Genomic DNA, 131,913 nt, shown 5'->3' with positions numbered 1-131,913 from the left:
ACCCTACATTTTTCTGAGTGCTCGCTCAGTGTAGACAGGTTGTGAGCCCCATACTCAGATCCTCCGTCCCGTTTCATGCATACTTTACCATGTCAAGTATCATTCCTGAGTCAGCCCCCCGGCGAAGTGAATGGGGCAGCTCACCCCTTGGAGTTATCGTCCCAGGCTCTCTGCAGACTCAGGCAGAGGTTCACAGAGGAGTGGGCGGGTGAGGTTCTGTGGCCTGGGATGGGCAGGAGGTCAGACTAGATGATCACCATGGTCCCTTCTGACCTTAAAGTTTATGAGCGTCTCACATTTGGGGAAAGGCTCCTGCAGGTTAGGGAACGAAGAGAAAAGGATTCTGCGTGCGGCTGAAACTCCAGGGGGAAGCGTAGGGCGCCCGAATCTAGTGAACCCAGGCGGAATTTGCTCAGGACCCTGCTGTTATGAACAATGCCGTGACATCTGGGGCTGCCCGCAAGCGGCCAGGCCCTGAGTCATATGCTGAAATGCTAACCCTAGTGTTTCTGGAGAATGGAAAAAATCTCTCTATCATTCGCAAGCAACTCTGCACCCCTCCCTCCAGCCGCAGGATAAATAGAAAGCAGGTGGACCCGGTGCAGGCTCCGAAGAGGATGCAAACGGAAAGGCCGTTTTCCCCACACAGTAACACCACCAGTCCGTTGCACCCACTCAGAGAGCTCAGCAACGGGGGGATAAAACCTCGCAGCACACCCGTGAGGAGGCTCCTTGTCCTCACTCCCATTAGACAAGTAGGGAAGCGACTTGTCTAGAGTCAGAAACTGAACCCAGGAGTCCTGACCCCCAGCCCGCCCCGCTCTAAGCACTGGGCAGCCCTCCCCTCCCACAGCTCGGAACAGAACGCGGAGCCCTAACCAGGGCCGGCCGGAGTGCCGTGGGGAGGGCGGCAAGCCCAGTCATGGCCCCGCTCTCAGGCCGGAGCGCCCCGCCACGCCGCCCCCCTCCAGGCGCCGCCCCAAGCACATGCTTGGTGGGCTGGTGCCTGGAGCCGGCCCTGGCCCTGACCCCCAGCCTCCCCTGCTCTAACCACTAGATCTCCCAACTCCCTGCCAGAACTGGTACCCCGAGTGCCAAGCCCCCAGCTCTAGCCGGCAGTCTGCGTCCTGCCCTTTTTCCTGTTACAAGCAACTCGCTGATTAGATCCACGGCCCTCAGCCAATGGGGCAGGGAAGGGAAAGCCACCTGGCACTGGGGCTGGTTATTCAGCCAGGCCAGAACAAAGCGAGCGAGCGCGAGCTGGCAGACTCGCGCATCTGGAAAGAATTCTGCTTTTAAGGTCAGATCAACCCCTTTTCCTATTCTTTCCCCCACCTCCCTTCTCTTCCTTTCGCTCTCCCCCTGGGAGCCCCCAGGGCAGGCGGGATTTTCAGAGACCAGCATTCCACACTCGGATCCTCGCATAAAACAAAATCGCGCCGTAAATAGATGGGAAGGCCGGGCGCTGGGAGCAGTCAGGAGACACTCGACGCGCTACAGGCAAGGAGCATTGTCTTCTCCCAAGCAGCACTGCTCCCTCCCACCGCCTGGCACGAGTTGGCAGGTGGCAGAGGCCAACAGCTGGATCTGCCCTGGAGGGCGCGGTCTCATCTCCTGGCCCCTGGGCTTTGGAGGGCTCTATCCTTCCCCCCCTGCCCCCCGCAGGCAGGCACAGCTCTGGCAGGTGCTAGGGACCCTAATATGTTACCCCCTGTATGCCTCCACCACCCTGTTCCAGGTCTGTAATTTGGGGCCCTCTGAGCCAACCCCAGGGACCCAACCCCACTACCAGCTGCTAAGACTCTGCAACCCATCCTGAACAGAGAGACTCAGTCTAGCGCCCCCTACCAGTGCCATGAGATACAGCACCCTGATCCAAACCTCTACCCGGTGCCTAGACCTTCCTCATCCTCCCCACCCTCTGCCCCTCCCCCGGCTCTTCCCAGCACCGCAGCCGCTTAAACCCTCCCCCAATCCAACTCTTCTCCCAGCCCCAGTCCCAGCCCCGCCGTCCATCACCAACCCTCAGCCCCATTCCTTCTCCCAGCTTTTCCGATCCTCTGCCACAAATAGATCACAGAATCATAGACTGTCAGGGTTGGAAGGGACCTCAGGAGGTCATCTAGTCCAACCCCCTGCTCCAAGCAGGACCAACCCCAACTACATCATCCCAGCCAGGGCTTTGTCAAGCGGGGCCTTAAAAACCTCTAAGGATGGAGATTCCACCACCTCCCTAGGGAACCCATTCCTGTGCTTCACCACCCTCCTAGTGAAATAGTGTTTCCTGATATCCAACCTAAACCTCCCCCACTGCAACTTGAGACCGTCACTCCTTGTTCTGTCATCTGGTACCACTGAGAACAGTCTAGATCCATCCTCTTTGGAACCCCCCTTTCAGGAAGTTGAAAGCAGCTATGAAATCCCCCCTCACTCTTCTCTTCTGCAGACTAAATAATCCCAGTTCCCTCAGCCTCTCCTCATAAGTCATGTGCTCCAGCCCCCTAATCATTTCTGTTGTCCTCCGCTGGACTCTTTCCAACTTTTCCACATCCTTCTTGTACTGTGGGGCCCAAAACTGGACACAGTACTCCAGATGAGGCCTCACCACTGTCGAATAGAGGGGAACGATCACGTCCCTCGATCTGCTGGCAATGCCCCTCCTTATCCAGCCCAAAATGCCGTTAGCCTTTTTGCACATCCTTTTTGACCCAGGCCTTCGGAGCCTGCAGGAGCGATGCTTTCAAAATGCACCACTGGAATCTGGAAATAAGCAACCTATTTCGATGTGAAAATAAGGAGCAAGTGACTCCAGCCTCTGGCCTTAATCTGAGCTGGAAGTTTAGACGCACATTGCTTTGTATTAGGGCATAAAGTAGCAGAGACGCTGGAAAAATTCAGATTGGGAACAAAGAAGAAAAAAAAGGCCCATCTCTTTCACAAGGAGGATAACCAGTGTTTTCAGCTCTTGCAATTTTATCATATCTCTCACAATAAATTGGTGTGTTTCTTGAAGCCCTAGGTCCTGGAGTCATGGGAGAATCTCAGCTTGCATTAAATAAATCTTACATCTACATAGGAAGTTTCTAGCCCGTGTGGCTGCAGACAAGACCAAAAATGTGACCTGAGTGTGATCCAGCAGGCAAAGAAGAAGAACCCCATCGTTATAATTATTTTTTTTAAAATGTCATGATTTTAGGGGCCAGATCTGACTCCTGATTTTTGAGCATGGGAGGTTAGCCATGCTGGATAATCAGCCATTGGAAGAGATTCCTTCCATCACTCAGAATCTGTTCATCAAACACTAGGCTGGTCTTTCTAACGTAGACACAGCTGATACTGCTTAAGTGCTTTTACCAGCATAATTTATACTCGTTCCCTGAGTAAAATAAACACCGATGGGCAGGAAATGGGTTTCCCGTCCCAGAAAAATGTTCAAGATTTCAAAAAGTCTGACGCCGAATTGTGACAAAAAATTCAAAATCTTGAACATTTTCACACCCAAAAAATCAAAAGGAAAAAAAAATCAGTTTGGGGCCATGTTTCATTTTGATCATTTCAAGACATTTCTTTTCAATGTCAACCTTCTTTATTTTTTTAAATAAGGGTTTAACTATAAATTATCAAACATTTATATACAAAAAGTCATTTCGAGCGGAAAAGAAAAGATTGGCTGTTTAGACAATAATAAAGTAGTTATCAAATATACAGATATTAATATAAAATATGAATACAATAACATTGAATACTTATTAAATATTAATACCACTTCTTCCGTAGAGCTTTTCAGCAGTCGATCTCCAAGCACTTTCCATAGGAGGTCAGTATCATTAGCTCCATTTTAGATGGGGAAACTGAGGCACAGAGCAGGAAAGTGACTTGCGCCAGGTCACCCAGCAAGCCAGTGAGAGAACTGGGAACAGAGGCCAGTCTTGTGACTTCGATTTCAGTGTTCTACCCACTAGACTGCACCGCACTTTGTTGAACCCCATAACAAGACTATCCAGAGGTACCATAATTAATGATAATTATGGGAGGGGAATATTAAGCTTCATGCTTCTGGGTATAAACACAGCTCTAGTTTTTAGAGATCAGAATAAGCCCTAATGTTCCGGGTGCAGATTATCTCACATCTGCTACCGCAAAGTTCTTACGCCTTCCCCTGAAGCAGCTTCTGCTGGCCACCATCAGAGACAGGATGAGACAGACCTGAGGTCTCCCGCAGCCTGGCAGTGCCTATGGGCCAGGATACACCAAGCCCTTGGATCCCAGCTCTGCAAAAAGCCCTGGATAGGCAGAGCCCTGCTGACTTCAGGGGGACTCAGGGATCGACACCATAGCAGGACGGCACTCTGAGATATTATACAATTCACTTTGGCCTGGGGGATGGACATTAATGTATAAGGAAGTAGTGTTGTTCAGGGATAAGGCTCCAAAATGGGAGACCTTGGTTCTATTCCCAGCCCTGCCACTGACTTGCTGTATGACCTTGGGCCAGTTACTCCCAGTGCCTCAGTTTCCCCTCCCCTCCTTTGTTTGCCTTGTCTATTTAGGTAATAAACTCTTTGGGGCAGGGACTGTCTCTCACTATGAGCAAAGGGGCCCAGATCCTGGCTGGACCCCTCTAGGTGGAATGTAATAAGTCAGTTCAGTTGTGGATTTACACTGGCAGAGAGTCTGACCCCCGACCTCTATAACAGGCTGGATCTGACACCCATCCAACCTGGAGACAAACACCCCAGTTCTGGCTTCCCGCTAATCTCCCCTTCATCACATCGGCGGTCTGGCAAGAGACGGGAGGAGTGTATTTTTGTAATGACTGACCCCGGGAGGGACCTTCAGCCCTTCACATCTTAATGGGATTATTGGCTTTAAGATCTTCCTTGGGGGAGGCAACGTGCGGATTCAGAGCACGGTGAGTCACAAAAGCCAAGGAAGTTGCATCAGATTATTTCAATTAGCGCCACTCAACTTTGCAAAAGAGGTGGTATTCAGGGGGAAGAAAAAAAATATCTTGACCTGATTCTCCACTGCACTGCGCTTCCGGCATGTTTCACATTTACCTGGCAGTCCCTTACTCACGGCTGGGGGCTGGGGTTTTGTTCTGTCTGTACAGCCCCTGGCACGAAGGGGTTTATGGCACTACAGTAATGCAACTAATCATCATAAAAGCTTGAAAACCTGACCCCTAAAAGCTAAAAACAAAGTGGAAGGCAAAGAAGAAGAACCCAACAGTGATTTATTCATATCTAATGGTGGGGTTTTTTTAAGAAAAGCTCATGATATTTGGAGGTTTGGGGCCAGCGATCCTGAAATCCTCTATAAGCCACCTGGAGGTTCGTGAAAACCTGATCCAGCCAGTATTTTCCACTGGGATTTGGGTGGAGCTGGTTAATTTCTCTTTCCCAGGTTCCACATCCTTCCTATGCCATCCCTTGTGGTCACACCTGGAGGTTTGTGAAAACCTGCATCCAGCCAGTATTTTCCACTGGAATTTGGGTGGAGCTGGTTAATTTCTCTTTCCCAGGTTCCACACCCTTCCCATGCCATCCCCTGTGGTCACCACGACTGGCCACGCCTGAGAGATTGAGTCCCTTGCTAGAGATGGAAAGTTATCCCCTCTCCCTGTATCCCAGCGCAAACTCATCCCAGCTCGACTCAATGCGCTGGCCCAGCCAGTGGCTTCCCAGTCCCAGCCTCTCGTCCCTTCCTACTGGCCCCAAGCCGAGTCCCGTGTGCCATAGAAGGACCCAAGTGGCTCCTGGGTTTGGACAAGCAGGACTGACTCCGCTCCACGCTCCCTGATCTGCAGGGGGAAATGAAATGCAGCTGGACACACTTGCTGTGACGCATCCCGCAAAGACGGGAAGGAGGGTGGAATTGGGACCCTGCCAGCCTGGGCTGGTGGTAGAGCCCCGGGTGCCACGTAGCTGCGTGAAAAGCGAGCACATCTCACCACCTTTCAGGGCCTGACCCAGCTCCCATTAGAGTCAGTGGAGAAATTTCCCTCTTAACTAACACAGAGAACCTGATTCTCAGTTACAGTTGGGCCCCTGCGTGCAGCTCTGGCAGCCTAAAGGAGCCTTAAAAGGGATGGAAATAACCCCCCAAGTCCCCACTCTATGCAGGGGGCTTACCCAGCCAGCGTGGACCTGATGTAAGTGACCTGCCCCAACCCTGCTTCCAGACTCCAGCATGGGGGCATGGCCAGAGCACAGTGCATTATGGGTATTCTGTGGCTTCCCAGGGGCCATGAAAGGCAGAGTAAATTAGAGCAGCCCTGAGGCTGCTCTAAGTGACACGGGATGCTGAGCAGGGTCCTGTGCGCTCCCAGAATTTGGGACGCACACTAGTAGCTTAAAGCCACTTTAACTCCCCATTCCCTGCCCAAGCACTGGAACGGAATAACTGAGAATCAGGCCTGCTGTGGCTAGACAAAGGATTCAGTGGGCTGTTTCATACCCCAACTCCTCCACTAGCAACCAGCCCTTCCCGCAAATCCCTTGCCCCCCGGGAATCAGTGTAACGGTTCAGAGCATCCAGAGAATGGCGGAACCGGCCTGTTCCGGCACAAGCGTAGGGACAGGGTTCGTGACACCTGCTCACGTCCCCTTTGGGAAGGGCGGGAAAAAGCAGAGCTTCCATGCCAGGCCGAAGGCTGTCAGAGTCGATCAGCAGGATGCCAGGAAAGGTTGTGAGCTCCAAAGTCCCCAAGTTCAGGGGCGGTTTGATACGGGCGTCTGGGCCCAGTCCAGCTGTGGTTTGCTGGTGGCTGCCGTAATTGCTCTCCTGCAAGAAGGTACCTTTTACAGTCAGGATAAAGGGCCCGACTCCTCATTGCCCAGCGCCTGACACTATCGTGAGTGCAAACCGCTCCCATTCTGACACACCAGCATTGCACGCCCACTTTGCCCTGGCATACACGACAACCCAGCACACAGGGCAAGTAAAAATGCCACGGTCTTGGTCCTTTGCATCAAGGCGCTCCGTGGTCTGGGCCCCGCAAATCTAAAAGACCTCGATCCACAAGGCCACTCCTCTGGCCACATGGAACCTGTCCCCTCAGGGCAGGAGAGAGGCGTGTCTCTGGGGCCAGTCCACGCCAGGGGAATGAATTCCAGGAACTAGGGCTCCATCACAAACTTACCCCCCGCTTCCGATCCATTTCTTTGGCCTGGCCTCTGTGCCATAAACACAGAGCAACATGCGTATTAAACACAAACACACACAAAAAACCTCACCCCCACCACAGAAGACCCTACCAAAACAAGACACTCCGCTGCACATGCGGAAGAAGAACTCGCATAGAACAGAGATCAAGGCCCTTTAAAGCGCGCAATCTCACAGGTCCCGGGGGTTCCTTTTTGCAAGGGCTCTGTCTCCAACGGAGAGCCATAAAACCTCCCAGATTCAGAGCCACATTAGCTCAGGTTCCCCTCCCTGACCTGTCACGGGCTGCCAGTCTCCCAATCCCAACTTGGTCCACACGCTGCTTAGTTTCCATGCCAGCAAGATCTCTTGGGGCTGAACCTCGCCCAGCTGCGAACCCTCCCACGTGCCAGCCGCTCTCTGACCCCACTGTCTACGTTTCGTGCCAACAGCCCAACCAAGGGAGCCTTCCCCTCGTTCGAAGGGGCTCGTCCAACATCTGCCGACAAGATGGGGCCGGGCCCGCCTGGTTCTAATTTCTAAAAGACGTAAAAAATTTTAACGACTGGCCATTTATAACCGGGATCGTAAACTCTCTGCTTCAATTGCCTCCCAATCTAGCCCAGACACAAAGGCTCCCAAGCGCTCTCCTCTCCTGATTCTCACCTTCCTTTGTGCCTTCAACTTTAACGGCTTTTCTTTTCCTCTCCTCCTTGGCAAATAAATAACCGGTTCGCTCCCCCGGGGCTTCCACTGCACACCCGCTCTCCCCTGGGGTGAGCTCTGTCAGGACATGCTTCCTTTGTAGTTTAATGAAGGTATATTTGTAAAGGGGGGAGAAGTTCGTTTCATAAAGGGCCCCCCCCCCACAAAAAACCACAGCTAACGGGGGATGGATTCTGGCCTCAGCAGCCTTTTCCATTTAACTCTGGCCGAGGTAGCGCTGGGGGAGCGACGAGGGAAGGGGGAGAGGGATCTGGGAACCAGAGGATGAACTAGAGCAATGGATGGAGGCTGCCCCAGCCAGGGGAGAACTGAAGACCCTCCCCACACACATCCCACCGTTTGGCTGAGCTAAGCGGCACAATCTCGGCTTCCATGCTGGGCAGGGGCGGACGGCGTGGCTAGACGCAGGTGCCATCCAGGGCAGATGTGGCTTCCCCCAATTTCCCAGGGAGTGTGTGTGGAGGGGGTGGCGGGAATAAAGTCCTATGGGATCTAGGCTGCCGTAGCAGGAGGTGACCCCAGTACAGCACCTAGTTGGGGAATAAACAGCCAGTAGAACAGGGCCTGCAGAGGGGACGGTGAACCTGCCGTGGGGTGGGGGTGGGTGGGGGGGCAATTTGGTGGATCCAAGCCCACCACTCTGCCCCCTTTCTCAACATTTGCTAGGCCTGGAAAAATCAGATCTCCCCTGCCCGCCACCCTCCCCCCGCCCCACCTCCGGCCTCCTGCTCCCCTACCCCTGGCTGGCTAGCCCTCTGCAGCAGCCGTGGTCTTTTGCCCCAGGGGGGGCGTTAATTGATGGGAAGGAATGAAGAAAGCCAGACGGCCTGACAGGCACTTCCTTCTCCCCGCAGCCCGGATTAGCAGCCGGGCCTTTCATCTCTCGCGGGCTCAGGGAGAGCAGTGGGCTGTGCCCGGTGGTGGGGTTACTGCCTGCCTCCAGCTGCGGGGGTGATGAGATGGCGCAGCTGGACGAGAGGAAGGTGGCCACGGGGCACCAGAGATCTGGGTTCCATCCCTGCCTCCGCCACGAACAGCATGGTCTTTCCTTGGTCTATTCAGCCCGCGAGAGCTTTGGGGTCGGCCCAGGTCTCTCTGTGGCGGGCGGCACCAGCTTTGTCTCTCTTTGTGGCCCATCAGCTGGCAGGGAATGCATGGGGCGGGGGGAGACCAGGCTATGGGACTGGGGGGCCAGTTTCAAGAGCTTTCTGAGAGGCTGGAATTCATCCAACCATGGGGCAGAGCTCCCGAGGCCAGCACCAGCAGGGGAGGGGGTGAACCCCGCGGCTGCATGTCCGTTCAGGAACGTTTAACACCGTGAACTTCAGACACACACACACACCCCACACTGTCCTTCACATGGGTGCACACAAAGCCCCAACCCTTCTGCTCAGCTCTGCGCCCCAGGCTTCGGGCCTGTTCGTCTGGAGGCGCCGACTCCACGTACAAGAGGCTGCGGCTCTGCCCGACACTTTTACAGACTCAACTGGGGACAAGTCGGCAACCCCATTTTACGCATGGGGAAACTGAGGCGCGGGGACAAAGCGATCCGCCCAAAGGCACACAGGGAGACTGCGGCAGAGCTGGGAGTTGGTCTCTGGAAGCCTAGTCTTGGGCCTTAATCACCAGGCCAGCCCTCCTCCTTTCTGCTGTCTTACCCCGTCCAGGCCTCCTTCAGGCCAAGAGTGAAGCACGGGATAGGGGGTTAACAGGCGCTTTGCTGGCCACTGCCAGTCCACTGGCAGTACCCATGGTTCTTGGGCTGCCACAATGAGCGTTTGGCACTATATTCCCTTGAGGAAATAAAGACCCGGCTGCTACCTAGTACTTGTCAGAGGTGGGTCTTAAAGCACATTAACAAAGGAGGTCAGTATCACTTTCTGTACAGGTGGGGAAACTGAGGCACCGGGCAGCACAGTGACTTGGTCAAGGGCAGCCAGCAAAGCTAGGAACAGAAGCCAGGCCTCAGGTGTCCCAGTGGAAACGCAGTTGGACCACACCCTCCAGAGCTCCCCACTCCCCACCAACCCACGGGGCGAGGCAGGAAGGTGGATAAAGTGACCCCCGATTCGGTGTGATTCAGGGACAGGCATCTGCCTCGGCGTTAACAGGCCTGGTCCTTTAGCTCCCAAGGGCCCAGGTTGGAGGCCCAGCTCCCGTGAGCCCCTCTGCAGGCCCGTACCTTGCCCGGGGTGCTAGGTTTCTCATGCATCGCTACCCTGAGGGGCAGGGGGTGAGCATGCCTGGGGAGGCAGGGGCCTAGTGGCCGGGCATGGAAGGCCCCTTCCTCTCCAGTTGAACGAAAGCAGAGCAGGTCCCCAGCCCCACGGCCACGGGTGGGGAAGGGAAGACGGTTGTTCCTCCAAAGGGGGTGGTCCGGTCTCTCTCCTTCCCCCAGGAGGCGAATGGGTTCCAGCACGTAACCGCAGCTCAGAGGGCAAGATTCGGAACCCACCGCCCCCGGCTGCGCCCCGCTGGCCTCGCTCCACGCTTCCTGTCCGGCGGTGCCACCGGCGGCCAGGAGTCTGAGTGCTAGCGAGGCACAAGGGGGGAACCCGCGGTGACCGGCTCCCCAGGGACACCCGTCTGGGTGATAAGCAGCCGGCTCTGAACCCTGGCTGACCTCGGCTGGGAAAGCAACACAGGCCCGAACAAAAGCTCCCTGCTTCCCTCTCCTGCTTTTCCCCTCCCACGTTCACCCCGTCTGATCACCCCGTCTTTCTTTAATAACTGTCAGCACCTCAGGCCGGCTCTGCTGGGGGTGGGCTGGGGGCAGAATTAGCTCATCCCAGCCAACAGAGACCCAGGGCTGCTGGAACCATTTTTATAGTGGGGGTGTGGTGAGCCATTGAACCAAATTGTAAATCCTGTAGATAATGGAAACCACTTCAAGTTAGGGGGTGCTGCAGCACCCCCTGTACCCCTAGCTCCAGCACCTATGCAGAGACCCCACTTTGGGTCCCGGGCAGCCTGGGAGATGCCACCAGCCCCTTTAGCCGTGAGCATCGGCCGTTAGTGGACGATCTCGTCTCCCGGCCTTTGCGAGCCGGAGAACCAGGCCTCTGACTCAGCACTACTCAAAGCAATTTTGCCTTGGACAGTGTCCAGCTACCACCCCCAGACCTCCCTTGGTGTGCAAAGGGCCACCCCAAGGAGCAGCGGCGCCCTCCACTGGCCAGAAAGGGGCCTCCGTGTGAACGGGACACGTGGCCCTGCTGTCTGAAAGCCGGGGCTAGCAATGCCACTGACTTCTCACCCCTAGGCAGACTGACTCCCCACGGCCCCACGCCTCCACCGGCACCAAGTGGGGGTAAAATCCAGCATTGTGCTGAGACGTAGAGGAAAGCGCCAGGGGAAATGCCGGGGCAGGTGCCTGCGTGCTGGATAAACTCACTGCGTCCTCTTGATTTCTGCGACTTGGGAAAGAGCACGTCACCAGCTTATTTACGGAGCCCTCCACCCCCAGGACAAGGACAGGCCCACCCCTGGAGCGGTCTAACATAACCGGAGGCGGATGGCCTCTGTTGAGCATCAGGTCGCAGATGCAGTGTTGGGAAAAGCCACACCAGCGCCATCCTGGGTAGCGTGTCCAACACTGCGTCTCTGCCCCCGACCTGGAGGCGTCACTCTCCAGGACTCATTCCACACTTGGCTATTGTGCCCAGACGGCCAACCATGCGGCTGGCTAGTGCCAGTGGCTTTAGTAAGTAACCATAATACCTAGCACTTTCCATCCACAGACCGCAAAGCGCTTTGCCCAGGAGGTCAGATTATTACCCCCATTTTGCGGATGGGGAAACTGAGGCACAAAGCGAGGAAGCGACACTCAGCAGGCCAGGAACTGCACCGAACAGACCCTTTTGTTTTGCCTTGAGGAGTTTTACCCCTTAGAAACCCCCGCTTTCCTTTCACACACAGCCACCGAACGTCCGCCAGCTGACAACAGTTTTGCCAACTTGGCTTGGGCTGATTCTGGTGCGCCATCTTCAATCCCTTGAGCCAGGGGTTCTCAAGTCAGGGTCCAGGGGAAATCAAGGGCCCCATGAAGAACCAGCCTTGGTGGTTTTTTTAAAAAAAAAAAAAAGAAAAGAAGGGCCAGACTGGTTTCAATAAACCTAGACCCTGCAGCCCCAGTTGCTATGATTAGTGTTACTCCAGGTGGAACTGGGAACAGAATCCGACCCTGACAACACGCCGCGGGGGAGCTGTCCTCAGCACAGGGCGATCCCCAGAATTACTCGGAGCCATCCAGCCTCCTGAGTGTGTTTGCAGACACTCGGGGACTGCAAGACGGGGTTGCTTTTGGAGCATGTAGATGACCTTCCTGCCATTCTGTGGCCATCTATCATTTTTATGCCCTGGAGCTCTCAGACGTTTCTATGACTTCCCGTTTCAGTGACAAGGAAGGAAGTCGTTGCCCCTGTTCTAACGAAAGTTCCTCTGAAAGCTTCCTTGCGCTGTTCATCTGGCTGAGCCTTGGGGCTCCTGGGAATGACCTCGGGGAAATGGGGGCCAGGCGTCGAGGATCAGGTACCTGCAAAGTGACCCGGGAACATCTCGGCATGAGAGTAGCAGACAGAACCTCATAGGGAAAGAAAAGGAAGGAACCTGATTCTGGGTTGTTTTAAGTGGGACCCTCACAAACAGAAAGGCCAGATTGGATAACCTGCCTGGAGCAACCACGGGGGTGGAGTGGGGTGGGGAGAAGGCGCTGTAAAGGGGACGGAGAACTGTCTTCAGGGGATACTCTGAGCGGGTCCCTCCAGAGGAGAGGCTGGGCTTCTGTGCAGTGAACTAGGACACTTTGTCCCTTTCCTGGTTCTGCCACAGTCTGCTGGGTGACCTTGGGCAAGTTCCCCGCTCTATGACTCAGTTTCCCTACCCACCCTTCCTCTATTTAGATAAGCTCTTGGGGGCAGGGACTATTTCTCATTAGGTATATGTACAGCCCCTAGCACAATTGGGCCCTAATCTGGGTAGGAGTTTCTAGGCACTGCTACAATACAATCCACCAGGATGGCTTATTCCACCCAAACCCCTTTGTCCATCCCTGGCATCAGGGTCAGCTGTTCCAGGCTACTCCACTGCCACCCTCCAGTCCTTCCCTCCATCTAGCCTAAGGAAATAAAAACCCAGCCCCCTAGCACAGGGTGACATCTGACCCAGCAGAGCACAGCCCTGCGAGCAAACAGCCTGGTGATCATATTAAGTCATTTGTGAACATGGAGTTTAGGGACTTGGCTTTCCCAAAAACAGCTTTTGGAAGGGATATCAAGTCCAACCTTCATGCTTCAGGGCACGAGGCAACAATTAATTACTGGGGGTCAGGAAGGAACATTTCTTGGGGAAAAATTTCATCTCTGCTGTTTGCTGGGTTCTCTAAAGCAGCTGGTACTGGTGAGTATCAGAATAAAGACAGCAGAACAGATGGTCTCTGTGGTCTGATCCAGCCGGGTGATCCCTATGTTCCATATTCTTTTTCTTCTGCCTTGATTCAAATGTTCCTCTTATGGGGGACTTTGAGTCAACAGCTGGTCCCTGGGCCACATCCATTTCACCACAGACTGGCGATGGGTGCAGGGGAGGAGCTGGATGAAGCTTTTCTAGGAATCAGGCAGACGGAGAGAGAAGAGGCCAGAAGAGGGTTGGATTCCAGAAGCACATGGACATTGTGCAGGCAGCGACAGGAGTTTTCCCCTTCACCTTGCCAGGGTCATAAAAAACCAAGTGATTTAACTTACTTATGAGGCAGAGACACCGGGTGATGTCAGGCTTTGTTCCTTTAGCCTGAATGAGCTCTGAGCTCCATCATCCCAGACACACACAGGGCCAGACTGGCCCCTGCACCAGACCGTAGTAGATGTATCAGGGATTGAACCAGGGATCTCCAGAACCAGCCGGCTAGTTGGGGCAGTAACAGACTCATCTCCTCTGTGGATCAGCACCGAGAGGGGCCTGTTACACACTCACCAGCAGGCTGTGTTTGCATGGCCCCTACATTGCTCCTGGGAAGGCCATGTTATAAGCTTGGGCAGCCCGAGGTTAGGAATAGGGGTGTGGCCTATCATGCACCCTCCCCCTGCAACTTGTAGCAACAGAGAATGGCTAAGGCAGAGGTCACACCTCCTCCAGACCCCTGGCCCCAAAGAGCTTACAAACAAAAGGAGGAGAGGGGAAACTGAGGCACAGAGGGTAAGTGACTTGACCTAGCAGAGCCAGGAAAGAACCCAGGAGTCAGTCCCTGAGTCTCAGGCTGGTGCAGATAGCTACAGAACGAATCCCCAAGTTGCTACGTTTCTGGAGCCACTAAGACGGAGTGGTGTCTAAGAGCTCTGTTACAGGCGGCCATAAATCCTTCCAGATGAGACCGTAACCCTTGATCCATCCCGTGTGTAACTTTATCAAATGGCTTTCAGCAGCTTGTATAACAAAAATAAAGTTTACGCTCAAAGGCTGCGAGAACGAATGTGGTTTTAACAGTTGAATTAATATGTTTGGTTAGTTCGTGTTCGAGGAACATTTGATCGTAAAGTTGTAACCCAGGAGATTAGGGTCTGGTGTCCTCTATGGGCACGCAGCTGCCTTTGGGGCCAGATCCGCAGCCAGCGTGGATTTATCCCAGGTGAGAATCCAGCCCTAGATGTCTGTGAAAGCACCTGTCACCCTCGATCCTTTGGGTCAAAGCTCCAACCACTTCAGAAGAAATTTCTTCCATGGGCAAGATTATTCTGTAGTTGTTTGCTAAGGAGTTTCTTGCGCCTCCCTCTGAATCGGGGGATTTTTGAATTTGATCCTCCTAAGTCCCAGAATTCCAATGTACCCCACAGTGAGAAACATTCCAGAATGCATAGAGCCCAGCAGCAAGGCAAAGCACCCTCCAGAACGCTTTACTCCAGACTAAGTCCCCACTGTGTAGACACAACCAAGTAGGAAACAGCTGGCCATGCGGACGCAAGTATTGCAGGTTCTCTCAGCTGCAACAGTTAGTGTGCAAAAAACTCAGTGCGAGATACATTCGCCCTGTCCTTCCCCCGCCATTTAGACAAGGCCTTAGAGACCAGACGCTGGGCTGAATGGACATGGGTCTGTTAATTCCTACATTCCACTCCAGGGCGTGGCTACTAAACCTTCCATTAGAGGTTGTCACTTCCCGCCAATTCCTGGCAGGGCCGCTGGGAAAACCCGCCCCACCCATCCTTTTGGAAAACCCAGGGAGATCTAGGGTTGCCAGTTTTGGCTGGATGTATTCCTGGAGGTTTCATCACATGACATAATCTTCAATTAAAGATGACTCTTTAATTCCTGGAGACTCCAGGACAATCCTGGAGGGCTGGCATCCCTACAGCTCCTCAGACAGGAGGTGCTGTAGCAGGACCAGTAGTGATCGCTATGGAACAAGACATGTGTGGCCAGATATTCTAGACCTCAGGCCCCACCATGTGGGTCAGATTGCGAAAGAGGCTCAGTGTCCGAGGCCTTGAGCTCTTTGAAAAATCGGACCACTTATTTCTGTGGCTAAACAGAAGCCGAGTTCTGTATTAAGACCATCCCAACTCAGCTTCTTAAAGCTATACTTAAAACACCACAGGGGTGTGGCTTCCACCTCCCCAGGAAGCAGCAGCTAGGTCAACAGGAGAATTCTCCCGTCAACCTAGTATTGTCTACACTGCTGGTTAGGTTGGGTTGAGTTACCGGTGTCTTGCAGGGGTGTGGATTTTTTTCACCCCATAGCGATGTAGTTATACCGACCTAATTTCCTAGCAGAGACGAGGCCTTAGAGAGACGATGGGCATGCCCGAGGAACTGGCAAGGCCTTGGAGACAGAGCAAAGAGGAACCATGTAATACAGTTCATCTTTGAGAGCAGGCATTATGCAAAACAGCTCCTGGTGCTAGTCAATTTCACTTCTGGGTCGCTCTGGCGCGAGGGCTGCTCAACCTGCTTCCTTGCACGACGACGGGCCGCTGTGCGGGGATCCAGCTGAGATCTGATCACGTGAGCGCAACCAGCGAAAGGGGAAGGACAGCCCCGCGGTTAAGTCTCTGGACTGGGGTTTGGGAGACGTGGGATCTGTTCCTGGCTCCGCCCCAACTTGCTGTGCACATCGCCTCACTCAGGATGTGGCAGAAGGTCCTGCTCCCTGCTGCTTACCCAGGGAGGGGTTGTTACCTAGACATAACACCCCCCCAGTTACACATTTCCTGGAGCAGCCGGGCAAGTAACCACCTCTGCTACCACCTTCCCACCACCCCTCCTGAGCTAGACTGGCTCAGAGACTCGTTGGGAGGTAACTAACGCAGCCAGTAGGTTCAGCCAACCCATGCCCTGACAGGGAGGGGAAGAGCAATGTCTCATACCCCTTCATGGAAGAGGTGGGAAGGGAAATCTAAGGGATGAGGCTGGGATTCAGGAGAACTGGGTTGAATTCTCAGCTTAGCCAGAGTCCCTAGGAAAGTCACCTAATCTCTTTGGTCCTCAGTCCCCCATCTGTAAAATGGGGATAAGAGCATACCCCGCCCTCCAGGGGTGCTGGGAGGGTCAAATCCATTAGTGATTGTGCGGCTCAGCGACGCTGGAGCTACAACTAGAGCCAGTGGTACTTTCTCTGCAAGATTTCAAGCCACAACCTGAGCCAAGCCTACCCCAGGCTCGTCCTACCTTCATGGGCTTTCTCACTTTTTCTCTCCCGCGCTGCGTGTTCCAAAGCACATAGTAACGCCAACGCAAGCCAGCGTGCTCCACCCCAGAGACAGCTGCACTGCTGGGGTGGCAATAGCTTGTAACGAAGGCATAACACACCGGAGGGTTAGTAAGAGAATAAACTTTATTTCCTGGCCCTGGTGGTGATTTCTACATACAAACTCACAGCATGCTGTGGGAAGCTTTGGCTGCTAATTAGCACAGTCGTTATCTTTCTAGGTGACAGCCAGAGGCAGCATGATAGAAGACCCCTGGGTCTGATTTTGCAGGGTATATCCTAGGCTTCTAGCACGGATCCGTGACAGGGCCCCAGCTTTGGAACGGTCTCTGAGAGGAGCCTCTCAGTGCCAGATCCCTGAGGAGTCTCACATTCCCTCCAGGGTAGGGCAGGTGGCTTCACCGCCTCCTTAGAACTGGCCCTCTGGGCCAGCAGCACCCCTGCTTCACGCCGCGAACTCCGGTCAGCGAGGGCCACTGAGACAGATGCCGACGGAGACGTGTACGCTCTTCGGGGATTCAAGCCCCTCGTTCAGCATCTGCGGCGACGCTCGCACAGCTGCTGTCAGAACTGTAGGGTTGATTAGTCATCTGGAACACAGCCTGGGCAGTCCTGAGAGTACCACAGAGAAGAGACGGTTAAAGCATGATCCACTGTGGTTAGCCCTTGGTTCAAGCTCTGTCTGACCGTCCGCTTGGCCTCCAGCTGAGAGTCCTGACTCCTTCCAGCAGCCAGCTCGGATCCCCCACCTCACCTCCCAGTCCTTTGCCCTCCAGCTGGGGAAATGCTGCTCGGCCTCCCTGAGGAGAGGAAAAGTCCATATCCCCCTGGGTTGTGGGTTGCTAGTCGTCCGGGCGATTGGATTTGCCATGGTCTTCTCAGCTGCTCCACTGATGTGGGGCATAAGCGCCGGACAGCTAAGCGCCATTCTCACCAGTGTCCTAGCCTGCCGCGAGAGCAGACAGCCCTTGTCCACCCACTCGGTAAGCATGCACATATAGGGGAAACCGAGGCACACACAGGCGCCGTAAAAATATTACAAATGATCCCCACTTCGTCACACCTAAGAAACTCCCCGCAGTTCTAGCTCAGCTACCCAATTGGATGCTGTCAAGAGGGGCTATTTGTCATGCCTCCAGCAGCACCCCAAGCTCAGAGGGTCAAAGGGGACACACCAGACCCCATGGCTTTAGAGGAGAAGGTGTCCCGTGCAGCTGTAACCCACTGGTGAGCGGGTGCCTCCTGGGTCCCCATCTGTTTCGGGGCAGAGATGCTGTATTGGTCACGCTGCACAGGTCGGCAGCCCTGGCTCTTTAGATCAACTCAGGTCCCGGGCGTCCCGGCCCAACCAGTGCCCGCCCAGCACCTGGGGAATGGTCATCTGGTAACGGTGGCAGCCGGCCATGGGTCACCTCTGCCAGTGGCCAAGTTTGCCACCTTGTCCAGGACAGCACTGGGGGAGGTCTCTGCAGCGTTGAGAGGGTTCCCCCACTCACAGCACCTTTCTCTGTCAGGCTGCCATTTCTCTCCCTGGGAAGTCAGGAAGTTTCATGATTGGGGTGGGAAACTGAGGCACGGGGAGAGATGAAGTAATTTACCCAGGCAGGGAGCCTGAGGCAGAGCCAGGAACCAAGCCCAGGTTGAGTCTAACACCGCCCTTCCTCCCTGTGCTTAAGCAACTGCCACGGCTTTCCCCCAGAGGGATAGCCCTTCCATCAGTGCAATGCATCCACCTCTGAGGTGGAACCTGGCAGCTGAACAATTGTTCTGAAACAACTTTCAATCACCACTGCCCTGGGGCTAGCTTTGAATCCCTGAACAGGCTGGGAAAGACTCGGGAACCCATTCCTCTGGTACATGCCCCCACATGAAGCACCTCCATCCATCACCAGAACATTTCCTTCTCCACATCTGGTCTCCCATACACTCCCCCTGACCCCTGGATATACACACTAACTATTCCAACTATGTTGTGGCTAGTGGGTCCTTTCCAACGGCTGAAATATTTCTGGGGATCAATTGTTTTAATGTCTATTTCACTTCTCCATTATTCCTCTAATAAGGTCGAACATCTGGAAGGTTGGATGCTTTAAGCGCCACTGCTTAGTTCAGTTTAACTATCACACCGTGGTAACAGGAAAAAAATCTATGCTACAAACATCCCAGATCATAAAATGCCACAGAAATTAAATATAAATGCAAAGGCCATGTTTCCTTTGTGGGTGTGATATGTTTGCAGCAGCTAACAATCAAAGTAAAAATCTCCCAGGACCTGATATGCAGGAGAATGACTCTGAAGGGGAATGTTTTAAATTCCTCTTGGGTTGTACAGCTACTGGGCCCCGAATTTATCTAGAGGCAAAGATTTTACAAACCTGTCCCTGGAATGCAGCCACCTCTGGGGTGGGGCAGGCATGGTAACCATACAACAGCCACACAGAACATGGCACCGGGATCATTCACTCATCACTGAAATGCAGCAATCTCTGGGGTGGGGGACAACAGCTGTTTAACAGTGCCCGGCAACAGCTCAGGACAGGAAGTTGGGCATTTGGATACAACTGAAAGCAGAGAGGAGTTATGGAGGGGAAACGTAATGACACCTTTCAGAATTAGGCCAGATCTCTGGCGTTAAAGCCCCCAACTCTTGCACACACCAGAGGGCACCAAGGATCTTCAATGGCCTGGAGAACCATTTTGCGCGTTTTACCAGCATGGAGGGTACTTCTAGCATTACAGCACTTTCTACAGCTCACCTCCGCTGCTGCTCCACCACAGACAACACCTGTGAACCTTCAGGTCCCATTGCAAAGCCCAGCTGTTCGCCCCGGAAGGAGGGGTGAGCGGACAGAGGAGAAGCATGTTTTGCTTTGGACAGCGGCTCCTGTTGGTTTGCATTTTTTTCCTCCACCCATCGCTTGCCAGCTTCCACCATATTTGGCGATGCCCTTTAATCCCCAGCTCCTGGAGTCACGTGGTTAGGGCAGAGTCTCAGCTTCCATTTAAAGAAAAGAAGAGCCAAGCTGGAAAGCATGCCCCCCCCCCCACCTCCCTCAAGGCTCGGACACCGGACGGCAAATAAAAAGAACCCAACGTTTGTTAATCTCAACTTTAGGGGCCCAACTCATGAATCCGAAACACTTGGGGCTGCCGATACGGAGCAAGTTCTCTGCGCTGGCAGGGAGGAAGGGAGACTCCCAGATACCCTTGCTGGCCAGAGAATACAGTAAACCGTACACGAACATCCCATGGCAGGCTGCCTGTTTTTCCAGAGCTTCAGTTCCAGGGCTAGAAAACCCGCTGAGCTAAATGCAGCCAACACATCAAACGTTATCAAAGCCTACAGCTGCCTGTAGCAGCCCTGGTGATAGGAGAGAGGCAGGGCTGGGCTGTGATGAATATGAAGAAGGCTGCTAGGGACAGACAGACCTTGCCATTCTCTCTGGCTTCTAGGCTGGGCTATATAGGTCACCGGACAGGGTTTCCCCAAAGACTAGCTGACAGAAGGATCACATGCAGGCTCTGGTGTTCTGCTCCCATCACCAGGGCCTCTGGCCAACCCCCTCCATTAAGTTGGACGTGTTTGCTGGCTAAGCGATGATAACCCCATGCTATAACGCATCCCAGCAGCCCCTCCACACCCCTTACCTTTGCATTGTCGCTATGAGTCCAGGCAGGGGCTGTTGTTTTTGGCACCAGGGCAGAGTGCAATTGCTGACAGATTTTCCCCTCTCTAGCTTCACTGCTCGGGCTGTAAGGAAAACTTGGCCAGAGGGAAGGGGAAAGAACAGTGTTTGTAAAGGCCCCTGGGCCACACCTGATTGATTGATTGTTTGGAAGCACACAATGCAGACACGCCTAAAGGCAGCAGGAGCATGCAGTCTGGTAGTGATTTGGGATTCCATGCCTAGCCGGTAAGCCAGGGGTGACGCTTGCTCAGAGTCAGTGGTTTATTCTGATGCTCAAAATCGGAGACCATGTTAGCAGAGACCCTGGAAAAAAGACAGCATCTCCTTCCTTTGAAACATGGAGCAGGGACTGCCCCCTAAGAGCAAGCCCAACCCAGTCAGCATCCTGCAATTGCCAGAGGCTCTGGGTCAATGAGTGTGTTATTGTTTGTGGTACAGTCTTGTCCAGAGAAGCCACACCTGTGATCAGAGCCCCTTTGCGCCAGACTCTGCACAGACATGTAGCGAGACAGTTTCTGCCCCAGTGAGCTCACCATCTGAACAGACCAAAGAGGGAGAAGGGAAACTGAGGCACGGAGCAGGGCCGTGACAAAGGTCATACGACGGGGGAGGGGTGGAGCTGGGACTGGAATTCAGGACTCCTCACTCGCAGGCTAGACTTACCCATTGGGCCATGCTGCCGTTCGCTCGCCACAGCTGAAGAACAGCCTGGAAAAGGGACCCTGAAAAAGATCTGGGGGTCGCGGTGGCTAATCAGGAGCTCCCAGCATGCCCCTGGGCCAAGAGAGCTAATGTGAGCCTGAGATGCAGAAACCGGGAAATCTCGAGTCGGAGCAGAGAGGTTATTTTGCCTCTGTATTCGGCACTGGTGCGACCGCTGCTAGGAGCCCGTGTCCAGGCCTGGTGCCCACAATTCAAGAGGGGTAAATTGGGGAGGGTTCAGAGAAAAGCCACGGGAGAGATCCGAAAACCTGCCTTCCAGTGGTAAACTCTAGGAGCTCCATCTCTTTAGGGTAACAAAGAGAAGGTGAAGGGGTGAATTGATTACGGTCCCTACACGGGGTATGAACGGGCTCTTCTATCCAGCAGAGAAAGGGCTCCCATGAGCCAGCAGCTAGGAGTTGCAGCTAGACAAATCCAGACTGGACATGTTTAATGGTGAATTCTTAACAATGGGCCAAGGGGTGGCTCCATTCTCAAAGATCTGCCCTGGGCATTATTGTGGGGACGGTCTCTGGCTTGTGCTCCGCAGGAGGGTCAGACCAGAGGATCATGTTGGTCCCTTCTGGCCTCCGATTCTATTTCCAGCCCGGCAGGGGCACTAGATGCAGGGGCTGGACTTGGGCACTGCAAGATCTCTGTTCTCCTGGTGCCCTTGGCATCTGCTCCACCGAAGCCCAGCCTCCCAGACAGCAGCCCTGTTTTTCTATGCAGCCCATTCTCTCCCCATGACGCTCCCGTGCCCAGGCACTCCACAAGGGTCCCTCTATCACAGCCACAGTGGGTACAACAGGCTGGGGAGCCAATTGCATCTATCTAAGGCTCCCGCTATTACCAAAGCGCCCCCTACGGTGCTAGGGGCTGTACAAGTATCTGAGCACCTCACCTTCTTTGATGTATTTATTCTCACAGCACCCCGTGGGGCAGGGCAGTGCTGTTATCCTCATTGTGCAGATGGGGAAACTGAGGCACGGAGCGGGTCTAAAGTCTGAGGTAGAGCAAGGACTGGAACCTTTGTCACTTGCTTTGCAGGCTAGCGTCCTAACCACTGGACCAGCCTTCCTCCCACCCCCATGACATCTGGACCCACAAGCATCATGGGGTCCCCTGTCCAGTGAAGGGGCCGTCTGAGACAACCCCTCCCACCCCCCGACTCATTTCACACAAGTCACCGAACAAATCTGCGACCGTTTTTGCTCACACCCAGCCCGGCTCAGATTCAAACTGGTGACCTTAAGGTGACAGACTCTGTATCCTATTTCCAATGCCCCCCACCGCCCCGTAGCCGTGCAGCCCCCCCCCCCCGAAACACAGCTCCCCGAGTGGCGTGAGAAACCCTGCAGATGTGAAAGGAGCTAGCCAAAAGCCCTAATTGGTTTGGCATGTCCCGAGGTTTTGCAATCATAACGCCAGGCGGGTGTTTTCACTTTTCATTGTTCGCGGGGCCCCCAGGGTGAGGATGGAGGGTAAACAGGGCCTGTTTCTAACCTTCACGCCATCCCAGCCATTCCCACCGCACAGGGGAGATTGAAAACACTTAAGCAAACGAAAGCTGAGCCCGGGGTCTTTCCTGGCAGCATCCCGAGCAGATCTCAGATAGGATTCTTTGTTATGACTCCGGAGAGATGAAGGACACCCACAAACCTATACAGATCAAAGGCTCCGGGAGGAGGGGGGGGTCAGCACAGAGGTGGTCTGGTTGAGTTCGGAGTAAGGGGCAGCAGGGACCTGACCCCAAGTTATTTGCCTTATGGCTTGTTTCATTTATTCCTGGGGTCAGAACACGCAGGATGAGCAGGCAAAGGGGTGGGGGGAACTGGTGCTGTTTGCAAAGCACTTGCTGGATTTCCTCCAGCGCTGTGCAAGGGTAAAGACAGGCTGGAGACACTCTGAATAGCTTTGTGTTTTAGGCAGCGGATGGGCACTGGCTTCAAATCCCAGCTCTGCCACAGCTTCCCCTCATCCCTCTGGTCCTCCGCTTTCCCTCCGTCGAAGAGAGATCGTAAGCCTCCCTTTGTCTGCTTAGACTGCAAGCGGCTTGGGGCAGAGGCTGTCTGTGCAGAGCCCAGCACAATGGGGACCCGATCTTGGGACAGATCTCTTTGTGCTACTGAAATATAAACAGGCTTGGAAGGGTTCGAGTGTTATTGACAAACATCAGTTTCACCCTACACGCCCAAGCCCAGGAAAGAAGAGAATTGAAATTTACAGTCTGGCAAAGTAAGAAAAATGCTTCCTGAGAACTTCTTAGGGTCCTGCCTTCATGTGTCATCAGGCTGGTCTCAATGGGGCTGGAGCAGCGGCCCCAGTTAGGTCGCTTTAACTTTTTCAGTCTCAACATCTCTGGTCAATACATAATGATGGCATCCTGCCCCACACCGCCCATCATTTTGCACCCTGGTGAAAATATAAATGGAATAAAAATCTCAAAACATGCTTAAAAATAAACGTCGGGATTCTAGCAACAGAATTCTGTTGAGCCTAAATATCGATAAAAATAACCTCCTGGAAATTCAGGTACCCCAGCCGTGTCGGCTCTGGGTGTTGGTCTTTCCAGAGCAAAAGGGATCAGAGCTGGTTTTCCATCTCCTCTGAAAGGGGTCAGTACTGATCCAGAGGAGAGCGCCCCCTACTGAGCTCACTGCGGCACAGCACCCCCTCTCCATCCGCTGGAGTTTCCGTAGATTTTCACACATGGCCTGGCCTGACAGCAGGAAAGGTTATAGTTGCACGGTGGGTTTCCCTTTCCCCCGCCCCCGCCCAGTGCCCCGCCAAGCCATCTTTCATCAACACTTAGCCAGGCTGTCAGCCCCTCTGGCACAACCTGTTTGTGGGTCGGGCGGGGGGAAGTTCATTTGTAACAGGCGCGAAACACAGAAGGAAAGAGGTCCTGGGGAAGCAGATGCTGGCGGGTGACTGGTGATGCCTGCAGAGTTGCCTGACAGAATCCATCCTGCCCCCCGCTAGGCCCTGGAAATCATCACCAAATCGGCTGAGAAAAGTTGGACACAAACATTAGACAGCTGTATTTTATGGGAGACATTTTTAAAGAGGGGTCACCGGGCAGTTCCCTTCAGCACACTGATTTCCTGGCCAAATTCTATTTAGATTAATTCCATGGCCTGCCTCCCCAAATTTCCCTTTGTTGTGCAGTGTTAAAGCACTGCCACACCCCACCCCAGAGGCAGTTGCATTTCAGTGTTGGATGAGTGAACCCTGCGCAGCGTTGCTGAGGGCTGTTACGCCAGTACTGTGTCCCACCCCAGAGGTGGCTGCATTTTAGTGCTGGGTGACTGAACCCTGGGGAGCAGTGCTAATAAACAGCTGTCCCACCTCACCACAGGAGGACAGAGCTGTAGTGAAAGGAATGACAGATCCCAGGCCTGGCCCAGTATTCCACTACTGTACACGGTCTTCACAGCCAACTCTCCCCTTCCTAAACTAGCCTGAACTTACCCCAGTCAGGGAGGGAAATACGATCTCTAATTTATAGATAGGGAAACTGAGGCACAGAGCGGCAACTTGATCAGCTGCCACAGAAAGTCAATAGGAAACGAGGGAGTGGAACCCAGATTCCTGAGTGCTAGTCCCCTGCTCTAACCACTAGACCCCACTTCCCGCCCAGAGTTGCAGAGACACCCGGGAGTCCTGACTCCCAGTCTTATGCTCTAACCGCTAGATCACACTCACCCCTGCAAGAGCTGGGACTAGAAGCCAGTGGTCCTGACTCCCAGCCCACCCCCACAACCACTGCTTGAGGCAAAACACACTAATCTCCAAAATCATCCTGATTCACAGCAAAACTTTAAGAAGTTCCAAGGTGAAGTTGGCTCCGGGATGTGACAGGCAACAGGGAGATCAAAAGGCAAGTCAGAGGGAGGTTAGGTGTTATCAGCGGGAGCCATCTCTCTCTGCTGGGAGGGAGCACCTCCCTAATTAATCACACCACCACTCTCTTCAGCTTCCCCCACCCAGCACTTCAGACAGGCAAGAGCTTGTAGCTGATTTATCCAGGGGAGGGTGTTAGCTCAGCTCTTCCGCCTAGGGATACTGGCCGGTGTCCTAGGGTTCAGGGCCAGCCGGGGCAGGGCTGGGACTCTGGAAATCTGGGTTCACCTCCACCCCTGCAGAGGATGTAGGCCCCAATCCGGGAAAGTATCTAGGCTACTAACGCCTAGGAACCCAAATCCCTTTGAGGAGCTGGCTCTGAGTCCCAGCCTTGCACCTTCCACATGGCTACCTATCTATCCAGGGCGCCCATCACCCGTAGCATTTGGGCTCCTCCCAACCTTTTCTGTATTTATCCCCACAGCCCCGTCCCCAGGCAAAGGGCACCTGACCATCAGGATCAGGGTCCAACTGTGCCAGGTGCTGTACAGACAGTCCCCGCCCGGCAGAGCTTGCAATCAAAGCAGACAAAGGAGAACCGGCCGAGGTCCAGAGAGACTTGGGATGGGCTTCACGCAGGCAGCTACATCCCGTTCTGAGATCCCGCTGCGATCCACGATCCTGCCAAACCCGCAGGCTCCTAAATCCGCTCCGCGCCTACGACTTTGCAGCAAAAGGACCCCAGGTGTCTCCAAGTCCGGGCACCCAGACCCTCAGCTCCCACCTGAGCGATCCAGGAACCTGGCCGGGCGTTCAGCTGCCCACCTCACCGGTGGAGCCTGATCTAGTCGGTCTCAGCAGCCGCCTACCAGCTCAGGGCCCTCAGAGCAGTCACCCCAAGTGCACAGCTGGGGGTGGAGAGGAACGCCCACCTCCCTTATAGCCTATAGTCCAGTAGTGCGGGTACTCACCTAGGACGCCCCTGGGCCCAGCCCCCCCATGCCTGGTAAGGATCTGCCACCTCTCCGGCGCGTGCCCTCACCACTGGCTAGGGAGCCGTCCTAGCTCTTCTTCCTAGTTAATTCTTCAGCTATCTAATTACGGTGGGACCGTCGGATTGGGAGAGACTGGGGATGGATAGCCCCTCGCCCAGGGGTTAGGGCTCGCCCCTGACAGGTCCCGTCTCATCAGGCAGAGTGGGGGACTCGTACCGGGGCCCCCCCATGCCACCTGGCTAAAGGGAGGTCCCGTCCCCACTCCCCCCACCAGCTGGTTTGTGTGACGTCACCCGTGGGGCCCAATCCGGCAGGCCCCCTCCGAGCACATCTGCTGGATCGGGACCCACCCGCAATGTAGGTGCCCCGACGCCTGCCTTCCCCGGTTACTGGAGAAGCAGAGCTAGGCGCCACACACCGCTCCGTGCATGGAGGGTGGGGGGAATTTTGTTGCTTTGTTCCAACAACCCCACCCGGCCTACAAAGCTGCTGTTGCAACCACACTCCCCCCTCCCTCCCCCTCCAGCCCCTGCTGGCCCGTCTTTGACCCCCCTCCCAGACTGGTTTAGATTTGGAAAAGCAACATCAAGGGGATGCAGGCGCTCGGCCCCATGCAACAAAGATGTGGGAATTGCTCCCCCACCACCACCCCACCCCTCGCAACTCCAGGGCCTGCTCGGCCTCTGCTGTCAGGGGGAGTCAGAGCACAGCCCAGCTCCGGGGGACAGAGACGGGAGAGATCCGGGGGAGGAATGGTGGGGGGGAAGGGGCAGGCCCTTGTGTTTCATCTGGCTTCTACTAGTGTGACTACCCCCCCTTCTACACCCACCTCCCCACACATACACCCCATCCCCCTCTTTCTACACCCTGCCCCCAACACCCCCAGCATTCCTCTATCCCACCCCCTCCCTTCCCCCCATGCATTCCCCTCCCCCTTCCGTCCATGCCCAAATACCCCCTCCCCAATCCACACGCTCTCCCCTGCACCACAGACCCTCCCTCCCCCTTTCTCAGACACCCCCCAACTTCCTCCCCTTTCCCATCATACCCCCACCCCCCGCGCACTCTGGAGAGTAGCAAGAAGAAATTCAGCCAAAATCCCGGCAGCCGTGGGCCTGACTGGAATCAAACCCCCCCCCCCCCCCCCCCGCCGCCCCCCCAGGTTGCAGCTGCTCAGCTGCATTACCCTGGCCCCACCTGGAGTCTGAACAAGAGCCCCAGATTTTAAAGAACCCCACGTGTCATTTCCTCTGGGAACCTGGGGGGGGGGGGGAGGAGTGGTGCGGGCACCAATTTCCTCTCTGTCCCCCAGGTTTGAGTGGGGAGCTGGTACCAGGGGAGCCCGTCATACAGTTCAATCTGGCTTAGCAAAGGGGCTGGGGAGAGTGACAGTAGCACCCAGAGGCCTGACCAAGATCCCACCCCCTGGAGGCTGTACAGATCCCAACCAAACCCAGGCGCTGCCCAGACCCTGACCGAGATCCGGGCCCTGTTGTGCCGGGCGCTGCCCAGACCCCAGAACAGGCAACTCTATCAAAAGTAGTTTCATAAGGGTGCCCATCACCATGGTAGCTGGGCATCAGGAACATGAACCTGTGACTCAACTCCAGGTCAACTGAACCCAGCTCTCTGGAGTCCCAGACTGGTGCTTTAACCAGAAGCCTACGCTCTCTCTGCCCCTGCTGTGCTGTGGCTTTCACTGCCCCCCGGGGCAGGTTCTGTCCATGGAGTGGACTACAATCGCCGTTGGGTTGATGGTTCTCTTCCGGGGACCCTTTGAAATCAATCGGTGGATCCCTCCAGAGCTGGGAAAGGCATCCTGGGATAAGATGCAGCCTGCGTCCCCATGTCTTCGGACTGCTTGCCTCTTCCAGAGCTCACCGCTGAGCCCCGGTCCCCTGGTTCTCCCCCCACAAAGCGGGAGTGAGGTGTGGCTGGAGGCACAGGGAACCCCCAGAGCAGGGAACGGTGCCCCCCTGAAGGATCCATTGGGATCCAGGGTTTGCCACTGCTGCACGGCTCTTCCCAGCTCCTTGGGTTAGTGACCTCAGGCGGCAGGGAGAATTACCGCCCATAACAGCGCTCGGGGACGCTTTTGGATGAGTCAGGTGATGCTGGGGAGGAAGCGAAGATGTTTTTAAAACTGACCACTGAATTGTGGGGCCCTCTCCCACTGATCTCCCATCCATCTCCCCACTTGTGGGGCCCAAGTGGAGACCCCCTGCAAAGGACCTGCGTGAAACCCAGCCGCTTTCTAAGGTGTCTCAAGTCGCACCCCACAAAACAGCGGCCCCCTAAAATCACAGACTGCTTTTGAAAATCTCAGGCCAGCACTCCTGGACTACAGCTCCACCGAGCCGCCTACAAGTCTCCACTCAGGCAGCGAGCGTTGCTGTCTTTGGGTGCCTAGAAATCGGTGCCACCTACACGCTGCCCCTGGATCTTGTCCTGAAAACCCAGCACTGTCAAGCCCTGCCCCGGTGTCTGATGGGAATTGTAGTAGTGTGCCCCTGGCGAGAACCAGACCTACAGCTCCCCAGCGGATATTCTGAGCCCCCCGCGAGCACACCCCCATTGCAGAAGCAGAAATGAATTGATCTTTTAGGTTTTATTTTTTTAAGAGTGATTTCCAAAGTGACCCATTTCATTTTCAAACAACCCAACTCACTCCCATGAAGGACCGAACAGTTCATTGCTGCAGGGATTAAAGGACCCGGAAACATTCCAATTTTGAAAGATGCTCGCGCACGGAGCTGTACATGTATGTGAAAAGCACCGTGCTCCGCTCCCCGGACAAACAGTTTGGTCCGAGCACTACGGCAAAGACGAATTCGAGTAACCGTTACTTGGGCAAGCCCGCTCACCGAACGGTTCAACCACGGAGCCCCAGAGCTGCCCCACTGCTAGAGCTGGGATCCATTCTCTAGCACGCTGCTGCTCCTGTCTTCACTAACACCAGTACAAAGCAAGGGGGAACCGGAACAGAACAGGCAGCATTTCACCCCCACTTTGCCCTGGTGGAAATGACCATGCCAGAGGATCCGGCCCTTTAAAGAAGTCAGTGCCAATCTACTTGAAAGAGATCTGAAATTGCAATGCAAACTGCCAAATGAGAGTCGTCCCAGGGAAGGATCGCAAAGGACTTTCCTTCACAACTCCAGCGGGGCGAATAATTCACTTTTGGGATTCGGTGGCAAAAAGGTCATTTCAGGTCTGTTTCAGAAGTGGGAATCTGAGCCTGTCTCCCCCACCTCTCGGGTGAGCGCCCTTCATACGGGGCAACACCACTCCCACCGCCACCTCGGGCCATCTGGTGACTGGCCGAAATTGTGTGTCAAATTCATGAAGAGCGGTGGGTTTGGAAATCGTTTGCCAGCTCTACTCACACCACCGCACCGAGGTCAGGATCGTCCTCCCCGTTTCACAGGTGGGGAAACTGAGGCACGGAGCAGCAGCGCGACTTGCACGAGGTCACCCGTTGGGCCCGAGTTGCTTCTTAGTCACGTCAATGTAAATCAGGAGTAGCTCCACTGAAGTCAAAGGGACTTACGCCCATGTAAAGGAGAGCCGAATCGGACCCAGAATGACCCCAGCGATTAGAACCCCGCCCTCCCAACCCCCTGGGCGGCTGCTGTAACCGCTAGACCATGCTTCCTCTCCTGCAGACTTGTCTCTGAAGAAGTTCCTCCCTTCATCCCTTATAGCGGAAGTTCCCTGTTTGGCACAGCCCGCCAATGGAGACTGGGGGGTTGTTTGGGGGAGCGGGTACCTCCGCTGATTTCCTTAAGCTCCTCCAGACTGTGCGTCTGCTACCCACGTCCTGCCTGCTGGCACAGACCCAGAAGTCCGTCTCTGTCTGGTAGCCTGCCCCTGGGCACTGCGGATTGGACGCTGCTCCACCTCAAAGATCCCACCCGTTGCTGTCTCGAACTCGGGGCCACCCCCTGGGTCTTGTCCCAAAACCACAGCACCACAGTGACATTCCTGCCCATGTTCCATGCTCAGCCAAGCCCTGCCCCAGAGGCTGATGGGAATCATAGTAGAGCGCCTCCTGGCTAGAGTCAGATCAGGGCCTTTGCTGGACTCAAGGCAGCGAGGGCAGCGGCTCCGGATTGCCACCCACACGCCTGGTGCTGGGAGATGAATCGTCAACCCAGAGGGGCCCCCCCAGGCTGAGGCATAGCTCTCGCAGAAGGGGGGGGGGCAGAGATGAGTCAGCTGCGGCCGTGACCTCTAATGGAGCTTTTCAGTGGCCCAAGCGACCCCATGCTGCCCTAGAGAGGCCACCATCGTGGGATGGTGCCGGCTGGCTCAGGGGACCGAAGACAGGGTACAGAGCCTCACTGCTGGATGCTGCCCTGACTTTAGCCCAGGCTGGACGTCTCGGCAGAGTCCTTCTCCTGCGTGAGATGAGTTTGGTGGGTCTCAGCCCGCTGCCCGCATTAACAAGCCACCGCCGTCTCCAGCGTAACTGCCAGCCTCGGCAGGGGGGCCAAGGAGGGAATGGGCCGGGGAGGATTGAATCTCATAATCCCCCAGCAATGGCAGGTGGCACGGGCCCTGATGCCCAGGGTCTAGGAATTTGGGACCTGATTCTCTGGGATAAATCAGTGCAGTGCCAGTGGTGTGCCACTGACCGACCAGCTGGGGCTCTGCAGGGCCGTTCATCAGGCCTCTTAGAGGCACTGAGGCTTGCAAACAGCTGTGCCAACCCATCTCCCCTGCACCCCAGGGTGGGGGAACTCTGAGAGTCCCTTACTTCTGATCCAAAATAAAGCTGAGGGGGTGGGGAAGCCACCAAACACCACTGGGGTGCCACAGAAACCTTCCCAGGGAAAAGCCCTTTGGAGACGTTTATTTACCAGCGTCGCTTTCAGCCCCCAAGATCTTCTCCTCTAAAGGTCTGATTCGAACTCACCGACTGGCCCATGCCCCCTACGGAAATCAGATCAGAACGAGAACGTGACGCAGGGCCTGTCCGCATGGGAAGAGAGCACGAATCCCGCCCGGAGGTCTGGACCAAGCGGGTTCTAGGACATGAGGGGCGGCCAGCACAACCCACGGCGTGATCCGGGCATGGAACGCCGGGGAGGGGGCGGGCAAAGTGTGGGCCCCCCCAGCTGGGAGGTAGCATGGTTCCCCTGCGGGGTTAAGACAGGACGAAAGAGACAGCACTTGGTGAGGCACGTGCGCTAACAGAGACCTGGAAGTGACACGTGACGGCTGCTACTTCCTCGCGCCTCTGACTGGCGCCTGCGTCAGAAACGCTGCACGAGGCTCCCAGCTGCCCGCCCGCCCGCCTCCTCCTCGCCTGCTTTCACTCGCCCCAGGCAGCTGGTCCGTATTCCTACTCCCCGGCCTGGCCTAGGATCCTCCCACCCTGCGTTTTGCTGATCCCGTTTGCTCTGGGGTTCGGGGCCTGCTCCTTCTTCGGCAGCACAGGGGCGGGCCCCAAGGCCACTCACTCCTGCTCAGGGTTCAGCGCCAGCTGCCTCTCCCACTCGGCTTCGATCACCCGGTACAGCTCCATGGTGGCTTTGGCATCTTCCACTGAGGAGTGGCCGTTTTTGCCGACCTGCGGGGAACGAGGGAAGAGAGAGACGATCCATCAGGGACGTTAGCCAGTGTGACCGGCCGACAGCTCTGATCCTCACTCGCTGCTGCCCCAGGTGATCAGCATGCTCGGAACAGCAGGCGGCTTGTGGCGCTGGGCATTACTAATGCCGACCTCATTAGCCCAATTGCGCAGATGGGGAAACTGAGTCCCAGTCAGGGGACATGACTTGCCCAAGGTCACCCAGTGACAGAGCTGGGGATAGCACAGGGCCCCAGTCCTGTGCTCTATCCACTAGACCACACGGTAGGGTTACCATACGTCCGGATTTTCCCGGTCATGTCCGGCTTTTTGGGCTCCAAATCCCCGTCCGGGGGGAAATCCCAAAAAGCCGGACATGTCCGGGAAAATCGGGACATGCGGGCCGGCGGTGCTGGGCCGGGAGCCGGCGGTGCCGGGCCGGGGGCGCCGAGCGCCGGTGGTGCCAGGGGCGCCGAGCGCCGGGGGCCGGCGGTGCCAAGCGCCGGGGGGCGGCGGGGCTGGGGGGTGCTGAGCGGGCCGGGGGTGCTCGGCCGGGCCCGGGGCCGGCACCCCAGGGCCCGAGCCGACCCAGGCTGGAGACGCCGGGGGGGCCAGACTGGGCCGCGCCTCCTCCCCCCACACCCCTCTTACCTGCTTCAGGCTTCCCGCGAATCAAATGTTCGTGGGAGGCAGGGGAGGGGGCGGAGTTGGGGCGGGGACTTTGGGGAAGGGGCGGAGTTGGGGCAGGGGGGCCGTGGGCGGGGCTGGGCCCGTGGAGTGTCCTCCTTTTGGAGGCTCAAAATATGGTAACCCTACCACACAGCAAGCAATTCCTGGGAGAGGAAATGCCTCACCTCACTCTCTAGTGACACCCCCTGGCCAGCCAGGGGACAGCACTTTATTTTTCCATTCAGGGACCCTTGGCTTCTGGAGGGCGCTGCTCCTTGAAACAGCAGCTCAGCTCTAGAGCGACCCCCTGTGGCTGATGCTGAGAACCAGGGGGACTTTCAGGATGGGGAAGTAGCCAGACACAGCACAGGCAGCAAGGAACTGAGAAGACGTGGGCCGGGGCCCAGATTTCTAGGGCTGCCTGCATGGCCCGGGGCATTGCTAAGCACGGGCGTGGCTAGCGCCTGGGGGCCTGTCCCAGAGGCAGAGGGTACCTGGATGTCTTTGTGCAGTAGCTGCTTGGTGAGGCGTTTCAGCGAGGCCGACTCGTGCTCCGGGAAGCCGGCCTTGCGGTTCAGCAGCGGGATTTTTGATGTGTCCCTGGTCACCGATTTCGGGTGGAAATACTTCAGCGCCTTGAAGTCGTTGTGGATGGCGTGGCCGACCACGATCTTCCCCGCTAGGAGCTTCAGGATCTGAGAGAGAACCAGGGCAGCTCAGGGGCTGGGGACGCCGGGGACCGGCGCTCAGGCAAGAAGGCACATGCCGCAGCCGTCTGATCGGGGTCAACGCTGGCTCTGGGGGGAAGGCGCCCCCTACTCGGTCACCCATACTGCTCCCTGCTGGTGCTTTGGGATCAGCCCTGTCTGCCAGGGGACAGTGCCTCCTACTGAGAAACCCACACCACTCCCGAGCACTGGGGTCAGCACTGGCTCAGAGGGGAGAGCGCCCCCTGCTGAGTCCCCCACACTGCTCCCGAACCACCCCACGATCTCCTCTGGTCTCTGGTTCCAGCAGTGACCCAGCCTGAACCAGCTTTGTCTGGAAGCTCTGCCTGGCTGCTTATTTCACCCCAGCGTGGCCAGAATCCCGTCTCCTTCGTTTTAGAGCTTCGCTAGGAACGGGCCTTCTAAGTGGCTGCTCCCTGGACGGTTACACAAGGTGCCGAAAAACCACCGAGAGCCAGCTGCACCGAGCTGACGCTGGGAGAACCCATCACCCACCACCACATTAGACATGTATCAGAGGCAACAACAACAAAAAGGCATCAGCATATTGGATTAAAGAGAGGGTTGGAGCGCCCCCTAGTGAGCTTTTGAGAAAACAGGTTATAGGCAGAGGCAATGCTGCCCAATGGTCTGGGAGGGTGTTTAAGCAGAGGACGCTGGCTCCCTCAGGCATGGCTCGTTTGGAGGTGCTGACTGCCTGGGGATAGCCAGTGCGAGCTCAGCGTGGGTTCGAACCTCATGTGTGGCCGCAAAGGGCCTGTTCCTCAGAGACGCTGAGCACCCCGACCTCCTCGGCCCTTTCGCTCTCTTCTTACGGTAATGTCTAGAGGCCCCAGCAGAGATCTGGGCTGACGGACCTGAGGAAAGGATGGGGTAGGCCTCATGCCAGCCATGGAGAAGCAAAGGGCCCCCAAGGACTAGCAGGGCAGGGACTTAAGGCTTCTGAAGGGGAGCTCCCAGAGGCACCGGAAACCTTTACCCCAAACTGACTCCAAAGAGAGAGCGCCCCCTCCTGAGTCAAGCACATCGCGGTGCTCCTGGCCACGGCATTGGGCTGAGAGAGGAGAGCGCCCCCTACTGAACCCCCACAAGCCCAACCGACGCCCTGGGCGCTTACCTCTTTCTGGGCCGTTTTGAACGGGGTGGCGTTCTTCATGTGATGTTTTTTGATGCCGCTCCACCTGGTGCGGTAATCGGTGATGGGGTCGACAGGCCGGATGTACTTGTCATACACCACGTCGCCATGGTAACTCACGATGCTGCACCTGGCCAGGTCGCTGATCCGGCCGCCAGGGCCCGTGCCCACCATCTCGCAGTCGATGGCCACCACTTTGCTGGGCTTGCCCGGTCGGGGCACTGGGGGCAGGCCGCTGTCATACTCGCTCAGCAGGCTGGCTTTCTGCACGCCAGCGAGGGGCTGGGCGCTGTGGTTCCCAGGGGTCCCACTGGCCTTTGCTGATCTACACTTCACCTTCCTCGCTCCTGATGGAAAGCAAGGCAGAGGGGAGCCAGAGTCCGTGGTGGCGCTGGGCTGGTCAAAGCACCAATGGTTATTTGCCTTGGGGAAGGTTTTTGGCTGATGGGAAAGCCCATCTGTCTGGAAAGAGTTCTGATCCTCGGCGAGCCACTTCTTCTTGGTCCTCTCCCCGGAGCGGGAGTCCTGATGGGAGACCTGGCCTTTGGGGGGATGATGCTGGGGCGGCGGCAGCTGCTTCTGCTTCAGAAAACCCCTCCTCTCCAGGAAACGGCGCCGTTTCACAAAGCGCTGGTGTTTCTGGTTGCTGTCCGTTCCCCTCTTGGGAGCCTGCTGGAGGCCCAAGTCCAGGTTGATGATCAAATCCGACATAGTGGGTTCTGGCAGAAGGCAGCAAACATGAGGAGGAGGGAAGATGGAGAAGGGCCCCCAGTCTCTTTCACCTCTCAAGCAGCCAGCCCCATACACATGGCTCGACAGAGGCTCACGCCCTCACCTGAAACAGAAAATCAAGACCGTTGCCGCCACTCATCAGAAGAATTCACATTTACAGAGGGATCTCAAAGTGCTTGAGAAACTCTCTGCGCACTAGAATCACTCCACGCCCCAGTGAATTGCCCCCACCTTGGTGTGTGCAACACCACAGATTAGGCCAGGAAGTAAAGAAAAATCCAGCAACCAGCTGTAAGTACAGGGAGGACTGAAATTCGGGGCTTTGGCCAGGCCATCAAGACTAACACACTTACGTTTGTAGGAATGATCAAGGTCTCCATTTTATGTCTCAACTGAAAATCGACACCGGCAGTAGAAAAGCACATGGGCCCCGGAACTTTTCCCCAGAGGGTAGGTGCGACATTTATCTGACCACATTGCAGGGAACCCCCTGGGTTTGTCTTGTAGGTTTTACATTATTGTGAAACTGACCCAACCCTGCTCAGCCTGTGATCTGATGAGATCAGTTTGTGGCACTACAGCTGCAGATACAACCACCATGAGAAATCTGGATGAGTGGCATCCGACAGCTCGTTAAGACGGTTTATCAACCAACCAATCATGAAAGACTCAGCTTTGGGGTTTGGTTTGGTTCGGTTCCTTATCCCTGCGTGTGGAAAATACCCAACCAAAATGTAAGTTTAGGGAACATACACGGGGCGTGTAAAAGACCAAAGCTCCAACGTGTGTAGAACGACATACAGCATTGCTTTCACTCCTTCAACATAACCCATTTTAATCTGGATTGAAACCTTCCAGTGAAGTGCTGGAGATGCAACCAAACCAGCTTTGTGCTGGTACCTGAGAAACGGAAAGTGAATCTAGGGGCACTGCAAATACACCCATCTCCACAGAAGCTGAGAGGAGTTTACTGACAAACTCCCCCAGTCCCACCGCACTCTGATTCCAGGATTCCCCCTCCCAACCCTCCCACCCACTGACCCCACAAGTGCTTCATTAGTGCGTCCTGCTCCACTCAAACTCCCTGCTACTGCCTAGTCTAGTCTCTGTCCAGGTCGTATACTCAGCACTATGTCTGGGTGCATTAAGCGACGGCACCCACATCTGCCACGTGCTTGTTCTCTCATCCTCTCCCCAGGGGAGATGCAGGTGCACTGAAGTGTCTTGTTCTTTGTGGGTTTTTAAAAAACAATACACCGTGCTGACCCCCACCTCTTGCTCATCCCCTCCCCCATGAACCCATAACCTCTTCAGTGACACTTCTCCCCCAAGAGATTAACCATCCCCCTCATTCACCCGCACCCAATGACCTCCTTTTTCACCAACATCCCTTCCCTCTCGACATCCCCTCCCCCACTGATCCCATCCCTCCCTGCACCAATCCCCATCTCCCACTGATCTCCCATCCATCCCCCCCACTGATCCCCATCCCAAAATCCCCCTCCCCCACTGATCCCCATCCTCCTCCCTCACTGATCCGCCCTTCATTACCCCACTGATCTCCCAACCCCCTCCTCCACTGATCCTCCAACCCCCTCACCCTCTGATCCCCTCATTACCCCACTGATCCCCATCCCCCTCCTCCACTGATCCACCCTCCATTACCCCACTGATCCCAACCCCCTTCCCCCACTGATCCCAACCCCCTTCCCCCACTGATCCCCATCCCTCTACCCCACTGATCCCCATCCCCCTCCTCCACTGATCCACCCTCCATTACCCCACTGATCCCCCAGTCCCCACCTCCACTGATCTCCCAGCCCCCTTCCCCCACTGATCCCAACCCCCTTCCCCCACTGATCCCAACCCCCTTCCCCCACTGATCCCCATCCCTCTACCCCACTGATCCCAACCCCCTTCCCCCACTGATCCCAACCCCCTTCCCCCACTGATCCCCATCCCTCTACCCCACTGATCCCCATCCCCCTCCTCCACTGATCCACCCTCCATTACCCCACTGATCCCCCAGCCCCCTTCCCCCACTGATCCCAACCCCCTTCCCCCACTGATCCCCATCCCTCTACCCCACTGATCCCCATCCCCCTCCTCCACTGATCCACCCTCCATTACCCCACTGATCTCCCAGCCCCCTTCCCCCACTGATCCCAACCCCCTTCCCCCACTGATCCCCATCCCTCTGCCCCACTGATCCCCCATTACCCCACTGACCCCCCATCCCCCACTGATCCCCACACCCCTCACCCTCTCTCCTTGGGCCACTCAGACCAAGCCAGGCAGCTGCAGCCGGAAGCGGAAGTACAAACTGCCCCGCTGTCGGGGACACGGGGAGGGACGCACAACAAAAGTCAGGAAGGAGCATGGGCCGCCAAGAGTCGTGCGCATGCGCCAGGGGTGAGGCGCGGCGGCGGAGGTGGGAGGGCGGGGGTCAGCCGTCAGACAGTTTACGCATGCGCCTCGGCTGTTGAGGCACAGAGGCCAGATTGTGCGCATGCGTGTGCCCCTCTGGAGGCGCGCGGGGCTGGGAGGGCGCTTGCGCGTGCGCGGCCCTGCGGCGAGGGAGACCATAGAGAGCTGGCGGTGAGTGGCTGCGATGTGCCGTTGGGCACTCTAGCCCTGCGGAGGGTGAGCTCTATGGGGCCAAAGGAGTTGCGGGAGGGGGCGGGGCCAGGAGTCTCGGGCGGGGACAGGGGCTGGTGACGTCTGCCGGCGACACAGACAGAACGGCACTATGGGTGACGTCATAGCGACGTGCCGCGCGGTGACATCACAGTGGCATGACGTCACATCGCGACGTCACGGTTATGCTGTGTAATACCATGACAACGCCTCCTGATGATGTCACAGCTCAGAGTCATGGCAACGCCTCACTGAGCGATATCACACTGATGCCCCAGGCCCTGACACGTCACAACAGTGCGATGTCGCGCTGTAATGTCACGGCAACGTGTCAGGGTGATGTCACAGTGACGTGGTGTCACAGCACAATGTCACGGCAACACCTCCCTGAGTGATGCCACGCTAATGCCCCGTGCCATGACATCACCACAATGTCTTGTGAGTGTAACGTCCTGGCAACCCCTGGGGACGCACGGTCACACGACACAAGCTGCTGCCACACGGCACAGCGCAACAGTGGCACGAGGCAATGGGACATGGGGCCTTCCCCTCGCAGGCGCCAGCTTGGATCCAGACCTTTGGAGGGCTGTTCAGCATCATACGGGAAATGAGTTTGCTGGACCTCAGCCCATTGGCTAGTGTAAAGGAACCCACATCACCAACCCACTCCCAAGCCTGGCAGAGATGCCAGGGGGCGAATGCCTCATTGAATTGGCCTTCCCTCTCCCCCAGGAAGTGCCCCTCATCCCCAAATCTTTTACATAAGCAGCCCCTGGCTGCAAAGAGTAATTAAAGGAGCCAAGCCCGTTCATTCAGACCTTCCTGCGCGGTGAGTCTCTCCCTTTTTCCTTTTAGGAGGTTTTAACTCTTTCTTTGTGCACCATTTCCCATCTCTCAGGTTCACCCCACAGCCACTGCCATGACGGGGCTCTCCGGCCAGCCCCTCTCTTTGGAGGAGCAGAAGCAGTTAGCAGTGAACATCACCCATGTCCTCTCTCTCTATGGCTCCATTGTGGACTCATACATCATTGTGAGTCCTATTCAAACCGCGATTGGGCTTTGCTGAGAGGCGGCAGGGTCCAGCATGAAGGGTGCTGGCCTGGGATTTAGGAGACTGGGGATTCATTCCTGCCTCTGCCATCAACCTGCTGTGTGACCTTGGTCAAGTCACTGCCCTACTCTGTGCCTCAGTTTCCACTCCCACTCTTTGTCGGTTTTGTCTATTTAGATTGGGGCAGGGACTGTCACTCACTAGGTATATGAACAGCGCCTAGCACAATGGGGCCATTATCTCGGTTGGGGTTTGAGTGCTGGGGGTGGGCTGGGATGATGAGTGCTGGTGGTTAAACTTTCCCCTTCCCCATCACCCTTTCTTCCCTGCAGGAGTTTTTCACCGATAATCTTTGGGGGAAGCTTCCTTATTCCTGGCAGGCAGTGCTCACCGATCTCCCCTCCCCGCAACTCGCTGCCGTCTTGCTCGAGAAAGGAAAACCGGAGGAAGTTTGGTAAGAACATGCTCCTGTCAAAGGGGCTTTACTAGTGTCCTCTGTAGGCTTGTTTTAGCTGCAGGGGTTTGCAAGGGGCATAGGGCTGCAGGCAGGGCTTGTGTCTGCAGGCTGCATTGTCAGTTATAGCAGAGGATGTTTTTCCCTCTGAGTCAGTCCTGGACCAAAGCCCTCGCATGGTGCTAGGGAGTGCTGTGGTGATAGGGGAAATGCCTATCAGAGAGGATATGAAACCCCGACCACTCAGCGGCTAGATATGTTGACAGGTGCTTTGGAAAGGCTTAGAGATACAGATAGGCACAGACTTGTGGCCTTTAAAGACACCACAGCATTTTTTTTATTCGCAAGAGTCAGGGTTGCATTCCCAGTGGCCTAAATCCAGCATTCTGCCTCCTTAAATTCCCCATGCAGTTCAACTTGGATATGATTTGCTTCGTTGCCACCCGTCCTGAACTTTCACATACTGTTCCTCTGTGCTGTTAAACAGCTGCCGCATTCTACTCCAGAGGTGGCCGCATTTCCCCAGTGGGTGAAGTGATTTGTACAGCCGTAGTCTGTTCAGTCCCTTTGGTGCGACAGCAATGGGAATTCCTTGTCCATACACTAACTGCGGTCCTTGTTCTGCCAGTTACAGCGTGGTGTGGCCACTCTCCTTGCTGGCCTTTAAAGCTACAGCGCACACATTGGCTTTCTCCAGAACGCCTCGTGGCAGAGGCGGCATGTCGGCGAACGGGAGGCCAGAGGAGTTCAGGGAGAACCGGTGTCAGAGCTCGAAGCTTAACCCCCTTTTCCGGAAGCACGTCAAGCCGAAAAAGCAGCATGAAATCCGGCAGCTCGGGAAGGTCTGTGGCTAGCATTTCTTGTCCCCAGTAGGAATGATGACATCACTATAGCTGTGACTCCAATCCAGCATCTCTGGGGTCTCACTTTCTCCTATCCTAGCCTCCTTTCCCACTTCACATCCCCAGGAGTATGAAGATGCTATAATTCCTAGTAGCAGGGTGATGAAGCGATCAGATTAGTTAGAAGGTGACTCTCCTCAGCTCTGAGGAATGGCATTTCTTGGAGGAGGAAGACCAGCGCTTGAGTCCAGGCCTTCCTCTGGCAAAGGCCAAGATCATGGGTTTCCAGCTGGGGAGTTGCAGTTCCAGAGGGAAAGGGGGTCACACGTGGGTCCAAGGGCGGTCACCGCTGTCCTCCCTTGATCAGGGGGTCCCCACCATTTTTTCAGTTGCAACATAGGGTCGCGATAAGGAAAAGTGCGAAGGCCATTGGCCAACGTTCTCCTAGCTGCATCCTTGACTGAGCAGCCCAATAAAAGAGGCCTGATCTGTCAAGATGTTGTACCCTGAAGTCGGCGGAAGCTGCGTTGAGAAGCAGGCCAGCTCCCTAGGTATTGCAACACGGATTTCGGTGGCTAACTCTCCGCACCCAAGCTGGCCAGCCTAGGCCTTTCTGCTGCCAAGTTCCTTGATGAGTCTGCACCTTTATCTTTTCCTCAGGTGGTGAAGAAACTGAGCGAGATCACCAGGTGTGACCAGGTGGTAGATATTGGCTCTGGCCAGGTAGGTCGCTGGGAGCCGGTAGTTCCGTGGTTTGCATTATACTTTGTGTCCCAGATCCTTCCCTGGAGGGGTGAGGTGCATTGTCTCCTGCTGCACAGGAGGGGTGACGGGCTGGCTCAGAGGGTTCCTTTCACCTTTATGTCACCCATTTGGAGTCCCGCCCTGGACTGCGGGTGACCCTGGACTGATGGCGCCTGTGACATAGTGGGGAGTAACTCACTTCCCAGGAGACCGTATCCCAAAACTCACCAGCACGATCAGTGCCAGCTGTTTCCCTCGCTGGCAGCCTTAGTGGAGAGGCCAAGGACTGAATGGATTATGGAGACCGAACTCACCTAGGAGCTGTCTCTCTACGGTCCCCTATGCAGCTTCTAATCAGTTGCACGTCCTGCTTTCCCCGCACAGTGCTTTTGTGATAGGGCCCTGCAGCTCTGGTTTGTAACCACCACTGTGTCTTTTATTTGTGTGATCTCAGCCACCACCCTGTACAGTCCCATGCAGCCAGCAGCGGCTCCAGGCACCAGCACTCCAAACACGTGCCTGCGGTGGCAAGCCACGGGGGGGCGCCCTGCCGGTCCCTGCGAGGGCGGCAGTCAGGCAGCCTTCGGCAGCATGCCTGCAGGAGGTCCACCGGTCCCGCGGCTTCGGCGGCAATTCGGCGGTGGGTACGCCGAATCCACGGGACCGGGGACCTCCCACAGGCAAGCCGCCGAAGGCAGCCTGCCTGCCGTGCTTGGGGCGGCACAAAAACTAGAGCCGCCCCTGCATGCAGCAATTCTGTTTACAGTGACATACCATCATCATCCCTTGGCCAGAGAGAAGAGCGTGCTCCAGAGATCCCCCTTGACCCTGGCTTTGCTGGCCTGCCTTGCTTTCTCTCTCTCCTTTGCACTTCCGTCTTGGGCTCCTTTTTTACTCTTGCAGTTAATGGGCTAATTATCTCCTTAGCTCTCCCCAGCTCAGGCTGATCTGGACATTAGCCATTCCCTCCCTCCTTCAATCAGGCCCTTTGGTGGGGCGGGAGGGTCAGCTGCTGTTTCTCAGCACTCCGCCGCAGGCCCCCAACCCAAGCACTCAAAAATCATGACTCGCCCCAGTGTGGGGAAATGCATCCCCCTCCCTCCCTAATCTTCCAGTGCTGGGGGAGGGGAGGGAGCTTTCAGAAACCCCCAAAGCGGCAGCCGTGGTTGACGGTCGGCGTGTGTTCCCCTTCAAGGGCCATCTCGCTCGCTTTCTGGCCTTCGGTCTGGGTTTGTCCGTCACGGCAATTGAGGGAGACGGACGCCTGGTTGACATGGCGACTAAGTTTGACCGAGAACTGGTGTGGGTGCTGGAGAAGGAGCAAGCGCAACGAACCAAGGTAGACGGTGCAGTGGGGGGCAGAGGAGGGGCCCAAGGCTAATGCCCAGTGCGGATCAGTGGGCTCTTCACAGCAGGCAATGACTAAATTCCTGTGGGGTTGGAAGGACGGCCTAGTGGGTAGAGCACTGGCTTAGGACTCGAGAGACTTGGGTTGTGTTTCTGGCTCTTTGAGCGACCCTTAATTGACCCTGTGCCTCAGTTCCCCATCTGTGAAATGGGACTGAGCCGCCTACCTCTCAGGGGTCCATCTCTGATAGTGAGGTGCTCAGAGAACCCGGCGCTGGAGAGAGATATCCTCCTGATGCTTCTCACCCCGAGGAAATCCAGGCTGCGACCCATTCAAGCAGAGGATGTTAATATTTTTACCCCGAAGACTTTTCTAGGGAAGAAGCGAGGCTCCAGCGGAGGGAGCATGGTCTAGTACAGAGGTGGGCAAACTACGGGGCCCGCGGGACCATCCTGCCTGGCCCCTGAGCTCCCAGCGGGGGAGGCTACCCCCTGGCCCCTCCCCTGCTGTCCCCCTTCCCCCATAGCCACGCCGCCGCGTGGGCAGCGCTCTGGGCGGCGGGGTTACACGCTCCACAGAGCAGCACAGCAGCGGGTCTGGTTCTGGCTGGGCAGCGCGGCTGCCAGACATGCTGCTCTGAGTGGCATGGTAAGGGGGCCGGTGCTGGGGAGTTGGATAAGGGGCGGAGGTCAGTGGGCAGGGGTGTGGATAGGGGTTACGGGATGGGGAACAGGGGGGTTGGATAGGCATGGGATCCCGGGGGGCCTGTCAGAGGGCGGGGGTGTGGATGGAGTCAGGGAGGCAGTCAGGGGACTGGGAGCAGGGGGGCTGGAGGTCCTGGGAGGGGGCGGTTAGGGGACAAGGAGCAGGGGGGGTTGGATGGGTCGGGGGTTTTGAGGGGAGCAGTCAGGGGGCAGGAAGTGGGAGGGGGTGGATGGGGGCCGGGACCAGGCTGTTTGGGGAGGCACAGCCTTCCCTACCTGGCCCTCCATACAGTTTTGCAACCCCAATGTGGCCCTTGGGCCAAAAAGTTTGCCCACCCCTGGTCTAGTAGCTGTGGCGTGGGACTGGGTGTCGGAGATCGGGGTTTTCATCCTGGCTCTGCTGGGTGGCTTTTCATTAACAGCTTATAGGGTCTGAGCTGCTCCCCGATCAGGACGGCCAGGGTAACCTGAGCTCAGACTATAACCATCTGTTAGGAGTTGACCCTTTACTGCCAGAGGCGACGGAACTTCCCTTTATTCCGTGGTGGCCCACTGGGACGGTCCAGTTTGCACCTGCCTCTCAGGCAGCCGGGATTGGCCTCTCTTGAAGGCAGAACCCCAGCCTAGCCGGAGCCTTAGTCTGATCAGCTGTGGCAGAGTTGAGCTCAGATAACCACCGCTGAGTGGCTGTCTGTGATTCGTTGTTTCTCCCTTCCTGCAGGATCCAGTGGAGATCTCCCTCCGTGGGCCAAGCCACGTGGCGGGGTGGGTCGACCCCCAAGCACCATGGCGGGAATTCCTCCTCCCGCCGCAGCCAGGAATAGACACAGCTCATTCTCCCATGGCAGAAAGCGGCCCGTCCCCAGAGATCGGTGTCACCTACGACCCGCCAGGGCCACGGAAGATCATTCCCCCCACAGCCCCTTGTGGGGGTGGCAGAGATGGGGCAGAGACGGGCAAGGCTGGAGAGAAGGGGCCAGGAGGATGGAGCTGCATGGCTGCTGCAAGAGAGGAGCGGGGGGGAACCCCAGCTCCCTTCAGAAGCAGAGGCCGTGGCTACGTTCCCAACGGGCCTCACCCTCTGTATCGACCGAGCCGCCCAACGGCAGTAAATCCCCTGGGGCCGCTGGCAGAGGGCAGGCTGCTACTAACCGGCCTCCATGCGTGCGGAGACCTCAGCGTAGCCCTGCTCAGACACTTTACCCGCTGCCCCCACGTGGTGGCCATGACCTCGGTGGCCTGCTGCTACATGAAACTCACCACTCAGGAGGAGCCGACCCCTCCTGGCCTCGCTGCACCATCTCCTCCTTCCACCGACTGGCCTGAGTACGGCTACCCCCTGAGCGCCTGGGTGGCCGGCCTGCCGGGCCACGCCCTCTCCTACAAGGCGCGGGAAGTGGCCTGCCACGCCGTGGAGGACTACGTGCTGCGGCTGAAGAGCGAGAGCCCCGTCCTGCGGACTCACTGCTACCGCGCAACGCTGGAGACGCTGATCCGGGCGGCTGATCCCGTGAAGAGACGCCTCGGGGTGCAGACGGTCAACAAGGCCCACCAGCTAGCCTTCGAGGAGTGAGTCAGCCGGCATGGCGTGTCTTAGCAAAGTCTGGCCTAGCTAACCAGCCAATGGCCACGCAGCAGAGACGGGCCTCATCCCATCTCGACAGCAATAGAAGCCGGGGAGACCAGAGACGGGGCTCCGGTTCTGGCCCCTTACTGGAGATGGGAGGGCTGATCCTGCTCAGAAATTCCCCAGAACTCGGGGGCTGTTTGGATACAGAACCTCATTGAAAGGGATGGAGGCAACGGTCTCCTTGTTCCTAGCACACGTCTCTCCGCTCCCATCGATTGCTATTTAAACAACTTAGGGGCACGACTCTCCACTTCTCACAGGTGGGGAAACTGAGGCACAGGGACGCGACATCACTGATCCACCCCATCTGACTGGCTCACCTGAGGGTAACTCAGGGGTTAATGGGCACATGCCCAGTCTGCTCCCCATGCTCTGTCTGACAACTGATGCCCAAAGCTGTATATACATGAGCGGTATACAAATCCTGGGTTCCCTTCCCTGCTTGGGGATGGGAATGTGGCTTGGGGGCTAGAGCTAGTGGCCGGGGGACTGGGGCCCTGCCAGGGTCCTGTCAGCTCCGGCTGAGCTGCCCTGGAGTGGGCGGCAGAGCTGACGGGGCCATGCTGTTTCACCTTGGCAGGTACGCCCGGCTGGGCTTGCAGCGGGTGGGGCTGGACCCCGCCGCCCCTCTGGATCGGGCCTGCGTGGACGCCATGCTGGCCCAGCAACAGAACGTGGTGGCCTTCTTCAGCCTGGCCCTGCTGTTGGCGCCGCTGGTGGAGACCCTCATCCTGCTGGATAGGATGATCTACTTGCAGGAGCACGGTGAGTGCCTCGGACCGACCCACCCCCGGCCCAGGCCTGGGATCCAGGGCAGAGACACCCGGCTCCTTCACATTGCGGAGGGTGGGGGGGGAAAACCATTTGCCCTTCCCCTGAGCTGCTCCTTGTAGCCATCTTCAGCGTGGGGGGATTTAAACCCTCTGCCTGGCACAGACGAGCATGTTCATCCTTGGGATGCTGGCTGCAGCGGCCAAGTGTTTCCCCCTCCACCGACCCTCGCCTCGCCAGTAGCTGAGAGCGCCCTGGCCTCCGTAACAGTAACTCCCCAGGCTAGCGAGCCCGTGTCCCCCTTTGTACGGCTCCCACTTGCCGGGCTAGCGAGCAGGTCCGGCCTCCCGTTCACCCAGCGAGCGAGCACGCGTGTTCCTGTCTCTATCGCCACCTACTCGCCAGGCTAGCGTGTGCATCTGGGGACTGTGGGGGGGTAGGGGGGAATGATCCTTTCGAACAAGCCGCCTGACCTGTAAGAACTCACTACAAACCCCACCTGTGAACTACTCGGTATCCCTCCCACTCTTCCCCTGCAGGCTTCCAGTGCCAGTTGATTCCCCTGTTTAACCCCAGCTTCTCGCCCCGGAACCTAGTGCTGGTGGCGGCCAAGGCTGGGCTGGGCTCTGCGTTATCCACGCTGGCAGGGGAAGACTGACTCATACCGGCTTCCATTGATGCATGGGAATCGCCTGCTGCAGCCGCCTCTGGGGAGGAACGTGGCAGCTGTTGAACAGCGTACGGGAAAGAAGGAGGCGCTCGTTGTAAGAGGAGGCACTGGGGGAGTTCGGGGCTGCCTGTGGCAGGCTAGAGCAGCCTCAAAGTTCTGCCGCAGTTGCGCATGGGGAGCGAGATGATGTGGCCCATCCAGGACCAATCCTTCCCCCTTCAGCCCCACTCAGGGGCAGGGAGGTTTCTTCCCCCCACCCCCCGTTTCCTTGGGCTGGAAGAGTCCAAAGAGGAGCCAGCCCCAGGCACCAGAGAAAGCCCAGCAGGGCCCAGTTAGGGACAACAGGCAGCAGCTCCAGGTGATGACTGGCTGGTTGCCCAGTCCCTGCACCTCCACCTGCCCGACCTTCCTGGCCTTGCATCTCTCCCCACCCCCCCTTCAGCTGATCCTCTCACCCAAAATAAACACCCCCCAAAAGAGCAGTGGGACGTACCACCAGGTTTGCATTGTCTGTCAATGCTCCCTGCCTTGTCTACATGGGGACAGGCACCGACTCTCCCACGGGTCTGTGCAGAACACGATGGGCACGGGTGGGCACTGCCGTAACAAGCAGTGTTAATCCTAATGGGGGTGGGTTATGGATCCCCTCACATCCCAGCGTGGGAGGTGCTCAACCCTCAGGTACTTATCCCACTCCCTACAGAATGGAACAGGGGTTAAGTGACTGTCCTAAGGTCACCCGTGCAGCCTGTAGCAGAGCTGGGATTTAATCCCAAACTGCCCCCCCACACACACCAGGCTTCCTTCCTCTGTACCCAGAGGCCAAGCCAAACAGTTACAGCCTAAGGTGGGGGCCAACGGGGGCTACCCTGCCCTCCCCACTGTTTAACCTGGGGGGGGGGGGGGGGGGAGAGTTGATATTCAACTGTCTCGGCCTGTGTGGCTTGGCTGTTTGCTCCAGCCCTCCCCCACCGTCTCTCCAACTCAGCTCCATGCCACACCTGGACCCTTCCCCTCCCACCCTGCTTCTCTCAGATGCTCCCCCCTTTGCGTTCAGCCCATCCCCTGCCAACTAAACCCACCCAAAATCCTCCAGAAAACTACCATGCCACTGGCTGCCACCTCAGGGGTGCCGTACCCCTTTCCCCAAGCCCGCAGCTGGTCAGACTGTCCACTCTGCGGCGGAGGGACTGGGTTTGTACAGCACCGAGCACAGCGGGCCCCCACTCGGGCTCTGCCGTAACCAACAGGATTCATAAGCCAGACCCAGTTCTGTTCGGGTCTCTGCCTAGGCGGTGGCAGTGAGGCCACGTTCGCTGCCACAGGAGGGACGCGTGCCCTGCGGCTCAGAAAGAAAGATGGCCGAGGCTGGCATACAAAAGGGGTCAGGATGTCTTTATTGCTGGCCGGCGGGAGAGGCAGGCCCTGATTGCAAGGGGCCTGCAGCCTTGGGCTGGGCAGCCAGGTCTTTGCCGTCCAGACATACGAAGACAACTTGGGACTCCAGGAGAGCGGGCCGCCCACGAGCCACATGGCGTAAGCGCTGGGGTCACAGGCAGAGACAGCTGCAGAGGTGCTAATACCAATAGGACTTCCTGGCTCGGCGCGTCTCCACGATGCCCTGCAGCTCCAGGATTTCTTCTTCGAATATTTTCAGGGATGGCTGGTAGGTCCTGTCCAGCGCATCATCCACTGAGGTGTCCTTTGGCCCATCTGCCCGGGGAGGGGGAGAGGGGAGTATGTTACAACCTCGATCTCGGCACCATCTCCAGGACGCTGCGGAGAACAGCACCCCTTCCGCCACAGATCTGCACAGCGGAGACAGCCGTGGGGAAGAAGGGGGTTCGTGCCCACGAGGCCAGCCCAGCCCAGCTGTGTGGGAGGGAGCTCGAATGTAGCCCTGCAGGGCCAGCCCAACTCCAGGGGTAGCCGAATTCTAGTCCGGCTCACGTCACAGGGGAATTGGACCCGGCCACATCATGCCCAGGGCGAACTCTGCTTGACGCGCAGATCCGGGGGGGTTGCTGCCATTCCGATCGGGTCCATGCTGGTGTCAGCGATGACACGACATGCTGGGCAGGGGAGAATCAGGCCCATCTCTTGGGACCTGGGATCGCCAAGGCACAAACTCAAAAGCCACGTGGGTTTATACCGTCGCTTCCCAGATGGGAGACAAACGTCAGTGGAAACAGGGCTAACCAGAGAAGTGTGACAAAACCCACTCCTGGCTTCCCCGAGTCTGGGTGAGTCCAAGGCAGCAGCTGTAAATGCAGTCAGTGCTCCAGGCTGTGGGGCGACTGACAGTACAAATAACTCAAGGAAACACTATCCCCTCCCTGGCCCAGCTGCGAAGCAGGCTCCACAGAATGCTTTAAACCCCTTGGCCCGATTCTCAGCCCCGCGCCCGCAGGAAAACGTCACCGGCGCCCCCTTGAAAGCCGCTTGGCCCCGGGAAGTGGATTGCAAATTAGAACAGCTCCGTGGCTGCTCTCACTTACACCAAGGTCTGCGCGGCTCTAGAACACAGAGCACAAAGGTGACTTAGAGTCAGGCCCCAAGTGTGCCACATGCCGCAGACACCATCCCATTTCAGCCCTGTTGCTCGGGCACCTTTCAGCAGTTCCCAACAGAAAGCAACGTCGGCTCGCCCGGGGCCAAGTGGGAGAAGCCCCCAGAAAACCCGCTCACCTTTCCACTGCTCTGGGATGATGCCGTCCCGGCGCTGGTGGACGGGTGCAGGGATGATCCTGCCGGTTCGCAGAGACACCCTCACTCGCTCACCCTCTTCGGTGTAGCGCCACTCCACCTCGGTGGGCTTCCTAGGGGGAAAGGCAGGGGGTGGGGGGGGATCAGACGAGACCCCCGAGAGCGTTGCTCAGACCGGCCAAAAGCCTTTGGGGAGGTTTTTAATTGGTGTCTTTGGAAGTCTCTCTCTTGCTGCAGCACAGGGGCCCCTAGCACCTTGCAAGGGCATTGCAGTTAGCGCTCCCCCAGAGGAAGGAGCACCCCCTACTGTTCCCTCCAGCGCAGTGTCCCCTAGTACCATGCTGGGGCATTGGGGTCAGCACGGACTCCCTGGGGCACAGCGCCCCCTACTGAGCCCCCACTCCCTGGGGCACAGTGCCCTCTACTGAGCCCCCGCCACCCACTCCCTGAGGCATAGCACCCCCTACTGAGCCCCCACTCCCTGGGGCACAGTGCCCTCTACTGAGCCCCCGCCACCCACTCCCTGAGGCATAGCACCCCCTACTGAGCCCCCACTCCCTGGGGCACAGCGCCCCCCCCTTGCACCACATTTGGGTCAATTCTGCGTTACCTATTGATTCCTTGCCACGTCCGGCCCAACTCTTGGTTTCCCTTATTACCCTTTGCCTCGCAGGAGCACCTAGCAGCCCAAGTCATTGACCCCCGCTCCCCGGTGCCAGGTGCTGTACAGACACAGAACAAAGACAGGCCCTACCCCAAAGAGTTTGGACTCTAACTTTGAGCATCTCCCATCCAAGTACTGGCCAGGCCTTGCGCTGCTTAGCTAGACAGATCCGGTAGGTTCACGGCTGCGGGCAGTGCCTTAGGTGAGGGTTTAACACAGCACCAGCCTCCCACAGGCAGCTGGAAGGACGCCAGTGCCCCCAGCCGAGCCACGGGCCGGAGCCTGGGGCGGGATTACCTGTCCGTAGGGTCGACCAGGGCAATCTGTCGGAGCAGCAAGGGTGCCTCGCTGGTGATGTACATCCCCGGGTAATCGGCGGTTTTCCCCATGTAGTGGTAATGCTGGAAACAGAGAGCTGGGTTTCAAACCGCCGCCCCTTCCTCACCCACTGGCCTCGCCCCAGGGTCCCTCAGGCCAGGAGACCATCCCGGCCAGGGCAGTGTCTGGACTGGGTTGTGGCCTTTTACACTCTCACACGTCACTAGCACCAGTGACTGTTGGGTGGGAGGGGAGGGGTTATTGCCACCGTTCTGCAGCACATTACAAGCTGATTAAACCTCATAGCCCACCCACGTAGTGTAGGTTAGCCCTATCTTAGAGATGGGGAAACTGAGGCACAGAGAGGGGAGTGACTTGCCCCAGGGCTTGGAACAGGCTCACTGCACAGTCATTCTCGGGGTTCCTTGGGCACCGCGCCCCTGAGACTCAGAACTACCCAAGCAGCCACGGGGATAGAACTCAGATCCTCCTGCGCTGAGAGCCCCGCTGCCTGAGCCAAAGGAGAATCCCCATTGGCGGTATGGGATGTATGACACACAGCAGAGCAGTTCTGATTCCAGCTGGCCAACACACAGGAGATTGAGGCTTCCCCCCGGTTCTTCCCTTACCGTATTCAAACCTTGCACAAAGACCCAGTTGCGAGCTCGGATGACCTGGATCACCATTCCTTGCTTCCCGGCATCCTTCCCGATTAATATCTCCACCTGAAACACAACAAGTCCCCGTTAGCACTCCATACGGGACCCCCCGGCTCGGGGCACAGAAACTCAGCAACGCCCCACGCTAGACAATCCCAGAGGGGGACTACTTATGGCTGGAGCTCACCGTGTCCCCACGGAACACTTTCCAGTCCTCCTTGCTGATGGGCTCCACAAACACCTTCTTGCGTCTCCGCCCGGGGGGGTTGAGGGCCTTGGCCACGGCCGTCCAGGGCCGGTAGATGCCGTGGCGATAGTCCGGGGGCAGCTTCATCTTAGCCGCCATGGCAAGCAAGGCGGTCAGACGCATGGTCCCGCTCGGCGAGGGCGGTCACGGTTCAGCAGATCCAGCCAAGGCCAGGCCTAAGGTCACAAAGCAAATCAGCGGCCGAGCTAGGAAACAGAACCCAGGTGTCCTACCTCCCGGTCTCGTCCCCTTCCCCACAATCCCCAAACCCACAAAGCCCCTCCCCTCCCAGAGCCAGGGAAAGAACCCAGGAATCCTGGCTGGTCTATGCACAGCAATAGCGCATGGGGAGAAGATTTTAAGCGGGACACCAGCAGGGAGCTAGCTAGCTTTACCCAGCGGGTTTCAAGCCTGCTCAGGTCCCCATTAGGGTGACCAGATGTCCCGATTTTAGGGTCTTTTTCTTATATAGGCTCCTATTACCCCCTACCCCCGTCACGATTTTTCACACTTGCTGTCTGGTCACCCTAGTCCCCATTCACAGTAGCCCTGCTTAGTGCAGCACTACCCCCCTCTACCCCTCAGCATCTCACTGCATCATCCCCTACTCCCCTGCCCCACGGACCCTGCATGCAAGCCAAGCAACCCAGCCCTTGGGGGGCACCAGGAGGCAGCCCCCCCCCCCTTCTCACCTTGGTATTTTGCTGCTCCCAGGCCCCTCCAGCAGCAGTTTGCAGTTGCAATACACCATGCACATGCGTCTTCAGAGGACCAAGAGCACTGCACGCTGGGACTGGTAGTCCTGCGTGGGCGAGCCCAATCGCAATGCATCCTGGGATTTGCTGCCATAGTAGTTCTGCAGCATTGCACTCTGGGATTTGTAGTCCCATCCCGGGGGCTTGCTGCATTTCTGGGTGTTGCACTCCCAACTTCCGGCCTCTGTCCGGTTGCATTGCATTCTGGGCTTTGGGGCGCCTTCTCCTCCCCCCTATCAGTCCTGTTGCATTGCATTCTGGGCTTTGCAGCTCCTCCCCCCCACCCTTGTCCTATTGCATGGCATTCTGGGTATTGCAGCATCCTCTCCCTCCCCCCGCAAATCTGTCCTGCTGTATTGCATTCTGGGTATTACAGCTCCTCCTCCCACCTTGTCCTGTTGCATTGCATTCTGGGTATTGCAACCCCCCCCTCCCCGTCTTTGTCCTGTCGCCTTGCATTCTGGGTGTGGTAGTACCATCCTCTCTGCTGCATTGCAGTGTTTTGTGGGATTGGTAGTCCTAGTTTCCTGCCCTGCTTTCTGGCCCTCTGGGAGCTGGGGCTGTTCTCGCTCATCCAGTGAGGAAAGGACATGTTGCATGTCAGAAGCATGTTACACATGTGTGCGCTGGTGTAGATGGATGCGGGGGGGGGGGGGGTCCCTTTCCATAGGGCTCAGACAGTCACTAGATAGGGAGCTAGGGAAACGGACACACGGACGGAGAGCTGGGGGGACAGACAGGCAGCCTCTAGCAACCCGTACCCCACTAAGGAATGGGCAACAACAGATGGCCTCAGGGGATGCCCACACACATGTATCACAGTGTAGATGTGTAAAAAATGGGGCGACAAAAACAATTGTCAATTTTCCAACAGAATTTTAGACTTTTCAGAAAAAAAAAAAAAAATTTGAATACTGAAAAATGTTGGCTGGAAAGCAAAATATTTAAGTTTTCCAGTGTTCATCTTTTTGACATAAAATCAAAAATTTCCATGGGAAGCAGATACTTTTTGCAAAAAAAAACAAACCTTCCCACTCCCCCCCACCCCCACCCCCAATTTTCCATCAGTTTTGTGATGGAGACGTTTTGACCAGCCCCACCAGCGAGCCTTTCACTAGACACAACCTGATCTGTTTTGTCCCCTTTGCGCAGATCATCACTTCGTAGAAATGTCAGGCTAGAAGGGACCTCAAGAAGTCATCAAGTCCATCCCCTGCACTGAGGCCGGCCCGGACCAAATAAACCTAGACCATCCCTGATGGGTTTGTCCAGCCTGTTCTGAAAACCCTCCAGTGAAGGGATCCCCCAACCTCCCTTGGATGTCTGTTCCAGAGCTCAACTCCCCTTACAGTGAGAAAGTTCTTCCTAACATCTAACCAAAATCTCCCTTGCGGGGCAGGTTTGGTTCATTTTATACATCAGCAGCTTTTCCCAGACCCATACACCTTTCAAAACGTAGTTTCTATATAAGCCATGCCTGGCCAATCTATCAAACCCATTCCACATCTTCCAAAGCTATCGAGCGCTCTAGAGCAGGGACTGACTGTCTTTTAGTATGTGCCTGTCCAGCACAACTGGGCCCTGCTTCTGCCTGGGGTCTCTGGCGGGCGGGCTCAAATCATACGACATTCCCATGTGTTTTTGTTCCATGCGGACCTGCAGACGTCCCCCGGAGCACGTGGTTGCCTGGCACTGTAGTAGCCACACTCCTGCCGCTTTCCATTCTGGTCATTACATTCCTACGGGGATGTGACTACGCTGCATGCTGCGAGCCTTAGGAATCAAGTCCACACGGCTCAGCACATCAGAAGCTGGTGCATTGCCGCGCTGACCTGCAGGTGCTTAGCTGCCATGCCAGCCAGACCTCGGCACTTTTCAACAGACTTCATCAGGGAGGGGTGCAGGGTCAGAACATAAGAACGGCCAAACTGGCTCAGACCAAGGGTCCATCTAGCCCAGTATCCTGTCTTCCAACAGTGGCCAATGCCAGGTGTCCCAGAGGGAATGAACAGAACAGGTAATCATCAAATTATCCATCCCCTATTGCCCATTCCCAGCTTCTGGCAAACAGAGGCTAGGGACACCATCCCTGCCCAGCCTGGCTAGTAGCCATTGATGGACCTTCCTCCAGGAACTTATCTAGTTCTTTTTTTAACCCTGTTATCGTCTCGGCCTTCACAACATCCTCTGGCAGAGTTCCACAGGTTGACTGTGCAAATACTTCCTTTTGTTTGTTTTAAACCTGCTGCCGATTAATTTCATTAGGTGACCCCTAGTTCTTGTGTTAGGAAGAAGGAGTAAATAACACTTCCTGATTTACTTTCTCCACACCAGTCACGATTTTATAGACCTCTATCATATCCCCCCTTAGCCGTCTCTTTTCCAAGCTGAAAAGTCCCAGTCTTATTAATCTCTCCTCATACTGAAGCTGTTCCACACCCCTCATCATTTTTGTTGCCCTTTTCTGAATCTTTTCCAATTCCAATACATCTTTTTCGAGATGGGGCAACCACATCTGCACGCAGTATTCAAGGTGTGGATGTACCCTGGGTTTATACAGAGGCAATGGGATATTCTCTGTCCCTTTCTTAATGATTCCCAGCATTCTGTTTGCTTTTTGGACTGCTGCTGCCCATTGAGTGGATGTTTTCAGAGAACTACCCACAATGACTCCAAGTTCTCTTTCTTGAGTGGTAAGAGCTAATTTAGATCCCATCATTGTATATGTATAGTTGGGATGATGCTTTCCAATGTGCATTACTTTGCATTTATCAACACTGAATTTCATCTGCCATTTTGTTGCCCAATCACCTGGTTCTGAGAGATCCTTTTGTAGCTCTTCCCAGTCTGCCTGGGACTTAACTCTCTTGAGTAGTTTTGCATCATCTGCAATTTTTGCCACCTCACCGTTTACCCCTTTTTCCAGATCATTTATGAATATGTGGAATGGGACTGGTCCCAGAACAGACCCCTGAGGGACACCACTATTTACCTCTCTCCACTCTGAAAACTGACCATTTATTCCTACCCTTTGTTTCCTATCTTTTAACCAGTTACCGACCCATGAGAGAACCTTCCCTCTTATCCCACGACAGCTTCCTTTGCGGAAGGGCCTTTGGCGAGGGACCTTGTCACAGACTTTCTGAAAAGGCTTTGCTCAGTCCTCATCTCCATGCATCAGATGCAAGCAAGCACCAGGGATGATTGCACATGCGCAGAAGAGGCTCCAGGGGCATGCTGGGAAGTGTAGTTTTCTGGAAGCACTTGGCAATACTCCAGCTCGTCTCCATTTTCTATTCAAGCTCTCTCCCCTTAGGTGCTGCAGGCCTGGGCTTTGCACGGCCCGGTGGGCTGAGACCTCTCCTCTGCACGTGAACGTGCTTGTAGCTCAGGGCATGTTCTCTTAGGGTGACCAGACAGCAAGTGTGAAAAATCAGGATGGGGGTGGGGGGGTAATAGGAGCCTATATAAGAAAAAGACCCAAAAATCGGGACGGTCCCTCTAAAACCGGGACGTCTGATCACTCTACGTTCTCTTCAGCAGAGAGGTGGCACATTTAAACCCACTTCCAAGCCCTCCAGCTGCCCGATCCTGCTGTAGCTAAAACTCTGGGCCACGGAGGGGGGCATGCACGCGTGAGCCTGGATAATTCTTAGCAGCATCGCTGTGCTTGGGGCTTTTTACAAACAGAGGTGGTGGCCCAGGCCCGCGTTCCCATGCAGTGTAGAACTAAGCAAGTGCCGTTTGCATTCACCGGGCCCCAGGTAGCCGGGGCAGGAAAGTGGGGGAGTTCTTCCCTTGTCTTATGATGTATTATTTGCCCTACGGTAGCAGCCAGAGGCCCCGACTCGGATCGTGGCCCCATCGTGCCGGCTGCTGCGCCGACCCCACCGGCAGAGGCGGCGAGGTTTAGAGAGAGATTAAATGACTTGTCCACAGCCGCACCAGGCCTTGAACCCTGCTCTCCTGCGCGCCAGGCAAGTGCCTTAGCCGTAAAACCCCCCTGCAGCCAGCTTCTCGCCTCGCTCTCAAAGCAGCTCACGCAAGAGCTCCCTATTACAGCTGGGGAAACCGAGGCACAGAGTGGGAAAGCAATTTGCCCAAGAGGACAGAGTGAATCGAAGGGAGTAGGTAGGTTGCTGTCACAGGCAGGCATAGCCCATGGGGCAGGGTGCTAATCTGGGATTTAGAAGACCCAGATCAATCACACACACTGTGTGTGACCTTGAAGTCACTTAAGCCCAGATTTGCTAAAGGTAACTAAGACCCACCAACCTATTAGAATTCTTCGAGGGTGTTAATAAGCATGTGGACAAGGGGGATCCAGGGGATATAGTGTACTTGGACTTTCAGAAAGCCTTTGACAAGGTCCCTCACCAAAGGCTCTTCCGCAAAGGAAGCTGTCATGGGATAAGAGGGAAGGTCTTCTCCTGACTCAGTGACTGGTTAAAAGATAGGAAACAAAGGGCAGGAATAAATGGTCAGTTTTCACAATGGAGAGAGGTAAATATTGGGGGGGCCCAGGGATCTGTACCGGGACCAGTGCTGTTCAACATACTCATAAATGAACTTGAAAAGGGGGTAAACAGAGAGGTGGCAAAGTTTGCAGATGATACAAAATTACTCAGGATAGTTCAGTCCAAAGCAGACTGCGAAGAGTTACAAAGCGATCTCACACAACTGGGTGACATAATGGCAGACGTAATTCTAGGCTGACAAGTGCAAAGTAATGCACATTGCAATATATCATTAACTGTCCATACAAACTGATGGGGTCTAAATTAGCGGTTACCGCTCAAGACAGAGATCTTGGAGTCACCGTGGATAGTTCTCTGAAAACACCCACTCAAGGTGCAGTGGCCATCAAAGTAGCCAACAGAATGGTAGGAACTATTAGGAAAGGGATAGAAAAGAAGGCAAAAAATATGTTCTTAGGTAGTTGCCTACATTTCTTTAAAAATCTGGTTCTGAGCCACTTTGGACTTCAGATCCCCATCTGCACAAGGGGGATAACAGCACTGCCCTACCTCACAGGGGGTTGTGAGGATAAATACATTAAAGACTGGGAGGTGCTAATTAATGGGAGCTAGCTAAATCGCTTGGATCAGAAAGTAGGTAGACACCATAGGGAAGCCGCCACCATAGATAAATAGAAACCATAGGCAGAGAAGTACGTACTATGGCCCACTGAAAGTCAAAGCCACGGAGCCTCAAAACAACCAACAATAAATAACAGCCACTCCTATAATAATCAACATTTTTTATTGTCCTAGAGAACTGAAATCATCTACATTTTTCTGTGTTTTTTTTATTCTCTGCACTATTCCAAAGCTAAATTCAACAATAGTGTTCATCACAGCCTCAGACAGAACCAAGGCAGGGTTGTTTGTCTTTTATTTTCCAAATCGGACTACGATTACATCACATAGCGAGAAAGACGGGAGAGCGAGACAGAGAAAAAGAGGAGACACCTGGGCTCAGGGACCGGGAGAAACACGAGTTTAAAAAGAAGGCAGACTACAACCAAAAAAAAAAAAATAAAAAAAAATATTTCGCTAAACCAATGACTTTTCCAGCTACTCATCGTAGTTTCGTTTTTAAGAACTTTTTTTAATATGTGTATATATATATTTTTTGGTAAAAATGTCATCCTATTTTTCTTTTCCTTTTTAAAAAATATTTTGATAAATATTGCCCAGAAGCCTTTTTGAATTTCCTTTCGGATCCGTGACCGCGGCCAGGCGGGGGAAAATCAAACAAACCTTCCATGCATATTTCCACAACGGGCGCTGAATGAATGTGTCTTACATCCCCCTGGAGACCTGGACTCAGGTTGCCACTTGGACCACACGTGAGGTCTAGTTCCCGTTATTTTATAGGCACATTCCCTGGGGTCAAACTGGCGGCCCCTGAGGTTAGCGCTCTGACTCTCAGACATGCGCAGGTTGGCCGTTCGGGGCCTTAATATAGGTGGAACTGGCTCTCTGAGAATCTGCGGTATGCTTTGGTATTGATTCACAGCCACTGGTGTAACTAAGCACACAAGGTGCTGGGTGAAGGGTAATTGGGCCTAGAGAGCATAAAGGAGCTCTAAAGCAACTCCCCCCCCAATCCCAAACACACCCCATGCTCTGAGCACAGGAAGAGCAACCAAGAATCAAGCCAGTGTCTTTCTCTGAGGCGTCAGCCCTAGACTTGGTCTCTGGCTACCCCATTTCGGAGTCCGGCAGAGCCCCTGAGGGCACTAAGACTGTCTGGTGAGGGCTGGAAGCGCCATGGAGGCAGCACACCCCCAGCTCCTTGTGGTGTGGCCACCCCCATTCCTGTCCCTCGCTTCCTGGGATGGTGGGTCTGGGAGCCCTGGAGGGGCAGAGCACAGAGCCTCTAGCAAAGGGAGCACCCCCAAAATGGCATCATTGATGGGTTCCCCTTGGCCAACAGGAGCTGCTGGAATGTGGGGCTTTTGGAGAAAGGGGATCTCCTTTAGGGGAGACTCCTCCTCACACAGATGTGTCCTAGAAAGACTCTGCTTAACAACGGCCCACCTCCTGCTGTTGCCCAGCAGAATGCTCAAATGCACTTCCTAAAAAAGTCCCACAAAATCAGAGGCCCTGCGCTTGGAAATCTTCCAGCTGTCTCTGCGGAACAGCCGCTGCCCTGCTAGATCCGGGCGCTGAACACCTGGTACCCAGCTCTCCACCGGCCTGCCCGTGGGACAATCCTTGACACCCGTGACAAACAAGCGGGTGGCATCGGTAGCATTTTGCACCCATGTAAACGACTGCACAGGACGCGGGGCGCTGGAGAACCAGGCCCATTAGACAGGCAAAAAACTGGTCTAGAGGCAATGCAGAGTCCGCTCCTGTTCCCCTTCATGTCAAACGGAAAAACCTGCAGCAGGAGCAAAGCCAAAATCCAGAACTCAAGTAACCCACATCCACCCTGCTTTGGCCTGCTAGGAGACATCCTGAGCTGTGACCACGCAGGATCTACACGCAACCCCAGGCCCCGTGGCTGCATAGCCACGCCAAGCCAAGCCACTAGATTCGGAATGAAAACTACTTTCAACCCAGATCTTTGTTCCGCCTCGGGACAACGGTCAGCAGCAAAGTGCCAGCGAATCACTGCTCTGTAGCCTCCAAAGTTTTTCTATCTTTGTCCTTCCAGGCGACGGTCACGAATACAGCTGGGAGTAGGGGGTGGGAGGGCCAGTACGGAGGGGACATTTTTTCCTCTATTGCCTCAAAAAAATTAATGTTTTTGAATTTTTTCAACTATAGAAAATTTTCCCCATTTTTTAAAAAAGAAATGTCGTCAACATTTCAATGTTTGTCAAAGTGGCAGCCAAAGTTTCAAAATTCCAGCAAGAATTGTGTCAAAAAGTCACCATTCCCACAAGAATTGGGTCACAATTTTAAAACTCCAGCAGGAATTTTGACCAGCTCTGGTCGCGAAAGTTTCGGAAACATCACATGGGTGGGCAGACAGCGGTATCAAAGCCCTCATCTCGTTGAGCAAATCTTTGGGTGTATCCTTTGCTTCCTTTAAAAGATTGAAGCAGACTGGCGAACCCAGGTGTCTGAGTTCTAGGACGGTCACTAACTGCACCCTGATGTCTAATGGGTGGGGTGGGTTTTGGGGGGTAAAAATCGCCAATTCTTTTTCTCCACTATTTTCTCTATAGCTGCTTGAAATACAGGTAAAATTGCATGCAAGTGGTCAGCATTTTCCTCATTTCCCCCTCCCATAAATTCTGGAAATCTTGTGCCCGTCAGCAGTGTAAGAAAACACCCAGATAAAACACAGCAACATGCAGAAATCTGTCTGCCCATCTAGCCCTACTGGCCACAATATCACCGATCAGACCAAACTAGGACTAGCAGCGATCACAGGTCTCTGCTAATTCCAAACCACCACGTGGATGCTAGAAGCGTTAAAACACTTTAGCAATTCAGTTAAAAACAATAATAAAAAAAACCCCTACTGAAATAAAGTAAGAGCGGTCTCTATATCAGAGTGCACACTTCATGGATTTTCGTGGGTTCACTCATTACCTCCCCCAATAGGAAGAGGGGGCAGAGTGTGCAGCGAATCGAGGGATTTCTGATCAGCTGAACACTTTGGAGGCAAGGGTTTGTGAGCTGTTGTCAAAAGAGTTCAGATCTGCTTGTAGTTTCCCCTGAAATCTACAGAATGACACCAGGGACAGACTGTCCGGATTCTTGGGATCACAGACAGGATGGAAACGGCGGATAAAACTTGTCCATCTCCTTATAGCATATAGAGCAATCCTTACCACCGCCTTTGAAATTTTGAAAATGAATTTAGTGCTGGGTGAAAGGTACTGGAGGGACAGCCCTAGGCCTCTTAATTCATAAGCTTGGGCCACACACGTCATTCTACCATGTTTCCCCAGAGGGAAGAGTGGCTCATTTGGGCATTGGCTTCTCTGGCAGTCTCAGCAATTTGGGGGTGAATGGTGACGGTTTTCAGACACGCCTGTCCCCTGGTCCAAGAGCCGTCAATCATCACACAAAGGCCACGAAACGGCGCAACCATCCTCCACTGCACTGGATCCAAAATGGGGCCCCAGGGACAAAGAACTTCACATCCTCCCACTAATCTCCTGTCTGGGGCTAGCTGAAAGTTTTTTCCATCAAAACTGGTTTTTGACGGAAAACTGGGTTTGTGGCTAAATGAAATATTTTGGGGAAAATTTCTGTTTTGCCGCAGAAATTTTGAATATATATATTTTTGGGGCTGAACAACCAAATGCCCCAAAACAGATAGATGTTGATTTGGAAATGCTGCCACAATGCATTGTGGGAATCTCCCAAGATGCACCATGGCCAGGGGCTCCCAGGATGAACTGCTTCTTCGCTCTAAGAAGCGAAAAGCCCCCTGGTGCATCATGGGAGATGTACCCTGACCAGGGAGTCTGGCCTGAACTACAACTCCCATGAGCCTCTGCAACGGCATTTCCCAGTTGACTTTTTTCAGTTTTTGGCCACATTTTTTTGGTATTGAAATTCCTGCCAAAAAATCTAAATTTTCCACAGGGATTAAAAAAAAAAAAAAAAAATTCAGCCAACTCTATCCCTGAGCCATCCAATCCCATCCTGTCCCAGCTCAGCTAAACGACCCGCTGAAAGATGACCTGGTAAGACAGAGGTGCACATGGCTAGCACTTCCTGTAGTCAGCCTAGGACAGCAGCAAGGCTGGGGTTTTATGATGCCTTGAGAAAGCGGGCACCGACAGCAGAGCATCACTCGCCACCGAGTTTGAGGGGAGACCTTGCAAGGAACGAGACCTATCTAAGACTGTCTGACGGACAGGGGCTATGGACGACAGCAGCTGGGGCAAAGCGGGACATTACGCCCCTTGTCTTGTTTAAAGGGACTCGTGCCCATTAACAGAGCAAGAAGCCAATGGTGAATCCCATTTATGGAGCAGGGCATGCAGTTTGGTCAGGGATCTCTCTGGTGCATCCTCACAAAAGCAAGATTCCCAAACCTGATTGGTGCATCTCCCTCTGCCATTGCTCTTCTGGGATTCAGAACTGGAAACAGACCAATGGGCCATGATTCACATTTACACGAAAGCCCCCTGACATTGCTCGGGCCATGGAAAGGGTCCTTCGGGCGCACTTTAAGGCCCTTTTAACACGGCTCATGCAGCATCCCGGGGCCTTAGTGTCAATGAGAAGAAGGCCCAGTTCATCTAAATGTTCCGGACATCAAGGAAACCCCTCAAAAACAAAACAAATCTATCCAGCAATTCTTGAAAGAGACAGACGCCAACTCTGCCTCTCCTCCCCGGCTTTCCGGAGATCACCTGACTTTAAACCCTCGCGAAAGCACCACCGAAGAGAAAGCAATTCGTAGGAAGTGATAGGAAACATTTTAAAAAGGCATGAATCGCTTTTATTTCAAATCAACTGATCAGCGCCCCCTAGAAATCACTATTACAAGCATGCGCCCTGCTACGGGTGGGCGGAGGGGAGAGGGGGAGGGAGGAGAGACGGGATGGTTCGTGTTACTGGTTTCTTTTTATTTCTTTTTTCCCGAATTGCAGATGCGACGAGCCGATGAGGAACGAAACTGTTTAGCACCCAGGGAGCCCAGCGGGAAAGGAACAGCCCAGACGATCAGCTCAGCGTGGGAAAGCCGGCCAGCTACAGACTGCGGGAGTGGAGAAGGAACAGGGAAGAACATTAGGGGCGATGAACGTTGCGGTGGCAGCAATCAGGATCAGGGCCGCATGGCGGAGGATAACCGGGGGGGCTGTCTCCTGCAATCGGATCCTGCCTGGAGCTCTCCCATCCAAGGAGTAACCAAGCCCGGCCCTTTGATCCCAGCAGAAGGGCGGAGGTCTTGTTATGCTTCCCATCCGCCCCCGTTTCTTACATCCCTCTCCCCCTGAAGCGGACGGGCAAAGTCCTGCTGATTTCCATGCGACCTGCACCACACCCTTAGGGCCTGATGCTGTGATGGGAACCAGCCTCCCTCCTCTGTAGAGGTGACGTGCCAGACCCTGCCCTCCTCCAGTCCCCTACCTCTCCTTGTGATCTCTGATTTCCTCCGCGGCGGCTTTCTCCTTCCCCTCTGGCTTGGCCTCTCTCGCGTCCGGGACTCCAGCGGGGTCGCTGTTCTTCTCTTTCTCCCCTTCGGCGGGGCTGGGCTTCTGTTTCTCTCCCTCCTTGGGGCCTTCTTCATTCTCTACTTTCTTCTCCCCTTCCTGGCCCTCCGCCTCTTTGGCGCGTTTAGGGGAGTCCTGCCAACGGGAAGGTGTCAACCGGGACCCACTGCGCCGCCGCCCCCTCCCTGCCCGGGCGCTGAGAGAGGTCCTGAGCTGGCTAATGCGAGACCCTTGTCTGCAGGCACAGATCCCCTCCCACCAGCACCGTGTGGGGGTGTCTCTGATCTTTTCTCAGAGCGCAATCCCCCAACCCCCATCTCAGGGACCAGCCCTGTTCCCCAGTCTCAGGGACGGGCCCTGATCTTTACTCCCTGAGCTCGGAGTTCCAGACAGCACTGCCCCCATGCCCTGGTCTGTCTCCGATCTACAGCCCGCTCCCTCCCTGGGCAGCTCACCGGGGGCCTCCCCGCAACCGCTACCTCCAAGGCATCTTCCGCTTTCCGCTTGATCCCAGCCTTCTCGTTCTTCTCCTTGGTTTGCTCGTCGATCACCAGCTTGCCCTCCTCGTCACTGCTGCCCTCCGCGTTGCCCTTCTTCTCACCGTCGCCCTCCGGCTCCTGCTCAGGTTCAGCGTCCTCCGGGCAGCTCTTCTTCTGGGTCGGCTGCAGGAGGACACGGGGGAGGGACGACAGACAGACAGACAGACGGAGGAAGATGGAAGGGGGATACAGTTATTGCAAGGTGGTAGGAAGACCGGTGCCCTTGTCTCTGCCCCTCACGCCTGACAGCTGCTCCCCGGTGCCAGCTGCTGTCCAGGGTCAGGGATGGTTCTACACAGCCTATTTCTTCCCCCACGACGATAGCACCTTGCAGCCGGTGGCCTCTCAAAGCACTGTGCAGCCGCGGCCAAAGGACACACAGAGAGAGCTGCAGCCACTTCTGGGGTGGAGCGTGACAACGGCTCGTGGGAGAGGAAGCAGAAAAGTTTCAACGGCAGGGGGAATTTAGGGAGGCGGGACTGAGTTTGCCGATTTTTGACCAGGACTCGGGCCAACACCCTCAACGCCTATGAAAAGATGGGTCTTGAATGACCCGAAGTCCTTGCTTTTAGCCATCTTCCAGAATATGGCACCTCCCAGAAGCAAAGCACCCTCTGGGGTACTGCCTCCCAGAGAAGAACGCCCCTCTGTGAATGCCCCAACCCCACTTGCCGAGTACCTAGAATGTCTTGGAGGTCTCCGATCCACAACCCAGCCCTCGCTTAGCTAATAAGAGCTGAGAGCATCCCAGCAGAATGCAGGCTTGCTGCAGGCTACCCAGAGGAAACTTTTAGTCAACACAACGAGATTGCAAAGCAGAACATTCTGCAGCCTGCAGAGAAAACCCACCCCCGAAACGTCAGTGCCGTGGGTTCACTCACTGATTCAAGTCATGGAAGACGCTGCTCCACCCGCCCCTTGCACCTTAAGAAGCTATTACTCTTGACAGGGTAAAGAGGACAGGCAGCGTGAGCTCAAGGTTCAAGCACTGGACAAGGGCTCAAGGGATCTTGGTTATATTCCCAGATCTACCAATGGGTGATCTCGAGCAATTCGCCCCCTCTCCCCCCGGCCTCAGTTTCCTCTCCCACGCTTTGCTCGTGTGGTGTATTCAGACTGTATTGGACATACAGCTCCTCCCACCCGATATCGGTTGGGGTCTCTAATACTGTCATAACGATCATCATTAATGGGCAATTAAAACAGATTCATCCTTGAACCTGGAGCTGATCAAAGTTTTCCTGTAGAGATTCCCCACCCCAAAGCGGCTTTTCAGCAAAACTGAAATTCTTGTGAAAAACTTCTATTTTTGTCAAAACAATAATTGTAATATGGCTTTTCACTGAAAAACTGAAAGCCAACATTTTTTTATTTTAAACCAGAACATTTTCAGTTTTGGGGATTTTGACTTTTCAACAAAGTTTTAATCTAAAAATTTTCATGGGTGGGGAGAGGGGAGAGAAATAATTTTCCCACTGTCTTCACTCCCCCCTGTAAGGGACTGAAGGAATAAGGCTCTCGTTAACTTCAACCAACGTTGGATCAGGGCAGGAGAGATTGAGGTCAGCTTTCCTGTCCTATCCCCATTTTACAGACAGAGAAACTGAGGCACAAAGAGGGGCAGTAACTGATTAAGATCACCCAGCAAACTGGGGCAGAGCTGGGAATAGATTCCAGGAGTCCCAGCGCCTCCTGCTGTAACCACTCGATCCCACTCCCCTGCCAGAGACAGAATCCCGGAGTCCTGACTTCCAGCCCCATACTTTACCCACATAACTAAATTCCCTCTCCCCCTTGAGGATTACCTGTCTTTAGGAGAGTGGTATCTTGAGCTCATGCCTGAAAAGATCACTGGGTTGGGGTCACTTAACCCCTTCAAACTGCCCCGCTCACCTTCCCCAAAGCCCCGACTTAGGATGTAGGATGTCTCTCTCCGGTGCCTGTCCCCAGCAACTACAACAATCTGCTACTGACACACCCGGAGAGAAATCACTACTTCGCTCCAGTGGAAGACGCTTGGGTTTTTGCTGGCAAAGGTCCTGGGTTCGATCCCCGCCAAAAGCCATAATGCCAGCATGGATTTGCCCATCGCTTTCTTGTATAACAAAGGAGCCCAGAGCGGAGTTGCTACAGGTAAAATTCACCTCTGGGCAAAGGATGTGCGGGCCTCTGCCCGAGGACAAGCTCTGCCCTACAGGAATCAGCCGGGGGCCAGCAGAGAGGTTTAACAGGTAGACGCACCTGATACCCAGAGGCTTTGACGGTCGGGTTGTTCTCGATCTCCCACAAGCCTTCGCTGAACCCTTTCCGTTTGTTGGGCTTCCCGAACTTCTCCTTGCACTCTTCGTAGGGGAAGAGGTCTTTGGGACCCAGGAACGCCCTGCATGGTGGAAAAGAGAAGAAGCAGTAATGACAGGCCACGCGCGATACGCCTCCACAGCACCCCCTCGCTGAGGATTGCTAGGCAAACGTTCCAGCCGCAACCTGTCTGGGAGGCAGGACCCGCTGGTGAAACTGAGGCACCAGGCATGGAAGTAACTTGGGGATTTCAAAGGCATCTGAGGGAGAGAAACACCCAACTCCTACAGAAAGTCAGCTGGTCCCCACTCTGATTTCCTGGATCTGCCTTATCCAAGTTTTTTGTCGGTGAATTCAATATTGGGGCTTATTAAAAACAACCCTCCATTGCTTCAACAGAACTCTGCATGGAGGGGGGTGTTGTTACATCACTGGGCGGGGGGGGTCTCTTGAAACTTCTCCACGATCCAGATCACAAATGTTCCTACAGCTTCCCCCACCCGCCCAGATACAGCAAACCTGGCTACATTCCTAGCACCACAATGATCAAACCAACCTCCAGTGGCATTAAATACCTTGATGTGACCCCACCCAGGCACTGAGCTGGGAAAGGCTGCTGCTGGGTTGGAGGCAGACAGGCCTACGCTGGTCGGGGGGATATTAACATTTCTATTATTATTTGCATCGCAGTAGCTCCTAGGAGCCCTAGCCACGGACCAAGAGCCCATGGTGCTAGGCGCTGTACAAACACATGGTCCCTGCCCCAAGGAGCTTACAATGGGAATATCTTGGTCTATTACATTCATCTTATTTTTAGTGTCAGTCTGTTGGAGGAGGGAAGCTCCCACCCACAGGGGACAGCTCTGGTTACACCACAGGAAAGGGGAAGGCACCAATGGAGACCATTTCCTCTCTGATGTCGTTTCATGCTAGGCCTTCCCCTTGTCTTGCTCCCATGCCCCTCCCTCATCACCATCTCCCCTCTGTCCCAGTGAGGGACACACCTCATGTCACGAGAGCACGGTGTGGCTGGGGGGGGAGGAGGGTGTCTTGCTGGAAAGAGACTAGGTGCCCTTCGATGGCTCTGCTAACATTTGAACACAAGACCCTACCCTTGGCCAACTGATGCATTTGCCCTAACCCGCCTCACGTGATTCTGACTGACACCCCCGTCTCGCTCCCCCGCACACACATTCCTCTGCCCTTACACACACGTGTGTCCCCCCCCTCCCCATCCCCATTTTAAAAATCTCACTCACGTTTCATGGGTCCCGAAGAAGAAGACTTGGTATTTATTGGAGGAGGATTTGACGGCGGCTTCTGGCATCTCGTCGATCTGTTCAGGGGACACAAATCGTGGGGTGAGACAGAGAACGAACAGCCCTCTACGCCCCAACCCAAAGCCACGCTGAATGGACGCAGCTCCTCCCCCTGACTGTTCTCACCCAAGAGTTACACACACACACACACACACACACACACAACTCACGCCTGGTTTGTTGAGGTGCCAGCGCACCCCGATCTTTACACGGCACCTCAACAAACCAGGCGTGAGTTTTGTGTGTGTGTGTGTGTAACATTTGAGCCTCAGCCGGGCACAACAATGCTCAGAGATGAATTGAGAACAAAGGCCAGGTTGTTCAGCAACCCTTGATCTCCAAAGTTCTCCAGGAAAGAAGATGGAAATATTTGGGACACGTGTTAGAGGCCAATCGAAAGCATCCCTCCACCCTTCAGCAAAGGGTCGATGTATGAGCTTTAACAATCCAAATCTTCCGTGTTTGTACAGCGCCTTGCTCTTCCAGAGCACCTTTCATGGGCAGATCTCAAAGCGCTTCACAAAGGAAGGTCAGTGTCATTAGCCCCATTTTATAGATGGGGAAACCGAGGCTCAGAGCGGGGAAGTGACTTGCCCAAGGTCACCCAGCAGGCAGAGCCAGGATACAGAGATTGTGCAAAGAGCGGCCCGGGACAGACAGGTACGTGCAGCCTCGTGGATGCGCTAAGCCATGTGTCATGGCGTAGGCCGGTTTCCAGTTACTTGGAAATGAATCATTTACTGACAAACACACAAGAAAAAAGCAAATAACATGTTTAAGACGTAGTATCCAACCAGCTGCAGGGCTAGCTGAGGAAATTTGCAAATTAAATTATTTGCCCATTGGCAGGGGAGATGCTGGAGGGGTGAGAATCTTAGCATAACACTCGCAGGGAATATTATTTTGCGTGCCCTGAGCTGAGGGCCAGGTTAGCAGAAAGGAGCTAGCAGCACCAGTCTGGCCTCGAGTCGCGCACGGATCAGGGCATGGGTGGAGATCAGGGCCAGACATTGTTCTTGCCCCACAGAGCTCACAGTCTAGACAAAGGAAGGATTTATTACCTCCATTTTACAGAAGGGAAACTGAGGCATGGGGCCGGACCAGGAATTAAAGCCAGCTCTCCAGCCCAGTGCCTTCCCCACACACCCACCCTTTCTCCCAGGGGGCTCTTAACCAGGCTTCCTCTGCCCAGCGTGAAGGGCGATTTTACATCCTGAGGCCTGGGTTATATACACCAGCCATCCCCGAATGCACTGCCCCACCTGCTGCTGGTGCTTCTTTGCATGTGTGTTGCTCAGGTGGTCTGTCCTTGCTGTGGCATTATGGGATAGCTACCCAGAGCTCCCCCGCACCCTCCCCCCCACCACCACACACAGCAGGGACCGTCTCTTGTTTTGGGCATGCACCAATCCCAGCTGAGACCTCTGAGCACTGGCGAAACATGACTGGAATGATTAACCATTTTCCCAGAATGCACCAGCCAGGTGTCATGGTTGGTAGCCGTACAGCTGCCCCAAGACAGGTGACTTGTGGCGGGGCTGGGACCAAAGCTGCCGGTCAGCACAACTTCCCCATGTGAGTTGTCGTCAGCCAGAGCAGTGGGAGGATCCATTGTTGCAACTGTAGTGTGAACAGGACCTGCACGCTGGTTTTGTACCAACACGATTTATTAACTTGCTTTGCGATAGCGTCCATGGCGCCAGGCGCTGTACAAACACAGAATGAAAGGATAGCCCCTACCCCAAAGAGTTTCCAACCGTCCTATGTCCCTGGGCACAGCGCATGGGGTAAATCAAACCAGCAGCATAGCTTTGAAGCACATCTCTGATACCAGGGCAGTCAGCAGCCCCCAACTTCATAGAACATTCACCCTGCAGACCTTAATATATTGAACCTTGCAAACAGGGGCATGATCCTCTACCATCCTCGCACAGCCATTCAAACCAGTGCAAAACCAGGGGCCGAAACACAACCAAACCCCCAAGGATCTGGCCTGGCGTGAACGAATGAAATACAGCCAGAGAACCCAGCAGGCATAGGTCGGGTGTGCAAATAACCTCCGCAGTGATCATGGACATTTTACTCTGACTTCTGCTGGACACCCGCAAGCTCTCAGGCAGCCAATTAACTCCTCGCTACTAAATTACGCCTGCCACAGAAATAAAAACACAACAGTTTGCTAAAAACCTTACTTTTCCTGCTCTCCCCCGCCCGCCTCCAAACCCAGCCTTTGCAACTGGTGACAACACAGGGCACGGCCCCGAAGAGCGAGAGATGATTTAGGATTGGCTCTTTTCCTAGCCAACTGTAAGCTCTTGTCTAGACTGGCTCAGACATATTTAGCTCAGCAAATTCGCGGGCCCGCGCTAGGGCCGTGTGCTAAAAGGAATGTCCGTTTCAGAGAATCTGGGGACAGTTGTAACAAAGCAGGAAAAAAAACCCCACCCACAGATCAGATCCAATCAGGACAGCGCTGAGATGGGGAAGGGGAAATTTCCAACTATCAGAGTTGCTTTTTCCTCCCGTACAATTGAGTTGGGCCCGCTCGTGTTTTCACTCCTCTGTCTGTTTATTCTCACGGGGAGGCATGATCTGAAACCATGGTTCTCAACCAAGGGGACACGTACCCCTGGGGGTACGCAGAATTCTTCCAGGGGGTACATCAGCTCCTCTAGATATTTGCCTAGTTTTACAACAGGTTAAATAAAAAGCCCTAAACTAAAATTTCATACATGACTTGTTTATACTGCTCTATGTACTATACCCTGAAATGTAAGCACAATATTTATAGTCCAATTGGTTTATTTTATAATTATGTGGGGAAAATGAGCAAGTCAGCTACTTTTCAGTAACTGTTGTGTTTTTATGGCAGATTTTGTAAGCAAGTCCTTTTTAAGTGAGGTGAAACGTGGGGGTACGTAAGACAAATCAGACTCCTGAAAAGGGGACAGTCGTCTGGAAAGGTTGAGAGCCGCTGGTCTGAAACATACGTAGATCTGAAGGTTGGGGGAGGGAGGGTGGAGGTAGACCAAGGATCCGTGGATCTAGACTGGCAGAGGGCCCATGGACTTGGTGTAACTCTAAAACAGTGGAGTTGGCTCGCTGGGGTGGAGTCCGCTAGCAATTGGGAGCCAGAGAGAGCATTGGTGGGGGGAGCCACTTTGATTTGTTGCCACTTAATCTGAACCCAACCCTGCGCAGTAAGGTTCTTTCCACAGCACTACTGTTACCCCCCAGGGTTGGCCGCTGGGCGATTAAACGGTGCAGCTGGAAAGCGGGCAAGGCTTTCAAACCGGTTTGGGCGCCGACTGATTCCTACGTCCAAACACAGCAATTTCAACCCGCCTAAGAGGGCAACAAAGCAAAACAAATCCAAACGCCATTTAGCAACCAGCTGCTCTCTCTCCTGGCCCAATGAAACAGCCATGAATTCAATCAGGAACGTTTCACTGCAAGATTTAACGCAAATGCACATAGACACGCAGCCTCCAACTGGCCCTAACTCCTACACCCGACGGTCTGCACCAATCTACACATTGCAACAAGCTTTGGAATTCCCCACCCAGCCCCCCTACCCAGGTCCAGCTGCTACAGGCAGGGAGCGTCTTTTGGGGCTGCGTTTGCACAGTGCGTGGTACCAGGGAGCCCTGACCAGAGCCCTAGCTGGTACTGCAAACACGAATAATGACCAGAAACGTTAATTTTTCTGGTTATTCCTCCGTTTTCCAGGATTCTTCCGAACTGGGCCCCACGCGGTGACAGGGTCAAGCTGTTTAAAAACGATTCTCTCATGTGACGTTTTAGATCTTTGCAAAAATCCTGCACTGATGCAGGGGGGGCTTGGCGGGTGGGTAGGAAAATAAGCCGGGGAGGGACCAGACTGAATAGTCTTGATTCCAAGGCAACATCGCAGTATCTTCTTTACACCAACGCTCAAGCCAGGAGTCAAGGCCCCTTTTCCAAATCACTTTCTCATGGCAGCACCAGATCTGGGCATTTCGGAGGCCTAGAGGGACGGTCATTTCCACAGCAAACATTCAAAATGTTCCTAGAAGCCGTGCTGGTATCCAGGAAAAACGGGCTGGGCAGAATACAACATGCAAGACCCAAAGCATTGCCCCTTGTTTCATAAATCGCCCTTCCCCGCAGCAGCTGGTCTAGGGAACACGACACCATGACACAGAGAAATTCTTCTGCCGCCACACACCTCCGCTGCATGGGGTGTCTGACTTCAACCACAACATTAAAATTCTCCACAGCAGGCTGGGATAACAATGCAGCTTTTCCACTTGGCTGGTGATCAAAGGCTGCCCTGCGGGATGTCTGGGGTGGGGTGGGGGAGCTAGGGGGTGGGAGGTCATATCCCGGGGCCCTTTGCATGCAGGGAATAGAAAGCCCCGCGCCTAAAAAGAAGTAATCACTCCCCCAACGTCTGCCCTCCACTCCTTGGTTTAGAAAGTAGGCAGGAGTGGGGGAAGGGGGTCAATTGTAATTGGATTGGCTGCAAACCATCTAGAAAGGCGAGGGGCGCTATTCAAGTGATGCAGCGTGGGTTAGTAGTGGGGGGTGGGGAGCTGGGAATTGGGACTCCTGGGTTCTAATCCCAGTTCTGGGAGGGAAGCGTTGTCCGGTGGGTGAGAGCAAAAGGCCCTGGGTGTCAGGGCTCCTGGAAGCTCTGCTGCTGCTGTGCAGTGTGGCTTTCACTCGTGCCACGCTCTCTGCCTCAGTTTCCCCATCTACGAAATGGGGGACAAGCTGTTTATAAAGAGCTCTGAGATCTGTGTAAGTGCAACATCCCGAACATCCCCTGGTCTTGGGCCTGCCCCCCCCCCCAACTTACACTCCCCCCTCACCCCCTACACACACACCCCCAACTCCATCCCCCCCACCACATAACCCAGCCCCCCAGTCCCGCCAGGTGACCACACACACCAGCTCCCCGCACTGTCACACCAGCTCTTTCACACACAATCACAGTCGCTCGCTCACAATTGCACCCCCGCTTAACCCCCTCCCCCACAGATGCTCACAACATATCACACTACCCCTCCCCCCACACGCTCGCAGCAGCCCCCCCCCTCCTGCTGCCCCTCCCCCTCCGAGAGCAGTTCCCCTCCTGTGTACACACACACACCAGGCCCCCCACCACTCTCACAATGCATCCCTCCACTATCACACCAGAACCTGCATGCGCACAACAGACGCACACACACACCATTGTATGCCACCCTGGGCTCCTCCCACTGGTTCTCTGGCCTGTCCAATAACTGGCTCCCCAGGCTGCCCCGGCCCCTGCCGACGCAGCGTGGAAAAAATGTAGCCCCGGCTGCCCCGCCACCCACTGCCAGGCCTGATAGAGACACCACAAAGGAAACCACAACCTCCTGGTTGGGCCCGATCCCCTGCCCCCAGCCACACACTCTGTCCTCCCCCACCTCACCCCCGCCCCCTGCTCCCGGGGATCATCGCACGCCCGGGACAGACAGGAAAAGAAAGTTTCACGGACGGGGAAACCCACACGTGCCCAAATCAACAGTGCAACGGGCGAGTCGCCCACACATGGCCCCATGCAGCTTGGGTGGAGAGCCGAAGACACAGGGGCAGGGTGTCTGCCAGAACGGCCGCACGGACCCCAGCTGCAGAATTCAGGTGTTATTCTCCATCCCCGCCAAGGGGAGTTTGCATCTGGAGGTTTCAGGCTGGACCCATCTCTATGATTACGGAGCAGGTCACAGGCCTCCCAGATCTAGGAAGAGAATCTAGGAGTCCTGCCCCCCTCCCCATGTTCTGACCACTAGACGACACTCCCCTCCCAGATCTGGGAATAGAACCCAGGAGTCCTGACTCCTCTTCCCCATGCTCTGATTTCCAGCCCACATTCCTAACAGAGGGCTGGGAAGTGAAGTCAGGCATCCAGGTGGAAACCAAACAGAAGCAACATTACACAGCTCAAAGCTACAAAAACAAAAAAGCCCTCAGGAAAAAGACAAGCGGGGGGGGGGGGGGGGGGGGAGACGGTGCAGGCCCCCACATCCTTCCCCTGGATAAGGAGCTGCTGACTACACCTGCCTTGGGTTTTATTCCAGAATCAGAGCAACGTGGGGCTGGAAGGGGCCACGAGAGATCATCAGGGCCAGCCCCCTGCGCTGAGGCAAGGCCAAGTAAATCTTCTAGACCAGGGGTCCCCAACACGGTGCCCGCGGGCGCGTCTAAGTGCACCCGTGTATGGCGATTTTTGCTGCTTCTCGGCGGCGTTTCGGTGGCGACGCCTATTGACATTGCCGCATTTCGGCGGATGCTCGTCCTCCGTGGCTCGTCATCTGGCACCCGCCAGACAAAAAAGATTGGGGATCACTGATCTAGACCATCCTGACTGGGTTTGTCCAGCCTGTTCTGAAAACCCCCCAGTGAAGGGATCCCACAACCTCCCCAGGGGGCCTGCTCCAGAGCTCAATCCCCCGTAAGGGGAAAGTTTTCCCCAGTATCGAACCCAAATCTCCCTTGCTGCAGATTCACCCTGTTACGCCTGGTCCCGCCTCCGGTGGCCATGGAGAACAATTGATCCCCCGTCCCCATCCTAACAGCCCTTAATATATTTGAAGACTGTTCTCAGGTCCCCTCCGCCGTCTGCTTTTCTCAGGGCTAAACATTCCGGCTGCGGCTTATGATCTCATTTCCACCGGCGGCTCTGCCCCACTGTTTGATGGGGGGCGGGGAATATCCCCCATTGGGAAACAACCCAGCAAAGCTTCAGCCCTTCTGCACCCCATGCCCTCCTCCCTTATCTCCCTCCGGTGCCAGGGCGGGTCACAATAATGTCTCCCTTACAGAGCAAATCAACTCTGTGCCCCTCCCTTGCCCGCCCAACACAGAGGGCACCTCCAGCCCCTTGGGGAGCAGGTAACGGGGCTGGAGGGCCAGGCTGGGTCAGCCCCTCGGCCGAAACTGAGCGGTTAACCCTGAACCCCACCCTAAGGGCCATGCTGGCAGGGTAGCCCCTGTGGTGGGTCCAGGACGCTTCACCCAGTTTATTCCTCCCCGGTTGATGGCAGAGATGGCAACAGAACCCAGGCGTCCTGCCTCTCATCTCCCTGCCCTAATCTAGTCCCTATCCCTGCCTAGCGCTGGGAACTGAACCCAGGGGTCCTTGCTCCCAAACCCCCTCCCACCACGCTAAGAACTAGACACCCCTCACTCCCTTCCCGGAGCTGGGGCTAGAACCCAGGATTCCCGCTTCCCAGTCCTGTGCGCTAGCCGCAGAACGACCGCTCCCTTCCCCCGCCCAAGGACTTGGCTACACAGGAGAGTTAATCTGCAATAAAGCAGGGTGTGAACGGAAAGGGGATTAACTACTCCCAATGACTGCGTGCATGGGCAGCACACCAAGTGGAATTCGGAATCAGGCACAGGGAGTTAATCAGGAAGATTGAGGGGCCATTGCTGATGGCTCTGGCCAGGCCAGAATCTCCCTCCTAGTCACCCCTGGTCTTTTTAATCTCTTTGTTTGAAAAGGAAAAGAAAAACGCAAGCTCCCCGGCTTTCATCTTCCCCGTGTCAGGGCTGGCTGTGCACAGGTGCGAGGGCTCTCCCTGGGGAGCCGGGAACACAAGCTGCACCTGCCTTTGGGGATAAAGGCGCTCTGGCAACACAACACCACAGGCAAGCGGGGGGGGGGGGGGGGGGGGGGGGGGGGGGGGGGGGGAGACCCAAGCATCGCCCCTCCCCCTACGCAGAAGCTAGCAAGTGGGCTAGGATGGAGAACAGAAACCTCTCTCTGTGCCCAAAGCAGGCCCGCCCCAGGCAAGGTCAGTTTCCCATGCGCCCTACCCTCTGCCAGCGCATGCCTCAGCCCGGATCTAGTGGGCAAAACGGGCCTTCGGAGCTTTGGTCTCTTTGCTAAATGACTACAGCCAACTGGGGCGGAGGTTTTCCGTGATTTTTTCCAGCCTCCTGGCCCACCGGCTGCAGCGGAAGGCATCTAACCGCAGGAACGCGCCGTGATGACACAGCCTGTCCGTCCCTGGGAGATCTGTCCTAACACCAGGCAGCCAGCAACTGGCTAGGAGGGTTCCTAACTCCAGCTGGGGGCAAAGGAAATTCAGGTTTTGACCAAAGAATTTTTTTTTGTTTTGTTTTGCTTCCATTTTTGGCTGAAAACCCCCGAACAGCAAAATATTTCCATTTGGAAAACTGCCGCAGTGCCTTCTGGGAGTTGTAGTTCGGTGGGTTCCTGTCCCAATTTTCCATGGCGGGCCTGGCTCCCTGGCCAGACTACACCCCCCATGAGGCTGTGGGGCTTAAATTATAGGATGGTTCTTGCTTGGGGTTCAGCTACAGGTAAAGGGCCAGATCTTCCAAGGGTATGAATCAGCACTGGGGAGTGGGGCAGTGCCCGTTTATACCAGCTCAGGTTAAGGCTCCAAATCCGGATCATCATCCCATGGAGGGTGTCTATACTGAGTTCAGGTCTCATTAAAAAAGCCTGTTTCTTACGGAGCGATTTCATTGGTAGATCTCAAAGCGCTCGACAATCTTGAGTGTGTTTTATCCTCCCAACACCCCACGTGAGATAGGGAAACCCCCCTTGTACACATGGGAAACTGAGGCACGGGCAGTCTAAATGACTTGCCCAAGGTCACATAACAATCCATGTCACTGCAGGGAATTGAACCCAGATCTTCCCGCTGCTTAGTGCACTGGACTATCCTTCCTCTCTAGTCTTCCCCTTCTCCCCAATCCTCCCCCAGTGACAGCCAGTTAAAGATTACAGCAGCAGCTGTTGTTTCAGCAAATAAAAATCACACACACACCAGTCACCCATGTGTGAATAAAAGCAAAAAGTCACTCTCCGGAAGCTTTTTATAGCTTCTAAACATAGCTCCAAGTTTCAGCCAGAGGTAATTCAGCCAAAATGTCCAGAGAAAGCCACCAAAGAGGGCCGGAAGAAAGCCTGGGAGAGGGGTCAGTTTCCTACAACTCAGGTGGGACCTTAGAGGAATCAGAGCTTGTTCTTGGGTAGTGAGGTGTTGGAATCAAAAACACTGACCCCTGGGAGCCAGGACTCCTGGGCTCTGCCGCTGACTCACTGTGTGATCTCGGGCAAGTCACATGCCTGCTCCGTGCCTCAGTTTCCCCATCTGTAAAATGGGCATCAGACCTACCTAAATCACAGAGCTGCTGCGGGGAGTTAGTTAAGGTTTGAAAAAGGGTTCCGTATCCTGGGAGGGACGGCTGCATAAGCGCAGCACAATATTAGAGCACATTTTAATGTCATATACTCAGTAAATTATGTCTACAGTAACGGATTCTTGACTGGACAAGCGCAGAGCCCGAACGACAGTTCTACAGAGCGCATTAAAGATTAGCCAAGGTGCTTTGCAGGGTGAAGCAAGGCTGCTTTTTAGCGACCTGGGGAGGCGATCCTGGCTCCGCTCTGGTGATACAACCTGGGTCACTAACAGGTTATTACAGCACCAACGTTAACTCTCCGCTCCCACCCCAGTATTTAAAAAGCCCCTGACCCCAAAGTTCCTCCAAAGCCAACGAGCGTTGGGGAGACCCGGACTCTTGGCAGCTGTTTGCGAACAAGAGTTACAAATCAATCAATATGGACTTCAGCCAGGGGGAACCACGGTACAGTGTGTTCTGAATGGGCAAAGTGCTCACATCTAGGAAAACCTAAGGGCCAAATCAGGACAATTCCCCACGTCCAGACTGATGATGGATTGGATTGGGAGTCTACCCTGCACAGTCTCCGGTCCCTATCCAGGCAGGGGGGGTCCAGTGGGCAGCACATTGGACTGGGACACGTGGGTTCTATGCCTAACGTGGGGCTGGCTTTTCAAATGCTCCGTGCCCGAAACAGAGGGGTGAATTTTCAAAAGAGCTCAGCTCCTGTTGTCCAGAGCAACTTGGAAATCAGGCCATGAGTGTGACGCCGCACTCCATAATGCTTTAGAGAAATATGCTTATGAGGGTAAACATGACATAACTGGAATATGTTTTATGCTAAATCTGCCATGTAACATATCTTTGCAAAGAATATGTTCTTCTGCATGTATCCATCCTATCCGTATGCATGTATCATTTTTATATCTGAAGTTATGAGCGTTGGCTTTATGCTTGTATTTAAAGTGTTTGCTGTAGAAAGCACCTAAGGCAGTTTTGGTCAAGATAGTGTGAAGGGGTTATTCAAGTAATTGGGAGTACTTGGCGAACAATGAACCTTGATAGACGCCAATCCACATCTGAGCTTTTCTGGGAATGTCCTGTAGAAAACTGAGTCATGCATGGACATGTGATTTGCCCAGGTGACTCCCAAACTCGATTTTGTAGCTGGACTCTCTCTCCCCCTGTGTAGAAGTTTCCACTCACAAGAGAAAGTCTATTTAAGCCCCTGGAAGCCCCTCCATTTTGTCTTCAACTGACTCAGGAGATATCCTTTGGGGGTTGAGAGGCTGACTGAAAGAAACTGGAACAAAGGACAGTAACTACAGGGGTGTGGGATTGCTGGACCCAGACTAGAAAGAGGCCAGTCTGTAAAAGAAGCTTATTGGAACATCTCTGAGGGTGAGATTTCATCTGTGATCACTTTCTTACTGTATTAGGCTTAGACTTGCGTGTTTTGTTTTGTTTTGTTTGGTAATTCACTTTGTTCTGTTATTACTTGGAACCATTTAAATCCTACTTTTTGTATTTAATAAAATCACTTTTTACTTATTAATTAACCCCGAGTATGTATTAATATGAGGGGGGAGGGGAAACAGCTGTGCATCTCTCTCTCTCACTGTTATAGAGGGCGAACAATTTATGAGTTTACCCTGTATAAGCTTTATAGAGGGTGAAACAGATTTATTTGGGGTTTGGACCCCATTGGGTGTTGGGTATCTGAGTGCTGGAGACAGGAGCACTTCTTAAGCTGTTTTCAGTTAAGGCTGCAGCATGTGGGGGATGTGGTTCAGACATGGATCTGTGTTTGCAGCAGGCTAGCATGTCTGGCTCAAACCAGGCAAGGCACTGAAGTCCCAAGCTGGCATGGAAAACAGACTCAGAGGTAGTCTAGGCACATCAGGTGGCAGTCTCAAAGGGGTTTCTGTGATCCAATCCGTCACAATGATATTGCTCCGTGCCTCAGTTTCCCCATCTGTGAATCGATAACAATCCTTTCTTTCACCCATCCTTTGTTTAGGCCATGAGCTCTTCAGGGCAGGGACTGTCTCTCCCTGGGTGTGGGGGAAGCACCTGGCACAACGGGTCCTGATCTCAGCTGGTGCCTCTAGGTGGCTGCTTTAATACATACAAACCACAGAGCGGAGAGGGGTCGGCTCATGAAAGTGCTGCGTTCAGCCCGGAATTCCATGCTATCAACAACTTGACCTTACCCTCCTGGGCTGGTGAAACAGGGAGGTCAATATCATCATCCTTGTTTAACAGATAGGGAAACTGAGGCACAGAGCAGGAGAAGGACCAGTTCAAGCTTTGCGAGAGCCAAGACTAGAACTCACTGATTTCCAGCCTCCAGTCTTCTGTTCTGGCCATTTTTATTATTACAGCACTGCCTAGCGGCGCTGTACATACACCCAGTGAGAGATAGTCCCTGCCCTGAAGAGCTCTCAGTCGGTGTAGAAAAAAGATGGGAGGGGAAACTGAGGCAGAGAGAGGGGAAATGACTTGCCCGAGGTCACCCACCAGGTCTGTGGCGGAGCCAAGAAGAGAATGCAGGACTCCTGATCAGGGCCGGCTCTAGCGTTTTTGCCACCCCAAGCAGGAAAAAAAAAAAAAAACGTGATCACAAGCGGCGGCAGCTCTACCGCCACTTCATTCTACAGCGGCAATTCGGCGGCAGGTCCTTCGCTCCGAGAGGGAGTGAGAACAGCCGGACGTGCCGCCCCCCCGCATTGGCTGCCCCAGGCACCTGCTTGCTGGGCTGGTGCCTGGAGCCGGCCCTGCTCCTGAGTCCCAGGGCAGGGCCTCTTTAGACCTGTAAGTCTCATCGCTTGGTGTGTCAGGAACTAAGCTGCAACATGGCCCCCTGCCCTTGTGTGCAGGGCTGGACTCAGCTCCCCCGGTTTGCAGTGGGACCTCGGCTACCTGGCTCTCGTCCTGGGGAGGGGGGGGAGAGGGAAGGAGGCTCAGGTCGCCTCTCATCTACTCCTCGCTCCCGCTGCTGGAAGAGGACGCACCAAAGCTGCAGGATCACGAAATATACCTGCCCAGGGACTGTAACCGCAGCCGGGGAAGCTGTTAGCCCGCAACAGACAGGAAGCAACAGGGTTTTCGATTTCAGGCTGTTTGCTGCCTCCCTGACTCCACAGCCCCCTAGAAAATCATGGAGCCCCAAGTCATTTCACATGGATTCTGTGCCCCGGGGTGGGGAGGCTGGCTTCAGCGATACCCAGGACTGGGCCTTCTTGTTTTGATCTGTTCCCGGCTCTGCATTGAGATCTCACCCCCCAGGGCAGCACCAACCTACAACACTCCAGTCACACCGGGGCAGAGAGGGGTGGGCCGCACAGAGGGCTGGGAGCCAGGAGCACAGGCTGGGGCCAGGTGGAGGGAAACTTCCTGACCCCACATCAGTTTAATTGCATGAGACTCTGTTTAATGCCAGCGTGCACTGATGGGAGTGGGCTGGATTCCAGTGGCGTCGCTGCACTCGTGCAAACCCCTCGTGTAACAGGTGCTGCACTGATGTAAAAAAAGTGACTGGCTCCCGTGCGACATGCACCGGTGCAAGGAATTTACCCTAGGGATTTGCACTGATGCAGCGACGTAGGTGCAAAAAATCCACTGATCCCTTGAGCCTGCAGCGACCCAGCCCAAGAATCTTAGCGTGGTTGATAAACGAAGCCTCCTGGTCTGCGGGTACCGGATAACCAGGGCCGGAAGGAGGCGAGCTGCAAATAAGGAGTTCCGTGATGGGGACTGGCTACTGTCTGGAAAGGTTAGGAGCAGGGGCCGCGAGCGAGGACCCATGCGGTGAGGCTCCAGGTACGCTATTACAGTAGCTGCAGGGGGGTACAGTGTGGCCTAGTGGATAGAGTACTGGATGCAGAGACCTGGGTTCAAGTCCCAGCTCTGGCACTGACATGCTGAGTGACTGTGGGCAAGTCAACCCACCTGGTGCCTCAGTTTCCCCCACTGGAAAATGAAGCTAAACGACAGGACTTCGTAAAGTCCATTGAGATCCACTGATGACAAGTCCAGCGTAAGAGCTAAGTGCGACTATCTTCACACTCCCTCACTGCCCTCCACCCCTCATATTAATGGATTTCATTCCTCCCATCCTCCCCGGGAGGCTGGAAAGGATTATCCCCAATTTACAGATGGGGAAACTGAGGCACACAGCGACCAAGGCCCAGATTTTTAAGGGCTCAGCATTGCAAATGTAATGCCTCGAAGAGCCTAAGTCCCAAGTGCCTAAATCCCTTTTTAGGTGTGGGCTCCTAAACCCGTTAAGTTTGCAACACTGAGCGCAGCAATGCCTCAGTGCCTTTAAAAACCAGAGCCGAAATGGTTGGCCCAAGGTCCAACAGGGAGTCCATAGCAATACTGGGGTCTGAACCCAGGATATCCTAACTCCCAGTCTAGTACCCTATCCACTATCTCGGGGGGTAGGTCTGTGACTCCACATATCACAGCACCCAGAGCTCTGCATCTCCGCCACACGCCTTTGTCTTTCACTAGCAGTGGTGCCCGCAGCCGTGCACATGTGCAGGGGTGCCAATTGGGGGGAGGGGGCAAAGGGAGTGTGCCTCAGGCCCCCCATTTGAGAGCCCTCTCCCCAAAGCCATCACAAGGGAGGGGTGGCCGGACCAAACCAGGGCCAGGCTGTGACCCCACATGCCAAGTCACGATGCCTGGGGCGGGGAGCCAGGCCCAGCCTCGCGGGATACAAGCTGCCGCTGCGAGGTGAGTGCGGTTCAGTCGTGCGAACCACGTGAAAACACGTCTGAGGGGGGGCCCTGGACAGAAGCCGAGTGGGGCAACGCTGAGCGACGCTTGTTGCTTTCCCCGGCCGTTCTCCACAGCACCGGGGAGTCCCACCCGCTCACAATAAGAGGCCTGGGCTGCGGGAGTGGGGATCGAACCCAGCTCTGCTGCCCGGCGATGCAGGGGCGCCGCCCACCCCAGCCAGGCTGAACACAGAAAGCTCTGTCGTACGGTCACGTACGGACCGGGGAGAAGTGACTCAAGGCTGGTTACTAATCGAACTTGCCTCTGCTACATGCGATAGCAGATGATAGGCAAGCTTCCCTGGCACCGCTCTGCATGTGCCCTCCAATCCCGCCCCCAGCCCCCCTGCTACCCCAGCCCTTAGCTCCACTCACACAGGCAATGCCCCCCACCCACCCACCTCTGTCAGTGTCCCCTCCAATCCTGATTTGCAGCCCCCCTGCCATTCCAAGCCCTGAGTTCCCCACCCCGGCAACTGTGCCCGCAACTCCCCTGGGCCTCCCCTGATTCATAGGCTGTGCTGGGAGGCTGAGTGTCTGCAAAGTGCTTCGGGATCCTCCAATGATCAGCTAGTCTCTGTTCTGCAATATGAAAAGGCCCCATTGCTTCTGCTGCCCGAGCAGGAACGTGCCAGGCTGCAGCTAGCGATGGGCCGGCCCCAGCCAACCAGCAGCCCCAGCACGGCTGATGCGGGTTGGAATTGGTTCCCTAGCCTGATTCCATAGGACAAAGGTCAGGCCCGCCCTTCCGCGCAGCTGTCACGCCCTAGGCTGTGCCAGCAAACTACAAGATCACAGGGTTTAAGCTTTAAGAATGTGTGTTGCGTGGACCGCCTGCCTTCCTCCCCCCACCTCCGATCTGAAATCCGAATGGGGGAGTGGGAGCTTGGCAAAGGTGTTCCCACATCTCGGCCCCGCTTCGGAGTGGCTGTGACTAATCTTGAGCTGCGATGAGAAAGGAACAATGACTCAGAGTCACAGCAGACTAGCTCCCGACTCCATACACCCCCACCCACCGAGGACAATGCTGGCCTACAGCTCTCAGACCCCGGGCCCAATTCTGGTGTTTGCACCATTCCGGCAGCATAAAGGAGCTTTGGTGTAAACACGTGATGTACCCAAGAGTCTGACGGGCCCCCCGGAGTCTGACTCACTTAATTCAAACCGCACGGTACCCCTGGGAAATAGGGATTACACCCTCTTTTACAAGTGGGTAAACTGAGGCAGTGAGAGGCCGAGCTACTCGCCCACAGTCACTTATTCTGTGTATTGCGACGGCACCTTGAGGCGCCATGCGAGATCAGGGCCCCGCTGTGCCAGGCGCGGCACAAGCACAGAGCAAGAGACAGTCCCTGCCCCGAAAAGCCAAGTCTGATGAGACAGACGGCGGGATGAGAGACGAAATGGTGACAGCGCGAGAGGGCAGCGGCAGAGCCAGGAGCGGAACCCAGGGCTCCTGGCGCAGGACCCTAACCACTAGTCCACCCAGCCTCTCCCAAAGTAAGAGTTGATAGCAGAAATGGGGGTGATTCTTGGGATTCCCTCTCCCCGCCTCCCCCAGGTCCCACCACTGGGCAGCCCAACATCCTTGTTTACCTTGAATCCCCTCCAGAGCATGATTCAAAAGGAATCTGACTCCACTGGGCTTAGGATCAGGGCCTTCGCAGACCCCACTGCCTTCAGCTGGTGTCGCAGTTCTGACGGGACGTTCCCCCCTCTCCCCAGAAGCATCAGTGGCCGTGTGCTCCAACTCCCCCCCCCCCCGACTGTTGTTATCCCACTTTCTACAGCAGGGCCCTCCCCCCTTGCACAGCCATTTTCTCCAGCACCACATGCACGTGAGTCACTGTCACCCCGACCCGGGAACCGCTGTGTGCACCAGGTGCGATCCCCGGGGGCACCAGGGGCTGAGAGACGACGGGTGACATTTTCAAGAGGGTCTAAATGACTCCTGGCCCTGGGATTCAAGCCGGGGAATTGCCCAGTGCCCTCAGCTCCCTGCAGGATCAGGCCCGTCGGGGAGCAGCGGGAGATGCCCAGGGCCTGGCTCTCGCTGACAGCGCGCTCTGGGTGAGTGGGAATGTAACCGACACCCACCGCAAGGCCTCAGAGCAGCGTAAAGGAGCCTGGGTGCAAAGGAGAATCAGGCCCCCGGGGTTTCATGTTTACATTTTATCAGCAGGAAGGTCAGGCAGCAACTCAGTTGCCGCGCGCAGGCCCTGTGCAGGGAGAGGTTGCAATAACCCAGGCCTCCTTTATCTTTTCCAGGGGATTGCTCAGCCTGCTCGTGCTCGGTCGCTTTCCCTGGGGCCGACTTTCTCCAGCTCGCTTTCAGCTCCCAGCTGCAGCTCTTTGGGGGGAGGAGGGGTAAGAGGCAGGTTATATGATCTAAAGCACCCAGGTTATATGATCTAAAGCACCCAGTCACCTCAAATAAGGGCCTGGGGTCAGAGCACAGAATCCTGAGCTGGACGGGAGTCGAGCCAGGAGCGCACTGGGGTCTCTCTTCCACCGCTTCTTATGGGAACTCGGGCATAGCGCTTCCCACGCCATGCCCGTGCCTCAGTTTCCCCATCTGTAAAATGGGGGCGTGTGACCCTGACGGGGCACACGGTGAAAATTCAGACTGTTGCTGTAGCAGTGTGACAGGCTGACAATGTTGGTTACCTGTTTAGCTCGAGTGTCGTGGGCAGGCCGTGCGACCTAATGGCTAGGACTCGGGAAACCTGGCCTCCCTGCTGGGTGACCTTGGGCAAGTCGCTTCCCCTCCTGTCCCTGAGTTCCCTTTCCCATTCTTTGTCTGCCTTGGCTATTTAGATTGTAAGTTCTTTAGGGCTGGGGGGGGGAGGGTGTCTCTTATGTCCGTACAGCGCCGAGCACAATGGGGTCTTGGCCCACGAGTGGGGCTCCTAGCCGCTACCACCACGCGAATGGTAAAGATGTGCCCCACTGCCCTCTGCTGGATGTAATCGGAGCAGTTCAGTAGTGTGTCACAGGCCCTAGACTGCCCTCTGCGAGCGGGTGATTCTCCCGTCGCTCGGAACAGGAGGCTGAGAGTTCTGTCTCCGTGCCGTGCCAAGAGGCTGTGGCAGGCCACGGGATCCCAGGCTTGGTACCGTAGCATTTTTAGCACACGCCGAATCCTTGAACGCCGGAGTCTCTGCTTTAGAGAGAGGCCGACTCCCCCAGCGAGGGATGAGGGTCAGAGCAAGGGATGCTACTCCGACAACAGCCCCCGGGCACTGCCCCCGACAACAGGGCTGGGCAGGAGGGAATGGGACAGGCCTGAAGAACAGGACAGAGAAGAGAAAATCATACTGCGCTCACTCTCTGCCACCGGAGAGCCTCAGACATCCCCTCAGCCAGCCTGGCATGCGACGCGTCTGCATTACTGCACGTCCCATACACTGGGCAGGGGAAGGGGGGCTGGGCTGGCTCTGCAGAGGGGCCCCTGGTGAGCAGTTCGGAGGCTCCCAGCAGCGCTGAGAGGAGACGGGCAAGTCGAGACCAGATTAACTCCCCCGGGCACTGGGGCAGTATCTGCTCCGTGTGGACGGCATCCACACAGCTGGCCTCTGCACCTCCTCCTCCAAGCAGCACCCCGACCCTTTCCCTTGCCTGGATCACGCCGTGCGAGGCAAACAGACGTCCACCAGGACAGGCAGACTATGGGCTGAGGGTAAACACACTTGTGTCATCCGCCTTCCGAAGCAGGACTCAAAAGCAACTCTCTCGGGTGGGTGGCAAAAGGCTACTCGGCGAGTCACAGAGCTCCCTGCATATGCGCAGAAAACCAGCCAGGTTCTAATCTCAGTGTAAAGCCAGAAAAACTCTGGAATTAAATTAGCATCTCCGAGACCAGCTGGAAAAATCTGTTGCGGTCTCATTTATCGAGGAGAACTTCACCCCAGGACTAGCGCCGAGTGAGAATTTTCCAGCAGGACTTTTTTCCATTGGAAAACGCCATTGCGCGGAAATCGAAACTTCCTGCGGGAACACGGCGACTTTGACAAAATTTAGGGTTTGTCTGTTTTTTTTGGGGGGGGGGATGAGGGATAAGGTCGTAATGCTCAATTTTTGCCATCTGCAGAAGAGAACATGTTGACTTTCCATTTTGAAACTGGACATCCTAAATTACAGTTGACGTGATAAGCGATACTACAACGAACATTTCCACAAAACCTGCGAAAATTCCTTTTTGCGGGAAATTCGGAAACTCCGACGCCGAACGAAAGCCAGCTTGGAAGTCACGGAAGAGCCAGCCCGGGCCTGAAGGAGGCCTTGAGATTGGGCACCGTGCCCTGGAGGAACAGAGGCTGGGTGAGGCCTTCAGGGCGATGCCTTTGAAGTGCTGGGTGTGCATTGAGGAGAAGCTGCCCATTCCCCCAGGGCCGTCTCTGGAGCGCTGGGGTGGCGTCACTGGCGTGGCCGACCCAATTGGCTTCCTTGGGGTGTTCCTAGGAGGGGGTGGGCTATGGGCAGAAAGCTAAGCGAGGTTCGCCTCGCTCCGCGACTGGATGGGAAACCCACCGTCCTGCTGGAAGGGGTACTGGTGATTCAATAGGACCCTCGGAGTCGGGGCGAACCTCAGCCAAAGTGCTGGAGGAAGCAGTGCGTGTGACTCAGTAGGGGGCGCTCTCCCTTCATGGTCAGTGCTGGGGGTGGGTTAGGTGCCCGGTTAAACACAGCTGATCCGTTACGCTGGGACCTTAACGCTGAAATCCCAGGCACGTTCAGATCCCAGCTCCTTAACTTTACACCCCCCTCATTCGGTGCTGATAAGACCCTTCCTTTCATCAGTCAAAGAGAGGAAAACGCTTGGGAACTTATCTCACTGGCAAGCCCAAGACGACTTTATTACGGAGGGGAATTTCCAATAGCACGGTAAATTGGCCGGATCTACCCACAATCCTTATACCAGTAGAACTGCATCAACTAAGGCAGGGGTAGGCAACCAAAGGCGGCACGCGAGCTGATTTTCAGTGGCACTCACACTGCCCGGGTCCTGGCCACCGGTCCGGGGGGGGGGCTCTGCATTTTAACTTAATTTTAAATGAAGCTTCTTAAACATTTAAAAAACCTTATTTACTTTACATACGACAATAGTTTAGTTCTATATTATAGACTTGGAAAAAGAGACCTTCTAAAAACGTTCAAATGTATGACTGGCACGCGAAACCTTCAATCAGAGCGAATAAATGAAGACTCGGCACACCACGTCTGAAAGGTTGCCGACCCCTGAGCTAGGGGCATGATTTTCTCACCCATCTACTTATACCAGTGCAACTCGTAGCACAGATGCAGCTATGCCAGTCCAAAGGTGCCTTAGCCCAGTATAGCTTATTCCCCTGCCTGTACGGGACTAGCTACCCCCTGTTTAAGCACCTTTATACCAGTAAACCTGCACCCTCACTGTACCGCTTTAACTAGACCAGTGTTATTACAAAGGTTCTGCTGCTTTCTGTAGACAAGGGCTAAGCGATTTGCCCAAGGCCACTTAGCAGGCCAGCAGCAGAGACAGGATTCAAACACAGAGCTTCCTGGCCCTAATCCCAAGGCCAGCCTTCCTCACACCCCATTTATAAATAATAACCACCCTGATTTCTTCAGCAATAGATCTTGCAGCACTTTCCAAAAGGTCAGTGTCATTATCCCCATTTCACAGATAGGGAAACTGAGGCACGGAGTGGCAGGTGATCACCCAAGGTACCCAGCAGGCCAGTGGCAGAGCCAGGACTAGAACCCAGCTCTCCTGACTCCCAGTCTGGTGCTCTAGCCACTAGGCTATTCTGCAAGCAACCCTGGAAGCTGTACAGAACTTTGGACATGCTGGGTCTCCCATCACCCTGTAGGCACGTAACAGGCTGCTAGGAGAGGATGCTGACGGATCCAACGTTGCGCTGAGCCTGGACACCGCAACAGACTGCTCCAGAAAATCCTTTAAAGAAAAAACTCCCTCCAGAGCCCACGATGCTGCCGGATCCCCTGTGTCTCCGCGCGGGGGGCGGCTGAGTGTGACGGGGAATCAGGCCCAAAGCGAGTCACACCCAGGAATAGTGTTGAGCAAACGGCCTGCGGGTGGGAAAGCGAAGCCAGAACCACCGGGCAGAGGATGTGCGAAGCCTCGGGCCTGCCAGGACAGTACTTTGAGATTCTCAGCTAAATCCAGCGGCAGCTCCCCTTCGAGCTGCTGAGCCGGGAAAGGCTCCTCCCAGGAGCCCCTTTCTCTCACCCGGCCAACAGGGTCGGCCTGGCCACCCGTGCGCAGCCTGGTTCTCAGCGACGCTATTGCTGGGCTTGGGGCACCGACCCCTCTTTGTGCTCCCCAGATTCCCACTGCCAATCGCAGCAGCCTCGGGGCTGCTCTAATTTAACACTCTGGTTCTGTGTCCCCAGGAAGCAGGGACTAGCCACAGTGCAGTTCGCAGCGGTTGGGAACAGGGTGGATGCAGGGTTACGACAGTCCCACACCAGCCAGGGGGGTTCCCCTACTCGGGGGCAATTTTCAAGGGGACATTTCAACCCCTCCGGTTGGCAGAGTGGCCTCAGCGTCACTGAGGATCAGGCCCCCCTAGAGGCACATGGTAACAGAGCTATCCCAGGTGGATCGAAAGCTAATGGCTGGGATGCGAGAGTCCAGCCCCTGGCAAGGTCTCCCACTGAAGCCGCTGGGAGCCGAGAGCGCTCGGCACTACACCGGGGCACCCTGCACCATCGGGCCCACGGGCTGCTCAACCAGACCTTGCGGCAATCGGTGGCCCCTGGCTACAGCAGAGCCTTGACTTTGTCCAGGCGGGGCCCAAACAGCGCACCAGCCTGGCTAGAAAGCTGCCTCGCCCACCCCGGAGAAGGGCGTGGTTCAGGCAGCGTTATCCAGGAGGGCCTGGCTGCTGCAAGGAGCAGAGCGCAGCGACCCAGGTGCCCGCCCTGCAGCCACTCCCAATCCAGCACCGCACCCACCCTCTGTGCTTGTCTCTGGAGCGAAACGTTGGGACTCGCCCCGCAGGCCAGGACCGAGAGGGCAAGGCTGGTCCTGTGCTTGAGGCACTCGCCTGGGAGAGCCAGGTTCAATTCCCAGCTCTGCCACAGACACCACATGCCCTTGGGCAAGTCCCCTATCATTAACAGATGGGGAAACTGAGGTTGACAGGGGTGGCAAGAGGAGGAAATTCAGGTGGCTGCGGGCGGTGCACAGGTAGCCCGAGCATTCGGCAACATGGGGCGAGACTGGAAGCCAGAGAGGACCACAGGGTCTGTCTGAGTCCAGCAGCCACAATAAAAAAGCCTCTTTATATTCAGCCGAGTCCTGTCCTTTCACTGCTTCTGGGGATGCGGCCGCCACCTCGCTCTGATGCGGGGGCTGAGGCCAAACCCGGGATCCCCGTCAGAAATTGGCAGGCTAGGTTCCGCGTCGCTCTAGAAGGATCGAGAGAGAAGAGAGCCCGGTGGTGTCGCTGCAAGGAGACAGCAGGGGCCTGGGTGCAGATTCACGTGGCGTTTCCCTTTAAGAGGCTCCCGACTAGTTTCTTGCCTTTCAGAACAAATGGCGCGGCCGGCGGAGACCAGCTCCTTAAAGCGGCAGCGGAGCCTGGGGCCTGCAGCAACAAGGCCAACTGGATCCGGTTTCTTGTTGAAAGAGGCAGGGAGCGCAAGGAAGGAAGTGCCAAGAACAGTTGAAGGGCCCAATCCTGCAGGGTGCCAAAGCTCCACCTTCTCCCCGCACAACCTCAGCACCTAGGAGCCCTGTGTGCATCCAGCCACATAAGCCTTCCACTTAAGCCTCTTGGGGCCACGATTCTGAAAGGTGCTGAGCACCTTTCCCCCCCTCCCCTGGAAGAATCAGGAGCAACCCTGCAACACCTCCTCTGAATTCTCTGTAAATAAATCATGTGGCTGTAATTAAGAAGGGACTTGGATCCCATAGCTGCAGAGGGGACGTCCCTAAGGTCGGGAACGCAGAGCGACTGTAGCCGCCGTGCGCTGCACGTATCCCTGTATTGCTACCCGCACCGAAAGGCCCCGACAGAGATCAGAGCTCCATTGTGCCAGGGGCTGCACAGACAGAGGGAGATGCAATTCCTGCTCTGCAGAGCTGGAATTCTGAACAGACACAACCAAGGTCTTAAAATCAAGAGGAAGAGCGGCCTTGTGCTTAAAGGGCTGGGCTACGAAGACCTGAGTTCTATGCCCATCCCTGCCACTGGCATTCTGGGTGACCGTGCCTCTCCATGCCTCAGTTTCCCCTCCAACTTCTTGTCTCTATTTAGATTGTGAGCTCGTTAGGCAGGGACTGTCTCTTATCACACGTACGTACGGCGCCTGGCACCGTCTCGGCCTTGGTCGGGGCCTCTAAGTGCTACCATAATCGGTGTAATTATTAGTACGGAGAACAGAGGCATAGAGAGCTGGAGCGACTGGACCCAGCTGACCTGGAAATCGAACCTTGATCTCCTGAGTCCCAGGCTAGTACCTCAACCACAAGGCCAACCGTCCCCTCCATCCCTTAGGGTTTTTTAGGCATTATTTCATGGGTTACGTTTGTTGGGATTTTTTTTCTTCGAGGTGGTAGTGGTGATGATGTTGGTTTGGTGGGCCTTTCAAAGCTGCCCAAGTCCCATCCTGGGAACTGGGAGTTTAAACCCACCCTCTGGGCAGTGTAAGCGAAGAGGAGAATCCGGCCCGGTAAATCTCAACCTAAAACTAACGAGACATGTTAACAGTGAAGGTTGGTTAGTCACGTTAATTACAGTAGAGCCGAGGGACCAGCCAAGAACCCCATTGTGGTAGGTGCTGTACAGGACTGCTCCTGCCCTGAAAGACCTGACGACCTAGATGAGCTATGATCTAATAATCTGGCTTCCAAGCAGTCCCCTCTGGTCACACCTCCCTCCTGTTTATGTCTCTCTATTTTTAATGTATTGATTGTCTCTTTAGGTTCCGCTCACACCTAATTTAGACCCGGGGTATTTTGCACGAATGCACCAGACCAAAAAACATTTAAAAAAAAAAATCTTTAAGATTTAAACAAATTAGCTCATTTTTTGTGTGGGCAACCCTGCTCAGTCTACTCCCACGAGTAATGGGATTATCTGAGGGAGTCAGGCCAGGAGTATCCACCCTTCCAAGGCTGCATTCTGCAGACATTTCCTGCCCTGACGAAGGATTGCTCACTGGCAGGGGAATTGCAGGATTAGACCCTGAGTTGCAGGATATTCGCTACCGACAGCAGTGCTTACTTTGCACTGGTGCGAACGGCTGCACAAGGTGCAGGGAACAGAGGACCCAGCCCCTTATCTTCACACGGCTGCAAAGGGACAAACTTGATTCTGGCATCAGAGAAATAACAGCCTGTGAGCTCTTCGGGGCAGGGCACGTCTCTCGCTGTGTGTCTGTGCAGCACCCGGGGGCTGGAGCTCCGACTGGCCTCCAAACAATTAATAATAATAATAGAGCAGTTCTTTGTGTGCACTGAGCTGATCACATGCCCAATATGAAACCTGCCTGTGTTCCCCTCCTCCCCCACCCCCATGCACTGGTTTTATAATTTGATCTACAGGGAGCTCAGGCAAGCTGGCTCCCCCCGCCGAATTCCCAGTGACACCAAGGAGAGGCCCGCTTCGCCCCGCCCTGAGGCGCGTCGAGGGGCCTGAAAGTGGGTGCTCCTGTACTTCACCCCCTCCACACGCGCCTAGGCCCCTCTGGGCGGTGTAAGCGAAGAGGAGAATCTGGCCCAGGTCGTTCGGCAGCCCCCACGGCCACACGCCGCCAAAGGAAGAGATTTTCCTCTCCTGAAGCAAAATTCCAGCTGGGAATTAAAAGACACGTCCCTTTGGGAGGTCCCGGAGAAATGCAGCAAGCCTCTCTCGCTCCTTTTTGGCAACCCCCTTCATCGGGCTGGGAGAAATGTACCAAATTCGAACAGCAAAATCGATGCTCCCCTCAAGCCGGAGATCAAAAGCCCCCAAACAAGAACTCGGCCCAAGCTGCCCCTTTCCTGTCCCCCGCCAAATAACCTCCCCACCCCCCCACGCTGGAAACGTTCAGCATCTGAGGATCACTTGTTGGCTCCTCCTAGAAAAGCGGCTTTCAAACACATTTCCAGGCCAGAGCCAAGTTATAATCCCCCTGCCCCTCCCCCCACACGGCATGAAACCAAACACAAGTAATTCCACAAAAGCCAGGAGGTGGGGTGGGTGGAGGGGGGCTGCGCTGAAAAACTCAGGAGGTTTTGAACCATCTCGATGGCTTTCAAACACGCTGCTCTTTGGGTCGATTTTGCCATTTGAAATCGCTTTCGTTTTCAGCCTGTCCTGTCTGCACGGAGGAGGAAGAGGGCGGGGGCAAATCCTCCAAGGAAATTTTAAACTGCATCATCAACCGCTTAAAAATAACCAGCAACGTCTTCTGAAGCAAGAGTCTGTCTTCCCCACCCTCTCACCCAGGAGCGACTGGATTCCTGGCGAAGTCCGTCTCTTAAAGATTGGGAGCTGGCTTGCCGTTGAATTGCCTGGCCCAGTTCTGCAAAGCGTTGCGCACGCTTAAATCCCCGGCTATCAGTTAAGCATCAGGGGGTAGCTGTGTTTGTTTTTGTGGATACAGACTATGTGGAGTCTGGTGGCACCTTAAAGACTAACAGATTTATTTGGGCAGAAGCTTTCGTGGGTAAAAAACCTCACTGCTTCAGTTAGGTACGTGCGCCAAGCGCTTTGCTGAATCAGGACTTTGGCCCGCACATCGGCCCGATCTTACTCCCGTTACTATTAAACGACGACACTATGACAGAGCCAAAAAGCCTGGATCAGGACTTCGCCATTGGCTTGGATGGGCCCAGCCCGGGGAGCGGCAGAACGCTCCCCCATAACGCTACGAATATTTATATTGATTTTTAAAACGTAGGTGTCCACACGCGCTCCAACCAGCCTCACCCTGGTTCCAGTTCAAACAAGGGCAGAACTCCTACCAGCTGCAACGGACTAAGGCTCCCTGCACGGAACCTGAGTGGCACCGATCCTGAGACGGGAGCTACGCAGGGTCCAGAGGCACTGATCGGGCTGCCAAATCGGGGCAATCTTGTGTGAATCCCACTTTCTGATACCCAGCTGTTCGGACACAGCCAGTAACATCAAATCAGGCTCGTTATGAAATAACAAAGTACTTTTAACCTGAGCAGCATCACCTAGGAGCAAAATTAAATTATAACGACTTCTCCGGCAACGTAATCCTATGGCTGTGCTCTGCACCTCTCGGTCTCTCCCAGGATTTTTGCTCTACTGTAGCTACATCAATGTATTTAGAGACACTGCAACATACCCCTACCCCCAACATACATAAGCTCCACTGGTACAATATGGGGCCTGTACTGATCTTTTACCTCCTTCACTGGTTAACCCCATTCTGTATCAGTGCAGCACAACTGCATTATAGGGTTTTGCACTGGTGTATCGTCCCGCTGGAGTACAATTCCCTACCCCAGCCTCATGGTGTCTGGCACACCACGTGACTCTAAGGACCCCACACATGCTCAGAAATTACACGTGGGACCTATGTTACAATCCAGCAACACACACACACAAAACAGGGCCCCGATCCCAGTAAGGGAACCAAATGGTCAGAATTCTGAGCTTGTGGGCCTAGGACCCAGGTCTATTAATAGAGTTTCACTCTAACAGAAGCACAAAACTAAACTAGGTCAACATAAGAAGGAAACGTCTGGTCTGAAGTTCTGGTTTGGTTTTGGTTTGTTTTTTTTCTGCCGTTAGTTTGAACTAATGAAGAAAACACACGTCCACGTTCATGTTACCAGCTTATAAGATATGTAGTCTGCAGGCCTGGTCTGACAAACCTTCCCCGCCACAAGCAGGCAACAGACCAGCACACGTGCTTCCAGAATTACACCCGTATTTCCTAGGCTGAGCCAACAGCTTCGCAGAGAAACTTTCTTAGCACTAGCTGGGCATTTGCTGTTTAGTACCGTGCAAAATTAAAATTCCAACCAATCAAAGGACAAAGGAACCCCCAAAAGGGCCAGATCCTGAGCTGGTGTAACACATGGGATCTACTTTACACCAGCTGGGGATTTGGCCCACAGGGCCCAGGGGGCCTAAATGGAACTAGTGTGCCTTTAAATGAAATTTACAAGATAAATAAACAACAACCCTTAAAGCTCTAACAAAGACTGCAGAAGCAGTTACCAGAGACCCCCTGACTACAGCTTTAATTCTATTTGGACTCTAATATTACAAAAATTTAAAAAAAAAAGAGCTCTGTTTGTTGCACTGAAGATGAAATATGACAATCCCATTGGTACCCCCTCCAATTCCCCTCCTCCCACTAAACCACAACAGGGAAAGTCTAGTTTCACTTACTGTCTCCAAGGAGATTAGCAAAAAAATGCAAGAGACCCTCCTAGCAGAAAACTCTGAACACAACTGGGTTCACTTTTTAAACAAACTGCACCATTTTCATGAGCAGGCAACAGACCAAGTGATATTTATTTTTAAGTTGCAGCCGCTTTTAGCGCTGACGGAATAATAATGCATGATCATAGAAAATATTGATAAAGGTGAAGTCCTATAAAACAGCCACAAAACCACCTTGTATATATTTATTATAATCTACTTTGACTCCCATATACCTGCGTATGATCTAATTTCTGTTCCCAGAGATGTGTATTGCACAGCATGAAAACAGACAGGGCCATGTAAACACTCATGGAACACTAATCAGATTCTCGTGCACATTTTTTTTAAATATTCACCTGTCTTCCATATATTTATGAACTGCTCTCTTGTTTCAGAGCCATATATTTACTGCCCAGCATGAAAAAGCACAGGACAGACTATATAAACACACATTAAAACAAAGTCATAGATTAACCTAGTTCTAAATCTACTTTGTTCCCTACTTACTTATTATATGGACTAATTTCAGGTTTTGCGCTCGCACAGAGAACAGCATCTACGCTGAATTTCTTTTTTCGATATAATTTATCTGACCTGATTTCACACAAACTATATCAAATACACCTCTCACGTGGAAGCTGAAATTCGATCCTATGAAATATGGCTGAAAAGAGATATGAAGAAACTACAAAACCTGAACGCCGATGTTACACTCTCTTGGGCATAGGGAAAATTGAGAGTTGTATAGATCATTTTAGGGTTTCTAATCCTTAAGGCAGTGCTCCGTTTCTAATCGGTAGGCTCCCAGGCCCTGTTCTAGCCCAGTTTTTACGGGGTTATCAGCTAATCTCTGTTTTCCAGGGCTGGTCTATGAAAGACTCAGAGGTTCCCTGGCTACGTTTAATTTCAGAGCCACAGAGAGGTTTATAATCCAAATCTCCCTCCCCAGGTGGTGCCCCACTTCCAGGTCTCCGGGCCCCCATACCTATAAACTCCCAGCCTAGGTTTATAATCCCATGCACGGGCTGAGTCCAGCTCTAACCCAGGTACCCAGGCTCCCAATAATCTAAATCTACAGGCAACCATGCCATGCAGACGGGGGGGCGAGCCTGGGCCAGCCGGAGGCGCTGAGACTGGTCGGCCATGCACACACCCCCCCCCCCCCCGTGCAACGTGCAAAAAGCCCGCGTTATGCAACTGGGGGGGCATTGTCGATCCCCCCCTTTGCACACACACCCCGATCCCCCCCCCCTTTGCAGGCTCCTTACCCTAGCAGGCCAGTGGGGGTAGCCCTTCATCTTAGCAAACACCAGGTCCCCGCATTTGTACTCCTTCTGCCTGTTGGACCGGGACATCTTCGCCTTGAGCGCCAGGCTGCTGGAAAGTGGGGGGTGGGGGCTTAGGTGTGTGTGTGGGGGGGGAGGAGGGTGAAGTTTGGAGGCAAAACCCAGCGATCCGGCAGGCAGCTCTCCCCCACCCCTCCGGAGAGCAAGCGGCCTGGGGGCGGGGGTGGGGGGGGACGGGAGCCAGCGGCGCCCAGGTGGTGCTAGCAGCAGGTTGGCTCCCGGGAGAAGGGTCGGTGCCCCATGCAGTTGTTTGTGTTTGAAATTCAATTGCTCCCTCCCTTCCCCACCCCCCCCTCCCGGTGGATGCGATCGGAGGCTCGTTTGCTGATGCCTTGTCCTAGACACACCACTTGGTGTAACGCCCCCCCCCCCCCCAAGGAGGAGCAATAAACTGGGGGGGGTTACAGGCTGAATGCGCAGAGCTCAGAGCGAACAGATACAAAGGGGGGGGGTCTCGAGAGAGAGACTCCAGGGTGCAGACGCTCAGGTGCAAGCAACACAGTTGCAAAGAAAGAGACTGTGGTGCTACATTTGTCTGGTAGCAAAAGAAAATATTCCTAATCATCAAGTAGCCAGGGAGGGGGGCGGCTTCCGGGGGGAGGGATCTGGCTACAGTTGTTGCAAATCAATAATGGATCATGTTAAAAAAAAAAAACAATGAAGTGTCCAGCTCCCAGGTTGGTAGGGTGACCAGCTGGGCTGATGTTATAGGGATAGTCCCGATTTTGGGGTCTTTTTCTTATATAGGCTCCTATTTCCCCACCACCCCCTGTCCCGATTATTCACATTTGCTGTCCGGTCACCCTACAGGTCGGGGAGGCGGAATCCAGCTAAATATTGTCATGTTGCACCCTACAATTATTACTCCTACGAATACAGCATCCAGGTGACTTTTGGGGAGGTTAGGAGGGGGGACTAGCCGTCTAGATTTGTCTTGTTGCCAACTAATGACAATACTAATTAAAGTATTTAGCCTCAAGGTGGGGGGATGGAAGCCTCCAGGTAAATGTGGCTGGTTGCAACATAATAATTAATGAATGATAAAATATCCAGCTTCTAAGGAGTTATGAACAATCAGGCAAATAACGATACAGGATTTTGGTTCATGGTTTTCAAGGTAAAGCTACAAGTATCCAACGACAGTTTCCTTTCTCCTCGCCCCAGAATTAAGTCAAAATCTGGCCCCCAGTCTTGCAAAGATTTATACACCTGCTTAACTTCACCTATGTACCAACTCCACTGACATCAATTGAATTTATGCCCAGGCGCAAAGTTAAGCATGTGGTTGTCATCAGGGCCTGAGCTGATTTCAACTTGTCTGCTACCCTGGTCTTGCAAAGGGTGGCATAGCTCATTGGCCTGCTAAACCCAGGGTTGTGAGTTCAATCCTTGAGGGGGCCATTTAGGGATCTGGGGCAAAAATCTGTCTGGGGATTAGTCCTGCTTTGAGTAGGGGATTGGACTAGATGACCTCCTAAGGTCCCTTCCAACCCTGAGATTCTATGACTCTGAAACAATTTGCAGGATCAGGCTTTTGTTTTAAACCAAGAAAAAATAAATGTAATTAAGATCCCCATTTCCACAACCACTTAAGCACCCAGGTAACTTTTCATTTGTGAGTAGCCCCACTGAGTTCCTTGAGGCTTACAACGAGTATTTAAGTTACTCACTCATGTCAGTGATTTGCAGGAGCTGGGCCTAAATGTGTCTTGTGGCAAACAAGGTAGGAAAAAAAGAAAATACAAGACAATCCAACTCAAGATACTTTATATGGACAGAACGTTCTGGTTCAGTGCTGCTATTGGTCCTGTACAAATAAATAAGTAAATAAAGTTTCCAGCTACAGTTATGAACAATGGCACAAATACTTAAGGCCCCAACAATGAAGCTACTTATGTGTATGTGTCAATGTGGCCAACTCTGGCTATATTTAGTGTGTTCCTTAAAGCTGGAGTCATAGGATTAGGTAAGAAACTTGGCTTTCATTTAAAGAAGAGATGTTTCTGGCCCTTTTGGTTGCAAAGAAAAGCTTGGAAATGTGACCCTCCCCTCCCTGCAAGGCTCCAAAATGAAAAGGGGGATAAAAAGAACCCTAAATGTGTCGTTGTTTACAATCACATGATTTTTAAGCCAAGGACCTGCTTGTGTGGATCCGAATCCAGGGTCAGGGCCTTGAATAAAGGGACTACTCACAGTATGTGAAGTCAAGTCTTTGCAGGATGGCAGCCAAAGTTGTGAACAGACCAGAGAGTTTGAAGTCCATCGGGGTGGGAGGTTATTGAGATGTTAATGTCTGATTCATAAGCTCCCTCTACCACACTTTTCCCCATCACTAAAATTAAAAGCAGCCAACTTAAATCAGGACTGAAACTGGTGAAGGTCTGAATAGCAGGGATTTCCGCTTCTGTACTCCCCCTTCCATTTCATCGACGGACAGTCGAAAGAGCAGGGCCAGGGGTTGAATGGGGAGAGCTCCTGGCAGCTGAGGGCATGATCTTCCAAGAAGCTGAGGTCCAGCTCCTCAAAGATAATTACACACCTAAACTCCCATTCATTTCAAGAGGAGACAGGCACCTAACTACCTTTGAGGATCTCGGCCTGACTGCTTTGGCCTTGATCCAGCCAAGCATTGAAGTGCATGAGCAGTTCCATGGAGTTCAATAAGACGACCCATGTGCGTAGCTGTAAGCGTGTGCTGAAGTGCTTTGCTGGGTGAGGAGCCAAGTGTTTGCCGGATCAGGGTCTTAGCTGGTAATTTCCCCCCCCCAATGGCTTTAATAATCACCTGGATCGACTGATCTTCAGCTGTCGTTAAGACTGCGCCGATCACAACACATCCGCCATTCTTCTCGCATTCTTGCCTTTCTTTTCCATGCTCGTCCGAAACGTTTAACAATATCATCTTCCCATCTTCTTGGAGGCCGACCAGGTGGTCTTTTCTGTTCTCGCGGGTACCACTCAGGAATGATTGTGGTCCACCTATTGTCCGTGAACCGTGCTATGTGGCCCGCCCATCGTCTCTTATTATATCTGCTTTCCGTGACAATATCTTTCACACCGCTGCGTTCTCTAATCATTTCATTTGGGATACGATCCAGAAGGGAAATTCCCAACATAGCTCGTTCCATTGCCCTTTCAGCTACCGACAGACGCTGTTCTTCTCTCTTCATCAGTACCCAGGTTCCACTGCCATACAGCATGTCTGGCAGCACTGTTGACTTGAAGATATTTGTAACACAATGGGGACTTGCTCTCAGTTGAAGCCTTTAGCCACTACTTTAATACTAATTATTAATTATTTATTAATTGTAATTAATTATTATGGCTTTACTAATAATTAATACATAGTTAATAATTAGTATTAAAGTAGTGGCTAAAGGCTTCAACTGAGAGCAGGTCCCCGTTGTGTTAGGGAGTATTCACACACACAGCAAGAGACAGTCCCTGCTCCAGGAAGCTTCCAGTCTAAACAGACAAGGCGGACAAAGGGCGAGAGGAAGGAAATTCTATTATCCCCATTTGCAGGTGGAAAATCCAGATTTAATTCAAAATTTAGGTCTCTATTAGTATTAATTATTATCATTTTTCTTGTATGCGTATTACCATTAGTCCTAGCCCTTGTGGTCGCAAAGATAACTTCTGATGCAGGAACCGGCTGTAAACCGAATTAATGAGGTCTACCTGAGTTTGCCACCCACCTGAAACAATAACTCCAAGAGGGCTGAACTTTCCCATTCCTCTCAATGGGTTGATCATTCTGAAGACTCATGATGACAATGGTAATGCTAATGCTGCTAACTACAGTATCTCACTGCTGGAAGAGAGGGAGGAAGGCAACCGTTTTATCTCCCTGGAGAAGACCCATTCCCAGCTTCTTAAGAGTTTCCTTTATCGTCCGTGTCTAGAACCATCTGCTTCCTGAGTCACTCGCTCAGCCCCAAAGTCCAGATGCTTCATCCCATCTGGTGATTGTGGTTGGTTCCCCAACAGTCCTCCTTCAAGTTCATGCTGCATTCTTTCACCTCCCGATTTGACAGAAGACAGAAGGGGCTGTCTCTTACCGTGGGCCAGATCATGCTACTGTCACTCTCACTAGATTGTGCCTTATGCTCGGCATAATCTCATTGGAGTCAAGGGGGCTACTGGAGGAACAATGTACTACTCCGTGTGAGTAAGTGTGTGGTAATTAACCCTCTGTCTACGTACAGCATCTAAAACAACAGGGCCCTGATCCTGGCTGAGGCCAACCCTTAGAAGTCCCAACTAGGGTAACCAGATGTCCCGATTTTATAGGGACAGTCCCGATTTTGGGGTCTTTTTCTTATATAGGCTCCTATTACCCCCACCCCCCACCCCCTGTCCCGATTTTTCGCATTTGCTGTCTGGTCATCCTAGTCCCAACTGAGCTCAGGGGCCCATCATACTAGGCACTGTGTGTGCACACAGAGAGAGACAGCCCTTGCTCTGGAGATTTTTGCAGTCTAAATAGTCAAGACAGACAAAGGGGGAGAGGGAAAACAGGCACAGAGTGGGGAACAGCTTTGGCCAAGGTCAAACAGCAGATTTGTAGCTGAACTGGGAATACAATCCAGGTCTCTGACTTTGTCTAGAGAGCCCTAACCCCTAGACCAGGTTGCTGGCGATGATAACATAATATAATGAATTATAATTATCTACGTAAATCAACCAAACGGATAGAGGGAGAAATCACTCCTCCCCACTATTCAGAGTTCACACAACCATATAAAACCAGCCACATCACAAACATAGTAACCAAAGCCCCTTCCGCCAGGTTAGAGCTCCATAAATCTGAGGTATAGCTGCTCCGTGTTGCCACCTAGTGATGCGGACTTGTGAACATCCCAAAGAAGCTCCCACAGTATCTCTCAGGACGACCTCTTTCCTCTTTTGTTTTCATTGCCTTGCATGGATTTGGATGGCTTCTGGCATTGAAACAGCCCTTGCTGGGAAATGATTTGGGATCAGTGGTGTAATGACAGTGCAAATGTGTTGCACAAGAGACATTTTTACGAGCAGGCATGTTTAAGGAACTACCACAGGCAAAAATACCATGGAGGTGAAGGAAAACTACAGAACATGGGATCAAAAGGGTACGTTAAGGGAGCTCTAGAGATCTCTTGTGAAGGGGCACTGCTGGTTGTAGTCTTTGGAAGCTCAGGATAGATTTTTGAGATGAGCGTCAAAGGAGGTGGGAGTGAAGTCCTGACTCTAACTTCATTTATGACACTAAACTTCCGTTGACTTCAGTGGGAGTTTTGCCTGAGAAGTGACTGCTGAAGTGGACCTGATAAGAGCTTCCATGACTTTTTGGTTGTTGTAAGTTTCAGTGGAAATGGTTTTAATTAGCTTGTGAAGAGAGAGAGAGAGAGCGAGAGCAGGAAGAAGATTTAAACATTTCCCAGCTGTGATGGAAACCCAATCTCTTTTATGATATGTACAGTAGCATATAAAAGCCCCAAGATCAGGGCCCCGTTGTGCCAGGCACAGTGCAAACATGTAGTGAAAGAGAGACAGCCCTGCTCTGAAGACTTTACAATTGAAATAGACTAGGCAGAGGATGGGTTAATATTTCTGTGTCACAAACAGGGAACTGAGGCACTGACAGGGGAAACAACTCTGTGAGGTCACACCATAAGACTGCAACAGTGGCAAGAATTGAATCCCACTCTCCTAAGTACCAAACTGCTACCTTAACCGCTAGACCAGTCCTCCTCTAGCATGCGCTAACATGACCAAGAAAGTAAAACTGACTAAAAACAAGAGTGAAACCAACCAGTTTCATTGTGCTGTGCCAGTTCATAAGAAATGGAGAGAAATTCACAATAAAGATCATAATCAGTGAGAAGTAAATTTGGAGGTTAACCTTCTTTCAGCTTCTGAAACCTGAGATCTTCATAACCCAGGGGAGAACATCCATTTTTAACACAGCAGGGACTTGCCAGTTCTTCAGGCTAATGTCTAGGGGCTGGTGACCAACTGCAGATTAGCCAATACCCAACCCTCCCAAAGTGTGAAATGAAGGCACCGGCATCACAAAATGTATTTTGCTCATTTATCTTCATTTCACTTTAATTATTTATGTTAATAGTTCACAGCATACTAGCAAATGGGCTTCAGTAAGCTTTGGATCAGGCCCCACGTTTTCAAAGAATAATAATATCTCAAGTCTTCATTCTGCTCTTGAATGTCAGGAGGACCTCCATGGAAGTCAGTGGAGTGATACCAGTGTAAAAACAGCATGCAGGAGATTATGATGATTATTGGTTTGTATTGCAGTCATGCAAGAAGCAACTTGCCTAAGCAGCAAATCAGTGGAAGAAATGGAAATAGAACCATGATCTTTTTGATCAGAATTCATCCCTGGGCTACACAGCCCTTCGCTAAGCAAGATGAGAAGTGGGACTTTTGGTGATAATGATTCAGTTTGTAGTGAACCCAGATTCAACCCTTTCTGGTCCAAATCCTAGGCACTGAGGGATTTGCCTGGGTGATTTGCACTCGGTAGTATTCCCGTAAACACGGTGCAATGATATGGCAAAGCAGCATGTGCAGTAAGACGGAAAGGCTGGGAGCGCGGAATCCAGTACGTGTGCGTAAGGGAAGTAGGTATTTTGATTGGGAGGCCTGTGCAAAGATGGGCCCAGTTACTGCATAACTATTTTATGTGCTGCCAGCGGCCTGCTGCTGCACCCCGTTTGACATGTGTAACCTAAATAGTAAAATGGCTAAGTGCTAATGCCCCTAGCTGTATCACCGGAAACAGTGCACAAGGTGAAAATCGGTGGCTTTTTACGTCGAGGGAACAACAGAACCGTTTAGGGGAGCAATGGGGCTGTGATTAAGAGCATGACACTGGGAGGCAGGGCTCCTACCCATGGTCCCCACAGCCCTGAGCCCCTAACTGAATCCCTGACACCACTCACCACGCTCGGCTTTGGGGTTAGCAGTGACTCTAGGGTGACCAGACAGCAAGTGTGAAAAACCAGTGGATGCGTGGTAATCGGTGCCTATATAAGACAAAGTCCCCAAAATTAGGACTGTCCCTATAAAATCAGGACATCTTAGGGTGACCAGACAGCAAGTGTGAAAAATCAGGACAGGGGGTGGGGGGTAATAGGAGCCTATATAAGAAAAAGACCCAAAAATCGGGACTGTCCCTATAAAATCGGGACATCTGGTCACCCTAGGACATCTGGTCACCCCAAGTGACTCCGAGAGGAAAGCGCCTGCCTGCTGAGCCACTCACCCTGCTCCCTACACCCCTAGCACTGCACTGGGGCACTGGAGTTAGCACTGGCTCAAAGGGGAGATCACCATTTGGTGGCCACGGGGCAATTACTACGAGTCCCAGCATGCACTACAGCGCCCCCTGCTGTTAGGGACCGAGAAGAGTCTCCCTTGGCATTGTGGGAGTTGTAGTCCATCTGCCATAGGGCGCTCTGGGTCCTGATTTGGCGATTAACTAACAGTCCTGGCACGTATTGCGTCAGGTCCCTCTCCCGGCCAATGAAGAGTTCGCCGTGGTGCATTGTGGGCGTTGCAGTCCCCCCACTGCAGTGCACCATGGGAATTGTAGTCCTGTCCCTATGAACACAACTCTCTAGCCGACCTTTTTGGCAGATAATAAATGGTGGGCTAGGCGAGGGCATTCATTACAATGCATGATGGGAGTTACAGGTATTTGAGTCTGGGAAAGCTATTAAATCCCGACCGGCCCAGTGCACTCTGGGAGCGGCCTATGAGACAGCGGTGAGCGTGACCAAATGACTACAAATCCCAGGATGCCCAGCTTCCGGTCTCTGTGGGCATCAAGGGCGTTTTGCCGCGGTGCCCTCTGGGATTGGTAGTCTTCCTCCACTGAAGGGGGTCCGTGACTTGGCCGTCGGCCGCGGTGCGTTCTGGGAGTTTTAGTGTTCCTGGGAGGTCGGGGCAGTGCTGTCGTAACTACCGGCAGCCGCGGTGCACGCTGGGAGTTGTCGTCCCGCCTTTGGGTGAGCATGGACTCCCGTTCCCGAGATGCAGCGCGGCGGCCCCCCTGCGGAGAGCCAATGGGGTCCGGCCGCGGTGCCCTCTGGGAGTTGTAGTTTTGTTGTGCTGAGGCGGGGGGGGGGGCTCTCTCGGCGGCCATTAGCTGTGTGCGCGCTGGGCTGGCGGAGAGCGGCTGGGTCGGAGCCTTCGCCTCCCCTTTCCCCCCGGGGGTGGAGCTGCCATGGCGGCCCGCGCGGCTTAGCCCCGCTCCCCTCCCCCCCCCCCAGCTACGGTAACCGAGGAAGCGGGCGCGGCCTAGCCCGAGCGGGCGGATCCCCGGGCTCGCGTAGCGGCCGCTGCCGCCCAGGGCTGCCCCTCGGCCGGCCGCGGGGCGGGGGCCATGTCCCTGGTGGCCTATGGCAGCAGTGATGAGGAGAGCGAGGCGGAGGAGGCCTCTGGCGAGGAAGAGGAGGCCCCCCCCGTCCAGCCCCCCCCGGGCCGGGGGCTCTTCTCTGCCCTGCCCCCCCCCAAGCTCCCGCTGCTGCCCCCCCACCAGCTTCTGGGCTCCGGCTTCCCCCTGCTGCCCCCGCCCCACGGGGGGCCGCCCCCGCCCTTCATGCTGGGCCCCCCCCCCGGAGTCAGGGGCTTCAGCACCCCGCCCCCAGGCATGAGCCCTGCCCAGGCCTCTGCTCTGGGGCTGGGCCTGCCTGAGCCAGCAGCCTTGGGGAGCCTGGGGGGGGAGCAGCCTAGGCTGGGGGGGCTCCCGCTGCCCCCGCTCAGGGACCCCACCGGACTGAATCTCCCCCCTCCTGCCATGGCCTCGGCCGCTCCCCCCGGGGCCGGCCTCCCCAAGCCGAAGAAGAGGATTGCGGCGCCCGAGCTGCACAAGGGGGATGTGAGTATGAAATAAAGTCTTGTGTTCTGGGGGTCCGGTGACGCCTCCACCCTGAGTGGGGGGTGCCCCCATAGAGAGGCATCTCCCGGAATGGAATCGGGGTGCCCCCGGTGGGGGGAAAACCCCTTGGGAGAGTGGTCCTGCAACCGTCCCTCTCTTCTTGGGGTGATCCCATGGCGGCGTCAGGTGCCCGTGAAATGTGGCCATGACCCCAAGCGTCCGAGCACGAGAAGGCGCCGAAAAAAGTTGACACTGACATTGCGGCCTCTCAGGGGAGACAGGTTCTAGCTGGCAACTCGAATCCGAAAATGCTTTGCAGAATTCAGTTAACCTTGTTTACAGTCATCATACAGCAAAACTAGATCATCCATAGTCTTGTTCGTTAGAAAAGTTAACTAGTTAGTGAGTTGAAGCCTGACTCTGCCAGTTTTGGGATAGCCAAAATAATTTGTATTTTGCTAGTCCAAATTTCACGTCAAAACTAAAATTTGTTTATTTAAAACTAATTATCTGAAGGTTTTAGATTCCCCCTGGGACATTTAGGTAATAGGTTATCTGTAACTTGCCTTTGTGTTTTCATAGTGTTTCTGATCCACTGGGTCCCTAAGCACCATGAAATTGCAACTAATTATGTGCTGTACAATAGGGAGGGGAGGAGAATATTCTTGGTCAAGAACAGAGGGTAACCACTCCCGTAGAAAAAGGCCTTCTCAGGGTATGCAGAACTGATGGGACCTCAGTTTCTCTTTTGAAAGAGCCTCCACAAAACTCAGTTCTTTTACTGCTAAAGGATTAGGGAGCTAGTCCGTGTTGCTGGGATTCGAACCTTTGATTCTAGGACATACATATGTCAAACCTAATAGTGAAACTAGTTGGGTTAGGACTACTCCCATCAGCAATGCCTTCTATTTGGAAAGAGTCTGTAATATTTTAGCGTAAGGGCTTAAATTTAAACCATGTGTGGGAATGGAATTGATCTGTATACCAGTAAAATGCAGCCTCCTCCTGAGTGGAAAGTGACAGCTTTTTAACAGTGCCCAGCAATCCTATTTGATAAGACTACGAAAGGAAGTGGAAGAATATCCTAATCCAATTACTGTTGTGGCAAAAGCTTAGGGAGGAAGATTATAGTTAAACCCCACAAAGGGTCAGGACTTTGTTTTAGGTCTCTACTGAAAGATGGCATTTTCTCTGGCACACTGTCTGCCTGTTCCCTGTCAAGGTGTTACCTATTTTATATTGCCTCTCAGGATGCAAAGAATAATCAGCAAAGTCCTGGAGAGACCACAGACTGTCTATTTTGAGACAGGCAGCTGCAGGAGGTGGACTCTGAGTATGAACTTATAAATAGTTGCAGGGATATAATTGGTCAGCCAGCATCTTAGCCTTGGGAGAACTGGAACTGTGTCAATGTCAATTCCCCTCTCACCTTGCTAGGAGTCTGCAGGGATGTCAGAGGGGACATTGAAGAGTGTACACTGTTCTCCATAGTCCCCACAACTCAGGGCGCTGGTTTGCCTGTTAAGTGGTGTAGCCTAACAAATTCCAGAGCCATAGATCCCTCTGCCAAGATGACCAAAACATAAGATATGTGGCAGAGAATATCTTGTTGCTATACCTTGGGACTGTTTATAGTGAACTTGAATTTAGTCAAAGCATTGACAAACAACAGGACAATTCATTCATTCCACTTCACGCTGCTTTGCAATGTGCATGCCTCCATCCCAGTTAGGGTGATAGGGGGAGGAAATGGCTTTGCTTTAGGTGTGCTTCACTCTATCCATCTCTAAAATCCTGTGTCATAATCCTCTTATTTCTATCCCTTCTGCTGGCTCCAATGATGATGTACATCTGTTGGGCAATGCAATGTATTGATCAGTCTTGTTAGCAAACTCATTAGTAGCGTTCTGCTCTCTCACATCTCCTGTTTGCTCATTCCCTTCTTCACAGCATCTGGCTGAGAAACAGACATTTCATAATAAAACAGATGCCAACCTATTGCAGTAAAGTTAATGAGGAGGCTTATTGACAACTCTTGTGGGATAGTCTTACATGAAAGGGATCTGTTTCTCTTAATGTATTGATCTCCCCCTCCCCCCAATATAGCAACATATTAACTTTGAACACTTATGTGGCACAGATTATCACTGGCTATCATGTTGATGAGCAAGGGTCAGTAAAAAGAAATGCATAAAAATGGGGCCATTCTTAATTCTTCACTACTCAGTACCTCTTTTCCATTGTGACAGTCGTCCTAATCTTTCAAACCCCTCCTCAAAATTCCCTTCTGTCACCTTGCATCCCACTGGGGAATTCTACCTCAATTTCTGCTTCAACATAAAAACAGAACTCATCATGTAAGTTCTTGTAACGCTTGACTCTCCTTATCTGTTTACTTTATCTAGTTTCATGTTCTACGTTTGTATAATTTAGGTAGTAAACTGGGATGAAGGCCATATCTCCCTTAATCTCTGTAAATCACCATGGAAAGCTATAGGACTGTCTACATCTTTAGGGCTGGATTCTCTTGTACACTAAGGCCCCGTTATGATGGCAGAGCGTGGAAAGGGGCCTCAAGTGTAAGAGAATCAGTCTCCAAACACTAATTTCTAATGGGACTTGGGTGTCCAAAACTTCTAAGCACCTTTGAAAAATCTCCACGCTAAATTACCAGATCCACAATGTTATGAGTTTGTCTTTCCACTTTGGTTTACATTGTCTAAACACAAAAGCAGAGGGCTGTCAGTTTTGGGGTGAGGTTTTTTTTGTGATTTCAAAACAGAGCCTGACTTATAAAAGCCTCAAACTGAGTTTTGCCTCAATGTTTGGTTTCTTATATTAAAAAAAAAAAAAAATCAGCAAAAAACTAATTACTGGTGAGCAGCTAAATAGGTGTAAGTTGTGCCTCTCATTTTCTCCCACTCACTCCTGCTTTGTAACAGTATTAAAATGACAGTCTTAATATTTTAAATCCTGACTTAAAATTAAGTAAATGGTTTTTTTTGGGTCCACATACCTTACAGATGAGCTTAATCTTAAATTGGACAAAACACTTTCAGTTGCGTTGAAATTGCTCTTATGAGATTTAAAGATCTAACACCAGTGTACGTGTTTATATAGCTATAGTTTTTACAGTAGTTTAGGGTTTTATACATGGCCCTGTCCAAACTGCACTAGTTACCACTGTTGCTAAACATAGCGGCAAGTAGCACAGTCTTGCTTCCATTGTGGGCAGTTTGCTTATCTCTCATGATAGTAACCAGGGCTGGCTTTCAAGGAGACAGCACTTCTTGACCTGATCTCCCCATATCAGCAGGACTGGAGGTGAAAGAACTTCGATCTCCTACTGCCTTTTCAGCAGCTAGGGTCCTTGCAAATCAAAAAGCTGGCCCTGCTGCTAACATGATCTCTTTGATAATGAGTACATTTCTTCTATTTTTTTTTTTTTAACTGTCACAAGTGCTACTTAAATTGTTTTTTTTTTTTTTTCTTTCTCAGTCAGATTCAGAGGAAGATGAACCGGCAAAGAAGAAAAATTCTCTTCAGGTAATGACTTAAAATGTAATTCTCAACCTTATACTTCCTGTGGAAGCAACTTGATTGTCACAATCTTGGGTTTACAGCTGGGGCCCTCAGGCAGGCTCCTATCAGGACTAAGGGGGCACTAATGTACAGTAGCAAACCACCAGAGTTCCTAGAAGAGACTGTTTTTGTGGCATACAAGTATGTTATATTCAGGCTCTACAACAACTGGTTAGGCTGGTACTAAAACTTTATCAGTCAGTTGAATCAAGTTGCCACAGGTTAGATGACATATGAAACTTAATCTCTAGTAGCAAACATAATTGGCAGACAGTCAAGTCACTTGGAACTCTGAACCTGCTTCCAAGCCCATAAAAATGCGGGAAAGTAATCAGACACTTGATTATCACAATGCAGCAGACTTCAAAATACTGTACTTCAGAAAAACGATGGTAAGCCCAACCCTGCTGCTTTTGAAATCGAGGCATTGCATTGACTTCAAAATGGATGGCCTTTTGGTTAAGGCACCGGAAAGGGGCTTGGGAATTGTATGTTCAGTTCCCGTCTCTGTCACGACTCTCTGTGTGACCCTGGGGACTTAGTTCCTGATCCTGCAACTTGTTGCACTTTGGCAGCAAGATTTCAGTTCAAGGACCCTAAGGGTCCATTTCTTTATTACTTAGCCTCTAGACCTCCACAGACAAGCTGGTTACTTCAGTGTTTTCAAACTACCAGCCAAGCAAGCCCTATCTCCAGAGATTGGTGGTACACCCCGACCCTGATATAATGTGACCCGATAGAACACTAATTCGGATATAACGCGGTAAAGCAGTGCTCTGGGGGGGGTGGGAGGGGGCGGGGCTGCGCACTCCGGTGGATCAAAGCAAGTTTGATATAACGCGGTTTCACCTGTAACACGGTAAGATTTTTTTGGCTCCCGAGGACAGCGTTATATTGAGGTAGAGGTGTAGTTCCTAATAGAAACAATCTTTAAAAAAGAGTAATATACTTGCAGATGCATTGTAGGTTGGATAAACAGGAGAACTGAAGGTAACAGTTTATTGCTTCCTGTCCTATATGGGTCTAAACATTGTTCAGGAGTGGCTGATCTATTTAAAAAACACCTATCATGAGAGGCAGTATGGCCTACTGCATAGAATATGAGACTAGGACTCAGGAGACCTGGGTTCTTTTTCTGGCTCTGCTACTGGCCTGCTGGATGACCTTGGTCAAGAGGCTTCATCGCTCTGTGCCTCAGTTTCCCTTCTGTAAAATGGGGATAATGATAGGGACCTCCTTTGTAAAATACTTTGAGATCTAATCACTGCATGCTCAAAAGCATGGGGCTGTAGGGGCAATCTTTTAGTGTCTTGCTCCCCCCAGTATTCTGCCTCCCATTGCTTCCAGATGTGAACGTGATGATGGAATTTATTATGACTTCTATTACGATAGCTCTGATGGGCCCAGTCGTGGATCAGGGCCTCATTGTGCTAGGCTTACAAACACGTCAGAGATTCTCCCAACCCTGAGCACTTATGCACTATTCATGCTTAGATTGTAATGTGTGGCCTGCAGGGTAAAGACTAAGCTGTGTGGTGTGAAAAGCTGGCACAAACGCACAACTCCTCAATCTCTCCCTTACTTGCAATCAGCCTGTATATATGAAAGCTGGATTAAACCCCATACTGGAGGGTCTAAGGCAGTGGTGGGCTGCAGGTTGCCCACCACTGGTCTAATCTTAAAAGGTTTCTTTAGGATAATGCTCTGAACATGGCTTTAATTTGGAGAACATAGACCGATGCCTTTGAGAGCTATACATTCACTTAAAAGTCCCCTCTTAATTTTGGATAAGGAAGCCTCTGGCATTTTCCCCCTCTCCGTTGTAGAAGTGAAATAAAGCCTCAGTTCACAGTGCTAGCATTCTGCAAAACCTGGTCCTCTGGTCTGTCAGATTTTTCTGTCACCCCCTTCAGAGCAGAATATCGCTCCTTTGTATCTCAGGCCAATGTAATTTTCAGTCCCCGCAGTGCATGCTGAGTAGTGGAGGTGCCCATTGGCAAGGTTAGATAGAAGTGAAATAGGGGGAGATATTGGGCACTGGGTTAGGAAAATAAATTCGCTCATCTATTTTCTTGTCTCCTATTTTTATGAATCATCTTTTCTGAATGAAACGACCAGGGACTCAGCGAGGGCACTGGCTTGTCTGCTTTGCTTCCTCAACCCAAAAACTTGACGGTGAAAGAGACAAACCGGTTGCTTTTGCCCTATGCTTTCTCGAGGAAAGCGGCAGAAAACGCCCCTGAGTTGAAGCCAGCTAAGGCTCCAACCTCCTCCTCCAAGCCAAAACCTCTGTCCAAGCCCGCGGTGGCCACGACTCCTTCGCCATCCGCCATCAAGGCGGCTGCCAAGAGTGCTGCCCTACAGGTGACCAAGCAGATCACCCAGGAGGAGGACGACAGTGACGAAGAGCTCGAGCCAGAGAACTTCTTTTCTTTGTCTGACAAAAGTGAGCCCAGCGTGGTCAGCGCGGACACATACGTGTATTCCGGCACCGTGGTGACAGAGGATCTGCCCCCTGGGACGGAGCCGGAGCCTGAATTCCAGGATGCTGCCGCTAATGCCCCTCTGGAGTTCAAGACGGCTGCAGGTTCAAGCACCACTCAGCACAGCTGGGCCCCCAAGCCCGGAGAAGACTATGGCAACCAGCCATATAACCAGTTCCCTGGCTACAGCGATGCCAATGCTCCCGGGGCATATTATCAGGTAAGAACCAGGATTACCCATGGGCAAAATACAATGGGCTTGGTTTCAAAAGCCGCCTTTGCATGCGTGCTGTGAATTACCCACCAGAGCAGGTTATAGCACTTGGAGCTTGAACCTATGCGAGCGTTTTCGGGCTAGCACCCCCGCACACCGAGGTCGCTGCTCTGAGGAGGTCTCGAGGCGTGACTGCAGTATTACCTAACTTTTGAAATGCATCCACAGCCATTGTCTGGGTGCAAAATCGGGGGCCTGTTCAAGGCCATTACAAAACCTGGGGGCAGTGTCTGAGAGAGGGTTGGTTCTTACCGATCCAGCAGGAGGGTTATGCTAGGAAAGTAGCAGTTGAATACATGTAGCCAATAATAGATCTTAAAGGGGAAAAAACAGGGTGTGTGTCCTATTTGCTGCTTCATAATGTCTGAAGGTGGCTAGAAACCTCTTTAACGGTCTCTAGGGTTTTTTTTATTTTTTACCGTTGGGAAAGGAAACGAGGAAGCAGACACCACACCCAGCTCAAACTGCAGGGGTAGCGTAGGCAGGTTGAATGTAGTTTCCACGAATGGGATCCTAGGAGTTAACAACCTCTTGCAGAAGGTTCCCTGTGTTCTTGGACTTGGTTTTACTACAGCTCCGAATGCCTGTCATTAGCACAGCACCTCCTCACGCTGTGCTGGGGTATTGGTTTGATGTGCTCTTCCCACAACCCTGATTCTAGAGCCTTCTGAGTCTGCCTCAGTGGTCTCACCTGCCCACATTAACCACTCATTAATCGACTTTCCACATGAAGCCAAAGGGTGGGGAGAAAGCCTTAACAGATTGTCCGTGTAGTGGAGTTCAGGAGCTCCCCAAATATTCACATAGTCCTTTTGAGGGCAGAAGGAAATCCACGCATGTCGGCGTATCCTGAAAGTAGGCAAAGGTGCAGTGAACAGTACATCAGAGTGTTGGGGTGGGGACACTTTAGGTGTGGTTGTGAAGACACAAAGCCATGGCTCCAACCAGAGCTGAATTGACTGCAGTCTAAGGTAGTAGTCGCCACGTAAACATGTGTAAAATGCCACTCAGTCCAATGGCGCTGCCAAAGTAGTGATGAACTGGGGAAAAGGGCTTACAGCAGGATGAATCCCCCCCGAGCGGGGAAATAAATTCTCTTGTTGGGCCCAGGGCAGGGCATGTGCATGCCTCAATATGGGCATCAACAGCCTAACACACCTTTAAGGTCAGGTGATATCCCTGAAGGCAGTCTTTTAAAGGTACCTCACCCTGAGGGCTTCTGGTTCCAGGTCCAAAGCTGCATCTTGGTATCTGTGTCCAGTTTTGTTCCAGTAGCTGTCTGATCGCACCTTGATGACAACCCTATTTTCCTCTCGATTACAGGATTACTACACCAGTGGCTATTACCCAGAGATGGATCCAGCCCTTGGACCACCACAGGAGATGGGCACCGACTCGTCCTTCATGGATGATGAAGCGGTTGGCATTTATTATATATCCTACCACAGAGTTCATGTTTAGATGTTATAGGGTTATAGGAACATAGGATCTGCTTGGCAGCTCAAAACACTGGCCACTCAAGCCTGGTGTCTCGTGACTTGCCATGCCAGATCTGGCTGTTGTTCTTTCAGGTCTAGAATCCTGTTGCCCACTTCCACTCTCTTGAAGTACACACAGTCAGTTTGGTAATATCATATCTCACAGAGAAAGGGAAGAATTCCTTAAATGAACCAATAATACATTTGCTTTTAATGGTGTTGAGTGCCTAACAAAAACATTAACACCCCCCTCAATCATCCCCTCCCCCCCCCCCCCCCCCCCGCGCTGGATAAGCAACATAGCCAAATAAGAAGAGATCAGAAGCAGTATTAACATTGACTGATCTCACCCCAGTTCCCAGAAATAAATCAATCTTCCATGCAAAAGAAGAAAACTAACTCTGGGTTGTAAGTCAGTGGAGCTCTGCTGACTTTGATGGAGCTACAATGGTTTACGGTGAAGTCAGTGGAGCTACACCAGCTTGCATCAGCTGAGAATCTGGCCTTGTTGCCTGTATATAAGAATGATCATACTGGGTCATTCCAGTGGTCCATCTATCCCAGTATCCTGTCCACCGGCAATGGCCAATGCCAGATGCTTCAAAGGGAATTAACAACAGGGCAATCATCAAGTGATGCATCCTCTGTCCTTCAGTCACAGCATCTGGCATTCAGAGGCTATGGGACAACCAGAGCATGGAGTTGCATCCCTGACCATCCTGGCTAGTAGCCATTGATGGGCCTATCCTACATGAACTTCTCTAATTCTTGTGTTTATGTTCTTGGAAGAATGTTTGGCATAGCCAGGGGCCCTGACCACTAGATATGTCATTAGGCTTTCCTGCCGTTTTCCCTCTTATACTAGTCCGCGTTACGAGATCGCTGATTGCAAGATAGGCAGCTCAGAAGCACTTTTTCTCACACCCCAGCCCCTTCCAGTGATCTCCAGCTCTTCTGCTCCAGGTGATCTGGTTTGCTTTATAAGCTGATCTCAGCTATTTCCAGCCGGAGACAATCCAGCAAGTCCAGCGTAATCTTCACTCAGGATATAGCAAGGAGTGGATGTCACACACCACATGGTGTGGTATGCACAGGTGCGAGCCGACTTACAGCTGCAAAGCAATACAAAAACTGCAGCTAAAAGACCTCGGATCTACCTGCCGTAATGCAGCAATGTGCTCCCTTCATGTCCCAAGGGCTCAGCAGCTTCAGGTCAAAATCCGTTTGAAATGCACGACAGATTGCTGCCACTGTCCAGAAACTGGAATCAAATGATGCTGCAGAAAGCACTGGCTGTTGTGTGCAGTCTCTTCCAGCTGCCTCAGCTCATTTCATATGCTACCACCCTGCTGCGTTGCTTTGGAGACCTGTTCAGTTGTGTAAGGCGGATTTGCCAGTGACCACATTTTCAGTGCTTCCTTGACTCTTAGAATGGGGGGGCGTGGAAGCCAGGACTGCTCAGTTCTATTCCTGGCTTTGCTAGTGACTATGGGCAAATGTTTTCACTTGCTTCTGTCTCTCCATCTGTAAAATATATTTCCCTACCTCCTGGGTTAGGTGTGGGGGAGAGAGTTTGTGGGGCTCACTGTTTGTAAAGAGCTTTGAGATGTGTTGATCTGTACAAGAGCAGAGTTATACTATAAACGAAGGACTCTCTGGATGGGAAAATGCGCATGGTTGTGGCCCAGCACCGCAGATGAGAAGCTGGATCGTTCCAAGCCCCAGTCACCTTTGCTTGGTACAGTGTATCAGAGCTGTGTAATACGAGTGTAATTCTCTTCTGACCCCTTTGTTTTAATTCCTCTTTCAGTTCAAGCGTCTCCAAGGTAAGCGGAACCGTGGGAGGGAAGAGATCAACTTTGTGGAGATCAAAGGGGATGATCAACTGAGTGGAGCCCAGCAATGGATGACCAAATCCTTAACAGAGGAGAAGACCATGAAATCATTCAGCAAGGTATGGGTAGGAAGTATTGCCGAGTGGGTAGAGCACTAGACCGGGATGCTAAAGGCCTGCCTTCAGTTCCCAGCTCAGCCCCAGATCCGGGGCAAGTCATTTAATCGATCTTATGTCCCAGTTCCCCACGTGTACAAAGGTAATGTTGAGGATAAATCCATTAATGATTGTGAGCCACTCAGGTGCGGGTCAGATAAGTAGATGGGTAGCAGAGGGATGGCAAGCCACGGGCTGCTGTTCAGTTGTCCCTTCAGAGCCTCAGGGAACTTGTTTTCACATCTCTGAATTGCAGTGGCGAGACTGCATCCATTTCTTGTGCTCGCGTTTTACAAGGAATGTTGAAAAATTGGAGAGGGTGCAGAGAAGATCTACAAAAATGATTTGAGGCCTGGAGAAAATGTCTTACAAGTGAGAGACTTTAGTTTATCAAAAAGATCAAGAGAGGATTATGGTGTAGAGCACTTTGATGGGGAGAAAACACTGGGTACTAAAGGGCTCTTTAGTCAAGCAGAAAGAGACAGAACAAGAACCAATAGTTAAAGTTAAAGCCAGACCTATACAAATTAGAAATAACACGCCCCATCAGGAGCAAATGGCCAAGAGCAGTGGTGGATTCTCCCTTTCTTGAACTCTTCACATCCAGACTGAATGCTTTTCTGGAACATGCTTTAGCTAGACACAAGTTATTGGGTTCAACACCGGGGTAGCAGGGTGAGAGTCTCTGGCCTTTGAAATACATGAGATCAGACTAGGTGATGTAGTGGTCCCTTGTGGCCTTACAATCTGTGACTAATGTAATGGTGAATAGAAATGAAAGGATACGCCTTTCCAGTTATCCAGCTGCAAAGGGAAGGGCATCTGGGAAGCAATCAGGAATGCGGTGCAACCTATATGGTGGTGCCGTTCCCAAGCCGATCACTGAAAACCAGCGGTCATGGGACAGCAATGAAGTTTGCAGGGAGGTTGTTGGGAGTGAACAACTGAAGCAGGAAGGCTCTGGAGATGACCCCAAAGTGCTGCTAGACCTTGAGAACTTAACCCACAGCTAGCTCACTGCTCAGGGTAGGGACCATGCCTTGATTTGTAAGGCACTCGAATCTACAGTTATGTAGGGAGTATACAACCCTGTATAGTGTAGAATGGATTTGTACAGCACTATGCACAGCATAACCCTGATCCTAACCCGCGCCTCTGAGCACTCCCCTAAGAGAAATAGTAACAAACGATTATTTACTGCAATTGACTGACCACAGAAACAGAATTGCAAAATAAAATCTTCCCATGTAGCGGGCACAAGGAGGCAGCGTGGTCTGGGGATTGGAGCAGAGGACTCGGGATTGGGAGATCTGGGTTCTATTCCCAACTTGGCTTTGACTCGTTGTGATCTTGTAACCCTGTCTCTGCTTCCATGCCCTTCTCTGTAAATGGGTATATAACACCTAGCTCCTGTATGTGCTGTGTGGCTTACTCGGTGTTCATGCCATTCAGAGTGCGTGGAGGAAAGTGCTGTGTAAGTACAAAGTAATTAGGCACCGCATGGCTGCAGAGCATCTTGAAAGAGATGCTTAGCCCCAGTGTGAGCAGTGAAGACTGACTAGTAGCTGCTGCAACATGGGATCTGTTGTATATATTCATACAGTCCAAGGCCAGAAGGGAGCATCACGACCATCTAGTCTGACCTCCTGTAGCACAGGCCAGAGACCTGCCCCATAATAATCCCTTTTAAACTAGAGCTTCTCTTTTAAAAGGAAAAAAAAAAAATCGCCAGTGATGGAGAACCTACCACAGCCCTTGTCAAGGGCTTTAAAACAAGCCAAACACTTCTGGTTTCTGGAGCATTGGCTTCCTGTCCATGTGACACCATCCCTCGCTGATTTCAGTAGGCAGGGCAGTGTCTTTCCAGCACTGATAGTCATTTTGAATTTGTTTTTTCTTTAGAAAAAAGGAGAGCAGCCCACAGGACAGCAGAGACGAAAACACCAGATCACGTACCTGATCCACCAGGTCAGCTGCCTACCATGGGTGTGAAAACATCCCTTGACAATGTTACAAATGTGCTATCACTTAAGAGCAGAGAGTATCAGTGGAAATGAGCTGATGGAGTCAGTAACTTCTGCAGTTACAAGAGAGAGGCCCCCCCAGTTTGTCCCACATCAGGCAGACCTCAGTCGATGCACGAAGAATTCCCATTGCAACCTGCAGTGGTTTTGTGGGGGGAATTGAGGGCTGCAGCAAGCTGTGTGGGGCAGAGGCCAGGGCTTCCTTTGCTCCTTGCACAGACCTGAGCCCACTGTTGGTGTATCAATAATTTCTGGGGTTGAATCCATTTGTGGTGTTTTCTGAGCAGCCCTCATCTCCCTCTCAACTCGTGTACCATGCATCTACCAGAAAGGGTCACTAGAGGGTAATGCAAGCCACTTCCCTTCTGCCTGTGTCCGTCCTCCCCAGCTGGGGTGAAGGTGCTGCCTCTGTTGTGCTGTGCAGGCTGGTATATGGATGGCTGATCTGCAGAAGATAAAAGCCCTAGGAGATGACAACAAAGCCATGTGGTAGAGGAGAGGGCAGACACACCGTGTGTGTCTGGAGTAGCAGACAGCCTTGATGCTTGTCTGAAGTTACGGATTTGTTGCACCATGAGAGACAGCTCAGCCATGGAGCTTTGGCACCAGGCTAACGGGGTCTGCCTACAACAGAGGTAGGTAGAGAGGGTTCATACAAACAGTTTACAGCCTGGACCTCCCTTTGGCAAGCTTGCCGGTATGTGCATCAAGGCTGGTTACTGTGCACCTTCTCTGGATTCCCCAGCCACTCGATGAGGTATACCAGCCTCTTAGTGGACAGCACAGCTGTAACACTAGGAAACGCCATGCCCGGGCCAGCGGGAAAGGTGGGGATCCTGACAGACAGTACCTCTAAAGGTATTTCTGGTAGATCTCGGATAATTCCCCTGACCTCCCACACTGCCACTCCTCCCCATCTGGTGCTGCATGTAATGGGGACCAAATGCTAAAGCCAGTAGTGTCTTGCCACTAGATGGCAGAGGGCCTCCTTTTGCTGGGAAATCACCACCACCACTTCTGGCTTCCTGGCTGGAGGGTGAGGGCATCAGTGCAGTTGCCTTCCTCAGCAGAATATTTTCTCCCACCTGAGGCCCAGCACCCCAATGTGGAGCTTTAGAGAGATGGTTTGTGTTTGGAGGTCAGTGGCGTGAGGCCACTGGGTTAGCCACCCACTGTTAGAGTTGGCTGAAGGGAGTGTTGACGAGTGGTTAGAACGGGGGTCTGAGAGTCTGGACTCCTGGGGTCTGTCCCGGGGTCTGCATTGACTCGCTATGTGGGTTTGAGGCACATTAACCTACTGTGGCCCCCGTCCTCACGCTTTGCGGAGGGGGGGAATGACGGCTCCACAGGGCTTTTGAGACTTGATGCGTGGTCTGTGATTGAACCTCCTGGGGAGTCTCTGGGGTGAGACCTCTAAGGAACTAGCTGGTGCAGGAAGTGTTCGTGGAATCAGCAGCGAGCCAGTGTCCCAGCACGAGTTGAAGGGTGCTGTGCTGCTGTGGGTGGGCCGGGCCACTAAGGCTCCCATGGCACGTCTCACATGACTAGGGACTCGGAGCATTGTTCCAGCTTGGCTTCTCTGCATCCACCTGGATACAAGATTATACGTTTCCTCTCGTAAATCGGGTCGCATTGCGCTGTGGCTGCTGAGGCTCCGCCCCCAAAGGAAGTGGCATTTCAAGTATGGGAGCAATGCCTAAGCAGCGCTTATCTATTCAGGTCTCTATCAGGATATTTATATCACACCAGTGGTTTTCAGCCTGTGGTCTGCACGCCCCTGGGGGTCCGAAGACTGTCTAAGATTTCCAAAGTGGGCCGCATCTCCCTTTGACATTTTTTAGGGGTTCACAAATGAAAGGCGATCGAAAACCCATAACCGTGGTGCCAGAGAACTAACTCAAGTGCTCTGAGCTTCTCATTGTGGAGGGACAGAGAAGGGCAAAGGACGATTAAAACAATGAACAACTGTTCTGATTTTGACCTCTTCTCCACCCTCTTTTCTGCAGGCGAAGGAGCGAGAGTTGGAACTGAAAAACACATGGTCCGAAAACAAACTCAGCCGGCGTCAGACCCAAGCCAAATACGGATTTTAGCACCTCTCCTATTCTGTGGGCGTTAGCCCAGGTGACCTACCATGTCAGACTCCTCCTGGCCTACCAGGAATTGAGGAGGCCCCTGGATCTAACTGTGTGGGTGGGAGGATACAGCACTCCCCTGTCTGTGAAGAGAAGGGTTAAATACTAACCGTTTCTGAAACCCACGCTGTAACTTTTTTAATGATAATATAGAAGGTTCAAATCAAGTCTGGTTCGTGCAGCTGGGGACTCTGGCACTGGACAGCCACAGGCTTGTCCGAAGAGGACGTGACTGGCGCAAGGTTGTGAGCTCTCATCCTGTAGGTGTACAGACTACCCGTTTTTTCTTTAGTCACCAGAACCTTAGGTAGAGTCTCAATAAATTTCCAAGTCCAACACTGCTCCTTTCTTTAGACCTACTGTGTATCAAGAGTGTAATTTCCTTTTTGAAAGGCAGTTTCAAGGGCAAACTTTTTTGTAGTATTATTTGAAAACCCCTTTGGGATAGTTGTACATGTGTAGACACATTTCTCTTCTTACAAGCAATCTGAGCAGGTTTGAAGTGTGTCTGCTTGTTTTGTTTTCCTTGCCATGCCCATGCCTTCCTGTAAATTTTGAGTCCCTTTTGAGGGAAAATTTTTGTTTTCAAGGTGGATGTTGGCGAACAAGACTGCTTGTTTCAGTTTGAAAACAGCACACAGATACCCCCAATCTCTGGACTCCACGGAAGATATTCGTGTTTCCTCTGCCAGCACAATAAGCGATTGTAAGTTCTGGGACATATAAGAATGGGGTAGGTGTGGGTGTGCGTCCCCAAGCCAAGGCCCAGAGCGCTGTAAAAGTCTGATCCAAATACTAGTTGAATCCAAGTACTTCTGGGGTGAGATGGTGCTGGCAGCGAACTGAAGTCACAGCAGTATTTCCTATAATAATCCAAACCTAGGCAAAAACTGCCTACAGCACGCTTTTATTTTTAACTTATCAGCCTATCTGTATAACTCCTACTCCCTGCTGAGGCATCAACTCTGGTTTAAATGTTAACTCCACCCACCTGGCTGGAAAAGGGAGGCAATATCCAGACTTAAATGTGTTTCACAGAACACTTGAAAAACGAGTTTCTTCATTTCACTTAAGCTGGTGGACTTCCCAGAGGCAGAGACGGGCATGTCTGCAAATAATACACAGGCCAGCTCTCTGAAGATGTGTGTATCTAGCCATTCTTGCTGGCCTCACTTCCTAGTTCATTGTTTGCTGCCGAACTCTTACCATGCTGAAGCAAGGAGCGAGTCGGTCCAGTTCTTTAAGTTCCATTCCCGACATCAAAGGTTTTATTTGTTGTACCACAACTAAAGCAGTTGACTGAGGCAATTCCATTGAGGAAAACGCCAAAAGGCAATTTGCTCTCATCTGCTCTGTTCTCTCCGCCCCCCCCCCTCCCCCCCAAAAAAGTACCTGGTGAATGAAGTCTGATTGTATTTTAAAATCAGATTTATAGGTTAGTTCCCTGGATGTTTTAGTACATTGCAAAGCCCATTTTGAGTGTTCCAATGACCAGAAAAAAGTTACTGTTGAGTAATTTATTCATATCTGTACAGTGAAATCCTCTGACAAGAGATTTGATAAAGGAATAAAACTTTTAAATGAACCAAACCACCCCTCCAGTTGCCTCTCCAGGGGATGGGATTGTTCACACGCTCTTGCCACTCTCAGGAACTGGATTGGCCCAGGAGTGATTAGATCTTACCGGTTTTAATACACTGAACCCACGGGGCCTGACTCCTGTACACCAAGGCCCTGTTGCACCCCACTGGCATGGAGCGTTACAATGGATACAGCCTTAATTTACACCCACTTGAAGGTCCCTTCTGCCAGAGCTGTGAAAAAGGAGCGTTAAGGCTTGTCTACACATACATTGCTGTAGTGCTTAAGTGAAGATGCTACCTACACCGACAGGGGAGAGCGTCTCCTGTCGGTGTAGGTACTCCCCCTCCCTGAGAGAAGCCCTCCTGTCCACGTAGTGCTGTGTACAGCCGGAGTTCTGTCAGTATAACTGTGGCACTCGGGTGTAAATTTCCCACATGCCTGAGTGATGCCGTTGTACTGACGTAACTCTGTAGTGTAGACCAAGCCTTAGTCTCAATGAGAATCAAGGCCTGGACCCTGAACACCTGGGACTACTCAAAACATAGACACAGGCGACTTGGCAGTATTTCTACATCGGAGAATAGGTGACCCTGCTGGACAAAAGGGGGACACCAGAACTATTCCCCCCTCCCCTGGAATTGAACAGGGAGACTTCAGGGCCATGGAACATTCAAATGGCTTCTCCTGGCGGAGCTGAATCATGGAGGGGCCTGTTGGCCCAGATGCTGGCTCATGTGAGCCCGGCCGTTGCTTTTACGCTGGTCTGTTCGGTGGTGGGGTTTGCGGCTGCCCTCCCTGCAAAGAAATGGTAGGTCTTGGGGTGGAGAAGGGGGAAGAATCAGGCAGACACCAGAAGCTCTCTGGCCACTTGCTGCTTAGTAGCCGTGTTACGAGGTGCACACGTGAGTCAGATCACCCCCGGGGGAAGGGGCTGCATCGGGGAGGAAGCAGAGGTAAGGGTGTTGGGGGTCTTAGGGACCTTTCCCATGTTTAGGATTTCTTGTAAGTTTCACCTTCACTCTGAATTTTCTGGCTTTGAGAGATTTTGTTTGTTCCTAACTGCAGCGTTTCCTGGGCCTTTCCTCTGTATGTTACCTAGTGGAACCCTCAGCCGCTCTCCCCCAGGCGCTGAGACTTCTCGCAAAGCATCCTTGTAGCATGCAGCATTTCCTGCCTATCACCTTCCACAATCCATCCATTTCGTAGCCCTGCCACTCTCTTCCCACATCCCCCAGTACCTCCACCCTCTGCGCCCCTCCCCAGGCTGCTCCTAACTGGCAGCTGTTCCTTGAAGCAGCGATGACACGGGGGGGGTCCTGTCCGCTACTGTGCCGGAGCCTAAAGACCATCCTTCCTCTCTGAAAATGCTGCCTTTGAACCTACCGTCGGGGTGGTGGTGGGGAGAGGACGAATTACAGCTGTGCTTGAGCTGAGCCGCATCTGGATCAAATGCTTTTCCTTCTCTTCGTTGTCTCTGGGGATGCTAAGACACCTTAAGGGCAGTTCACGGCTCAGTGAAGGCTCATCGCTTTTATTTACAGACAGCCCATCGCGGTGACCAATTCTTGCCCTGAGAAGGGAGAGCGAAATACAGCCCATAGTGGTTACAGAAAGCAGCAGAGGGTCCATAGGACTTAATGCGGAACTTAAACCCTGAGTCCTGCCCCTCATTTAAGCAGGATTTAAATGCCGCCCACCCTGCAGGCAAGTCAATTTCATCCCATTTGCTTCTGTTTATTCCCCTTATTTAAAAATAAGGATCCTTCTTATCTGAACAGCTCTGCGGCGTCAAGTCAGTGGGCATCTCCGTCCATGCCAGAGGGTGTTCGTTACCCCATTTGGACTTGGTAGTGCCACCCCATGAAGCAGCTTCTACGGCTGCCCAATGACATCAAGAAGCAAGGACCCTGCTCCAAGGGGAGGAGGGAAGGAGATGACATCATGGGTCCAAAAAAGACACAAGTCTTGAGTACCAAGCAACCTCTGACTGAGAGCAGGAGGGATGGGAAAACCGATAAAGCTGGTGTCGTAGCTGTGAGGAAGAGACTGTGAGCCGAGGACCTCGTTGGATTTTTTATTGGCGTTGGATCTCATTGGCCTTTCCATGGAAAGATCTTCCCTGCTTCCTGAATCTCCCACCCTTGGAAGTGGGGCAGAGTGCGAGTGTGTGTGGTCCTTGAATTCACGGTGCAGGCTGCTCTCAGCACAAACGTGAGAGAGGCGGTCGGAGCAGCGGTGTCTTGAGGGCGTATGTCTGCAGCAACTCTGTGTCCTAGAGAGCAGCTGATGGGGAAGAAGTCTTCTCCGGAGGCTCTCAAGCCCTGGAACCCTTGGCAGGGGGTGTCCTGCCGGCTTGCCTTGAATGTGGGAGGGCTCTGAAAAGAGTGAAAATGCTTGTGTCACGCATCCCAAAGAGTTGGGTGTTTGCCATTTTCCTTTTCCCAGCTCAGGGAGGGTGGGCGGGCACTGCAGGGGCTGGGCATCAGGGCTCACTGGGGGATATGAGCGGGCGTAGGCAGCTTGTGGTGAGGGGTGTAGTGACCCAAGCTATGGAGCGTGTGACTTGCTATTTAGGTGACAGAAAACTTAAATGCCTGTGAGAAAATCTAGCAACTTCCTAAGAGGTTAAGACCCCCCCCCCCCCCCAAGTGTCCCCTCCGTCTCGTAGTTCTCTGTCCTTTTTCTTCCCTCTGTTGAGGGTGGCTGTGGCTGGCTATTTTCACAGCACCAGTGTTAATTTTGTGCTACTGGTTTACAGATCAACTAACTAGCAAACAGGCCGGGCCCGTGTCTTTTAAGAGTTGTCGAATTTAGATGCTGCGATGAATATAAAGCTGCAACTCCATGGGCCTGATTCTCCGTAACTCAGCCCCACGGATGCTGGCCTGGAGTGTAACGGGGCCGCAGAGCGGATGGAGATGGCTGGCTGAGGATTCCCTAGCTCTCCAGGTAGGGTGGTGCTAGTGTCAGGGCACTGCTCCCATCTGCCGGGGTAGGAGGTGAATTGGGGGCATGGCCGGAGAACCATAGAGGGCCCAGCACCTGCTTATGGGGAGTGCAAAGATGGCTGAAAATCCATCCCAGCTCCAAGCCCAGTAACAGGGCAACTGGTAATATATCCCCCTCCGGCTCTTATCACCCATCCATCTCAACGGGGGTCAGTATCATTATCTCCATTGGATGGATGGGGAAACTGAGGCACAGAGTGGCAAAGTGACTTGTACAACAGCAGGCTCGTGGCAGAGTTGGGCCTAGAGCCGATGTGACTTAACTCTGTCCTATGCGCTAGCAGCCCCTAGACCAAACTGCCTCCCTTTCATGTTCAAGGCGGTGTTAAAATGTTAACCCGCCTTTGGAAGGATGCTCCCGTCAGTTTAGCCTACAAGTGGTTGGTGGTTGTTTTTTTTTTAATTAAAAAGCAGATTTTCCTCCCCAAAAGGCGACTACAAGAAATGCCTTTCCCCATTCTCCTTTGAGATTCATCAAATCCAGTCCATCCCCCCCACTCCCCCATCCCTCGAGGGTTTGAGAGCCGGAACAGGCTGGAGCGTGAGAACCTGAAAGTGACTCACGCACCCAGGGGTAGGTTCAGTGCTGCATGGGCCTATGCTCTCTCTCTTTCTCTGCACAGGGGGAAATTCCAGCCGCCGACGGCCTGGCCCTACCCCCGATGAAATCTAGGTGCATCGCATGGGCCCAAGTCCCCCTGCGCCTTGCAGTGTCATTTGCTGCAGTGGGTGTGAACGCTAGCTGTGGGCTGACATGATGCATAAGGGCTGACTTTCCCCTTCTGCCTACCTAATTTCTTCTGGATTTTCCCTAATACCTACCTAGGAGTTACTGCTCCCCGAGGCGTGCAGGCTCGGATGGTCTCCAGAAATCAGCTCGTAAATGTTTTCTCGACCTTCCTTTCCCCTGGTGGCTGCTGGTCTGGTCAGGCTGGCTGGCTTCCTGCTGTAAACCAGGTCATCAAACTCCAGCGGGGTCTGAGAGGAAGGAGGAGAGAGGGGGAAAGTGAAAGGGACGCAGAATTGCTGCGCGCCATTCCTATTCAGGCCCTGGGGAGAGGCAGGGGACGGGCAGCGCTGGGGATAAGGATTCCTAGTGCACCCACGGAGCAGGGACAGCAGTAGATCACACTTCTCCCCCTCCATGAACCATTCTCCACCAATATTCCTCAGCTCGGATTTCAGCGGCAGCATGGGCCTGTGGGTAGGGCACTGGCATACGATTCAGGGAAGCTGGGTTCTGTTCCTAGCTCTGCCAGTGCTCCGCTGGGTGAGCTTGGTCATGTCCCTGCTCTGTGCCTCAGTTTCCCCTCCCACCCTCTGTCTTCTCGACATAGATTGTAAAACAGAGACAGGCTTTTGCTATGTATCTGCAACACCCAGCACACGGGGGCCCTGATCTCCGGTGAGGCCTCTAGGCATTATGATAATACTCCAGAATAGTGGAAGGTTCAGGGGAAATCAGTATCCTTGGCCCATTAAGTCCATGGTCCAGCAGAGGGGGGAAATAGCATTGGTGGGTTCTGTGGGAGAGACCCCCACCCACTAGCATCAGGACTGAGCCCCACCAAACTCATTGCACACAGGCCCCCAAGCAGCCAGCGTATGTGAGTCACCAGCTGGATTTGAACCAGCGACCTAGAGTGTCTCAGGGCCCATCAGACTCGACTTGTCCTGCCCCCTTGTGGCCATTTAAAGTGCAGCTCCCCACTTGTCCTTCCACCTGGCACCCACCTCCGAAGATGGCCCAGAAGGCCTCCCCCGGTCCCCCTCGGCGGTGAGAGCTGCAGGCAGCCGCCTCCTCCGGGACCCCTGCCCCGACATGCTCCGGAGAAGCCTGCGGTGTCCTGGGGATGGCTCGACGGGAGGTCTGGATGAGCCCCGAGGCAGGGTGGAGGCCGTGTCCTGCAGGACTCTGGGTAGAGGCCGGGGCCGGCCCGCCAGCTCCACCTCCGCGTAGACGTTCTCGGGGTCGGGGCTGGGCAGCGAGCCCCGCCCCATGGCATAGAAGGGGATGGGCTCGTCGGGTTCGTAGTAGATGCGGCGTTCGGGGGACGGGAAGCCCTCGCGGGGCTCGGCGTAGGTGTGGAAGCGCATCAGCTGCTGGTACTTGGCCTCTGTGGGCTGGGCCGGCGTGGGCTGCTCAGCGGGGACGGACACTTTGCTGACGTGGGCGTAGGGATCTGCAGAGGCCCCTGCCTCTTGCATGGGGCTACTCGGCCTCTGAGCGGGGCCAGCTTTGGCGGGGAGCGGGGGAACAGAACAGGGAGCCTAAGGGAGGAATGAAATGAAGTCAACTTCTGTCTAAGCAGCCCTGCTCCTCCCCCCTTTGTCTGTGTCCATGTTTACCTCCTTGGAAGGGCATCCCTCGTTCCTTTGCTCTGCAGCCAGCGGGCAGGGGTGGGTCTGTTGGCTGGGCGCCTGGGGCTGTCTGAGAACCAGGCTGTATGCTTGGCCGCCTGCTGCTGGGGGGACATTTGCTGGCTCGGGTGGGGCGCCGGACCCTGCTTCGGCTCCAGCCGGGATCCCACCACTCTCTCGGCTCTTGTCGCTCTGCGGCAAAGGGAAAAGCTGCTGAGCGATAGATGTGGCATTAGAAGAGAGGGGAGAGAGCGCGGTGCAGCGGTTAGGACCCTCTTTTAGCTGTTTGTACAGCACCTAGCACTGGGACTCCTAGGTTCTACAGCAATACAAATAACCAACTGCAACAGAGCACAGGGCTGGGTGTCAGGACACCTGGCTTCTCTTCCTAGGGTGCCGGCGTAGTGGGGAGAACAGAGCACAGGGCTGGGTGTCAGGACACCTGGCTTCTCTTCCTAGGGTGCCGGGTGTAGTGGGGAGAACAGAGCACAGGGCTGGGTGTCAGGACACCTGGGTTCTCTTCCTAGGGTGCCGGGCGTAGTGGGGAGAACCGAGCACAGGGTATTGGGACTCCCAGCGTCTATGCCACTGACTGATTGTGCCACCTGGAACAACTTGCCTTTCAATTGCCTCATGGTGGGGAAATTCTCCCAGTGCACTGGGGATCGTTCTGCGCTGCTACATGTCTCGGGGGACACGATTCATTCAGGTGCTAATTACGGTAACACCTGTGACGGCCTCAGATTCCACGGCTGTCATGGTGCTGACCTCAGCCCCTGATGTTGCACAAGCCCAGACCCTCGCTGCTTGGCCTGGAGAATCCCCATCAGCAGTACAGGGCCTATGACACACAGTGGAGCAATTGTGCTCCCCTCCAGCAGAGGGCAGTGGTGACACCAGCCAGCCAGCACATTCCCGTGCCTGTCTTGTGACTGCAGTTGCGGCATTCCAGCGATCCCTGGGCACGCAATGGGATGCCAGGCGCTCTGGGCGAGTCGCTCTCTTACCCTGGGGCACGGTGCTGTCAGGAACTCGTAGTAGGGGGTGACGGGGGCGGTGGTGTAGTGCTGAAGCAGGCCCTGGAGCTCGGCGTGGGCGCTGTCCTCTCCTAGGATCACGTAGCACTCGTCTTCCAGCTGGTCGAGGATGAAGTGCCGGCAGCGATCTCTGCCCCTGGAGCCCGGAGAGAAATCAACACGGGGGTGGTGAAATTCCAGATGCACTGGAGCCAATGGGAATTATGCCACTTCCACCCAGTGCGTCTGGGTCAGCGGCGTCCAGGTCTTCAAGGAACCGGGGTGGGGGTGGGGGGGTTGGAAGAGGCGCTTCCACGGTCATGTTACCCACAGCACCAGCGCTGTGTGGCTCCTTGTCCCCACGTAATAACAACGATCCCTAGCTCTGAGAGACCGACCGGCCCCCCCTGCACAGAACGACGCCCAGCAACCAGCATGGATGGCGGCCTGGCGGAGCACAGAGAGCAGCGAGTGGGGCTGCGGCGGCTTGGCGATCCCACCTACGGGGCTGGCTTAGGAGCAAGGGGCGGCCAGGTGACCTCACCTGTACGACAAGACAAATCCCACCGTGCTTTCACTGAAGCGAATCAGAAAAGAGCCCAGCGGCTTCTCCTGCAGCAGCTGCTCCGTGTCCCTGTGTGGGAAGGACAAACGGGGTCAGAAATAACCCGGGCGGGAAGCAGCGGTTCCTGGGTGAGAGAGGCGGCCTCATAGGGCCGGGGTAGGTGCTGCCGGTAGTTTGGGTACAATATCTCAGCCCCCCGCCCCCCGGCTAAGTGAAACTCCTTCCTTCGCCCTATCTGTGGCAGCAGGATGTGGCGCTGCCTGTGGGAAAAGCCCCAGGGTCCTGGGGACGCTGCTGTGGGGCCGAGGGCAGGCAGCCACGTACTTCCCACCGCCGGCTCCGGGGTACCTGCCAGGCACCCCCGGCCCCTCACCTCCTGCTGATGAAGCCGTGAAACCAGGGCGGCAGCTTCCCCTGCTGGCGGATCCGGCTCGCCTGCGTTCGCTCGAACCACGCCCGGGTTCGGGCCTGCAGCGCTGACGGGGCCTCGGGAGGGTCCAGGCCGGGCCCCAGCCTCGCCCGCGTCTCCACTCCCTGCGCGGGGTCCCCGAGCAGAGACCAGCTCAGCTTGGCGCTGGCCGCCGGCCATGAGCTGAGAGGGGCCTAAGGGAGTGAGAGCAACAGAGGTCTAGATGAGGGGGAGGGTGGGGGAGATGGGGGCCATGTTCCCCCCTCCCCTTAGTGCCAAGCTGGGGCAAGCAGTGACTGAGGGGAGAGCCCCCCCACACCGGCCTGCAGCACGGTGGATGTGGCAGGCGGCGCGCCGAGGCCTGAGCCTGGGCCTGGCGAGGGCAGGAGAGGCTGTGCCCCCTTTGCCAAGCCCCTTCTTTCCGGCAGCCCCTTGGGATTCCCTTTGTGCTGACACCGCTGGGGAGCTAATCTCTGCTTCTCAAGAAGAGGCTTCTGTTCCAGAGACCCTGAGCGGATCCTCGGGGGGTTTCTGTCTTTCTAGGACCAAAGGCCCCGGCCTCTCTGATAAGGAACCCGGGCGAGATGCCATAAGCGGGCGACTGGGCCAGGCAGGCGTCCTAGGCCGATTAAAAATAACCCCCCTCCAGGAGCCAGCTCTGGGTGGCGAAGCACCCGGCACCCGCAGCTCAGCCGGAGGGAAGGGGGGGTTCTTTGCAGCATTCTGCTAAGGCAGTCGTGAGGGCTCGGCCGCTTTGTGGGCAATGTGGGGGGGGGGGGGGAGCCAGGGAACAGGCCCCTCTGCAAAACTGGGGAATGGTCAGAGCCAGGCAGAACCCAGCACGTCCTGCTGCTTTCATCAGCTGGAAGCTGGCGCCAGGGTCGCTGAGGGTCCCGGGTCTGTGAGTAGGGCTCAGAGCTGGGCTCACAGCCGCCCTTTATGCCCCTTGCCTCTCCCATGCTCGGTGCGCCGCCCGCCACGTCCACAGAGCCTACGTGCTGGGGGCATGTGCCCATACACCCACGGGGAGATAGATACTGAAGGGTGGCTAGGAATATGGACCGGTGGGCAGGTACTGTGGGGTGGATGGACGGACGGATGGATGGATAGATACAGGTGGGGGAGACAGAAGGATGGACGGATGCACAGGTACTATAGAGTGAACAGATGGATACTGTCGAGTGGATTGACGATGGACAGATACTGTAAAGGTGGACGGATGGACAGCTAGTGAAGGATGGATGGATGGATGGACATATGGACCAGTGGACGGTTGGACAGATACTGTAGAGTAGACAGACATGAATGAATGGACGGATTCTGTACTGTAGGGTAGACAGGCAGTATGGAGTGGACAGACGGATGGCTACTGTGGAGTGGGTGGGTGGGTGGACGCTGTAGGGTGAATGCCCAGTTACAGATGGGTGGCTAGACAGACGGATAGACAGGTGGACAGAAGAGGGGGCTGAATAAGGTACCTGATGCATTTCCCCCCAGCGCACACATTTGTTCCATTATTTAACCCGCTCTGGCAGCCAGGGCACCCTCCCCCCGCTCCCCTCATTCTGCACCCGTCAGACGCTCCCCGCACACCGCAGAGCCGCGGGAGGGGCCCGGCACAGCCCCGAGCAGCTGGAGAATGGCCAGTCCTACACCTCCCGGGTGCCATGACACGAAGCCGCGAAGGGCCAGCTCGAGGGTTCCCAATTCCTACCGTGGTATAGGTGCCTTGCTCCCTCTGAGAGCCAGGAGGCTGCTTCTCCTTCTGGGCCCCGGCTGGCGCCCTGCTGAGCCCAGCACTGGCGCCGTCCAGCTGGGGCAGCTCGTCCGCGTTGTCGTCTTTGCTGAGACCGTTGGGTTTAAATGTGCTGAAGAGGAGGGGTCCCTGATTGTCCCAGACGTCAGCCCCTGGGGATGGAAACAAACAGGGCTCAATCCTCCAGCAGGGCCCCCCTGCAGGCGCAAGAGCCTTCTCCTCCGCAGCTCTCGTCCCCATCCCAGGTCTCTTTCCTGCCTGGCCTTTGGCCCCTGTATGCAAGCCACCTGGGGGGCCTGCACTGGGCGGGGAAGAGGAGGTGGAGCTGACCTGCAATGTAGATCTGCATGGCCTCCACTGCCTTGCTTCCTATGGGCCCTCCCAGCCAAAACAATATCCATTGATGGGGAAACTGAGGCACAGATGGGCCATGCTCAAGGTCAGCCCCAGCAAGCCAGAGCTAGGATTAGAACGCAGGTCTCTTCAGGGCCAGGCTAGTGCTCTATCCACTAGGTCACGCTGCCTCCTAAGTCATAAGCGCTGTCTGTCTATCCTAGCCCGACCCAGGCCAATGGGAATGTTGCCACTGACTCCCTGGAGGCAGGATTTCACCCTGATGCTGGGAAATGGTGCCAAACGGGGCCTGGCTTGAGAGAGTGCCCGCTGAGCTGGAAAATGCCCTGGGAACAGGGCAGCTTGAGGCCAGCCAGCCTGGCCTTGCTACACCTGGGCTGGGTGCCGACCCTAGAGGTGGAGAGCCCAGCAGCTGGTGCTGATCGGGGCTGCTTTGTTCTGCTCCCATGGGGGTGGGATGGGGTTGGAGGCTGGCTGAGGACTAGGGCTAGCCGGAGCCCTTGCAGATGGGAACAGCCTGGCAGGAAAGGAGTTTGTTTGCTGCTCTGGTCGGCCTAAGTCTAAAGGACGCTGTTACGCGTTACCTGCCGAGTCCAATCTGCAGTTGGAGCAGGCTGGGGAAACTGAGGCAGGGTGGCTGCAATGCCGTGCTCTGCTGCGAGGGGGCGCTCTGAGATGGTATGTCTTGCACCCTTCCTTAAAGCCTCGCGGTGCTGGATTCTCCACACACCCGCCAGCGCTTGGGCCTTTATCGCTAGTCTCACAATTCTGGGTGTTTTTCACCAAGCCCCAACTCCTGGAGTCCTGTGATGAGGTGAGACTCCCAGCTCTCTCTCTCTCTTTGTTAAAATACATTTCTAGCTTGGGGTGTGTGTGTATTTTTTTTCCAAAATATGAGCCCTGGTCTAATCCTAAAGGCCCAGAAAACTAGAAGGCAAATAAGAAGCTCCCAGAATGTCTTATTGCTTTAAACAAAATCTCATGATTTTCTGGGCTCTGAATCATGGCTTTCGAACTCTTTGAGTTGGCAGAAGTGCACCCTGCAGGTAGCCCTCGGCGCCTGCTTTCCCCAGGTGTCCATGACGCCGTGGAGGGGAAGGGAATGAATCCCCCGGGGTGCAGCCAGTTTCCAAACGCAGCCACTTTGCTCCAGAGGTGTGAGGTGGGGCGGAAAAAAACATCGTGCATCTTCTTCGCCCGAGCAAAAAGATGCAAACTAAATGCAGCTGCCTTGTTGACTCTTGGCTGAGGACGCAATAAGACAGCTGCTTTGCTGGGACTGCAGCTAGGTCAACTCAGCCTCCCTCTCCGCTGTGCCCTTGTGCTGGACGGCACCGGGAGCAAAGTCTAGAGCTGTCCCTGGGACACTTTCCCTTCTAACTGGCAGTTTGGGGTTGCTTTGAAACTTTGCCAAACTTTACCACGCTGGATATCTGAATTCTTGGGGAAAGTTTCCGCTAAAACCGTTCAGCTGTTTCGGAGAAAGAGTGTAGGGAAAAATCCGTCCTACCCATGCAGAAAAAATGCTTCCCATCCCGTACATGACTGTGTCATCAAAGACTGCACCAGAATTCAGCCCCCTTGCAGCCAGTTTTCACAGGAAGCCTTAACTGGGCACGTCTTAACTTTGGAGGGTTTGATTTTTTGTGAGCTTAATGTGCTTTTAATGGTTTTTGAACGTAATCGCAACCTCCTCGGGGCAGAGACTCTCTCCCAGGGTGTATATCCAGCACCTCGTGGCCCTAATCCTTGACTGAGACTTCGAAGGCTACTGTAATAATCCCAGGAAATACAATTGTTCTGTTGGGTTCTAATCCTGATCTAATTACAGGAGACCTTTCAATAGTGTTTAATAAGGGTTAATTAAAACAGGAAGTAATTATTTAAACCAGTTGATCAATCCCACTTTAGCATCCCGGAGATGTCTGCCAGCGATTGCCGTGGCATATTTTAATATTTTAATATTTTAAGGAGCCCTTTTAATAATACCCATCTCCTGCCACTCAAATGGAGAGCAGCATTGCAAGGCCCCAGTCCTGCAATGTGATCAATGCGTGTTTGTGCCCACAAGGACACTGGCTGATCCCCTTGGAGCTCTGCCCAGGGACAGGGTTGCATTCCCAGGGATCTGACTCCAGGATCGGGGCCTATGCTGGTGCAAAAGAGAGAGACACCTCTCTCGAAAGAGACCTAACCGTCTTTTCTTGTTGCTGCCGCCGAGTTTCTCCCAGGATATCAGAGAGACGAGGTGGGGGAGGAGGCAATGTCTCCTATTGGACTTTTGACTCCTGTTGTCGAAAGAGACAAGTTTTCGGGCTACAAGGAGCTCTTCTTCGGGGCTCGAAAGTGTCTCTCTTTCACCAGCCGAATTTGTTCCCATAAAAGAGATCCCCTCCCCCTCTTGTCTCTCATTTTTCCCCCTTTTTTCCGATAAGAAAGAAAAGGCACCAATTCACGCCCCCAGCCCCCCGGTCAGCCTGAGCGCCGCGGGAGTGTGGGCTGCTGCCCATTCCGCTCGGGCAGCGTTTGACACCTGCTTTGCACTGGGGCAAACAGCCAGCCCAAGGCGCAGGAGGCTCGAGCCGCCGTCTTCGAAAGCGTTGGTGCTAGGACGGAGCCGCGCTGCGCTCACCCCTTCCCTTGGAGAAAGCATTGCAGGGTTGGTTCCGGAGCAGGGCCTATCAAACCGGCCGGCCCAGGTCAGCAGCTCGGGGCGCGGATGTCGTCTGGAGGCTGGCATGGAGCGAGCTGTGTGGGTCTCGGAGCGACCCCTGCCTGCCAGGCAGCCATCTGCATTCCCCCAACCCAGCCCCCACAGCTGGGCAACCTCCGTAAAGAGCCCCACGATTGCCTGGGGGTGGGGGCTGGGCTCAGCTCCAAGCTTGGCTCGTGGGAGGGGATCTGGGGCTTCATTGTATTCTATAGTATTGCAACTTTTTTTTATGGAAGGGGTCCCCGAAATTGCTTTGCCCCAGGCCCCCTGAATCCTCTGTGCAGCCCTGTGCAGGACTCGTGCATTGGATCAGCCCAACGCCTGGCGGGCAGTTCACCCGCTGTGGCGTGGGGCATAGATTCCCCTGGCTCCGCTGCCCCACTCCTGCCTGCAGGACTCCGGTCTCCATGGCTCTCGCCCACGTCCCTCTTCACTGGACTCCCCTTAAGGGAACAAATCTGCTCCAGTGAAGAGCGGTCGAGGTCTTTCCCCGCTCCCCAGTGGCTCCTACCTGTCCTAGGTCCCTCCTTGAGCGGGGAGTCCATGCCCTGCGGCGGCCCGAGCTCCGAGACCCTGGCAGCGATGTCTGCCGGAGGTAGGGGAACTGATAAGTCCTCCTCACGCTCTCTCTGCATGCAAAGGGCAGGAAGCAGCTACCGAAGCCACAAGATGCTGCTCGTTCACGGGCGAGCAAAGGAGCGCCGCCGGCGACGTCATGGAAAAGGAAAGTGCCGCGGCAGAGTTCTGGGGCGAGGTGCTGGGGCCAGAGATGAGAGGGTGGTGTCACCGCAGCGCCCGGCCGGCCCGGGCCTGTGACACAAGGGGCGTGATGGGAGAACGTCCCTGGATCCGCGAGACGCTGCGCGAGCCAGCTGTGACAGGCTGGGCTCGGTCGCCGCTCCGAGGGGTGGCTGCAGTAGGGTGACCAGAGAGCAAGTGTGAAAAATCGGGACGGGGGTGGGGGGTAACAGGAGCCTATATAAGAAAAAGACCCAAAAATTGGGACTGTTCCTATAAAATCGGGACCTCTGCTCACCTAGCAGACAGCCAGCACCCGTAAGCTATTTAAATAGCCCTGATTCTTATCTAGGCTAACTCCCCTCCGTGCCAGGCTGGGACACTGAAAAGCCAGCCAGCTAGTGGCGGCTGGGGTTGCTTAGAGGGGTCTTCTGAGTGCCGGGCCATAAGACCTGGGTTCGAGTCCAGACACTGCTCTGGGGGACCTTAGACAAATCATTTGAACTCAGTTCCCCCCTTGTATAATGGAGAATCGTCTTTCCTTTGTCTCGTTAGACTATAAATGACCGCCGCCCCCCTGGAAGGAACTGTCGGTGGCTCTGGGTCTCTGAAGGGCCTGGTGCAAGGGGGCCCTGACCTCCGTTGGGGTGTCTGGGTGCTGATGCTAGACAAACAACTACCATCAAACATGAGACCCCCTTGGTAGTATCCTGCCAGGCCTTTGAGATCAGGTGCATTTGCTATTTGGAGGCCTGACCTGGGCTACATCAGCCGGGGAAGCTGTCTGGGGCCAGGCTAGACCTCGAGAGCGTCCTGGAGAGCAGGGCACCCTCTGCTGCAGGGAGTGGGGTGGGCGACTCAGCAGGGGGTGCTCTCCTCCCCGGCGGGGCTGTGCCGCTGAGAGCCAAGCAAGTGACCTAATTCTCTTCCTGAGGAAGCAGAGCTGAGGCAGGGGGGTGGGTTTGAGGCTCCGAGCTTCCGCCACCGTTCTGTGTGCCCAGAACCTGTCCCTGATTTCCCAAGGGACTGAGTATTTTGTGATCCCGGCGGGAGGCTTGTCAATTAACCAATTAATGTTTGGCCAGGGCTTTGGCAACTTAAAGAGCCCGGTCTTGTGTATCGGATTCCTAGATCCCAAGGCTAGCGGGACCACTGCGATCACCTAGTCTGACCTCCAGGCCAGAGAACGGCCCCAGAACAATTCCTAGAGCAGAGCGTCTA

General features: G+C 53.9%; 6 protein-coding genes across 11 annotated transcripts; 2 read left to right on the top strand and 4 right to left on the bottom strand.

The window, feature by feature from the left end:
- Positions 1 to 28,395: 28,395 nt before the first annotated feature.
- ISG20L2 (interferon stimulated exonuclease gene 20 like 2) lies at positions 28,396 to 37,014 on the bottom strand. Of its 4 annotated transcripts, XM_054010914.1 has the most exons (5): positions 36,904 to 37,014; positions 34,995 to 35,347; positions 33,892 to 34,744; positions 32,541 to 32,741; positions 28,396 to 31,377 (listed from the first exon to the last, which is right to left on the bottom strand). In XM_054010914.1, exons 3-5 carry the CDS (start codon positions 34,618 to 34,620, stop codon positions 31,264 to 31,266), a joined length of 1,044 nt encoding a protein of 347 aa, XP_053866889.1. In that variant the 5' UTR covers positions 34,621 to 34,744; positions 34,995 to 35,347; positions 36,904 to 37,014; the 3' UTR covers positions 28,396 to 31,263. The 4 variants fall into 4 exon arrangements, with proteins under 4 accessions (XP_053866889.1, XP_053866888.1, XP_053866891.1 ...); XM_054010913.1 differs by lacking the exon at positions 34,995 to 35,347; XM_054010916.1 differs by lacking the exons at positions 34,995 to 35,347; positions 36,904 to 37,014 and adding an exon at positions 35,804 to 35,904.
- Positions 37,015 to 37,166: 152 nt separating this feature from the next.
- METTL25B (methyltransferase like 25B) lies at positions 37,167 to 45,992 on the top strand. 3 transcript variants are annotated; one of them, XM_054010809.1, is made up of 9 exons: positions 37,167 to 37,239; positions 38,177 to 38,308; positions 38,662 to 38,783; positions 39,418 to 39,625; positions 40,286 to 40,348; positions 41,565 to 41,708; positions 43,143 to 43,990; positions 44,632 to 44,816; positions 45,362 to 45,992. In XM_054010809.1, exons 2-9 carry the CDS (start codon positions 38,198 to 38,200, stop codon positions 45,478 to 45,480), a joined length of 1,800 nt encoding a protein of 599 aa, XP_053866784.1. In that variant the 5' UTR covers positions 37,167 to 37,239; positions 38,177 to 38,197; the 3' UTR covers positions 45,481 to 45,992. The 3 variants fall into 3 exon arrangements, 2 of the variants coding, with proteins under 2 accessions (XP_053866784.1, XP_053866783.1); XM_054010808.1 differs by having other exon boundaries at positions 39,412 to 39,625; XR_008442934.1 differs by lacking the exon at positions 45,362 to 45,992 and having other exon boundaries at positions 39,412 to 39,625; positions 43,143 to 44,311; positions 44,632 to 44,712.
- An 874-nt stretch (positions 45,993 to 46,866) lies between these two features.
- Positions 46,867 to 50,874, bottom strand: MRPL24 (mitochondrial ribosomal protein L24). The gene is made up of 6 exons (XM_054010636.1): positions 50,779 to 50,874; positions 50,027 to 50,262; positions 49,810 to 49,905; positions 49,160 to 49,263; positions 48,181 to 48,311; positions 46,867 to 47,205 (listed from the first exon to the last, which is right to left on the bottom strand). Exons 2-6 carry the CDS (start codon positions 50,207 to 50,209, stop codon positions 47,069 to 47,071), a joined length of 651 nt encoding a protein of 216 aa, XP_053866611.1. The 5' UTR covers positions 50,210 to 50,262; positions 50,779 to 50,874; the 3' UTR covers positions 46,867 to 47,068.
- Positions 50,875 to 56,086: 5,212 nt separating this feature from the next.
- Positions 56,087 to 93,612, bottom strand: HDGF (heparin binding growth factor). Its single transcript, XM_054010757.1, has 6 exons — positions 93,261 to 93,612; positions 65,577 to 65,653; positions 64,261 to 64,399; positions 61,960 to 62,142; positions 61,398 to 61,615; positions 56,087 to 61,023 (listed from the first exon to the last, which is right to left on the bottom strand). Exons 1-6 carry the CDS (start codon positions 93,345 to 93,347, stop codon positions 61,017 to 61,019), a joined length of 711 nt encoding a protein of 236 aa, XP_053866732.1. The 5' UTR covers positions 93,348 to 93,612; the 3' UTR covers positions 56,087 to 61,016.
- Positions 93,613 to 101,468: 7,856 nt separating this feature from the next.
- PRCC (proline rich mitotic checkpoint control factor) lies at positions 101,469 to 116,543 on the top strand. Its single transcript, XM_054010573.1, has 7 exons — positions 101,469 to 102,222; positions 105,721 to 105,768; positions 107,923 to 108,507; positions 109,885 to 109,980; positions 111,850 to 111,993; positions 113,932 to 113,997; positions 116,060 to 116,543. Exons 1-7 carry the CDS (start codon positions 101,728 to 101,730, stop codon positions 116,144 to 116,146), a joined length of 1,521 nt encoding a protein of 506 aa, XP_053866548.1. The 5' UTR covers positions 101,469 to 101,727; the 3' UTR covers positions 116,147 to 116,543.
- A 3,133-nt stretch (positions 116,544 to 119,676) lies between these two features.
- Positions 119,677 to 130,589, bottom strand: SH2D2A (SH2 domain containing 2A). Its single transcript, XM_054011168.1, has 9 exons — positions 130,466 to 130,589; positions 126,846 to 127,039; positions 125,096 to 125,325; positions 124,702 to 124,791; positions 124,149 to 124,314; positions 123,130 to 123,333; positions 122,515 to 123,051; positions 121,603 to 121,758; positions 119,677 to 120,147 (listed from the first exon to the last, which is right to left on the bottom strand). Exons 1-8 carry the CDS (start codon positions 130,587 to 130,589, stop codon positions 121,603 to 121,605), a joined length of 1,701 nt encoding a protein of 566 aa, XP_053867143.1. The 3' UTR covers positions 119,677 to 120,147.
- Positions 130,590 to 131,913: the final 1,324 nt, after the last annotated feature.

The sequence above is a fragment of the Malaclemys terrapin genome, chromosome 21, assembly GCF_027887155.1.
Source record: "Malaclemys terrapin pileata isolate rMalTer1 chromosome 21, rMalTer1.hap1, whole genome shotgun sequence".
Taxonomy (NCBI): domain Eukaryota; kingdom Metazoa; phylum Chordata; order Testudines; family Emydidae; genus Malaclemys; species Malaclemys terrapin.
This window is presented reverse-complemented; position numbering and strand designations above follow the sequence as displayed.

Coding starts and splice junctions, on each gene's coding strand:
- PRCC (XM_054010573.1), top strand. CDS start 101,728: ATGTCCCTGGTGGCCTATGGCAGCAGTGATGAGGAGAGCGAGGCGGAG. Junction 105,769..107,922: donor AGAAGAAAAATTCTCTTCAG/GTAATGACTTAA, acceptor TGAAACGACCAG/GGACTCAGCGAGGGCACTGG. Junction 113,998..116,059: donor TCACGTACCTGATCCACCAG/GTCAGCTGCCTA, acceptor TCTTTTCTGCAG/GCGAAGGAGCGAGAGTTGGA.
- METTL25B (XM_054010808.1), top strand. CDS start 38,198: ATGACGGGGCTCTCCGGCCAGCCCCTCTCTTTGGAGGAGCAGAAGCAG. Junction 38,784..39,411: donor GGAAAACCGGAGGAAGTTTG/GTAAGAACATGC, acceptor TTGTTCTGCCAG/TTACAGCGTGGTGTGGCCAC. Junction 44,817..45,361: donor GATCTACTTGCAGGAGCACG/GTGAGTGCCTCG, acceptor CTTCCCCTGCAG/GCTTCCAGTGCCAGTTGATT.
- HDGF (XM_054010757.1), bottom strand. CDS start 93,347: ATGTCCCGGTCCAACAGGCAGAAGGAGTACAAATGCGGGGACCTGGTG. Junction 65,654..93,260: donor ACCCCCACTGGCCTGCTAGG/GTAAGGAGCCTG, acceptor TCCCCTGAACAG/ATCGACGAGATGCCAGAAGC. Junction 61,616..61,959: donor AAGCGGAAGATGCCTTGGAG/GTAGCGGTTGCG, acceptor TCCCGTTGGCAG/GACTCCCCTAAACGCGCCAA.
- MRPL24 (XM_054010636.1), bottom strand. CDS start 50,209: ATGCGTCTGACCGCCTTGCTTGCCATGGCGGCTAAGATGAAGCTGCCC. Junction 49,264..49,809: donor TTGTGCAAGGTTTGAATACG/GTAAGGGAAGAA, acceptor CTCTGTTTCCAG/CATTACCACTACATGGGGAA. Junction 48,312..49,159: donor CTGGTCGACCCTACGGACAG/GTAATCCCGCCC, acceptor CTTTCCCCCTAG/GAAGCCCACCGAGGTGGAGT.
- SH2D2A (XM_054011168.1), bottom strand. CDS start 130,589: ATGCAGAGAGAGCGTGAGGAGGACTTATCAGTTCCCCTACCTCCGGCA. Junction 124,792..125,095: donor CACGGCTTCATCAGCAGGAG/GTGAGGGGCCGG, acceptor CTTCCCACACAG/GGACACGGAGCAGCTGCTGC. Junction 124,315..124,701: donor GGATTTGTCTTGTCGTACAG/GTGAGGTCACCT, acceptor TCCGGGCTCCAG/GGGCAGAGATCGCTGCCGGC.
- ISG20L2 (XM_054010914.1), bottom strand. CDS start 34,620: ATGTCGGATTTGATCATCAACCTGGACTTGGGCCTCCAGCAGGCTCCC. Junction 32,742..33,891: donor TCAAAACGGCCCAGAAAGAG/GTAAGCGCCCAG, acceptor GTTCTCTCTCAG/ATCCTGAAGCTCCTAGCGGG. Junction 31,378..32,540: donor TACTGCACAAAGACATCCAG/GTACCCTCTGCC, acceptor CGTTCCCCGCAG/GTCGGCAAAAACGGCCACTC.